The sequence below is a fragment of the Miscanthus floridulus genome, chromosome 5 (assembly GCF_019320115.1).
Source record: "Miscanthus floridulus cultivar M001 chromosome 5, ASM1932011v1, whole genome shotgun sequence".
NCBI classification, from domain to species: Eukaryota; Viridiplantae; Streptophyta; class Magnoliopsida; order Poales; family Poaceae; genus Miscanthus; species Miscanthus floridulus.
In genome coordinates this window covers 138,133,606-138,277,784 of record NC_089584.1, presented here as the reverse complement: position 1 = coordinate 138,277,784, position 144,179 = coordinate 138,133,606, and the positions used below count along the sequence as shown (strand labels likewise).

General features: G+C 47.3%; 6 protein-coding genes and 5 pseudogenes across 9 annotated transcripts; 6 read left to right on the top strand and 5 right to left on the bottom strand.

The window, feature by feature from the left end:
• Positions 1-4,469: 4,469 nt before the first annotated feature.
• On the bottom strand, positions 4,470-7,358 carry LOC136455465 (uncharacterized). The gene has a single exon (XM_066455480.1). It carries the CDS (start codon positions 7,356-7,358, stop codon positions 4,470-4,472), a length of 2,889 nt encoding a protein of 962 aa, XP_066311577.1.
• Positions 7,359-20,830: 13,472 nt separating this feature from the next.
• On the top strand, positions 20,831-29,135 carry LOC136455464 (G-type lectin S-receptor-like serine/threonine-protein kinase At2g19130; annotated as a pseudogene).
• A 32,562-nt stretch (positions 29,136-61,697) lies between these two features.
• Positions 61,698-83,844, top strand: LOC136450934 (TPR repeat-containing protein ZIP4-like; annotated as a pseudogene).
• Positions 83,845-84,285: 441 nt separating this feature from the next.
• Positions 84,286-89,157, bottom strand: LOC136450937 (beta-hexosaminidase 3-like). 4 transcript variants are annotated; one of them, XM_066451633.1, is made up of 15 exons: positions 89,089-89,157; positions 88,558-88,905; positions 88,362-88,436; positions 87,862-87,897; positions 87,652-87,763; positions 87,483-87,553; positions 87,209-87,339; positions 86,989-87,054; positions 86,711-86,811; positions 86,417-86,476; positions 86,290-86,323; positions 86,057-86,155; positions 85,914-85,973; positions 85,311-85,561; positions 84,286-84,664 (listed from the first exon to the last, which is right to left on the bottom strand). In XM_066451633.1, exons 2-15 carry the CDS (start codon positions 88,858-88,860, stop codon positions 84,498-84,500), a joined length of 1,566 nt encoding a protein of 521 aa, XP_066307730.1. In that variant the 5' UTR covers positions 88,861-88,905; positions 89,089-89,157; the 3' UTR covers positions 84,286-84,497. The 4 variants fall into 4 exon arrangements, with proteins under 4 accessions (XP_066307730.1, XP_066307729.1, XP_066307732.1 ...); XM_066451632.1 differs by having other exon boundaries at positions 89,013-89,089; XM_066451634.1 differs by having other exon boundaries at positions 84,548-84,664; positions 85,295-85,561; positions 89,013-89,089.
• Positions 89,158-105,445: 16,288 nt separating this feature from the next.
• LOC136450941 (probably inactive leucine-rich repeat receptor-like protein kinase At5g48380) lies at positions 105,446-106,216 on the top strand (annotated as a pseudogene).
• Positions 106,217-107,308: 1,092 nt separating this feature from the next.
• On the top strand, positions 107,309-108,586 carry LOC136455463 (uncharacterized; annotated as a pseudogene).
• A 230-nt stretch (positions 108,587-108,816) lies between these two features.
• LOC136455462 (uncharacterized) lies at positions 108,817-110,213 on the bottom strand (annotated as a pseudogene).
• A 7,089-nt stretch (positions 110,214-117,302) lies between these two features.
• Positions 117,303-118,130, top strand: LOC136455461 (probably inactive leucine-rich repeat receptor-like protein kinase At5g48380). The gene has a single exon (XM_066455479.1). It carries the CDS (start codon positions 117,303-117,305, stop codon positions 118,128-118,130), a length of 828 nt encoding a protein of 275 aa, XP_066311576.1.
• A 10,120-nt stretch (positions 118,131-128,250) lies between these two features.
• Positions 128,251-128,910, bottom strand: LOC136455460 (uncharacterized). The gene is made up of 2 exons (XM_066455478.1): positions 128,455-128,910; positions 128,251-128,363 (listed from the first exon to the last, which is right to left on the bottom strand). The coding sequence occupies exons 1-2, from the start codon at positions 128,908-128,910 to the stop codon at positions 128,286-128,288; spliced, it is 534 nt and encodes a 177-aa protein (XP_066311575.1). The 3' UTR covers positions 128,251-128,285.
• A 6,742-nt stretch (positions 128,911-135,652) lies between these two features.
• LOC136455459 (uncharacterized) lies at positions 135,653-135,955 on the top strand. Its single transcript, XM_066455477.1, has one exon. It carries the CDS (start codon positions 135,653-135,655, stop codon positions 135,953-135,955), a length of 303 nt encoding a protein of 100 aa, XP_066311574.1.
• A 5,255-nt stretch (positions 135,956-141,210) lies between these two features.
• Positions 141,211-143,537, bottom strand: LOC136455457 (uncharacterized). Its single transcript, XM_066455476.1, has 5 exons — positions 143,356-143,537; positions 143,062-143,273; positions 141,720-141,878; positions 141,535-141,641; positions 141,211-141,414 (listed from the first exon to the last, which is right to left on the bottom strand). Exons 1-5 carry the CDS (start codon positions 143,535-143,537, stop codon positions 141,211-141,213), a joined length of 864 nt encoding a protein of 287 aa, XP_066311573.1.
• Positions 143,538-144,179: the final 642 nt, after the last annotated feature.

Genomic DNA, 144,179 nt, shown 5'->3' with positions numbered 1-144,179 from the left:
AAGTACAAATTTGTGCATATTTTCTTGTAACCTGATTGGACTCAGGTAACCGACCATCGATCCTGTAGTTAATGATCTTTGCTCGTGGTCTTGCAAACTACATACAACATCCACATATTAGAGTTTATCACATTCCAAATTTAATAATAACAATGTGTGTGCATGAGTGATACTTACAGGCACCAGATTGTAATGAGTTGGACGTCAAGTTTCCTATAGTTCAATAGCAGGTGCATGTCCTCGAAGGTAACAAATGCCCTGCTTTTATCCTTGCCAGTAGCAAACATGTCTGCTGGTATGTCAACACTAACTACATGTAGGCCAGCATTCACTGCTCTCATGTACCAGTCATGAAACCTTTTTATCGTCCATGGACCCTTTTCAAGCACCGTCCATTGCAGCATAGGCCTTCCGGGCACATAGTTACTGGGGACATTGACATAATCATCAACCGTTGGCTTTCTTATATCCTTAAGGGTCAATGGTGTATTTGATGGCGGTTCGACATGTACATCGCCACTTGGGGCTTCCTTTGTTGGTGGCACGGCTTCAGTTGCTTGGCCAGTGGCTTCCTTATTCTATGACGGTTCGAGCTCAACGACTCATGCCGTCCGCTGCTTTCCAATCCCTTTCAGAAATAGAGCTGTGCCTGCTGCTTTCCCCTTTTTTGGCTCATAGGGAGAAACCAATTTTGGAATTGGAAATTTCTTTGCCTTCTTGGAGGCCGATGCTTGTGGGGGAGTTTGCTCTGCTTCTTTATGCTTTGGTGGTGGCGGGGGAGTTTGCTCATCTTCATTCTGCTTTGGTGGTGGCGGGGGAGTTTGCTCTACCTCCTTCTCTAGTGTTGTGTCCTTCTTGGCTGGCGGAGTCTGCTACTCAGGCATGTTCTTGGCTAGCCCCTCGAGCTCATCCAACGAGAATGACATATCATGTATTGGGGATGACGACGGTGGCTCATAAATATACGGGGATGCTGGGGCATGCATTGGCGATGCTGGCTGTTGACTTGTTTCGGCCTCTTGGGATGCTTGATGCACTGGTGGAGAGGGTGCCGTTGGTGGATCAATCAACCTTACGTACCGTCTCGGCCATTGTATGAAGTTCTTGATTGCTTGTCCAAGCTTCTCTATACCCTCAGAGGTCGGGATGTCAATGAAGTCGTCTTCATATCCACTCTCGACCGTCAACACTTCCACCCTACAGTATGCATCTTGCATCTCGACACCATGGAACCTACGTCCAGGGATGGCATTGCCTGTGGCCACTTGCTTTGTATGCTGATTCCTACCATATCCAATTAACAATGAGCAAGGCCAAGGTTTATCAATATCGTCAACTGGATAATGGTCCTGATTTGATGTTGACGCTATACTGCTTGGAAAGGGCATAGATTGTGTGGCCATCTCCTGGCTACCCAAGGGTTGAGCTGGGACATGCTGCATATATGAAGGAGCTTGTGATGACATCTGTTGAGCAGACACTGCTCTCGCCAACCGCTTCATCACTTCAGGATCAGGGTTTTTAACGAAGTCTTCCATCAAATCCCTAAATTTTTTGGCAGCCTGCTGCTCAAAAAAATCCTTCATGTGCTCCTTATGTCGTTCTCTTTTCTTATACATGCCTTTCCACTCTTCACCAAACCCTTCTTTCCAGGTGGTTCTAGATGAGACGCCCTGTACACGACCTGGATGCTCGGGGTTACCTACAACATGATATTTAATGTCAGTGTTGATTTCTATTTTACTCGAACAAAATGGAAAATATAATTTTGTTACCTAGAGCATGGGAAAGGCTGTCCCTCTCCCTCTATGACTTGAAGGCACCTGTCTTTTCCAGGTTTGTTGCTTCCAAAACCTTCTCGGCAACTGGCTTGATCTCATCGGGACAGGAGATCTCATCGCTCTCAGTGTTTGCCTTCCGAGCGCGAAGCCAATTCGCACTTCGTTCTGGCACTATATCTGTCAATGCCAACTTGCCCTCTCTCCTCTTTGCTTTGTCTTCTGCCCTCCATTTAGGAATCTTGGTCTTGTAACCGCCAGTGCCGAGGTGGTGGTGGTACTTGTTCTTCTTCGCAAGTCTTGAGGCGGCTTGGCTCTTAGCCTTGGAGTCATCGGAGTTTTTTATGACACTAAAATGTGCCCACTGTTCTGCTATGATAGGGTACCGCTTCGTTGGGTCCCGCCCCTTCTACAGCCACTTTTTATTCATATCGTGCCTATAGCCCCAGAATGATATTGCTAACTGCTTCATGACATGACCCTTGACCAAACCTTCTATTCCCTCCGAGAAAATAAACTTAGTGCACAATCGAGTCCAACAATTCTTCCTCTTTCCTTCAGGCACCATACTCCAATCACTCCAGGTGATATCAAATTCTTCCTTTACTAACCATCCAATGGTGGCCCTAAATTTGGGTAGCGCCTCTAGAGGTGCTAAGGGCTCTCCGCTCGGGCTAATCTCTGTAATCCTATAAACTTCTTCTGGAAATCTATTCCTTCCTCTATCTCCTCGTGCCCGATCACTCTTTTTCTTTGTACTTCTTTGCTCGGAGGATGTCCCAGTCGTTTGAGGCGTCGTGTCCTTATGAACATCGTGTGACTCTACCTCCATTTCGGCAACAACTTGAGAGAACACCTCCTGTCAATTCAATTGTTAGGTACATACATACACATGCATTATTCTCTCGTATAGACAATCTATGAGCATATATACCTCATCATCATTTGGCTCATCTTTAGGCTTGTAATTAGGGTCACGTTCCAACTCAAGATGGGCCTTCTTAGCTCTAGGAGATTCACGTGGTGATACGCTTGGGCTCCTATAAGGTTCAGATCCAGAGGAGTCAGATCCCCGTGTACCTATCTGGGCATCGGCCTGCTCAGCATTTGATGGAGTACTCATCTGCATGAAATATAAGTATAACCACGGAATATAAGTATAAACATGGAATACAAGTATTAACATGGAATACAAGTATTAACATGAATTACATAGCCTAATCAATTAGCGAACCTATTATTAACAAACCTAATTAACTAACACTAATTTGCAAACCCTAAATAATGAATATTAAATAGGAAACCCTATTTAACAAACTAATTATTATTTCACAAACCCTAATTATGCATGAAATATAAGTATTAACATGGAAAAAACATAGCTAAATTATGGAAAAACCCTAACAAAAAACATAGTAAGCCCTAACAAAAAAAATTAGCTAATTACTAACAAAATTACCTAACAAACACTAATAAAACATTACTAATTAATTAAAAAAAAGGCAAGGCGGCCTGCCAGGCCCAGCAGGCAACACCGCCGGCGCTGGAGGGGCGCGCGCGTGGTGGCGCACATGGCAGCCGCCGCCGCACTGACCGGAGCCGCCTTGGAGCGGAGCTCGGCGGTGGCGGGTGTGCACGGCCTACCTCTCGGCGTTCCGGCGAGGTCGCGGCAGCGGCGCGTAGGCCGTGCACGGTGCGGCAGCTGCTGGCGGCGGTGGCTCGCTACGGCGGAGCGGAGCTCCCTCGGCGGTGGCGTGGAGGCGTGCCGGCGGAGTGGAGGTCCCTCGGCGGCGTGGCGGCGGCAGCTCACGACGGTGGCGGTCCGGCGAGCGGTGGAGGAGCGGCGGCGGATTTCGGCAGCCTGACGGCATCCAATTTCTGAACTCGCGCCTCCAGGACTTAGAAATTTTTGCGGGCCACGCGCGGGAACTTATATTAGAGCACATTAGTACAGGCGGGCCATATTGACCACCGCCTGTAAAAATCTTTTCATAGGCGGGCGTCATTGACCGCCGCCTGTACTAATATATTAGTACAGGCGGCGGTCAATGACGCCCGCCTGTGAAAAGATTTTTAATTAAAGGTTTGTTAATTAGGGTTAGTTAATATTTCATGTACCTAGGGTTAGTAAATAATATAGAATCCAAAGGTATACAAGAAGGGGAAAGAGGTTTTAATTAAGATTTGTTTAATTAAGTTAGAAAATAATATCATAGTCCAAAGGTATACAACAAGGGGAAATGTAAACATCTTGCTTAATAAGAAAGAGTAGCATTAGGTACAAATGATAAGTGATACATTAGTTACATGATAAACAATCTAGCGTGCTACAGTCCTTCCTTGTCCATCATGGCGCACCCAGGGCAAAGAGGTTTGCGGGATACTTTTCTCCACATTTTTTATCTTTTCTTCAAACTTTGTAAAAAGAGACATCTCGCTGAACTGGTTAACATCCTCTAAATCCATTACACCATCAACTCCTACAATTTGTTGCTTTCCAGGGATTGCTACGTGCTTTGGCTTTTGGGTACTTTTCTTTTCATTCGTAGATAGAATTTGTTCCACATAGAACACCTGTGCAGCACGGTTAGCAAGGATCCACGGATCATCTTTGTAACCTACTTTACTTAGATCAAGAACTCTTTGGCCATAGTTATCCACAGTGACATGTTTATCTTGAACCCATCGACATTAGAACACTGGAATCTGCAGGCGTGGACCATATTCAACCTCCCATATGTCATCAATGAATCCAAAGTATGTAGTTTCTTCACCAGTTGTTTCATCTATAGCCTCACATCGAACGCCACTATTCTGTGCCATGCGCTTGGTGTCCCTAAAACTGGTGGAAAATGTGAAGCCACTAATGTCATAGCTCTGCCATGATATGACCTGGCTTGATGGTCCAGATGCTAAAATCTTGATGGTTTCTGATTCATCTGTCATGTCCAAATTCTTTAGCCATGCGGTGAACCGACGCTTGTGTTCCTTGTGTACCCAATCATTTGTGCATCCTAGATTCTCCTCATGAAGCTCTTTCATGTGCTGCTTGGTGAATGGGTCCATTATTATGAGTTGTTGTAGTATGCTGTAATGTACCTCTAGGACTATGTTGTAATCTGGCGGGATGAATGATTTCCGTCCCATCCTCCCTCGTCCACCAAGCCTTCCCTCATGTCGCAATGGAGGCAAACCAATTGATACCTGGTCTTTTAGGAGATTATTACATAATGGTCCTCCAGACTCAATGGCCTCTTCTGTAGTGTATGCCTCTATCATGGAACCCTCCAGATGAGCACGATTTGACATATAGCCATTCAATATTGACATGAAACGCTCATACGTCCACATTTCATGGAAATACATGGGGCCCAATGCCTCAATTTGAGGCACCAAATGAACAATAAGGTGTACCATGATATCAAAGAACGATGGGGGAAAGCACATCTCCAACTGGCTCAATGTCTCTGCAGCAAATTTCTGTAGGGACTCTAACTCATCACCGATAATTACCTTCTCAGATATCTTATTGAAGAAGTAGCACAACCGTGTGATTGCCATCTTTAAGAACACTGGATTTATAGCCCTGATGGCAATAGGAAGAAAAGTGGTCAGCATTACATGACAATCATGTGAGTTGTAGTTGGTGAGTGTAAGGTCTTTCATCGAAACAAGACTCCTTATGTTGGAGCAAAAACCAGATGGAACTTTTAAATTCTTCAACCACACACACATTGCATGTTTCTCCTCTCTGTTCAGGTTATAGCTTGCTGCCGGTAGATGGTACTTCCCATTCTCTAGGAGTACAGGGTGAAGTTCTTTTTTGATCTTTAAATGTTGCATGTCCAAACGTGAATTGAGACCTTCCTTTGTCTTGCTCTTTATGTCTAGCAAAGTTCCAACTACGCTGTCAAACACATTCTTCTGAACATGCATACCATCGATCGCATGTCGTACGTCTAAGTCTTTCCAGTACGATAAGTACTTAAAGAAAATAGACTTCTTCTTGAATGTGTCCCCCTCATTTGCCTTCACAACCTTTCTTGGTTTCCCATCTTTGGTCTTTTTTCCAAACACAAACTTGACATTCTCAACTATCTTATACACTCTGTGCCCTTTACTATAACCTGATGGAGCAGTAGATTTTGATTCATCCATATTGTCAAAGTACTTATTCATCTTTTGTAAGCGGTACTTATGGCCTGCCGGTAGCCACCTCCTATGCCTCATGTACACTATCTTGTTAGATGGAGGAAGAGACACATGCCATGTTCCATCTATGCACTCTACACAACCAACCTTTCCCTTGAACTGGCCTGATAATGAGAAGAGAGCAGGATAATCATTAATTGTGACAATAATAATTGCTCTCAGTGTGAATGTCTCTTTGCGGAACGCATCGACCATTTTCACACCCACTTCCCATAGTATTTGCATCTCTTGCATTAAGGGCTCTAGAAATACATCCATATCAACTCCAGGTTGTGTAGGTCCAGAAATAAGAATGGTTAGCAAAAGATATTTTCTTTTTTGACACAACCATGAAGGAAGGTTGTATATTGTCATGATCACTGGCCATGTGCTGTGCGTGCTGCTCCTCTCGGCAAATGGATTCATTCCATCAGTACTCAGAGCAAACCTTACATTTCGTGGATCCTCGGCAAAGTCTGGATATTTCTTATCGAATTCTTGCCATTGCTTTGCATCGGCTGGATGTCGTAACTTTCCATCATCTTTCCTTTCATCAGAAGCATGCCAGGTCATAAGTTCCGCATCATCAGGGTTTGCAAACAAACACCTCAAACGATCAACCACAGGGAGATACCATATCACCAATGCAGGAATTCTTCTCAACGCATAATAGTCCACTTCGATATTGCTAGTGGGCTTTGAACGTTTGTCTTGTTGAGTCTTTGTTTGCATCTTCTTTTGCTTCCTCCCTGAAGAAACAGAGGCTGCATTCTCTTCCTCTCGATAATCTTTATTCGTCTTGTACCTACTAGCACCACAGTTTGGACAACTGTCTAAGTCTTTATACTGATCACCCCGATATAGAATACAATGATTTCTACATGCGTGGATCTTCTCAACACCCATCGTAAGTGGACTGACTAGCTTCTTTGCATAGTACGTGTTAGCAGGCACTTTGTTCTCCTTAGGAAGAAGGTCTCCAAGTACACACAATAAATCATTGAAACTAGCATCGGACCAACCATATCTAGCCTTAATCGTCAAAAACTGAAGAACAGCCCGTAGTGTCGACCACTCTTTGGTACAACCTTTCGACTCATCGTACAAAGGCTCTTCTGCTGCCTTCTTCAAGGCTTCCATTCGCTTCATGAAGAATATTGATGGATCCGCACAACGGTTCATTATTGCCTCTAAGAAATCTGCATCTTCAATGGCATCAGTGTTAACATGCTGAGTTTCATTAACATCGGACATAGAATTATGAGTTTGATTGACATCTGGCATAGCATGATGGGTTTCATTGATATCTGGCATAGCATCACATTCATTGAGATATGGCATTGGACCCTCCACATTGATGTTACTTGCAGTATTGTCAGTTGTCCGCATATAAGGTGTAGAACTACCCTCACCATGTTTTGTCCAAATCAAGTAGTCCTCCACAAATCCTCTGCAAACCAGATGAGAAGTGATTGCTTCCACATTGTCAAATACCACAATATTTTTACAGTCTGCGCATGGACAACATATGTGCTTCGCCTTTGTTCTCTGAGCATGTATCTTCATGGCATCAATAAATTTTTGGACCTCCACTACATAAGATGGGTCTAATCTTGATAAGTTGTACATCCATAATGACCTCTCCATATTTATCTGTAATTAGTTAGGAAAATATTGTATGTCACTCTAAAAACAAAACGAAAATAACCCCTCATAACTAAGATTCTATCCTCCATCAATTAAATAGATATGAAAACCTACCTCTTACAGAATTTACAAAATAAAAAATTTAAATAATTATTTAAACTCATTTTTATAATTATAAGAATTAATTAAACGGAGATGGCATCTTGATTAACAAACCCTAAGTATAAGCAAAAATAACAAACCCTAATTAACAAACCCTAAGTACATGAAATACTAACTAACCCTAATTAATAAACCATTAATTACTAACTAAATTAATTAACTAACCCTAAGTACATGAAATATCTAACCCTAAATAATAAACCATCAATTACTAACAAAAATTATTGAAAAACCTAAGGTACATGAAATAATAACTAACCCTATTTAACAAACCCTAAGTATAGACAATAATAACTAACCCTAATTAACAAAACATTAACTACTAAATTAATTCATAAACCCTAAGTACATAGATTAAAAAACTAAATTAATTCACAGTTTATAATTACAGGAAATAAGTATAACAATTGACAAGACTTTATAAAGTGTTAATCATTATTCTATTACATAGATCTACTCACAAGAATTCTAAAAAGTATTTATTTTCTATAATCCGAGCAAGATACAATTTACTATGAATTTACAAAAAAAAAGCTAAAACTCTCTCCCTTGCCCTAGCTATGAACCCTAACCCTAACCCTAGATTTAGAGCACCTCCAATACAAGAATTGAACCAAAGAATCACTAAAAAAAATGGCGGCAACGACACTAACTAACCTTTTGGAAGTTTCTCACCAAAGAAATGAAGTTCAAAACCTCCCCCCTTGGAATCGCCACTTCTCTGTCCGCCACTGTGCACACAGCACGCGAGTAACTGTTCTTGTCTGGAGGTGGACGAAGGGAATTTATAGCAGCATTAACACAGGCGGTTGGTAAGGAGGACCGCCTGTGTAAATTGTTTTACACAGGCGGTTCTCTTGCTGGGCCCACCCTATTTTTTGTACTGGCGTCATGAAATTGTGAACCGCCTGTGAAAAAAAAACAACGTGCCAGCAAAAATGATTTCTGTAGTAGTGTATGTTGCAAGTTTCAACATGCTTCTTTTTATTTTGCTCATCAAGCAAAGAGGAATGAGCTTTTTCAAGCTTCTTGTGAGCCTTGCCAAGCTTCTCATGGGCTTCCTCTAGCCTCTCATGAGTTGCTTTGAGCTCATCAAGGGCTTGCTTAAGGGCTTTTACCTCCTTATTCAAGCTCTTGCATTCCCTTCTCTTAATATCAAAGTGTTCTTTGGCATCTTCTAGCATGTCAAATAATTCATCTTTAGTAGGTTCATCATCATCACTATCACTATCATTTTCATTATCATGTTCATCATCACTTCCATCATCATCACAAGTTTGTACCTTAGTGGCCTTAGCCATGAAGCATGATGGAATGTCGAAGAGAGAAGGCTTCTCATTGATAGCAATGCTTGCAAGTGTCTTCTTCTTGGTGGTCTTGTCATCATCACTATCATCATCATCACTTGAGGAGGCATCACTATCCCAAATGACCACATATGAACCACCCTTCTTCTTCTTGAAGGACATCTTGTCCTTCTTCTCTTTCTTTTCCTTCTTATCCTTCTTCTTGTTCTTCTTGTTGTCATCATCATTGTCGCTATTGTATGGATATTGAGCAACAAGATGATCTTTGCTTCCACATTTGAAGCACCATCTTGACTCTTCCTTATTCTTGGATGAAGATTTCTTTCTTCTAGCATGGTAACCTTTCTCCATCATGAACTTGCCAAATTTCTTGACGAAGAGAGTCATCTTCTCATCATCATCATCATCATCATCCCATGAGCCATCATCTTCACTTGATGTTTCTTGTATAGCCTTACCCTTTGATGATGTGGCCTTGAATGCCACACTCTTCTTCTTCTCATCTTTCTTCTCCTTCTTTTCTTCCTTCTCATCATCATCTCTATATGTATCATCGGTTATTATATCTCCCAACACTTGGTTTGGTGTCATGGTGTCCAAACCACTCCTCACTAGAATAGTGACCAATGTGCCAAATCTCGAAGGTAAGCATCTCAAGAACTTGTGGGAGAAGTCCTTGTCCTTCACCTCCTCTCTAAGTGCTTTGAGATCATTGAGAAGCACTTGAAGCCTATGAAACATCTCCGGCACACTCTCATCCTCCTTCATCTTGAAGCTTGCAAACTTTTCTTTGAGAATGTATGCCTTTGCACCCTTCACGGCTTGAGTGCCCTCAAATGATTTCTCCAATTTCTTCCATGCCTCATGAGCTCTCTCAATATTCATGATTTGCTCAAACGTTCTTTCATCCAAAGCATCATGGATGGCACTAAGAGCAATATCATTATTTTGGAGTAGCATCTCTTCGGTGGTGGTGGGAGCCTCTTCATCTTCTATCTCAATCTTTGTTTCTACCACCTTCCAAACCTTCCTATTGATTGACTAAATATATGTTGTCATCTTAGCCTTCCAATAGGGATAATTTGAGCCATCAAATTGGGGTGACTTCTTGGTGTTGTTGATTTGAGCCATTTTTACACCGAAGGTTGTTAAGCCTCAAATCATGGTGACCTCGGCTCTGATACCACTTGAAAGGTCCTAATGGCTAGAGGAGGGGTGAATAGCCTAATAAAATTTCTACAACACTTATCAAACCGGTTAGACAATTATGAGGCGAAGCAAGTGTTACGCTAGCCTACTAATAATGCAAGCCACCTACCACAATTCTAGTTGATATAGTTTCTATCCACACAATTGCTATGTCACTACACTAAATTAGTGTGCTCTCAAAGGCTAACTAAAGAGCCACACTAGCCAAACTAACAAGCTCTCACAACTAGCTACACTAAAGAGCTTGACAACTAGTTTGCGGTGATATAAAGAGAGTGAGCAATTTGTTTATACCGCCGTGTCGAGGAAGGAGCCAATCAATCACAAGAATGAAGACCAATCACCTTGAAATCAAATGATGAACACAATAATTTTTATCGAGGTTTACTTGCTTACCGACAAGCTACTCCTCATTGTGGCGATTCACTCACTTGGAGGTTCATGAGCTAATTGGCATCACACACCAAACCCTCAATAGGGTGCCGCACAACCAACATAAGATGAGGATCACACAAGCCATGAGCAATTCACTAGAGTACCTTTTGGCTCTCCGCTGGGAAAAGGTCAAGAACCCCTCACAATCACCACGGTCGGAGTCAGAGACAATCACCACCCTCTGCTCGATGATCCTCGCTGCTCCAAGCCATCTAGGTGACGGCAACCACCATGAGTAACAAGTGAATCCCGTAGCAAAACACGAACACCAAGTGCCTCTAGATGCAATCACTCAAGCAAGGCACTTGGATTCTCTCCCAATCTCACAAAGATGATGAATCAATGATGGAGATGAGTGGGAGGACTTTAGCTAAGCTCACAAGGTTGCTATGTCAATGTAAATGGCCAAGAGTGTGAGCTTCAACTGGCCATGGGGCTTAAATAGAAGCCCCCACAAAATAGACCGTTGTACCCCTTCACTAGGCACAACGCGGGGTGACCAGACGCTCCGGTCCGATCGACCGGACGCTGGCCCTCAGCGTCTGGTCACGTGATACACGCCACGCGTCCCCTCTCTTTGAATGTTGTTCACCCGATCTCAACGGTTATCTATTGACCAGACGCAGCGCATAAACTGACCGGATGCTCAGCCTCCAGCGTCCGGTCATTTCTAGTAAGGTTCTAGAAATGAATTTCTTCGACCGAACGCGTCCAGTCATGCTTGACCGGACCCTGCCAGCGTTCGGTCTCATAGTGACTTTCTTCTGCGCTGCCCGACAATAGGACTGGATGCTAGACCTTAGCATCCGGTCAGTCCAAGACCCAGCGTCCGGTCGATTACCGACGTTGGAGTCTATGCTGCCACACTTGACCGGACGCGTCGGTCCCTTTGAGATCAGCGTCCGGTCACTCAGTGACCAGTGAGACTAACTCCTTTTTACCTCTAACTTCTTCACCCTTGCTCAAATATGCCAACCACTAAGTGTATCACCTTGTGCACATGTGTTAGCATATTTTTATAAACATTTTCAAGGGTGTTAGCATTCCACTAGATCCTAAATGCATATGCAATGAGTTAGAGCATCTTGTGGTACTTTGATAACCGCATTCCGATATGAGTTTTGCCCCTCTTAATAGTATAATTATCAAACCTAAATGTGATCACACTCTCTAAGTGTCTTGATCACCAAAACAAGATAGCTCCTATAATTTATACCTTTGCCTTGAGCTTTTTGTTTTTTTCTTTCTTCTTTCCAAGTCCAAGCACTTGATCATCACCATGGCATCACCATCATCATGTCATGATCTTCATTTGCTTCACCACTTGGAATGTGCTACCTACCTCATGATCACTTGATAAACTAGGTTAGCACTTAGGGTTTCATCAATTTACCAAAACCAAACTAGAGCTTTCACCCTCCTAGTTTTTCCACATCGATTCGGTATGTATTAGTCGGATTTTTGAACGTAATAATCATCATCACTTAGGGTTTCATTGTATCCATCAATATATGTATTATACAACCGTAGGGTGATGCCAAGGTGTGGAAAAGCTAGCAAACCTAGGCGCATGTAGTTATGTTATGGGTTCATTGTTGTGCATCAAATGGGAAACCCTAGGTTTATGGTTTAATGTTAACTGCTTTGGGTTCTTAGAATAAAATTGGTTGTATTGTAGTTATGGTTCTCATTGACATTTATTTGTGATGTTTTGATTTATTTTTGTTAAATTACATCCGTTTTGTTAGATGCAAGAAATGTTTCGGGAGGAGTTTTGGTGAAAACGGGGTCATCCTTGAGAATTATATCCCGATGCGTCTAGCAAAGATGCCCCCATCCCTTCCGACCTCCTTGTACCTAACTATGACTGTGGTTTCCCGGTCCATGTTTTTCAATCAAAACATCCGAACACAGCGGCGCGTTGCTTCTACACATGCGGTCGTTTTAATGTAAGAAATTGTTTCCACTATCCTTTTTCTTTATTTGTGTAAGTATGCTACTAATATTATGTTGGAATCTCATTGTGTAGGACCATAAGAGGTGCTTTTTCTTTTAGTGGATCGACGGTGTAGACAAGTTTGATCCTAGGTACCTCCTTTTCGATGATTGGTTTAGAGGGAGACATCCACGTGAGCACTTCAAGCGGTGGGTTCCACCCCCCTAACCCTTCGCCAATGACAGCTAATGAGAAGCACCTAGCCGTAGTTAGACGACTCGAGGAACCTCCTCTGTGCGATTGTGGAGATCAAGCTATGATAAAACCCTAAGAATACGTTGGAGTTTGTGTGTCCAAACAAGCATGAAGTAAGTGCAAAGTGTATATGTTGAAATGTTGAGCTATATGTGTTCATGTACTAATGTCTACTTATTTAGGTGTTTTCAATGGCAAAGTGTCATTTCAAGGAGTGGTTGTATGGTCCTAAGAACCAATGGCCGGAAGAACCACGAAAGGTTAAGGAAAAGAAGAAAGAAAGGGTAATTTACAAAGCACCTCCTGTCATGTGCGAATGTGGTGTTAAATCCAACTATGGCCTAGTCCCTTTGGAGCTTGGAATAGGCCATTATTGCAGCCATATGGTTGGGTATGATGAGGTTGGTTATTTTTGTGGTAAACATGAAATCGTATTTTGTTTCTTTTGCTAAAACATATATGATAGAATTTTCCGTTTGAACAGAGCACTAGGAAATGCAGGTGGGAATGTTATGATGGTCAAGCTAAGTTCTTGGATGAACTGAAGAAGAGGCAAGTAATTGCATGGAAGAGGGGATATGGACCTGACTACATCAACCTATTCGTTAAACATCACAAAGAAAAGATGCGTGAGTTTGCTAGACAACGTGGTATTTGTAACCCGATCGATGTTGGGCTTAACAAATGGGGATTGGAGAGACGGATGACGTTAGAGGAGGAGAGGGTAAGGAATGAGGCAAGGGAGGAGACAAGAGTACAGATAGAGGTCTTGAATGAGCATGTTGTTGCATTATGTGGCAGTGAGTGCTTGAAAGTATTTTTTTTGTTGCATGATCTTCTTGTTCTTCTGACGATTCAACCCGCACGTATGTCATCGTTACTTGAATTCATGTACATGTCACCATATTAATAGAAATGGACCATCATGAGACATTTGAAATATCAAAACACTTACTTGTGTAAGTCAACGCCGGTCAAGAATAGAGCCGTAGGCCAAAGCTGTCTCACTCTAAATTAGCGTGCAACCCTATCTGGCAGGTGAAACTCGCAGCATAGAAGCATATTAGAGGGCACCTCATCCTATAGAAGTCATTTGTCGAACCCACAAACGTTGCTCAACTAAAAAGGAAGTGCGCCCTCTCCACCATATGGCTCCCACTCCACCTGCAACATGTCCAAAAAGGATGTTAGATGGTATACTAATCATTTTCAAAACAGCATAGAAAATAAAATTTACCTACACTAGACATCGCCAGCGTGTCTAGCTCATTCGTGAGCTCAATGTACGCCTGGTCTAACTTCATGTATGGAACCCTGACTTGGTCCCAAAGGTACGCCCACGTCGGCTGCTGACTTGGAGGCTGACCTTGGAACCATTCACGACGAGCCAGAACCTATGGACGACCAACTGGAAGACGAGCCCACATCCACAGCTGCAACAAATACATGCATCCACCAAGTGACGGGTTGGACAAAGACCGATGACACCCCTCGCATAGCTGCCGGTATAGAAAACACAAGACTGCAGAGCCCCAGCTGTAGTGACCCGCTTGGTCCTAGTCACTGAGGCAGTGGATCCACATCTAGGACGCACTATCACCCATGGTGTCGGGAAAGAGAACGTAGGTAAATAGGTGTAGGATCCACGCCCTGCAGTAGTACCCAACTATCTCTTCATCTGCCTCCTCGGGGCACTGTGCGAACTCTTCCCGTAGCCAGGAGATGGGAACTCTAGAAGTGTGAGCCCCTTGCTCGCCAAGCTCACGCCCAAGGAAGGCCTTCACTCGTGCTCTCTAGCCCTCTGACCTGCACTGCCCGATGACTGGGTTGTTGTGAATCCTTAGGCCTAGCATCTTCTGACAGTCCTAGAGTGTGACTGTCATCTCCCCGAAAGGTAGGTGGAAGCTGTGAGTCTCCGGCCACCACCTATATGAAAGACAAAGCAAGATTACTTGTCAAAAAGTCAATCGCATGAACAAATGACCATGAATGGAGGTAATGATTCAATTTAATACCTGTCAACCAATGCAGTTATGGCCGCTGAGTTAAACTTGGGCAACCCACGACGGACCTGAAAAGAGATGACATCCAAACCAGCTCTTTGCAGGAAAAGAGTGTACTTGTCGTCGTACCGCATGTCCAAGAACCCATTGTGGGTTCTAGGATGAAGGAGCAGAAGGTCCTGCATCGAATAAAATATAGTCTCCTGTTACTTCACGAACACATGTACGCTCACCAAATTTTGAACAAAACTTAAAGATTATTACCTACCCCAGCGCTATGAGACGTCCTCGGTGGGTCACCTCGTACGTCGGGTCGAGCAGGTGGAATTGCTCCATCCTAGAAAAAAGTGAATGAATTAGAATTTCAATATACAATGAAACATGAACTTAGAAATGTATAAGTAATTGACACAAATACAAGCATAAATTGAGACATGCATAATTAATTAAATGAATACAATAAATATAAAATAATAAAATCAACCAATAGTCCCACCTCACTAATCTATCAATGGCAACTTCGTGAATTATGGCCAAGTCTACCGCACTTGCCGCACTCGTACTGCTCGAGGTCAGTAACAAATGGAGTTCCTCTCCCATGCCTCGTTCTTCTGGGTATCTGACCCATAACCATCCTGTGTCTCGTCCTCTGCCTTGATCCACGCTTGTTCCAATGGTAAGCTGGGTCCGCAATGTACTTCGACCCATCATATGGAGGCCACTCTTCAGGGTCTCAGAAAGGCACGAAGCGGGGGCTCCATGTGTGCATAAGCATATCGACACTGAACTCGTGAGGTATCCTCCTCTCAATATTATAGTTGCGATGCCTAGCTGCTGCCACCAAATAAGAACATAGAAAGTGGTACTGCCTTGGTTTACCACAAGTGCACTTGAAATCTTGGAGGACAACCACATGTATCCTTGACTCTCGGACCTCGCCATCAGACATTGTACCACCCCTATGCTCGACCTAATAAGTCCCTATGGCGTGGTCAAAGCATGTAACCTCATGTGTGCTAGCCCTTTCTCTTGCCTTCTCTAGGTGTGCCTTTAGTTTTGGAGCCCATATCTCTCCATCACTCCGCAACTGCAATGCATGAGCGTGTCTATCGTTGAACCAAACAACGAGCTTATAGAAGGTAAATTAAACAATTGCATTCACGAGCATACCACGTATCCCCAATAGCAACTTATTGAATGACTCCACCATGTTGCTGCACTAAAACTCGTACCTCCATCCACCAGCGTTGTGAGCTCTCGTCCATTTCTCCAAATCCCTCATCAAACATGTGATCCATTGTCTACCTTCTGCATTTGATGCGGTTCTGACCTACTCCAATTTTTCCAAAAAGTACTTGTCCTCAAGCTATCGAGCAGCCTCCTAGAACAAATCAAAGTTATCCTTCACACCATCCTTCCGGAGTAGATTCTCGGCAAGGTGCCGAGTATACCAACGATGGTGCAAAGGTGCATACCCCTCTATCTGCTCTCACACGGCATTAAGTATGCCCTGGTGCCTATCCGATATGATGCCAACCTCCCTGCCAGGCCCAACCACGTGTATCCGGACTAGCCTCAAGAACCATCCCCAACTATCATTGTTCTCCTTCTCAATCAAAGCAAATGCCAAAGGAACCAACTTATTGTCCGCGTCACAGGATATGGCTATAAGAAGTGTGCCCTGGTATTTGCCAATCAAGAACGTATCATCAATGGAGAAGACATGACAATAGTGACTAAAGGCCTTGACACACTGAGGGAAGCACCAGAAGGCACGGAAGAATATCTGCCTCTCATCCTTCCATGCATTAGGTTTTGGGATGTACTCATAATGCATGCCTAGATTCACCGCTTTGATTGCATTGAAAAGAACTGGCAGCTGCTCATACCCATCCTCCCAGTCCCCATATATCATCTTCCACGCTCGCTGCTTAGCCCTCCATGCTTTACCATAAGTTATCACATATCCTCCACACAACGCCTCAACGGTCTTGATAATTGTTCTCACCTTCATGTTGGGTTCTCCCTGCAAAATTCCCATCAACTGCTTGGCAATGAGGGTAGATGTCAACTGTTGATGCCTTAGTGTTAGCTCATGGTCAACACAATTGTGTGGCCCGACAACTTTTGTGATCTTCTATTTTTCAGTTACCTGTTGCTTCCTTGCACAAACCCTCCATGGGCAGCGTTCCTTGTCACACACAACTGTGTAATGGCGCTCCACATATGAATGCAATACCCTGTAAGGCCTCTTTCATATCACTGCAAAAGCTCGCAACCACCTCTTCAAAGCAGGGAGGTCATTGAACACCCTCCCATTCTCAATTACCATGTTAGGACCGGCCTCAGGAGCTTCTAGGAGCTCATCATCACGTCCTTCTGCAAACGCCTGATCGGAATGAGCAAGATCGCTGAACTCGTGAACTCTAGGATCACGGTGGCCGGGAAAGATACGCCTCATCATCTCAACATCACTCTCCGTCAGCTCTCCAATAGGGCGATCATCATCAGAATCAAGAGCCCTAGCCATCTCATATGGCTCTGAATCATGCATAATTTCAACACTATTGGAGCCACGGAATCCATCTCCAAAGTGCACTTGCGCAGCAACAGTGGGCACATCCACATTCTCAGGAATGTCTCCTGTAACATCAGTAGAGAAATGAGGAAAGAATGAAAGAAATAGATATAAGGAACAGGGTAAGCTCCCAAAAACCATATGGTTAAGACACTTACTCGGATGATTCTGTGTCAAAGGGATCTCATAAGGAGGATCTGCCATGGAAACATGAGTCTGACAACCATCTCCAACTACCGCATTAGGGGTAGATTGAGCATCGGGAACCGTAGGTGCAATCTGCACATGCAGATAAGGTTCTAGAATGGGAGGGTCAATGTGTGCCTGATGATCCATTGCTGGGGTAAACCCATGAGGGATGGGATCGACTAACACCCGACGCATAACCACGTCCAAACATTGCAGCTGGCTCTTCATAGCCGATCTCACATAGTTCTCCCACTGATCCGCACAACCAATTGAGATTATTCACCTGAATATGTTGGGAGGAGAACTTAGGTGTAGTACACCATCAACTGCAATGCCATTATCTCCAAGGCAATGCAGCTCCTCCCGAGCCCTTGCAACCATCTCACTAAATGAAGGCCTATCATTGAATAGCACAGGCACGCTTTGCATGTCAACAAACTCAACATATCCATAACGATCGCTTTCAACGGTGCCTCCATGATATATGGTAACTAGGTTGTCCATCTAGTTTAAACACGTAACGAAACACATGTCATTTAGTCCAAATTAGACGATAGATGGTACCTAACAAGTACTTTCTAACTACAAACTAAGTAAATAAGATAATAACTACGTATATATATACAGTGTACTCACTAAATAGCTAGATCATATGTAGTTAACTAAATATGTAACTACATATCTAAGTAGCTATCTAACTATATCTATGTACCTATGTATCTATGTTTCTATCTATCGACATATATATCTCACTAGATCACTAACTAAATCAACTACCCGAGTCATCACATTAACTAGTAAATAACAAATGCCAACTAAGTAGGTACATTGCATATTCATAATTTTTACCTTTCCAATGACTGATCCGCGGACGTCGACGGAGTCGCAGCGGACGAAGGGAGTGGGTCAGGCCGACGATCCGGGCCGGCGGTGGCACGGCCGGCCGCTGCAGGTGGCGGGGTCGGCGGTGGCGCGGCCGACGACAGCAGTGGCGCGCGGCGGGCGCGGGATGCCCAGGGTTCTGCGCGGCGAGTCTAGCTCGACGGGCGTGGGAGGCACGGCGGCCACGACCGAGGGCAGTGGTGGAGGGCGGCAAGGCGGGGCGAGGCCGGCGGTGGAGGGCGGCAAGGCGGGGCGCGGGCCGTCCGCTGGGGCGCGGCGCGGGGCGGCCTCGAGGCGGGCGCGGGGCTCGGGGCGCGCGAGCGGGCGCGGCGCGACGCGGGTGCAGGCGCGGCGCGACGCGGGCGAGGGCGGCTGGTGGAGGAAGGGCGCGGGCGGCGGTGGCGGCGGCGGAGCGGAGCTCGGCTATGCTAGGGTGAGAGAGGGAGAGGAAGAGAGGCGCAGACCATAGGTATTAAAGGCTCGGCGCTAGTCATTCTGGCGCCGAGCTCACTACCATGTCATCTACCGTGTCCAGGAGCTCGACGCCAGAGACGCTGGCGCCGAGACATGTTAGCTCGGCGCCAGCACCGATGACGTCGAGCTAAGAGTGTATTTTCTGAATCTTTCCGCCAGGGGTCTATTTGTGAGAAACTTTCAAAAAAAAGAACCAATATATAAAAAATTCGGAAAAAATAACTCGAATTAAAAGAATTAAACATGAGCTAATTATAAAACCAATTACATAAGTTATGGTAAATTCACAAGACGAATCTATTAATGCTAACTAAGTATTGATTAGTAACAGACGAATCGAGACAGCCGGCCGCACGGCACATGGAAATTGGCATACTGAAACCACATTTTTACCTCAAAGTAGCCTGCAAAAATCAACATAAAATTCACCCTGCGCCTGCACACGGCTGCACCACCAAAGTCCACTCAAATATCGGTTTCAGACAATTATTGGGACTTGGGAGGCGCCGTTCGGTTTGAGACCCCAAGGCCCACTGATCTCTCGTCGTACTTCTACGACAAAAGGCCCGAAAAAAAGAGATGCCGGAGGAGCGGCTGCTTTGAAGCAACGACCCTGAACTATTTCACCCGCGCAGAAGAAGCTCATCAGCGTGAAAGATTACGCGCTGGTGGTCCGGAAGACCGGAACTAGGATGAAATGAGACTATGGGAGTTACAGCGAAGAACACGATCGACATGATGCCATGAGTGTTTGCACTTTCGCTTTGCCTTTTGGAGTTGAGCTAAGTAGCAGCTGTTATAGGCGTTTGGTTTGTAATAGGTTCAGTGCGTACGATCCCATTGGAGATCGGACGGAGTCGTCCGCTGTATTTCCGCGGTTCCGCCGGATGACTAGACGACGGACCGGTCGGTGTCTCGGTGACGAGCTGACAATCGAGACGATCCAAACGAGATGACAGGCTCTGTTTTTGGATTGGACGACTCCAATGCGCCGTAGTAGTTCCTAGAATGTGTGGCGCGATGACCAAAAGCCAGATAAGTTTGATGCTCACTACTGAGAAAGTCAACAAAGTTCGCTAACTGGTAGCTGCAGATGCGACTTTCAATCTTGCAGAGAAACAAATGCTGTGTGATAATTGAAACAATAAGGCACTGTATAAAACAAATCCATCAAGTGGCCGTTGCTGGCTGCTGTTTGAACGTAGATTGTTTAGTGCCTTAGTCATCAAATCGTCTTGGCCATCACCAATGGTCAAGAATAAATTCTCACGGCCTTATTTTTCTCAACAAGTTGTCATGGGGGTGGAGAATAGCAACACACTATGTTCTTAATGTTAACCAAAGCCTTGACGGCACCGTAATTCGCCATTTGTTTAGCACGGTTCAAACAGCCTAGTGCTGCTGATTTTAGACATCAATCGCTGCCGATCGCCTCCAGGCCCCAACTTCCCCTTAACCAATTCAAGTATTCAACCATTCTCAAAGTTGGAGAATACAGACACAATACAAGTCAGCTTGCATATATCATAATAAACCTTGACTTGCTAATGGTTGTTCAGAATATGGTATTGTTGACTGAAATGGGCATCCAACCAAGGGCCTCTTCTAAATAACGGCTTCAACATCGGGAGGGCGTCACGGCACAAGATTTCCCTAGAGAAGACAAGGAATGCATACAAAAGTCAGATCAATGCTGCGACTAACATGAGTAGATGTTGCACATATAAACACCCAGAGCCAGTGTGCTTGTGAACTGTGAGTTCACAACAAGTATCTTCCTAACCTTGAGGGCTCTTCTTTTTTCCTTTAGTATGGCTACCTGGTTTTCTTCATGCGCCTTATCCTTACTTTTACTGCAACTTTCTCTCCAACCATCTCCATTGCATGTCACTGATTCCCTCACTGCGAACCAGCAGCTCTCCGGGGACCAGAAGCTTATCTCTCAGAACGGCAATTTTGCATTGGGATTCTTCCAACCTGCAGGTGAGTACTGTTTTTTAAAAGAAAAGCACTCATGTTTCTGTGATATAAAAATGAACAGAATGTGATATTCATTAGGGATTTGTTCTTTTTCAGAAAGTGATCAGTAGAGAAGCACTATAGAATTTTCAATCCAAGTTCCAACCTTATCACTACTGCAAAACAACACAATATTAGAATCAGAATCAGAATGTAATGAGTTAGCCTTTTTTTTAGTATCTTTGTCTTATGATCTGACTTCTCTTATTTTTAGCAGCTGAAACATCAAGCGGAAAGTGGTACATAGGCATCTGGTACAATAAAATCCCAGAACAGACTGTAGTGTGGGTGGCAAACAGAGAGAAACCAGTCTCTGATCCACTCCTATCAAGCCTAACTGTCTCAGATGATGGCAATTTGAGATCATCAAAAGTAAGGATAAGGCGCATGCAGAAAACCAGGTAGCCTAACTGTCTCAGATGATGGCAATTTGCCAACACTCTCACGGTGCAACTGGTCAGCACAACACGCCAAAGAAGCGGTTGGTTGAGCCAGCCCGGGTTCGAGTCACGGCACCAACTTCTTAAGATGAAAATCAGGGGGACGTCCCTCCCCTTGGTCAAATCAGATGATGGCAATTTGGTTCTTCTACTAAACCATTCTAAATCTCCCCTCTGGTCTACCAATATCAAGAACAACACAGCTGCTAGTTCCACAGTGGTTGTGCTCCTCGGCAATGGGAATCTTGTAGTCCGACATGAGGCTAATACCTCTGCTGTGTTATGGCAAAGTTTTGATGATTTCACAGACACATGGCTCCCAGGAAACAAGCTCAGTCGTAACAAGAAAACTGGCATCATCAAACGGGTGATCTCTTGGAAAGACCGTGGTGACCCAGCACAGGGGATGTTCTCCATTCAGTTAGATCCTAATGGCTCACTGCAATATATTCTCCAATGGAATAGATCAGTAGTGTACTGGACTACTGGCAACTGGATTAATAATAGATTCAGTGGTGTGCCGGAGATGTCACCTCTCAATCCCTATCCCAGCTCAAGGTTTATGTTCCAGTTTGTTGACAATGATGAGGAGGCATATTTCACATACAATATTAAGGATGATGCATTAATATTTACAAGAACAATTATTGATGTGTCAGGTCTGTTTCAGACTTTGGTATGGGCACAGGCACAACAAGCATGGACAAATTCTTTCACGAAACCAAAATCCAAGTGCAGTGTTTATGGTGTGTGTGGGGAATACAGCACATGTAGTGAGAATGATGCGTCACCATGCAGTTGCCTCAAGGGCTTCAGTGAGAATCACCCAAACAACTGGAAACTAGATGACCAGACAGCAGGCTGTAGGCGAAACATCCCACTGCAGTGTGGCAACAATGGCTCAGAGAAGGTGGAGCAAGATAGATTCTATGCTATTAATAGTGTTAAGTTTCCAGATAATGCACACAACATAGATGCAACCAAAATGTTCATGACTGTGAGTTAATTTGCCTGAAAAACTTCTCTTGCACAGCTTACTCTCATAGTGTCACTTGCTTGGTTTGGTACAACCATTTGATGAATCTGCAAGACAATATTGCTGGATCAAGTGATAATATCTTTATTAGAGTGCCTGCATCCAACTCAGGAAACAATAAGTTGTTTATTGGGATAATCATTGGTGGAATTTTTGTTCTAAGTTCTGTATTGGCCATTTTATATTTTCTTCGTAGAAGAACGACAACAATAAATGGTTTAAATCAGGGTGATGGATCTTTGATCAGATTCAAATACAGTGATTTGCAACGCCTAACTAGGAACTTCTCAGAGCAGTTGGGTGCAGGGTCTTTCGGCTCTGTGTTCAAAGGGGTTGGATCAGACGCCTGTTGGCCCCTTGCTACCCTGCACAGGTAAGCAGTAAGCTTACTAGTACACTCACTCACTATGGCTAGAGGTAGACAAAGAGATTGAGTTCAAGAACACACACACAACACAAGCCCAGCCCTGGCCGAAGCTCTGCTTCTGAATGTGGCAAACTAGACTGCTCTTTTGCATTGCCTTAGGTGTGATATATATATATAAGTGCTAGTATCTCTACTAGGTACATAATTGTTAGTGAGTACACCAACTATCTGCTCCTAATGTACACTAACTACTCCTAGTACTAGCAGTACAAAGTTTAGATCAGCCCACTACCAAGACATGGCTGATGTAATAGCTACCAACTAATGTACTAGAGGTGGCCTATTGCCATACTGCTATAGCAGTAGAGACTGGATAGCCAAGCTGATCAAATGCCAAGTCTGCTGCAGCAAGAGAGAGAGAGAGATCAGCAACAGATTATGTCTTACAATTCTTCCCCTAATCCTGTTGCTAACCCGATGTCTTATCCGTGCTAATCATCTTCTTCAGCTCCATGAACCGCATTCGCCCGAGTGACTTGGTGAGGATGTCAGCGAGCTGTCTGCTAGTCTCGACGAACTCGATGACGATCTGCCCTCCATCGATGTAGTCCCGGAGGAAGTGGAACTTAATGTCAATGTGCTTGCTCCGGTTGTGGAGGACAGGGTTCTTGGCGTGGGCGATGACGGGCTAGTTGTCCACTATTAGAGCTGGCGGGTGAGCTTCCTCGCCGGTCAGCTTGCCCAGCAGCCGGCGCAGCCAGACAGCCTGGCACACCGCCATGGTTGCTGCGACGTACTCCGCCTCGCACGTCGACAGCGCCACGATCTTTTGCTTCGGTGACTGCCAAGCAATGGGGGACGCTCTAAGAAAGACGAGCACGCCGGAGGTGCTCCGTCGCCCGTTGATGTTGCCCGCCATGTCTGCGTCGCTGAAAACAGTGAGCTCCGGCTCACCTTCCTTTGCCTTGGGGGTGCCTCACTGAAGACCGTGAGCCGCAGCCCACCCTTGCCGCCACTCTTGGGTAAGATGATCGCTTGATCGAGCGTCCCCTTGACGTAGCGCAGCAGCCTCTTCACAGTCGTCCAGTGATCCTTGCGCGGGTCCTCCATGAAGCGACTGACATACCTGACCGCGAACGTGATGTCCGGCCAAGTATGCGTGAGGTAGCGCAGCCCGCCGACGATGCTCCGGTAGCGCATCGCGTCCACCTTCGCCGCCACGCTGTGCTTGGACAGCTTCAGCCGCTCCTCCATTGGAGTTGCGCACGGCTTGCACTCCGCCATGCCGCTGTGCTCCAGCAGCTTCTCCGCATAGGCGCGCTGGTCCAGGGAGATGTGCTCCTTCCCCTGCCTCACCTCAATGCCGAGGTAGTAGGAGACCGCGCCGAGATTGGTCATTTTGAAACGAGCAGCCATCTCGCGCTTGAAGCCGTCGATGTCCTCCGCCCACGCTCCAGTGACGATCAAGTCGTCCACATACACGTCGACTACGAGCTCCTTCTTCCCCCGTCGCCGCATGTACAGCGCGTGCTCTGTGGCGCAGCGAGTGAACCCAAGCTCGCCCAAGGTGGCGTCGAGCTTGGCGTTCCACGACCGAGGGGCCTGCCACAACCCGTAGAGCGCCTTGCGCAGCTTGAGCACCTTGTGCTCAGTGCCCTTGACGGCGAAGCCCGGAGCTTGCTTGACGAAGACCGTCTCTGCGAGCTCGTCGGTGAGGAACACAGACTTGATGTCGAGGTGGTGGACGCGCCAATCCTTCGCTGCTGCCATGGCCAACAGCAAGCGAACGGACTCCATTCGCACCACTGGAGCAAAGACTTCCTCGAAGTCGATGCCCTCACGCTGCACGAAGCCGCGGGCGACGAGCCGAGCCTTGTACTTGACAACGGCGCCGCGCTCGTCCCACTTCACCTTGTAGACCCACTTCAACCCGATCGGCCTACAGCCCACCGGTGGATCCACCAGCTCCCATGTCCCATTGTCCTCGATGGCCTTCATCTCTTCCAACATCGTCCGGCGCCAATTATTGTCGCATTCAGCCATTGCAAACGTCGGTGTCTCCTCTGCACTAACAATGAGCAGCTCTGGGTCGTCGAGAAAACGACTGGGCAACCCAGGAGCTCCCCCTTCGCTGACGTTGTTGTCCACCTGCCTGAACCGGACCTCCTCGCCGCCGTGGAAAGCGTCCACGTACTCGTTGATGTCGGTGGGTGGAGGTGAACTCGATCGGTGGTCCATGGCCTCCCTGTTCTGCCGGAGTGGTCGGCATCGCTGCTGGACCGCTCGGCACCACTGCCGGAGTGGTCGGATCTACTGCTGGAGCGGTCGGCACCACTCCTGGAGTGGTCGGCTCCACTGCTGGAGCGCTCGGCACTGTTGCTGAATTGCTCGACACACCCTCTGGAGTGGTCGGCAATGCTGCTGGACCGCTCGACACCACTCCTGGGGTGGTCGGCACCTCTTCTCCAGCGTCTCCACCACTGTGGATGACTAAGTGTTCGACGACGAAGGTGCTGCTCAAGCTACCAGCTTTCCCCATGCCCGGACCCTCCCAATCCCAGGCTGCCATCTCATCGAACACCACATCCCTAGAGATCATCACCTTGCCTCTCTTGGGATCATAGAGCCGATACGCCTTGGTGCCCTTCTCGTAGCCCAGGAGCACCATTGACGTGCTCCTGTCTTCCAGCTTGCCAAGGTGAGGCTTGGTGTTCTTCACATGGCCAATGCAGCCAAATGTCCTAAGAAAGGACACATTCGGCTTGCGTCCATGCCAAGCCTCGAACAGCGTCTTGCCCTTTAGGACCTTGGTGGGCGCACGGTTGAGGATGAACACCGCCGTGGTCACCGCCTCTCCCTAGAACTTTGCTGGCATGTTTTTGGCCTTCATCATGGATCGAGCCATGCCGACCACCGTCTGGTTCCGCTGCTCCACCACGCCATTCTGCTTTGGGGTGTCGCACCCTATCCTAATCCGCGTAGTACACAGCGAACTCCACCGAAGTGAATTCGCTGCTGCGATCAGTCCGCAGCACGCGCAGCTTCTTGCCACTCTCCGCCTCCGCGCGCGCCTTGAACTTCTTGACCACTTCCGCTGCCTCGGTCTTGCTGGTCAGAAGCTGCAGCCACATGAACCGACTGTAGTCATGCACCAGCAAGATGAAGTACTTGCGCCCGCCGTGCGTCGTTGGCGTGATCGGCCCGCAGAGGTCACCATGGACCAGCTCGAGGGCCTCTGCGCGCGGTACTTCGCCGTCTTCGGGAACGACAGCCTTCTTTGCTTCCCGACCAAGCAGCTGTCACATAGCTCGCCTGTGTGCTCGATATGAGGCAGCTCAGTCACCATCTTCTCCAGCCGACCAAGAGCGTCGAAGCTGAGATGGCCATACCGGGCATGCCACAGCAACGGCTCCTCCGTGTGCCGTGCAGCCAAGCAGATGGGCTGCTCCACCTTCAAGTCAAGCAGGTACAGCTGGTTCCGAGACCGCTGCACCTTGGCAAGAAGCCGCTGCTCCCGGTCCCTGATCTTGAGAACGCCGTCCTTGATCAGTACCTCACTGCCGCGCTCATCCAGCTGGCAAAGGCTGATGATGCTTGAACGCAGCTGCGGGGTGTAATATACATCTGTCAGCGCGCGGTGCTCGCCGTTTTGCACCTGAAGATGATAGTGTCGTGCCCTTTGATCGCCACCCTTGAGCCGTCACCGAACTTCACCGTGCCGGTCACGTTGCCGTCGAGCTCAAAGAAGGCTTCCTTTGGGCCCGTCATGTGGTAGCTGGCGCCAGAATCTAGGTACCACCGTTGCTCCTGCTCGCCATCCACACGTCCGAGGTGGACTTGGGCGCACGGTTCGTCGAGGTTGACAGCCTTCAGAGCCTTGTTGTGCCCTTCCACCGCCATCACCTCTCCCTTCTCCTTGGCCTCAACGTCATGCAGTGTATAGAACGTCGCCATCAAGAGAGTGGCCTCATCATCCTCATCAGCCTGCGCTAAATGAGCCTCAGGCTTCTTCTCCTGCTTACGATTTGGGCACTTCTTTGCCCAAGGCCCGTCTTCCCGCAGCGCCGGTATGTGTTGGGGTCGACCTTCTTCTTCTTCTTCTCCGAAGAAGCCTTGCCGCGGCGTTTGCCATCGCCACCGTGGCTGGAGGAGGCTTCCCCAGACTTCTCCTTCATCCGGGCAGCCCACTCCTCCTCTGTCATCAGCAGCTTGCCGCTGTCCGTCGTTGCTGTGGCCTGCTCCATGCGCTCGTCCACCGCCCGCAGACGGCCTGTCACATCCTTAATGGTGAGGGTGAACAAGTCCAGCATCGTCTCTATGGAGAGAGCGATCTGAATGTACTTCACCGGCACGGAGTGGAGGTACTTGGAGACTGCCTCTTCTTCGTCGATGGTGACGCCGTGGCTCCTCAGCTTGCTGATGAGCGACTACAGACGGAGAGAAAAGTCCTCCACCGACTCACCATCCTTGAACTTGAGGTTGGCGTACTCCTGCTTCAGCAGCTGGGCCGTCGCCTTCTTTGCGCGGTCGGAGCCAACGCACATCACTGCAATGGTCTCCCACGCCTCCTTAGCAGAGTTCTTCGCCCCCAACGGCTCCCTGTACTCCGCTGGCATAGCAGCGATGATAGCCTCCAACACTGACATGTCTTCTTCTTCGTTGTTGGTGCCCTTGTCAATGGCATTCTAGAGCCGTCGGGCTCTGAGCTTGACCTTCATGGTCATCGCCCACTCACCATAGTTGGTGCGAGTCAGCGTCGGCCAACTGGTGTCGCTGACCTCCCGCACCGTGCGCTCGACGACCTCCTGTCGTGGCTGGACAGCCACAACAGCGACTGATGTCGCTCATCTCCGAGCCGTCAATCATCGCCAGCAGTTAGTCCAGCGATGGCGCTTGTACGGCTCCGATACAACTTGTTGGTCCCTTGCTGCCCTGCATAGGTAAGCAATAAACTTACCAACACACTCACTCACTATAGCTAGAGGTAGAAAAAGAGATTGAGCTCAAGAGCACACACACAGCACAAGCCCGGCCCTGGCCGAAAGCTCTGCTTCTGAATGTGGCAAACTGAACTGCTCTTTTGTATTGCCTTAAGTGTGATATATATACAAGTGCTAGTACCTCTAACAGGTACATAGTTGTTGGTGAGTACACCAACTACCTACTCCTAAGGTACACCAATTACTCCTAGTACTAGCAGTACAAAACTTAGATCAGCCCACTACCGAGACATGGCTGATGTAATAGCTACCAACTAATGTACTAGAGGTGGCCTATTGCCATACTGCTACAGCAGTAGAGACTGGATAGCCGAGCTGACCAAATGCCAACTCTGCTGCAGCAAGGGAGAGAGATATCAGCAGCAGATTATGTCTTACAACGCCACTGCAGTGTCAGTAAAAAAGCTCGAGGGCTTTCATCAAGGGGACAAGCAATTCAGGGTAGAGGTGAGCACCATAGGAAATATTCATCACATGAACTTGATTCGGCTGCTTGGGTTTTGTTCTGAAGGAGTGAAGAGATTGCTCGTCTATGAGTATATGCCCAGTGGCTCCCTCGATAAACATTTGTTTGCTAGTAGCTGTACCACTTTAAGTTGGAAAATAAGATATCAAATAGCTGTAGGGATTGCCAAGGGTTTGGCTTATCTGCATGAGGAGTGCCGGGATTGCATCATACACTACGATATCAAACCACAAAACATATTGCTGGATGCTTCATTTGTTCCTAAAGTGGCAGACTTTGGATTGGCGAAGCTATTTGGTCGAGATTTTAGCAGAGTTCTAACATCTATGAGAGGAACCGTTGGATATCTTGCACCAGAATGGATAAGTGGTGAAGCCATCACAACAAAGGCAGATGTTTTCAGCTACGGAATGACGCTTTTCGAGATCATTTCAGGAAGGAGGAATCTGGAGCACAAAGACACAAGCATGACAACATTTTTTCCAGTGCTGGTTGTGAGAAAGCTTCATGAAGGAGAAGTACAGTCACTGTTGGGCAGAGAATTGGTCAATGATGTAAATGAAAGGGAGCTAGAAAGAGCATGCAAGGTTGCTTGCTGGTGCGTTCAAGGTAATGAAAGCTCCAGACCAACAATGGGGGAAGTTGTCAAAATTCTGGAAGGGGTGATAGATGTTGAAATGCCGCCAGTTCCAAGGTACCTTGAAGTTCTTTCTGAAGGTTCAGAGAGTGTGAAATTCTTTTCCTATGAGCCAACTAAGTGAACAGGTCAGGGGAAATACGTTTTATATATGAGTGTGATCCTATAATGTAATTTTGATGACTGTAGTGTGAAGCCCCCTTACATGAACCAATCCTTAAAATGATTTAGGAAACAAAGGTGGGGTCATTTGTTTGTTCTACTTGTGCCACCAGATCACTATTGTCCCTCTACTTTCAAAATGCTCAAATTTATTCCATCTGCTTTAAAGCTTTAATTGAACCACATGTACTCTGATGGCAGTGTGAACTGTGGATACTGGGTTGGAAGACGCTAGCTCAATCAAGCATTCTCCAAATAACCCATGTAAAAATAATCATATGTAATGCCAGTTTTTCAGCTTGGATTTGCAGTGGAAAAGCTAGGATTTCAACATATCTTGGGCTGAAAACTGACTGGCTAAATATAAAAATGCTTCCAACAAAAGTAGAAGACAAATGCGTGAACAAAGTTAAATTTGGACTTATCGATTAATCACATAAGACAACGGACACATGGCAACCAATGTATAATAGAGCGACAACAAAGTTACTGTGCTACAAAAATTGCAAGACCTATTTTTTTCACGAACATGTCGTGGCGCATGTTTCGTTAAGAGAAAGAGAATTACACATGCAACCTTCGTAGTGCAGGTTACAGATCACCGAGTCAGTGATAAACGACTTGAAACAGACTAGAGCATCAAAAAAGACAGAAATGCTATACAACATATATGTGTTTTAGTGGAAAAAAACACATGGATTTTTCTTGTGACCCAGAATGAACCCGGCTCCGGCATCACAGGCACCGGCGGGCTGTCAGTCACGGACAGCTAACCTAGCGTCGCGAGTTGCAGCGGGTACTGCGTCGGCCACGATCTCCGCTGTCTGATCCGGTGCAGACGGGGGAGCAGGAGTTGCCGGCATGGACATGACGGACGACGCTCGTCGACTAGAGGGTGGATGGAGCACGCAGCACGCAGCACGCTGCACGTACGGCCGCACGGGCACAGCTCAGCAGCCAGCCAGCGAGCCGCTCGTAGCCGTCGGCGCGCGTCGGGTGTAGCCACTGTTATTAGCCACATGCCGATGCAGCGGTGCCGCCGCCGGCGGCGGCAGGTCAAGCTACGAACGTGCGATCACAGCAGTGTTTGACTACTGCATTCAACGGGCACACACCCATTTGTCCTCTTGTCCTTGTATAGAAAAAAATTGTTTCTTGTAATCTATGGATCTGTGATCTTGTGATTGTTTGGAGGTAGAAGAAGAATGGAGGCCGTTAGATTTTAATTCTATAGTGCAAAAAAAATTTATGTGTTAAAACTGCATAAAACATATGGTCATTCAATAGACAGACTCAAAAGAAAAGGAGGAAAGGGGGAACCCTCAACCTCACACCCAAACAGACCGAACCTGTGTTCGTACGAGCCCCAGACAGTAAGCGCTAGCAAAAATACTGTTGCAGCAAACACATCACAATCAGACACCATATTAATCTCGAGGTCTCTGTATCGTATTTCAATGGCTACGGCAACTTACCCAGGAGACACGGCACGGCGACGCTGAACTGCGGATGGCCGCACCCGCACAGAATGATGAGCCCATGAAGAACTGTTGCAGCGGCACAGCGAAGGCAAAGAGCAGGCGGGGCCAGGCGTCGGCCTTGGGACGCGGGGCCCGAGGGACGAAGCAGGGCTGTGATTGGTAGGCGGGATTGCGGGAGGAGGTAGGGGTGGTTTCAGTGGTGGAGCGGTCAGCTGCGTTGGAGCCGCCGCCCGCCGGTGTCGAGTCCGCAGGCGACCAGGTTCAGGTTGGAGACGAGATGGCCATCCAAATTTCCGATGGGCTGGGTTGCGTATCTGCTGCTGGGCTGACTGGTCAGTGTGGGCTTCATGGGCTGGCGGTGCCGCTTGCTTGTAATAGTAAACGCAGCCGCAATTTAAAAAGGTCGAGGGACTTATTTTGCGACTATGAGAACGTACGGGAGCCAAACTAATCTTAAAGCACCGAGGGCTTATTTCGCGGCTCTTAGCCCCGCCGCCTCAAAAGGTATTAGACAGGTGCCTCGCACCCTCATCTAAAAAGGTAGGGTAAACACGAAAGTAATATAAAAGAGCTAAGGGGCTCATTTCGCCTCTTCCATTCCCCTCGCCTCAAAAGGTATGGGGCCAAAGTAATCTAAAAAAGTTAAGGGACTCAATTCGTGACTCCATGTCCAAAAGGTACGGGTCGGCGCTGAAGTAATCTAAAAACGCTGAGGGGCTCATTTCTCCACTTCTACCCCCTCACCTCAAAAGGTACGGGGTTGGAGTCGAAGTAATCTAAAAGCGCCAAGGGGCTCATTTCGTGACATCTCGCCCCCTCACCTCAAAAGATATGGGTCGGTGTGAAAGTAATCTAAAGGCGTCGAGGGGCTCATTTCGCCGCTTCTATCCTCCTCACATCAAAAGGTATGGGGTTGGTGCCAAATAATCTAAAAGCGCCGAGGGGATCATTTCGTGACTCATCGCCCCATCACCCAAAAGGTACGATCAGCGCGAAAGTAATCTAAAAACACTGAGGGGCTCATTTCGCCGCCTCTATCCTCTTCACCTCAAAAGGTATGGGATCATCACCAAAGTAATCTAAAAGCATCGAGAGGCTCATTTCATGACTCCTCGCCCCTCTCCTCCAAAAGGGACGGGTCCGACACCAAAGTAATCTGAAAAAGCCAAGGGGTTCTATTCGCTGCCGCTCGACCATTTTGCTCCCATAAAAAGAATAGGATAAGACACCAAAACGACCATACAACACTAAAGCACCGGATTCCATCAGGGCAATCTCTCAATGAATTATATCTTTCGCTCTCGTGTTCGCTCCCCCACTTCGCTGTTGAAAGTTCAGCGACCCGCAATTCGAGGCTTTGGTTGAGTTATGGCGAGAGGCTTTGCCATCGACTTCAGAGTCATCAACTATGCCTTTGCTAACATTTTGGCGAGGGGCTTCACCACTAACTTCGGCAAACTCGACACCAACCAACCCAACATTTTTGACAAAGGGCCCTACCACTGATTTCGACTCACAAACAATGCCCTTGCAAACATATCAGTGAGCAGCCTCACCACCGACTTCAGCTAACACGACACCACCTACGCCAACCTATCGGTGAGGGGTTTTGCCACCTACTTCGTCACCATCAACTACACCTTCGCCAACATATCAGCATGGGGCTTCGCCATCGACTTTGGCAATCAATAACACCACTTTCACCAATATTTTGGTAAGGGGTTTTGCCACCAACTTTGACATCATTGAGTTCACCTTTGCCAACATTTTAGAGCAGGGGATTGCCATTGGCATATTTGACTTTGCCTTTGCCAACATTTTGGAGTGGAGGGATCGCCATCGACATCTTTGTCTTCAACTTCGCCATCAATTTGGAGCGGGGAGATCACCATCAACATCTTCGACTTTGACTTTGCCATCAATTGGAGTGGGGGGGTCTCCATCTACGACATCTATGACATCACCACACCTACGTCGTTTACTTCAAGCACACAAAAAAAATTTCTCACGAGCTCCAGCCAAGAGGGGCTAGCGAGGAGTGCATTGCACAAGCAATCTGCTCAAAGACAAAAAGCTTTGCCTGGCGCCCATGAGTGAAAGCTTGAAGACATGTCATGATCATCTACAATTACCTCGCCTATGTCAACTACTTCACCCACTTCGACTACATCAATGTCTTTGACGTAGGCTCAATTATGAAAGGAAGGCATCAAGGGCTCATGATCATACGAAGGAGCAAGCTACCAAAGACAGGGTCGTGGAGGTTCGAGCAAAGATTCACACCGAAGACTAGCTAAAGATAAAATTTTCCCTAGGCTCTCTATATAGACGAGAGCCATGTGTCGGGTCTAAGTTGTAATTAGGCCACACTTTGTTGTATTCAGCTATTGGGTCTTCTACTTTCAATTAAAGCTGAATAGCTGAGGGTCTACTATTAGAGGTGTATTATATGTTAGAGACCCTATTAGTGTTTTCAAGGTCCAATTATATAGCTAAGGGGCTTGTAACATAATGTTTAGGTTCCATTTTTAGCCCCCTCGAGGCCTTTTGTAAATACAAGCCCCATCAGGGGAATTAATGAAAACCTCCCCTATAAAAGGGAAGAGAGGAGGGGGCATTTGGCTCCTCTCTCAGTTGGCTCTCTTCCTCTCTCTCATGTTCGGTGTTCCACACCAACATGAATTTTGCGACGACAACTTTTATGAGGTCACATTGTGGCTCATCTTCAGGAATATCATCAGCTGCACCAACCATGTTCTTCTCATGAGTCTATAAATATAAATTGCCACCAGAAGTATGAAAAATAATTTAACTATCATCAGAACTTTGTGACTCTGTGTAGAATGAATATTGCAACCTGCACAAATATCCTCTTCATATTAGGACACTTGCACCGCTTCAAGAAAGCATAGATAAATATGGCCCAAGTCCTCACTGTCCAAACCAAACACCAATAATTGTAATTCTGTAGTATTCTTCAAATTCAGTAGCTTATAATTTACAACAACAAGTGAAAATTAGCAATTGCAACATGAAACAACACATTTTAAGAGTAGTTGAGCGAAAAATAATACAACAGATCTCTAATATATAAAATTAGGATGTTAACTATGTACCTGGAGAGTTTTGCTATGAATTGTGAGGACTTTCAGTGCAGTAAGATCATTAAGGAGTGCAAAACACGGTTTGTCGAACAATGCAGTAAGATCATTAAGGAGTGCAAAGCATGGTTTGTCGAATAGACTTGGGCTCCTTAAAACTTTTTCTTGAAGCAAAGATATAGCTAAGAACATCAGATACTTGGAGAACAAAACCATCTGGAAGAAAATCATTGTAGTAACAAAATGACTCAATCCAAGGGGCAATTTTAGCTTGCAATATGGTGGTTTCTTCAGAGTGAGCAATGGTAACTCTCCTAAGGTTCAGACAATGAGACATTCGAGAAGTATGTGTAACCTTAAGTGTGCATCTACGAATGTCTTGGGTATGTAGTTTGGCGATACATTCAACAACCTACTAAAGGTGTTGTGGGTCATAGTGACACTATCCAATCGGATAAACCCAAGCGAGTCGAATGACTTTCTATCATCATGACAGAAGCGATGCCAGACATAGATTCCTTCAAGAAATAGCGACTCAAGAAATGGATTTGCGAGTGGCAGAGTGAAATCAAAGACAATAAGGCAAACAATGACACGAAGGTGCTGGACGAGGCAGAGGTTGGCATACTGCATGAACAACTTCAATTGACCCTCGGCCAAAGTATACTCTATGATGAGAGAGAAGTTCTCAATGTTGTAAAGAGAGGTGTGACTCATCTCATCGAGCACTCTAGTAACAGAAGGGATGTGCCAAATTGGACGCGACAAAGTGATATGTGACTACCATAAGTAGCGGTACCAAAGGGAGAGTACCAATGTGACGATTGCCTCCTTTAGTGGAAGGCAGAGGATGACTTCTAAGAGCAGGGTATCAGGTAGATCCATCAATTCTGAGGGTATTAGCTCTGTCGCCTCCACGATGCTACCATCGGGGTGGAGCATGTCTACTCTAGAGGTTGTCACCACTGATTTGGGTTCGTTGCCGTTGGGGCGAAGGCCATATCCTCTAGTGGCCTCGGTTGCCGATGCCACCATCTCAGTCCTAGTGTGGAGCATGTATGTTCCAACTGTCGTCATTGCCAATGCACGATCACTGTCGTCAAGGTGGAGACCGTCACCTCCAGCACCCGCCATTGCCGCTGCATGAGGTGATCATCGTTGAGGTTGGTGATGACGACCATGGCTTCGGCGCTCCTCCTTCCCTTAGGCTAATCGATGTTGATCAACAACAACAAGATCCATTCTGGAGAGCTAGAGGTGTTGTGGGGGGCTTGTAACTGGTGGCAGCAGCGCAAGAGGGATGAATATGGGCGGGTATGGTAATAGGGTTTGGAGAAGCAGAGCGAGATCAACATCAATCATTCCTATCTAAAGACAAATGATAGGTTTACTTATATTTTGGCACATGTACCATCATTCCCAAGTGTTCAAGTGACAGGCAAGCCTATTGGTTGGCCTAGGGTTGGGTTGGCCTGATTGGGGTGTGCAGGGTTGGATACTTGGGTTGCCATGCGGTGATCACAGCTATGTACAAGCAGCAACTCATCTGAGCTATTCAAGGGCCCGTGAAGGGCTATAGGATTTAGCACAATCCACATATACTACTTCAAGTTGTTTGCCAAGTAAATAAGATGGTATACAAAAGAACAAATTTTGTAGATATTTGCTCTAGATTGAGAGCTTAATATTCTACAAATATTTTGTTGTAAATCGAGAGCTTAACATTATTTTAAGTTTACATTTACAAAAGAGCATATGCTTGACACAAAAGAGTATGTGCTAAATTGAGACCCATTTACATATTGTCAGTGGTGAAAACCAGGGTACCTCACTAGGCCCATAAGATAACCTTTGGGCCATCCCCGAGGCCCAGCAGGCAGCATCAAGTACCAAAAGAGGCTCGAAAGATCTCTGGCGCCCAAGGTACTAAATAGCGTATTACAGGTTGGTAGTGGGTGTAGCAGATCGTGGATAGAGAGCGCTATTGCAGACGCCAAGTGGCATATGATAATTACATATAAATTTAAACATATATATCATGGATAATGGGTATAAATAGACAATTTAACTATACTAAAAAAACTAATGTCTTCTATACTTATATTAAGAAAAAATGGTGTTCTACAAATTACATATAAGTCATCTATATTAGAGTTTATAAAGAAATAGATTATGAGAGCCATAAATAGTTCATGAGATCACCATTGGTTATTATTGTTAAAAAGTAGCAACGTCATCATTCTCATGGTCAATTAAACCACCTACATGTCCTAAGTGTTTATTTTTTTTGTTGCATACCATGCTATGCTAGAATTGTGGACTGCTATAGCGGCTCGATAACTCAAATAGCGACTGCTAAGTTCTAACTTGCTAAATCTAATCCACTATGTCATAGCGGTAGTGGTAGGAGACCGCTACTGCTATTGCGAGTGCTATAGTGGACGCTACAACCGCTATTTAGTACCATGCTGGCGGAGGAAAGGCGCCCCCGATCTATCTCCTATGGGTCTGTCTTGCCCAACAATCCCACCATGGGCGACCGACCTGTAGAGCCTTTGGCCTTGCTTTGACCTAAGGGGCAAGGTCGGAGACCACACTCTTGGCCCCGACCTAACGAGGTCGGGGAAGAGGCAGTTTAGATGTGTGGGCCTGACTCGTCCAATGGTACGGTCATGGGCGGTATGTTTTTAGCCCGAAACAGCCAGCCACCTAACATGGAGAAATGTGTAGAGCGTTACAATAGGAACAATAATGAAAAATTGGTATGTTAATGACCAAACATATTCGTCAAGAAAATTAACAAAAATAGGTGAAAATAACTGAAGGTCGTTCTTCTTTAAGAAAGACCCTTTTATGAATGAACATGACATAAATATGAAACTGAGAGCCAGAATCGTACTACTGTAAGAAACATTTGAACAATCACATTGCCTCCACCTAAACAAGAAATGGTCTTTTCACTTTACTAGTATGCAAAAAGAAAGACTTCATTTGGGGAAAACAAACTCACCAGTGTCCAGTTTTGAAAATTAGCACATCATAGAACTTGGTGACATTTATCCAATCATTAGCAGGAATGTCAACATCCACACTGTATGATCCTTTTATTCCATCCTTCCTAACTTCTTCTGAATTCTCCATAGGATGCCACCTTTGTATCATTAGTCACCACCAAGTAAGCTTCATGATTTTGTTATGCGAAATATAAAAAAATGCAATCCTGTTATTCTAAAAAAACACAGATGCAAGAAATAGAAATGTCCAAGTGCCCCATGTTTGACAAATATGAACTTTATGTGGCAAATATATATATCCTTTGCCTCATTGTGTGTTAAAGTATGTTTAATCCTAAACAAAGTGCACTTAAGCACGCTGCTTTACATGCATACGGATGTACAATGAACAACAAAGCAACGAGCACTGACGTAATTACTCAGGTTGAGCAAACAATATACACAACTTAACCATGTAGCATAGAACAATATTTGCCACATATCATCCTAGTTTCTTCAAGGGAACATCACTATCATAGGAGTTTACTGTTGTGTTGTTCCCTAATGTCAGGCGCGGACCATAGACCTATGCTAAGCTAAGCAGGGGCCTAGGCCCCCTCTCAAAACTTCTACCAGCTCCTTATTAAGGCCCTCTATGTGCCCCTCATAGATACAAACTCGTGTCGGCGATAGGTGCGGCGGCATCGCCGGAGTTGGCTGGCTCAATCGGCTGAAGAGCGGCGTCGAGGTTTCCCCATTTGGCGTCGTACTCCTATCGATGAGCAATCTCTTCTTCATGGTGCGAGTTGCGCTGCCTCTTGATGCGATGGCGAACATCATGGAGGTTGTTGAGATACCCGTGAACATCGCCAGTAGGTTAGTTGACCTCCTAGTTGGCGTAAGGTTGGCGTACTGTGGTGGTTGGTTGGGATTGACAAGGTGGTTGCCTCTCAACCCCCTTTGGAGATAGGGGCCACCGCCTTGAAAATGACTTCCTCCTTGACGATTGGAGCAGTCCCACCATGGATCTGCAGATCGGTTTGACACTATGGAGAAAGATGGAGCTTCATTTCCGTGAAATTTGTTGACTTGGACCACCACTGCTTTAAGCATCGTTGTGGCCTTGGTGATTTCTGGCATCTGCTGGATCCTAGCCAGCTCATTCATGGCCACGGTGAGGTTGGTGCTCAGTGTCGGTTGGACATCATGTTCGTCAACTTGAAGGAACTCTTCAGCGAGATTGCGAGCGACGCATTGACCTCCTTGCTGATCGCCTATGGCATTTGCTTCTTCTGTGCAGCATTTTGCGTGGTTGGCGTTCCTTCCCTCCTGAGCAGCACGTTGGTAGTTGGTCTCACTATTTTGGGCGGCGCTGTCATAGCTGATCATGAAAAGCTCCTTAGGGAAATGTCGGGGGATGATAGAGGTGTCGGTGATGGTCTCGGTGACGGTTTCAGTGATGGTCTTGGTGGAGCCTTCCGATTCTACCTCCGAATCTTCCTCCAATATGGGTAGCAGGGAATATTTGCTAAGCAGATGAATCTACGCCATGTTGATGGCTGGTGAAAACTGATCGGCCTTAGGCGGATCAGGCTCGGTGAGCGGGTAGATGCGACCGATCTGGTCGGCGTAACGATGTCACATGGCCTCTTGATAAATAATGGCTTCATTAACTAGCCCAAAAGGGTTGGCCACCATGGCATTCTCAATTGGAGCTTTTTGATCAACCTTAGGCAGATCGAATCTTGCAAGTGCATCTAGCCCTTTAGTGGGTTTTGGTGAATTGAATGACAACACCATTAAAGGTCTAACAAGTTTGTTACGTATTAAACAGGAAATTGAGTTTATTGCATACACTTGTGGATTGAGGAATGAGAAGTGTATATAGGTTCAACAAGAAGGCAAACTTGATGATATTCCATATAATGTTCAAATCAAGGCCAAAATTGTGTATTGTTGTGTTGGAAGATCATGGAAGCAATATTGTGGGGGGCATGACCATGGATGCCCACGATAGACCACATGGGCTACACCCCCAGGGGTGGCCCGGCCCATAAGATGAAGCCTTGTAGGGCACAACGCTGCTCGGCGTCTCCCACAAGACACCGGGATGATATCCTGAAGATACTACGAGATCTGTTAGGATATGTATGATCCCATAATTTCTGTAATCTGTTATTACTTTGCGGTTATCTCCTAGATCTAACCGACTTGTAACCCTGCCCCCAGACTATATAAGGTGGGCAGGGACTCCCTCCAAACACACGCAATATCATACGATAGCCAATACAATCCAACAGACCACAGGAGAAGGGTATTACGTCATACTGACGGCCTAAACTTGTCTAACTCGTGTGTCTCTGTTGCCTTCTTGTTCTTGATTATACGCCTCTCTACCAATCAATCTACCTTCGTGGGATACCCCTCGGAGGACTACCGACGATATTCTATCGATAGTTGGCTCACCAGGTAGGGGTGTGCATGTTGTTTCCTTATCGAACAAGATGGTATTTTCCGTAGGCTCTTTGTCCCTCCCATAGCTCGGCCAGATCTTCACGGTCGAATCGATCTCGTGGATCATCAACGCTAATAGAGTCAGAGAGCTTATCAAGCCGATGCATATCAATTCTACGCCAATCACCCCAACACCTATGACTACAGATCCAATCTCGAAACCGCCTCTGAGGTCACCTTCATCGACAATTCATCACCCGCTTCCTCGCTACTAGAGGAGGCAGATCAACAACAATGATCTGATTGCATCCATCGATCAGGTTGGTCAGAAGCTCGTTGATTGCCTCTCCATCGCCAAATCGGCTCTAGACACTCTAGTTTAGCGCTGATCACCCTCCGATCCAGACCTGTTGAAGGCTGCTCGAAAAACTCCAGGGGTTGTGGCTCTGCCCTTTGGACTCACCAACGTCGCCGCCACCAACCAAGATGCCCTAAGGGGCAAATTCGCTGACCAGGATGGAAATGTCCATCCTCCCACCAACCAGATTGCCGACCAGCCTCCGCCGTCCATCAACATGCTACACGTTGGCCGATGCCCCAGAGCATCCCTCCAAACCATCCTAGAGGAGAATCTAGACTTTGAGTCCTAGGGCTCTATGGAGACCGTCGCCGAAACCACCATCGAGCTACTTCCTCTCCCTCGTTTCCATGGGGGCACAATCTTCAATGTCAGCATCGATAACCCCCCATGAGAAGGGGAAACTGAGGAGGACCACGTCGCCCGCGTCAATAGGAACATCAATCATGCGCAGCACTAAGCAAATGAGGCTACCCTTGCGATGGCCAAGGCTCAGCTTGACTCATAAGGAAGGCCACTCCAATGCAACCTCAATGATGAGTTTGTTCATGTTGATGGCCACGACATCTACAAGACTCCAAACGCTAATCTAGCAGTGGCCGCCAATGAGCTCGCCCAACTCCCACAAACACCGGAGGTCACCAAGGTCGCCGCCATGCTTAAAGTGGCACACTGTCAGGTCAACGAGATCCACCAGGATCAAAGACCTTCATACTCCACAACCTCGATTCGCCAATCAGCCACGCCAAGATCTGATTGCCACCCAAGTCACTTCACCGACCAGCACCGCGACGGCAGGCAACCCCTTTAGGGGGAGCTATGGACAAGCACATTGGGCACCTTCGCCAACATGACTAGGAGGTCGGCTAGGACATTTGAGTGCACCTCAACAATCTCCAGGATGCGCGATGATGTATCGATGAATGCCGCTTCGGTCACCATGAAGAAGAAGTACACCACCACCAAGAGTACAAGCAAGAGTACGGCAACTCAGACTCAGCTCTCGAGCTACTCAACGTCGGGAACACTGTAGATCACGGCGTCGACAACCCCAAAGGGCCCCCAACATTCATGAGAGCACTCCAAACACTACAGTGGCCCTGTGGTTTCAAAATTACTGGGGTTAAGCCCTACGAGGGAAGGATGAACCCAACATAGTGGCTACAGGCTTACGCCACTGCTGTCCGCGCCACCGGAGGAGACACTAGTGTCATGGTGAACAATCTTCCTGTCATGCTCACACCAACCGCCATGAATTGGTTCACAAGTCTTGCCCCATACTCCATTGGATCCTAGGAAGAGCTAAAAAAGTCTTCATCGGCAACTATATGGCTATGTGTACTCGATCGGGCACCAAGCATGATCTGAACCACATCTACCAGAAGCCATCCAAGCTCCTCCATAGCTATATCAGATGCTTTTCTAAGATGAGGAATTCTATTCCCAACATCACAGAAGCTGAGGTCATCATCGCCTTCATCTAAGGACTCCATCACCATGAGCTTCATTCCAAGTTCAACCACATGCCACCCACAGGTATTGGAGAGATGATCACGATCACCAACAAGTACGCCAACACTAAGGAAGCCGAGGTGCTCTTCAACAAGGATGCGGGCACTAATCGCCCAACTTGCCGCAGCGATGATCACCCCAATGACCGGTACCACAATGACCGTCGCTACGACAACCGCAGTCATCATCAAGATAGCAGCTATGATCGGCTAGAAGGATCCAAGTCTGGTCAATATCGCCACTACCGGCCAGACCACATCATCGCCACCATTAATGAACCTTGCGCCAAGCGCAACTACGACAAGCAATACAAGAAGATCCTCGATGACCCATGCCCTCTCCACAACAATGCCAAGCATAAGATGAAGGACTACCTTGGCTTGGCTAAGGAATTCTAGGCCAAAAAGCCAGACGACGACAACAACGATGGCGCCAGAGGCTACCGACCACCTGGGGACAATAACAATATCTTCTAGGATCACGACAAGGTGGTCGCCACCATCTTCAGGGGCCTTGCCTCCACTGAGAGTAGAAGAGAACGAAAGCTCACTGCCCGCTGGGTGACTGCCGTCAATGCAGAAGATGCCACCGCCAACCCTGGCTATCGCCCCTAGTCTGAGGTCTCCATCACCTTCAGTAGGTCTGACCAGTGGGTGGACATCCCCTACATAGGGCATTTCCCCCTCATCCTCGACGCAACCATCTAGAAAGTGCTTTTCAAAAAAGTACTCATCGATGGTGGGAGCGCTCTGAACCTCCTCTTCGCTAGAGCCCTAAAGGAGTTGGGCCTCGGGATAACAGATCTCACACCCTCAGACTCCTCCTTCTTGGGTGTGGTACCTGGTAGGGCATCCAAACCACTTGGAGAGATCACCCTACTAGTACAGTTCGGCATGGCAAGCAACTACCGCGTCGAGCACATCAACTTCTACGTCGCCGACTTCAACAATGCCTACCATGCCAAACTTGGTCGGCCAGCTCTGGCTAAGTTCATGGTTGTACCGCACTATGCTTATCTAGTGCTGAAGATGCCTTTGCCTATAGGAGTCCTGGCCCTATGGGCCAACCTCTCCATCGCCTACGCCTGCAAGACAGAGAGTCTCACCCTCACTGAAGCCACCGACCTCTCCATCTAGATGGCCAGTGTGGTCACCCACGCAAGACGGTGCCCATCGATGACCTAGAGATCCCATCACTGGAGTCTCCTCCCGCCTCCACCAAGTCCAAAGAAACCAAGGAAGTCGACCTTGGCCTCTATGACCTCTCCAAGACCATGAAGATTGGGGCTCACCTCGACCCCAAATAGGAAAGCACGCTCGTCTCCTTCCTACGTGCCAACGCTGATGTGTTTGCTTGGAAACCTGTAGACATGCCGAGGGTACCATGGTAGAAGATCGAGCACAACTTGAATGTCTCACCGACCGCCAAACCGATCAAGCAGAAACTCTGATGATTCACGCTAGACAAGAAGGAGGCTATTAGGGTAGAAATAAAATGGCTCCTAGATACCGGATTCATAAAAGAAGTGTATCATACTGAGTGGTTAGCAAACCCTATTCTCGTTCAAAAAAAGAATAAAGAATGAAGAATGTGCGTTGATTACACTAATATTAACAAACACTACCCTAAAGACCCCTTCGGTCTGCCTCGGATAGACGAGGTTGTAGACTCCACCGCCGACTATGAACTGCTCTCTTTCCTTAACTATTACTCTGACTATCACCAGATCTCCCTCAAGGAAGAAGACCAGATCAAGACATTGTTCATCATGCCTTTTGGCGCGCACTACTACACCACCATGTCCTTCAGACTCAAGAACAACAAGGATCAATAGATGTGCCTCGATCAATAGATCGGCTACAATGTCAAAGTTTACATCGATGATGTGGTCATCAAATCCAAGACAACCGATAATCTCATCGCTGACCTTAAAGAAATGTTTGCCAACCTAAAAAAGGTACCAATGGAAGCTAAACCCTTCGAAGTGCATCTTTGGAGTTCCATCCGATATACTCCTGGGCTACATCGTCAGCACACGTGGCATCGAACCCAACCCCAACAAGGTCTCCGCCATCACTAACATGAAATGACCAACATGCATCAAGGATATATAGAAGCTTACTGGTTGCATGGCTGCTCTGAGTCACTTTATATCGCGCCTTGGCAAAAAGGGACTACCTTGCTTCAAACTCCTCAAAGCCTCCGAGCACTTTTCCTGGTCGGAGGAGGCAAATACAGCTTTCGAGCAGCTCAAGTTGTTTTTGACAAAGCCTCCAATCATGACGTTGCCTTGACTAGATGAAACTTTACTGATCTACATCGCTGCCACTTCTCGCGTCGTTAGCATAGCTATCGTTGTCGAATGCAAGGAGGCCAAGTAGGCCTATAAGGTGCAATGTCTGGTCTACTTCATCAGTGAGGTCCTTAATGAGCCCAAAACTCGTTATCCTCAAGTTAAGAAACTGCTATATGCTATTCTGATCATGTCACACAAGCTCTGCCATTACTTCAAGTATTACAATATCACCGTGGTCACCGAGTTCCCTTTGGGGGACATTCTCCGCAACAAAGAGGCCAACAACCGCATCATCAAGTGGGATATCGAGCTTGGCACTTACTCTATCGAATTTAGAAGCAGGCCTACCATCAAGTCTCAGGCACTCATTGATTTCATCGTTGAGTGGACCGAGATCCAAGAGCTCATTGCCGCTACTTTCCCCAAGCACTGGGTGATGTACTTCGACAGCACCCTCAACATCAATGGTGCTGGTGCGGGCATTCTGTTCATCACGCCGACCAAGGATAAGCTCCGATATATTCTCTGAATACATTTTTTGGCCTTCAACAATGCCACCGAATACGAAGCGTGTCTCCACGGACTCCGTATAGCCGTTGAGCTCAGCGTCAAATGCCTCATGGTATAAGGGGATTCCACGCTGGTCATCAACTAGCTCAACAAAGACTGGTCCTGCTCTAGTGAAAAGATAGATGCATATTGCGCTGAAATCAGGAAGCTTGAAGGGAAAATCTATGGTATCGAGTACCACCATGTGGTATGAGATCAAAATCAGCTCGCCGACCACCTATCCAAGTTAGGCTCCTCTCGCGCCACGATTCCACCGGGGGTCTTCATTCAAGATCTTTTGGCACCATCCATTAAGGAAGAGAAGGAAGTTCAAGAGATTCCCCCACCGAGCAGCTGGTACTTATGGTGCCTTCGTCGGCCACCGATTGGAGGGAACAGTTCATCAAGTATCTCACCAACACTGAAGTACCTACCGACAAGACTAAAACCAAATGCCTAATCCATCAAAGCAAGTATTACGTGCTGGTGGATGGCAACTTGATGAGGAAAAGTGCCAAGGAAGGGATACTACAAAAATGCATCACCCAAGAAGAGGGAGTGAAGCTACTTCTTAAAATTCACTCTGGTTCCTGTGGCAATCACGCGGCCTCAAGAAACCTGGTCGGCAAAGCTTTCCGAGCTAGTTTTTACTGGCCCATGGCCATCTTCGATGTAGAAGACCTTGTCCGACGTTGTGAAGGATGTCAATTTTTTGCCAAGCAAATACATGTGCCGGCACAAGAACTGTAGGCCATCCTAGCTTCCTGGCATTTCACATGCTAGGGACTAGACATGATTGGGCCTTTCAAGCCAGCGCCAGGTGGTTTTCGATACGTGTACATCGCCATCGATAAGTTCTCCAAGTGGATCGAGTACAAACCGCTTGTCTCGGCTACCGTAAAGAAAGCAGTCGAGCTCTTTGAGGATATTATCCATAGATTTGGTCTCCTAAACAGCATTATCACTGACCTCAGAACCACATTCACTGGTCATCATTTTTCGGACTTCTGCGAAGACCGGTGCATCTCCATCAAATACATCTCTATTGCCCATCCTAGAGCCAATGGCTAGGTCGAAAGGGCTAACGGCATGATCCTTGATGCCCTCAAAAAGAGGCTATATCAGAAAGAAGAAAAGCATCTGGGCAGATGGCTCAAAGAGTTATCAGCTATGGTCTGGGGACTGCGCACTCAAGGTAGTCACAGCACCGGTGTGTCTCCATATTTCTTGGTCTACGGCTCAGAAGCCATACTACCAGCAGACGTTGCCTTCCGAGCACCTAGGGTGGAAAATTATGATGAAGAGGAAGCCACAGCTATTTGGACAGAGGACATCGATAGGGCCAAGGAGGAACGCCTGATCACCAGTGTCCACATAGCCAAATATCTAGAAAGCTTGCAAGGATACTATAACCACAACATCAAAGGTCGTTCATTTGTTGTCGGCGACCTTGTTCTCCGTGGAAAACAAAAAACAAAGGGATGCACAAGCTCTCCTCCCCCTAGGAAGGGCCTTACGTCGTCAAAGAGGTTACCCGACTAGGGTCTTATCGCCTACATGACTTGGATGGAATCGATATCCCCAATTCATGGCACATCGAGCACCTTATACGTTTCTATCCTTAAAATTCTCCAGATATGTATTCTCCACTCCATGATGAATAAAGTTTTGGTCAACATAATTTGTCTCCATTATTTCTCCATTACGATTTAATCTCCACTTACGGTCGCTGAGCTCTAACCTACTCCTTAACGAACTCCAATACGAGATCGCCATAATTGCTCTACCATGTTTCTCCATATCTCCAACATGCGATCGCCATAAACACTCCACCATGTTTCTCCATATCTCTGAAATGTTTCATCGACCACCGAGCAATGCACATTCTGTTTTGTGCTCTATGGAGAAGACCTAGTCTTCGATCTCTCCCTACACGTGCTACGGGCTCCGTGCTCTGCGTTATGGGTGGTCGGCTACGGTTCCTTGGTCATGCTTGTTCCTCCTACACGTGCACGGGCTCTGCGCTCGATGTTATGGACTATGGGCTAGCCAAGGCCGAGAGCTAAGTGAAGAACTAACTGCTTAGACGCCACTTATACTATGTATATCTCCAAGTTAATTCACCAACTGTCGAGCAGCATACGTTCTGCTTCGTTCTCTATGGAGAAGACCCAGTCTCTGATCTCTCCCTACACATGCTACGGGCTCCGTGCTCTGCATTATGGGTGGTTGGCTACGGTTCCATGGTCATGCCTATTCCTCCTACACGTGCACGGGCTCCACACTTGACGTTATGGACTATGGGCTAGCTAAGGCCAAAGAGTTTAGTAACAAACTAACTGCTCGGACGCTACTTATACTACGTATAATTGTGTTAGGGTTAATACTACAACGATTTTTTCACCACAATACTAGCAAACTACATAAACATGCACTTGTTACTTTACAACATTTATACATATACATAAATATCTGTTTACGCCCTTACATGTTCTAACTACTATCTCTAGTTAATACAGCATAACTCTCTGAGCAGATCACCAAGCCTTGCCATCGCCGTCCATCTCGCCGAACATTTCGATGTCGCCGGCCAGCTTCTTCACCGTGTCTTCCACCTGATCTTCCAGCTACTGGTGCTCCGCCTCTCCCATCCCTCCGGTGAATCTAGCCCCTATCGCATGAAGGTCAACGGCTGGGTAGTGGGACCGGACCACCGTAAGGGCATGAGTAATAGCAGTAACAATGGCATCGCAGTTGAAGCTCTTGAAGTTCTCCCACACCGCCATGCACCTCTCGATGATGGTGTCCGAACACGGTGGCCTCCCGTCAAGCTGAGGAGCCGTCTCTGGGTCGATGCAGTCGAGCACTAGTTTGACTTCGGTGACTATAGTGTCAAACTTGTTCCTCTAGAACCTAGCCTCCTGCTCTAGCACATCAAACTATGCCTTGACCCTTCGATGATAGTCTATAGGCATTACAAGGTTCCATCAAGCAAAGACATAACTCCACCAGTAACTCCGACCATGAAGTACTCACCTTTCAGCTCCTCATCTGGTTTGTCCGCTCACCCTGACTCCTTTGCCTTTTCCTCTCGGAGTTGCTCGATGGTTTGGCATAGCTGGCTGAGCTCTGCATCTTGCTCTACAAGCAAAACAATCATCAGCAACAATAATACTTCAGCAATGCAACAGGAAAATCACCGATATGCCATACATTTACTCTGCTCAGAGACGTTCCAGAGCTACTTGGACTTTCGCTCCAGCTGCTCAGACACACTCGTCCGCCACTCAGAGATAGTGGACAACTGCTTGGACTTGCCCTGCAGCTGCTTAGACGCCATTGCTAGCTGCTCAGAAAGGACACCCTTCTGGTACTCCATGTCCCAAGCGTTGGATTCAGCAAGATCATGCTCACGCTGAGACCTCTGGATGTTTCTCTCCATCAGCTTCATTGCCTCTTTGATTTTTTCATTCTCCTCGGTGAGGGTCTCCATCCTCTTTATCAACTGGCACCACTGCTCGATGGTCTGAGTTATCCCCTACAAAAATGCCAAGATTATGAAGAAGAACAATCTCCAATGTCAAAGATGAACATTATAGATGCAGTACTAATCTTGATCTGCTTCATCACTCTAGAAAGGACGGACTCCAGCCTCTTGAGCTCCCTGGTGGTGTCCTCCTCCTCAACAACCACCACCTCATTGCCATGTTTGTAGAGGATTTGGATAGCTTGAGGTTGAGATTCCTCATGTTCGATCTCTTCCACCTCGTCCTCTTCTGCCATAGCTAGAGGCACCACCGGGGGGCTCCATGTCCGGACAACATGTCTGACCATGCCCTTTGATTCCTCAGGGAGTGCCGTTTGCTCCTCAGGCACTATAGGTTTCTCCACTTAGGCCTTCGACACAACATTGATGACTCGAGCCTTTGCTCCTAAAGACCCAGTGGCTTCCGCCGTTGCCCCGGGCACCGTCGCCGACCTGTCCACCGTCGACGCCAACCTCTCGCCGCTAGCAAGTCCATCAGTAGCGGTGGCTGACTCCTCCGCTAATCACCGAGTACCTAGGGACTCTAGGATGGGAGCCGTCGACATTGCTTCTGCCTCAGGACCAGCCCCCGGTTGTTTATTAGTCTAGATGGGTAGGGTCAGATCCTCCACACGCCTCACGCTGCATCATATTAGCTTGTCAGTCGCCAAAAGAGATAAGATTATGACAACAAAATAACTCCAAGGCAAGGATACTTATGTGTCATCCTACCGGTGCACTTTTCTAAACTGGCACTACCTGCCTAAGCCCCCAGCCATAGCCTTGGGGTCAATTCCTGCGCCTTGGGGTAGAGGTCTCACAATCTCTGTCGTGGCCTCTCCTCCGCCCGCCGCTCTAGGAATCCCCTCGCCTACTACTTGGGGACTCCCTTCACCTGCTACGTGGAGACTCCCATCGCCTGCTGCTCGGGGATTCCCTCCCTTTCCTCCAATTGCCCCTCCATGTGCGAGTTGCGCGGAGGCGCCTTAGTGCTCGGTAGAGGAGCCACTGACACTTTGTCATCATCCGGCCACTCAGACACCACGACACTCCGTGTCCGAGTGGTCTGGTCACCGCCGACTGAGATGTTGCTTGGCTTGAGGGGAGCGGCACCTACTGTCTTTCTCTTCTTCTAGGCCAGCTCGTCTGCCGCTGCCCTCTTCTCCTAGACTTTCTCTGATGCTAGGGATGGATTCTCCATTCGACCAGCGTCTGTGCCTCTGGACTCCAACGAGACATTGATGACTCCCTCCTTAGGCTGTGTTGGCGGCTGAGCATCTACTGCCTGTGGCCAATTACCCCTCGGCATGCCTGAGAAGTACACCGCCCTTTCCTATGAATGGATCTTCGCATAAGTGAATCAGTCCACTGCTCGGCAATGACAAAAGATAAAAAAGCATCAGGAACACACAATCGAGATATTTACCTGAGGAGGCAGATTTCTTGTAGTGAAAGGGTCTCATCTACCCTAGCAAGTTGAATGAGGCAAGTGGAGCGAATAGCTCTATGGCCCGCTCCTGCACAACGTCCCTCGACAGCATCTCTGTCCTATCCCGAGTGTAATCGGTCTCCCCCTCGAACTCAAAGGCTACGTGGGCCCTCTCCTTGCAGGGCTAGACGCGGCGCACTATGAAGCTCGCCACCACTAGTCCACCATTGGTTTTCATGCCCTTTATTAAGTTAAGGAGTTCCCTTACTTGCTTCATATCAACACTGCTTGGCTTCTCCGGCCAGCTATTCTGGCTCTCCGAGATGTGGTCGGCATCGCAACGGATGGTGGGGTGGCTCTGCTTCATGTAGAACCACCTAGTATTGTACCCCTTTAACAACGTGTTTAGCGGCATAGTAAGGTACTCGCCTGCCATTCCATCGTGCAGCTAAAGATACACACCGCCTACCACCTTGGAACCACTGTCGCCCTTCTTCTTTAGCCAGAACAGGTGACAGAAGAGGTTGAAGTGGGGAAGGATTCTGAGATACGCCTCATAGAAATGGATGAAGATAGATATGTGCAATATGGTGTTTGGGTGGAGGTTGCACAGACTGACTCTCTAGAACTCCAACAAATCCCTCAAGAATGGATGAACAGGAAAACCTAATCTGCACCAAAAGTAGTCCTCAAACACTATAGCCTCATCGGTATGAGGCATTGGGAAGGGCTCACCAAGGGCCAGCCGCCATCCAGCGGTGATGTGGTTAGGAAGAATGCCCGCCTCCACCAATCTATTGAGCTCTGCCTCCCCCATGCACGACGGCACCCACTCTTCATCACGCCTAGCTTCAGCACTCACCTTCTTTGGGCTTGCCTTCTTTGGGTTCATAGCTCCCCTCTTTTGTGCCATCTCTCAGATCTGGATTGGGGCTGGTGGTGGAAGCGCATGCAGTTATGAATCAAGAAGCACGAGGGCTGAGGAGGAAGACAAAATGGCAAAGTGGCAAAAGTGGGAGCACGGGGTGAGGCAGCATAGTTATAAAGCACTCTCCCCACCCTTTTCACATTCAAGTGTTTTGGGAAACCACTCCCATGATTGGCGCCTCTCCAAATTCTTCGCAACAGCAAGGTGGGCCATTACCTAGGCTTTCGCGCAACCGCGGCCCGTATCACCCATTTATCTCTGCAATTTGTTACGGCTTGCCAAATATTTGCCGACTTCTCCACCAACCGTTATAGCAATTACTACTATATAGCCATTACTTTGAGTTTTTCTATGCGATTTGTTTTCTCCAAGATTTCCTCTTGTGGCTCGGGGACTACGTCAGCGGTACATCTCGGTTCTTCACCGCATTGGGGACTTTCTTCTGATGACTGCTGTTTCTGACCTTGGCACCACATGACTACGTCACCTACTATCAGGCTCAGAGGCTAAGTGGGCACGCTTCACCTTGCGGTGAATGTGCTTTTTTCTCATTTCAGGGCTATGCCCAAGGACTGGCTGCTTACTCGTCTGGTCTTCTACTTTTCTTCTACTTTGGACCCTGGCACCATGTGACTACGTCACCTAGTCTCAGGTTCGGGGACTAAGTGGGCACACTTCACCTCGCGGTGAGTGTGTTTGCTTTAATCTAGAAGACTCCACACCTCTTGAAGATAAAGAAGACTATCTCCCTTTCTCGTAGTTGGACTCTAAGTGGGCACACTTGGTCCACTATGAAGAAATTTTTTATTATGAACTTGGGCTCCTTACACCCTTATGGCAAGCCATACTTGGGTTACACTGCTCGACGACGGTTCACGCTACTCGATGATGGTTCACGCTGCTCGGTAATAGCTCACAACTGCTCGGCAACTCATCATGGTGATCGGACCATGAGTTTAACTGCTCGGCTTTGTTCGCACCAGCTCGGACAAGGTCAAGACGGCATCGCATAACGGATACAAGGCGCTTAGGGACTAGCTATGGGGGCATTACCCTGGATACCCATGGCAAACCACATGGGCTATGCCCCTAGGGGTGGCCTAGCCCATAAGATGAAGCCTTGCGGGGCACGACGCTGCTCGATGTCTCCTGCAAGACACTGGGAATATATCCTAAAGATACTACGAGATCTATTAGGATATGTATGATCCCATGATTCCTATAATCTATTATTACTTTCCTGTTATTTGCCAGATCTAACCAACTTGTAACCCTGCCCCGCGGACTATATAAGGCGGGCAGAGACCTCCTCCAAACACACGTAATATCATACGATAGCCAATACAATCCAACAGACCACAGGAGTAGGGTATTACATCATACTGATGGCTTGAACCTGTCTAACTCATGTGTCTCTGTTGCCTTCTTGTTCTTGATTACACGCCTCTCTACCGATCAATCTACCTTCGTGGGATACCCCTCGGAGGACTACCGACAATATTTTGTCGACAAATATAGTTCAAGAAAAAGATAACAATACAAATGGAGTTGATGAAATGGCTTCTATGTTGTGGGATATCATAGTATCATGAGAAAGTAAGCATATTTGGCAAATGATAAGTGAGACATGAGTTGATGATTTTGGATTTGTCTCAACAATGGCTTGCTTTGCATTAACAAGAAGAGTTTGATAGTGGATTAGCTTTGATCAATGATTGAAGAATGAGTCAAGAATGCATAAGTGAAGAAATATCAAGCAAAGGTTAAATGACAAAGGACACCACTCATATTGGATATAAGTCGGTCTCTATATTGGTTTGCTTGTATGGATAAAGATTTGTAAACTTTGCATTGATTTGATCAAGCTAGAAGTATGAAGATAGATGTTGAAGTGAGTGTTAGGAGTGTCAAGCCAAAATGAAGAGGACATAAGAAATCACGAATTGGCTTGACCATATTGATGTTGATTCATATATCTCAATCCATGTGAATCCAATTGAAGCTTTATTGATCTCAACATTCACATCTAGAAGATATTCAAGAAAGGATTATAATATTAAATAAATGACTTTTCAATGGATGTTTAATATGATGTGACTTAAGTATGGCTCAATAGGGTGAAGATAGTAAGGAAAGGGCTTCAAGGGACTAAGCGAAGGTGAAGGTCAAGCAATGTCTTAAGGACCGAGGTATCATGGCTAAGGTGAAGAAGAGAGTACTAGCATTAAGTCGAGGAACTAATCGAGCTATGAGGAGTCATATTGTATTGATGGTCAAATCATTAGTAGAAATGACTTGAGGCCATGAGGTGAACTCATATATATGGAAATGGTTCAAGTCACATGCTCAAGGTATGTTTGCTCGAAGAGATGAGATAAAGAAGATTGCAACCCCTTATGAAGTGACATTGAGAAGAAATGACATATGAAGACATTGAAGACTCAAGTGGTTGAAATGGTTATATTCTCTTGATCTTGAGTAGGGAGATGCAATACGAATCATAAACAAGTCTCAAGTGCTCAAACTAACTGAACCCAAGTGCTAACATGAGAAAACACTTATCACAACACCTGAACTTATTGATCTTGGGGCTTGTTCTTGGCTGGTCTGGATAGACCTCGAAATAAGCTTTCTAAAAAGTCCAAGATCACTGAAAACAGAGTTCGGAGTAAAAAGTTATGGCGTTTTCCATGAGGTGACCTATGCTGTTTTTAAGAGCTGTGGCAGTGCCGCGAATTTTTGCAGTAGTGTTGCACCGTGGTAGTGCCACAGGTTGACGCAGTAGTGTCACACCTGTACAGATCATAACGGCTAGTTTTTGAACTACAATGGCTAGTTTTTGTGGGGTGAGTATAAATACCCATCCCACGTCTCCTACTAAGGCTGCTGATGTTCTGAACATTCTAAACCATTCTCAAGCCTTGGGAGAGCTCTCTAACCCCTCTCTTTGTGAAAGTGAGTGATTAGTGTGTGATTAAGTGTTAGAGAGCTGACTAGAGCAAGCAAAACCTTGAGCACTTCTCGGGCTTCGTCAATAATTCATTGCGCATTTGTTACTCTTGGAAGTGAAGCCTCCTAAATGGCTAGGCGTCGCCCGACAAGTTTCCATACTTGTGGTAAGCCATGGAAAAGTTTGTATTACCCATTGATCTGGTGGAAATCCCTCATCTCAAGAGTTCACTCTCTTGACTTGAGAACGAGGATAAGAGTTGCAAAGCCCAAGCCTTAGTGGCTTTCTCAACAACGTGGACATAGGCAAGCCTTGGTGACGAGCTAAACCACGGGAAAAATCGTGTGTCTTCTCTCTTGTGCTTTGAATTGCATTATTTATGTTTCACTCAATTTACTTGGTTGTGCGTGTTTGTGAGTGCAGGTACTTAGTGGACTTGCCACTGGACATCTCCAAGCACATCTCCAAAGTTTGAGTTCTCAGCACAGCTTGTGTTGAGCTGTCTGCAAGGGCATGATAGTGCTACAGTATTAAAGCAGCAGTGTCGTGCACTCTACTAATCCGCTGTAAGTTTTATTTGATGTTAATTTTTTGAAGCGCCTATTCACCCCCTCTAGGCGACATCAAGGTCCTTTCAGATCTGGAGAATGGTCGGCGCTAGACTATACGCCCTTCTGGAGTCGCCATGATGCTTAGATCTGTATCTTGCCACCTTGGACACCGTGGCCGAGCGGAGCGCTTAGCGCTAACCGCCTAGAAGTGTTGGAGCGGTGGAAACTCATCGTCGTAGGGAGACCGATCTAAGATCAACTTCGCGAGCGACAAGCACTCGGTTAAGCCCTTATCGACCCAATCTATAGATGTGATCAGGTCATCTTGATCAATCGGTTTCCTCGACCGACATGGCGCCGATCGGTGAGCTTTTAGCGAGGAAGGCGACCCTAGAACAGGTTTCGGGATCGGATCTGCTAACGCAGGTGATGGCATGATCGGCGCAGGATTATCCTACACTGACTCGACGATCTCCTCATCACCGTTGGCGTTGATGACCTAGGAGACAGATCTGACCATGAAGGATTGGCTAGGCTTGGGGGAGAACAAAGAGCTTGGAAGACGCACCATTTGGTTCGCCATGGGAACAACACGCACACCCTTACCCAGCGCGCCAACTATTGATAGAATATCGTTGGCAGTCCACCGAGGGGTATGCCCATAGTGGTAGATTGTACGGAGGGGTGCGTGTGAACAGGAACGAGATGGCAAACAGGGAACAAGTTTAGATAGGCTCAGGCCGTTAGCGTGATGTAAAACCCTAGTCGTGTGTCCTGTTGATTCGTATTGGCTATCGTAATGATTGAATGTGTTTTGAGGGGATCCCCTACCCACCTTATATAGCCTAGGGGTAGGGTTACATGCCGATCGAGTTTAAGTTTAATCGGGTAAGATACAATCTTTACAAGAAATCAAGCATTCGGTATATCCTAACAGATCCTATGCTATCTTTAGGATATTGCTAGGGTGGCTTGCAGCGTGCGCCGAGCAGTGCCGTGAGCTGCAAGCCTTCATCTTGTGGGCTAGACCATCCCTTGCGGTACGGCCCATGTCTTGCACCGTGGATACTCGAGGTTGGACCACCCATAAATGGGCATAAGAAGAGATTAACAATAATGTTTTAGCGTTTAGCAATAGCTTTTCTTCTATCAATTCTAGTTCAAAGTGTATTTTGAAACCAGAATTTCAATTTCAAATCCTCCCTAGATGCATCTACTTGCAATGGACAAGCTTGCTTACACTAGTTCTTTGTTATATAACCGCAATAGCATGCACCTTACCTTCGCCGAGTATGCTCGTATGAAGTATAAAATTTTATGACATTATGTGTGCGTTCTTAGGGGTGAGTGTGTGTGCGTTTGGAGCGTCTGTGTTGTACTATATAATCTCAAAAAAGGAAGATTATGGAGGAAATTCAATAGTAGTGAGACCAAGACAAAGCACATATAACATAATGTATGTACATATAACTAGGTCTAATCTAGCACACGAACAAAATGCCCAATATCTCTGAGCCAACTAAGTGAATACATGTTACAACTTACAAGAAATATGTATTATATATACATATGAGTACGATCCTACAATGTAATTATGATGACCACGGTGTAAAGCTTCTTAAGTGAACCCATCCTCCCATATTATGAATGGCAAAACAAAAATATATCATAGTTTGGTGCATTGTATGGCCCTGTTTGCTTCTCTTATAATCCGTCTTTTTCAGCTTGTTTTTTCAGTCAGAACAGTGTTTTTCTCTCACAATAAATCGGCTGGAACAATATTTCAGCTTCTTTTTTCAGCGAAACGAACGGGGTTATATGCTTTTTGCACGAGGTCACCTTTGTTCCTCTAATTTCAAAATGCCCAATTCGGCTCCACCTCCTTTACTTTAATTTAATGGAGTGTAATTATACATGGCACCGTGGACACTAGGGTGTATTGCTCAATCAAGCCTTCGTCCAGATGACTCATCAATCATCACATAAGAGTGTGCCAAATAATCCAATGTGATGCTTGTGCTACGTGGGTTGCAGCGGTACGGTAGAGCCAAAATTTCAAGTTTCAAAACTTCCCGTTGAAAAAACTCGGCTAAATACCAGAAGATCCCACGCTGAGGGTTAACAAAAGCAAGTAGAGCACACAAGAAGGACTGCAAAGAAATTTGATTTCACTAATTAACGGCACAACAAAATGGTTAAAGGAAACATGTCAAGCCAACCAATGTGTACTAGTAGATAGAGCGACACCAAAGTTAGGAGAAGTAGAAAACATTGGAAGATTTATCACATATGCCTCAATAATCCCAAGTAAACACCACAATCAGAGACTACCAGACAATAATCGAGGGTATTCACCCAAATTTCAAAGGCTACGACAAATTATTCGGGAGGCACCGCATGGTGATGCTGAGTTGCGGATGGCTACACGGGGAACGAGCCCATGAAGAACCGATGCAGTGCAGCACTGCAACAGACAGCGGTGTGCAGGTGCATCGCTAGGGACGGGGCGAGGGCAGAGGGATTACATGTAGCCTCAGCGTGGGAGCTCTTTGGATGAGATACAAACAAGGCTCGCTCACCACTAGACGGCGGGACGCAATGCCGTCCTGAATGTGTGAGTGCAACGACCGGTGAGGGACTAGACGACCAATGGTTTCTCGTGGCGTGTGCTCAGGAGTTTGGCCTAAACTGGATGTAGGACTTAGGCTAGCCTCTAACGAAATTTTGAAATTTGTACTTTTAAAATCACAATGTCAATTATTAATTGGCCATGTTTCTTTTTTGGTTAGATTTGAGTGATACGCTATCACATTTTATTCATCAACTCAGACCAGCTTCTAACAAAGTTTTTGCATGGAGCGATTAGCATGGTTGAGTTATCATGGGACGTGGTTACCATTTAGTTGTTTTTTGTTTCCATTTCTGGGTCATAATTTTGTATTTGCTTCTTTTTTTGCTATACCAATATAAACATAGTGTCGTTCGTCCCTAAATAAAAAAATAAAATAAAAGCAAAGCGTTACGTTGATGTAGCTAGTAAAAACACACTAGTGGATTGAGCAAATTTGGCTCTGGAATTTGGGAGCATTTTTAAGGGCAAGGCCAACGCAGGCCACAACTTCTGTATGCCTCACGCATAAAGGTCTAGGCCACATAGGCATCGATGATTTGGGCTACCAAAGCTCCCAACGCGGGCTGCAAGTGCCGTGATTCCTCGCCTGGCCTAGGGCGTTCGTCACCTCCACTTTATTCCTCTTTGGCTGTTCGCCCGTCTCCACGTACGTACCGGTCTTATTCTATTCTTCGTCAGCTGTTCGCCCTTCTGCCATGTGCGCCACCATAGTGTCGTCCCTTCCTAGGTCTCTACAAATTGAAGCAAAGCACCACCACCAATCGCTCTGGGCTTCGGCTAATCGGATTCGCACCAAGTCTATTTGCGCTACTACCCCATGAAATCGACCCTGTATCTTTGGCGGATTGTCAGGTTAGTTCATAGCCGTTCTTGGTAAAATAGGGTTTGGATTTCTTTGCAATTTTGGGTTAAGTTCCTATGAGAAATTAGATTATTTATTAATCAATCTATGGCTTAGAGTATAAAGGTCACTTCACTTATCAAACATTCGACGCCTCGATGACATGTTGACAATGGCGACGACACTGACAGTCATGATTTTCATTTTTCTTTGAGAACCGCAGTGGCATCATTGTGTGTCATATTGTTGTGGAAATTGTAGTCCTTTTCCTATATAGATATCAATGATTGAAACTAGTAAATTGTTAGATTTAGTGTGCTACAGTTCTACAGATGCATCCCTCAAAAAACTGTAGAGATGCAATTTGATTATTATCATGGTACTAATCAGATTCATGTCGGTCCTTTTTTAGGCATGTCAAACACAAGCTCAGATGAGTCAGATGATGGAATTATCGAGCCAACCAAGGTGTTCACAATGGATGACTATGTTGGACTACAGAACAATCTCAACAACATTGTTAGACAGATAGCCTCCAACATCCAGGCAACAATGGGAGCTCCATAGCATAGGCATCAACCGTGCACTAGGAGGTACATAGAAAGAAACCGTGAAGTATGCAACCAAATTCTCATAGCAGATTACTTCTCTGAGAATCCTCGCTACCCTGAGAACAAGTTTCGTACAAGGTACCGCATGAGAAGACCCCTATTTCTATGAATTGTGGAAGCTCTTGGCGAGTGGTCGCCATTCTTCACTCAGAGAACAGATGCTATCAACCGTGAAGGCTTATCTCCATTGCAGAAATGCACAGCCGCAATTCATATGTTGGCTATGGCATCCCCGCTGATCAAACTAATGAGTATATCAAGATTGGTGCTTCCACAACTTTATTGTGTCTTGAACAATTTGCTAAAGGGGTGATTGCCAAGTTTGGAGAAAGATATATGCGAAGGCCTAATACTGATGATGTGCAGCATCTACTAGACATTGGTGAGGGTCGTGGATTTACTAGAATGTTAGGAAGTTTGGATTGTATGCATTAGAAATGGAAAAATTGTCCAGTTGCATGGAAGGGACAATACACTCATGGCAATGGAGCCCCCCACAATAATCCTTGAGGTCGTTGCTTCCCAAGACTTGTGGATATGGCATGCCTTCTTTGGGGTTGCTGGGGCAAACAATGACATAAATGTCATTAATCAATCACCCCTGTTCACTGAAAGACTTCAAGGGTGTGATCCTCAAGTTGAGTATTATGTCAATGGGAGAAAGTACAACATTGGGTACAATCTAATAGATGGGATATATCCATAATGGGCTACATTTGTGAAGAGTATCAAAGAACCTCAAACAGCAAAAGATAAGTTGTATGCAGAAAGGCAAGAAGGGGTAAGAAAGGATGTGGAGCGAGCATTTGGAGTCCTTAAACAATGTTTTAAAATTATGGTTGAACCATCACGCCTATGGTACCAAGCAGATATTTCAAACATAATGCAAGCATGTGTCATACTACATAACATGATAGTTGAGGACGAGAAGGATATGGTTGAAGATTTCCTAGATTTGAATGATGCCGCTGGATCATCTACTGCTACAGCACCACAGATTCATGTCGGCTCTATACCTCAATTCTCCAAAGTGGTTGAAAAAGATGCTGAAATCCATGATCGAACCATCCATACTTAGATAAAAAAGGATTTGGTTGAACATATTTGGGCATGATATGGGCATCATACCAATATCATGTCCTGACTTTGTGTTCTTGAACTTTTTATTAGAGCTATTGTAAGAGATTCATATGTAACAGTTATTTTTCTAAGACAATTATTGCCTCGTGTATGCACGAGATGGAATAGATTTGTAAGAGATTCATATGTACCGGTTATTTCTAAGACAATTATTGCCTCATGTATGCACTGTGTTTAGTTCTTACTCCACTGTGTGTCTTGAGCCACCCTGTTGGCATCTAACTCATCACACATGCAAAGGACATCAGAATGAGCAGAAAAAACCCATCAATCCCACTCAGGCAACCAGTTCACATTTTAACAGAAAACACATAAATGGCACAATTCAAAACGTTCTAAATTCCACATTTACGTGGTCTGATTACAGCACAGGCTCTGAATTCCACATTTGTGTGGTCTGATTACAACACAGGCAACCAGTTCCACAGAGAACATAAACAAATTATTTATATATATTCATTACATAAATATTTGTCCTCATCCTTCCTTCCAAAAAGTTGCTTCCAGCAATGCTCTGTGCACTACCATCTCGACCAAATAATTCATCTCCCAGAGCAGTGACAGCCCCCACATGAGCCTCCTTAGCCCATGGCTCCATCTTAGAAGTGTCCACCTTCAACATATCATAAAACTTATCCATCATTTTTTTCCCTGTGCTCCATGGTCTTTGAGTTATTCTCTAACACTTTGGATTCCTTGTTTTCCTTAGCTGCCATGTATGTCAACTTTGCAGCTTCCACTTTCTGATTTGAGATGCATTCTTGGAAATCCTTCATGTTACTTATGCCTTCAGTAATCTCTGACTGAGCATTAACTAGTTTCTCCAGTTGTTCTTCAACCACTGTAGTTGCAGACCCATTAGCAGCTCCTTTCATTTTCTTAGCTTTCTTGCAGCCCACTGGACGCACATTTGGAGCCACCCTGTTGGCATCTAACTCATCACACGACCTCTTCGTGCCTTGACATTCAACTGCAATGTGAGCATTCCACTTTGGACTACGGCGAACGATCTTCCACAAATGCACGTAGTTGAAATGGTGCTTGCACCTACTGCAATACAATTCTAGGGCTTCTTCCATTAATTGCTCATCAGACCGCTCACTCACATAAGTCCCTTCTAGTTGATTGTAGCAACCATTGAAACATGATACCTTCTTTGTAGTCTTGTACCAATGTTTTTTTCATATGCTTCACATCACATTTACGGTCACTTGGTGTGGTCAAGTTGTATGCTGCAGTAACCTCCTCCCAATAATGAGCAAGATTTTTGGAATTTCTTTCAATAGGATCTGTAGAGTTGTTTATCCATGCGCTAACCTATATGAAGTAAACAAGATGGACATGCAGTGGTAAATAAGTTTTCAGTAGTAAGGGCAACAATTATGCATGAATCAATTGGTAGATTCAGTAAGGGCAACAATAGTAGGAGCTTACTAATCTGACATCCTTCTTAGGAGTGTAGTGCATCCTTTGCCTTGAATCATCATCTGTTGCTTCCACATCGATTGTTACCTGATGCTAACCGATGTTTGCTAGACTCGGGCTCCTAGAATCGGAGGCCCATGGGGAGCTGTGTGTATTGCCAGGTGGTGGTGGTGGTCCCATGAAATGAGTATATGGCATAATAAAATGATGCGCTTGGTAGGCAGGATGCTGTGGGCGCAAGGATGGTCCAAAGGTTGAGGATGTAGCACCATCCACACCTTGAAGAAAGTACATGAAACCACCTCTTGGACGATACTCAATTGTGATTGAGCAAGAAACAATGGTACTACAAGGTAGGAAATTTGATAAATAATGTTAGAAGTATGTAACAATAATAATAATTCTAGAAGATTAAATGTTTCATAAGCAATGGACAACATGATTCAGTACTACTACTGTGATTGCAGTTCAAGAAAAATAGCATCTTTCTCTACCAGTACTCACTAGAAAACAGCTATACATGGTAAGAAAAGGTATGAGCCAAACAACTATACATGGTAAGAAAAAAAACACCAATCATTAACAGCATGAGCTGCATGAGTATGCCATATTCTACTACCTATGGATGTACTGTAGTTCAATAATGTTCAACAATAGACATTCCAATCGCCAAAAAAGTGTTGTTTTGTTCCATAAGTTTTAGGAACCATGAACAATAAAAAAATCATAGATTACTTTGATCTTTGGACATCATATTACTGTAATCTAATCTCATATTTTCATTAGGAATGAACCTGCCCAAACTAAACAATTAATCAAACTCATCCGTCCAGCCAACATTTGGGGTTTCTTTGAATCTTCCAAAAAAAATTAGAAAACAACCAGATCGACAAGACCCCATTGCAATTTAGTGAAAGATAACAAATATTCACAGATTTTGACGGGGAATCACTCAAGTCAGGCAAGGAAACGAATGCATATATAACTAAAATCACCTAGGGTTAGACACCAATGAACCTACAGAGTTCGACGATGAGTGGTGGTTGGACGAAGAGTCAGATCACAGGGATGCCGGCATTTTGGTGACTCTCCTTCGCAGCAGGAAAGGCATGGAGGACGAATCGATGGGCGGCAATAGTGGCGGCGGCGATGATGGCAAAAAAGCAAGAAGGAAGCAGATGTGACTTCGGGGTAATAGAAATTGGCGCGCAGAGATTGGAGTTCCCGCTTGTTGTGGTAGATGTCACGGGAACTAGAAGTGGTCCCGAGGGTTGCAGCCGCTGTGTGCCGCTCCATCACTGCAACGCTCGCTCCAATTGCTTTCTCTGCTTTTCATCAGATGCGACCATCGCCTCTCCTGCAGGATCCTCTGACACCATGCAAGACTACCATCTCTGTGACATGGAACACTCGCTGCCTAACAGGTGGTTGGGGAAGCACGCCAGCTCACTGCATTGGGGAAGCATGCCTCACTGCATTGCAGAAGCCCCAAGTGGAAGATACAACCAGACAACCAGTGCATTCGTTCAGTTATCTTCTACAAGGCTCCCGATATAAAAACAGAGTCGGCATCGGCAGTCGACGTTCGCCAACCATTTCAAAATTCGAATTCTCCCCCTCCCCCTATTTGTCATCCTGGAATTCCTTCTCCAGCCTCCACTGCCGCCACCCCCACACCTAGCCTCCCTTCTCGCTCAAAATCACCACTCAATTCAATTCGATCGGAAGTTGTCGAATCCTAAACCCCATGAAGATCTCCAAGCTCTCACCCGAGTACTAGATCTCCTAGCTCTCCACTGAGTACCGGCCACTGCCGCCGCACGCCATCCTCCACACCAACCTCAACAGGGTCATCACCGACGTCGAGGCGCTCGACGCCTCTGATTCCTCTTCCCTAGAGAAGCTCGGTGCCGATCTCCGTTGCCTCCTCACCAACCTCGCATCCGCCGCTTCCTCCTCCTCCTTGGGTCTCAATGGGGCATTCAGGCTCAAGGTATGGAACCTTGCCTTCTGCCTCTAGAACACGTGCGTCGACCGCACCAACCACAACTTCCCTACGAGGGCCCCCGAGGCCGCGGTCGCAGAGATGGAGATTCGGCAAGCGGCGCCGGAGCTCCTCCTCATCGCTGGCCTCTCGGAAAGCCTTCCTAACGCCACTGCGAAGGCGACGTCCCTTTTCCACAGCACCACCCTAGTCTGGCTTGACCTCAGCCGCGCCAACCTCGCTTCCGCCTGCTTCGAGAAGGCCACGCCGCTGGTCTATGCCGCTGACATGGAGGAGGATTGGGACATCCTGCTGGACCTCAACCTCACGCGCGCGCGGCATCGAGTCAGGGCAAGCATGCCCTCGCCGTCGCATTGCTAAGCCGGTCCAAGCCTGTGAGACCCCACTAAATGGGCCGAGTTGGGCTAGTCTGGTGGGCTGTAGCATAATGGAACACTGTAGCTACAGGAATTTAGTCCCACATTAGAACCAAAGTGGAACTAGAGGCAGTGCTGAACCGGCTTAAAAGCCTAGACCTAGGAGGTTGTTAACTCTGGATTGGTCCTTTTGCGCGAAGCGAGGACGAAAGCGCAAGAGAGTTAATTAGCAGGCGCCTGCTAATTAACTCTCCTACTAATTAACTCTCTTGCGCTTTCGTCCTCGCTTCACGCCTGCTGTCGGGTACCATAAAATGGGGTACCCCAAGCATACACCAAAAGGGTCACTTAAATCCCATCAACAACAAAGCTAGAGGGTAAGCCATGGACTCATCACCAGCCTCATCTGAGCCCACTGGCTCTCCGCCTCGCCCGAGGCCTCGCATGGGAGGTCTCGGCGCCCTAACGCAATCTCCGCCTCGCGTGAGGCCTTTCGCGGGAGGCCTCGGCAAGGAGCCCAATCTCTGTCTCACCCGAGGCCCCATGCGTCTAGCCTCAGATGAGACTGCTATCCTCCATATCATTCGAGGCTGGCTTGATAACAACCCATTGCTCCTGCCTCGACCGGTCTTCTCGACAGCATGTCACGTCCCATTAATGTGTCAACCACTCCCGCAATCTCAGCCGGGCGATAGCTCGACACCGTGGAGAGGCCGATGAGATAAGAAGTCGCATCAGCGCCATACCGGCTGAGACAGGGCATGGTGGGGATTACCGGCCACTGTGTTCTGGTGCTGTGCCCATGATCAGCGCCCGCACTACACTGTGCCCTATAACTCCCGCCCTGAAGACAACGCAACATGGAAAATCTAGCCCGGATCATCATCACCTCTGATCCAGCGTGTCAGATCGACCGCCCCCTCTAGGCCTTGGCACTCTACGCCAGGGTCTCGGCTATCTCAGGATTCATGTCTACCGAGACCCCCCACTGTGGTTCGACCTCGGCACCAACCAGGCCTCGGCCTCGTGCGTAGTCAATCCACAGTGACTCGCACATTGAACGCCGCGCCCGCTCCGAGGCAGCCCTAGAGCTCCCATGGCGCACAGGATCGGATGTGACCAGCACGTCGCCCCAGCGCCCCAAGGACAGACCACTTCGATGACCACACCACCACAGGAACAGGCTATAGGGCTCGGACACGCCACCTCTGTTCACACGACGCCGTATAGTTAGCACATGTACTACCCTTGTTCCCCCTTCAAACTATAAAAGGCAAGGACTTGGGCCATTTCTAGTGGGACAGGGGCACTAACAAAGAACAACACCCTGTAACACGCACACTGCTCGGCCGCCTGAGAGCAACATCTCAAGCAGCCCACATCATTTCCCGCCCAGACCTGGGACTAGCTCCCTCTCTCACCTAGCTTGTAACCCCCTACTACAAGCACTCCGTTGCAAGGAATACAAGATCGATCTCTCAGACTGGACGTAGGGCACCAATTGCCTAAACCAGTATAAGCCTTGTGTCTCTTTGCATCACCATCTGGGATTGGGAACACGCAGCATAAATTCACTAGTTGGTTGAGGATCCCCTGGTCCAAAACACCGATAGTTGGCGTGCCAGGTAGGGGATTCTGCGTGTCAATTTCATTATCCCAACAAGTTCTAGATGGCAGACCCTATACGACCGCTGCGTCTCGGCATGGTGGTCTGGTTTGGGAGCCCAGAGTTCATGTCTCTAGGGCATGAGTACGACATGGTACTTCTCACACCCCGAGCCCCGCCTACCGACGACGACGTCATGCATCGGTGGCCCAGGCATAGGCGGCGCCTGGGCGGCCGTTCTCACCGCGCTCGCTAGGCACGACGCGAGCAGGGTTACCTCGATGCCACGCAAACCTAGGGCGATTCACCGCTCTCTGATGGTATCCCACGACCAGCTATTGGCGCAAGGCCCCTGATTGGGGACCTATCTAGCCTAAGCCTGGATAAGGGAAAGACGCCGGTGGCACCCGGTGACGCCCCGACATCAAGCTCCGCTCCACCGCTCTCTGAGGAGCCAACTCTGGCGAAGCAGAGCCTGGCGACGACGCCTTCTCAATACCCCTTCAGGTTGAGAAACGCCGCCGCCTCTTATGCTTACGCCTACACTTCCGCTCACGCGGATCTCTCAGAGCACCGCCAGCGCTTCGCTTTCAACTTTGACACCGCCATGTCGACCCACACCCCCGCTGACTCCTTGGAGGAGGACAAGGCATGGGCCAGAGCAGATTTCTCCGACCTCCATGATCATGAAACCATGCATCGCTTCTTGGCCGCAAGCGACTATTGCTTTGGCTACTCCGATTCTGACGATGAAGGTACTTACGATCCCACTCATGAGTGCTTCCACGTCGGACTTGGGATGCTAAGCACGGGCGACGAGGATGAGGGGGCAGACAACCGCACTCTGCTTCATCAGGGAATGGGCGATGCTACGCCTTTGCGCATTGTCCCACCCGCAGCACGGAACGAGAACCTTGCCCCCGGACAATTCTAACGCCCGGACCTGGAACAACTCCGTGAGCTTCAGGCCAAGGTCAAGCAAGATCAACTCCTTCTGCAATAGCTCCAAAGCACTCTCGAGCAGGAGCAGCAAGGCTATGGTGACGACGGAGGAGCCTAGCGATGGGCTCGCAACGTGCACCATCGCATCAACGACAACAAAGGGGACGATCGTCCCCCAATCTTCAATCGCGCTAGCCAGAATGTCACGGCTGCGGCAATGCTAGTGCGCGTGATGCTTGAGCCCTCCACCACAGAAGGACGATGGGTTTGTGGCGAGCTCCAAGATCTCCTCGAGACCACCGCAGTGCAGCAGGCCGAGAGTTCCGCCTCTAGGCAGCGTGGTGCCGTCTCGGACCTCCCCTCAACACCGCATCGGCAGGATAGGGAGGCCTTGGTTTGTCCTGAGCCTGCTCAGGCGCCAACCATCAATAGGGTCCCCCCCGGTCCACGACCACCTCGACAACCGACGCAAGGCCCAGGGCGACCACGAGGTGATCAGCCGACGACAACGCCACGACAGGGAGGGGCCCGCTCGAGGCTACCATCCGCATCGAGGTAGCCGATATGACAGTGAGGAAGATCGCAGTCCTTCTCCTGAACCATCTAGCCCTCGGGGGCCTTTTGTAGAGGCCCGACCATGTCGAGCCCCCACACGGCGAACGGCCACGTGATGGGGATGGTTTGTAGGGCAAGGGCCGGGAGATGTGTCTGCCGAGCATAGTACTGGCATCCTTCGTAGGAGCGTACTAGCTTGGTGGCGTCGGCGACCGCCATTGGCCAGTAGAACCCTTGGTGGAAAGCGTTCCCCACGAGCATCCAAGGCTGAGACTTGAAGGTAGGCGACCTGGTGTTGAGGCTAGCACAAAGCAACAAGGGCCACCACAAGCTGACACCACCATGGGAAGGACCGTACATCATCGCCCAAGTGCTGAAGCCCAGGACCTACAAGGTAGCCAACAAAAAAGGCAAAATCTTCACCAACGCTTGGAACATAGAACAGCTACGTCGCTTTTATCCTTAAAATTCCAAGCATTGTATATATTGTTTCTCGGAATACAACTGAAACCCGTTTTTTAGTTGTTCTAATTTTTCAAGAAATTCCCCGAGCCTATCGTTGGTCTCGGCAATATGATGACGCTATAAGCAAAACTTGGCTCTGCCTTCGCAGAACTGAATCTCCCTTGGGGGCTAGATGGGGGATTCCCCCTAAAGTCCCACGCACCATTTTTAGTTGTTTTTCAAAAAAAATCCTACGCCAAACCCTCTAGCACGCTCTGACAAATCGGTTGCGGAAAACCCAAGGACCAAAAGCCTGTCTTAGGGCCAGAAGGCCGGTTGAGTCGCGAGACGACCTAAGCCTCTGGGCTACGGTGCTCCCTCACCACCTTTCGCCTAGGGGATGGCTTAGGCTCCAAAGAGGTTTTTTGCAAAGAAATCAGATCGGAGACAACAAGAGGGCAAAGGCTCAGAAATACAAGACAAATGATTAAAGAAACACGAGTACTTTAAAAAGAAAGGCCTCAACGGCCACAAGCGTTACGATTCAAATTTAATTCCTACTCTATTTACATGGCCACTTGGGCCCAGGTCAAGGCTCAGCACCTCCAACGGCGAGGGAGGGACCACCTCCTCTTCAAACAACGTTGCCAGCGTGGTGCCAGGGCCTTCCGCCGCCTCCAATAGCTTCGTCACCACCTCGTCGGCCTCGTCATCATCATCGGGCAAGACGTAGCCATCGCTAATGGCTTGAAGGTCGACACCAACGTAGTGCGAGGCGATGACGGCCAGCGTGCACTTAATGCCCGTGTGTAGCGCTCCTCGGAGCTGCTCACACACTTGACCGCTCAGTGCAGTCCAACGGCTCCCAAGGGAGCTGCCTGACTAAACCCCCTCGACCGCCAGGGCATCGCAGGTGACACGGGCGGCACTCTTCAGCGCCTCGTGCTCCCCGATCTCAGTCTCGAGCACCGTCTCCACCGTGCTGGAAGCCTCAGCTGCCCGGGTAACCTCTGCCTCTGACTCTGCACCACGAAAAATGGAATGAGGTTGAACGAGGGAAAAAACAACCTAAATTAGGGGCGGAAGCCTACGGAACTCACCCTTGGCCTTCTGCTCCCAGCGTCGGGTCTCGACCTGACAGGCCTCGGCTTTCTCCTTCTAGCGTAGGGCCTTGGCCTTCTCCTTCAGGCGCTGGGCCTCGACCTAAGAAGCCTCGGCCACCCTAGAAGCTTCACTCCCCAGCTCTGCGTCACACAAGGAAGTTAGGGAATGAACATAAGGAAAAGAAAATAAAATGAGGGGACTAGGACTCACCCTCGGCCGTCCCCCTCCAAACCACAGCCTCGGTTCACGAGGCCTCAGTTGCAGCAAGGGCCTCATCCAAAGCACCTTTTGTCAGCTGGTGCACATTCTGTTCCACCCCTAGCTACCTAGCAAGAGCCGTGGCCGAGGCCGTAGCTTCTATGGCTCGAGCCTTGAAGGCATCCTGATCACTGACCGTGTGGGTGAGCTCCTCCCCCAACTCCTTGACCCACGCCGCCAGAGGGGCGAGCTGCTCCTGGGCCGTGGCCGCCTTGACCTTCGCATTGGCACAACGAAGGTGGAGGTCCTCCACCTCTGCGCTCCGCGCCGATAGGAGCTCGTTGGCACCAGCAAGGAGGCCCTTCTGCCGCTAAAGCTGGTCCTAGACATCCCTCTCCTGGCGGAGGAAGACCGACTTCCTAAGAGATTGGGTCTCGAGCTCCCAGGGGAAACAGAACAGGGGTCAATCCCTACAGAGAAAGCTCAGAAAAAGACCACTGCATGGGAAAAGAAAGCATGAACCTGGGTGACTCTGGGCAAATCGTTGGCCACCACGGACAGCGCCATCCGTAGAGACCGCTCCGCCAGCTGGCGGTACTGCTCGAATGTGTCCCAGCGACCGCCCTCGGTCGTGTCCTCAAGGGCAAACAGAGGCTCTGCCTCGGGATCAACCTGGCTTTGCCACAGGACACACGGGTGGTTCCACCCATGGGGTTTGGGTCGCACCCACGCGAGGGCTGAGCTTCCCTCGCCCAGAGTTGGAACCGACACCGGTCGCCTCGGCGCCGGCCATCTCCTACGCCTAGGAAGTATTGTCGGAGGAGATCGAAAGAATCTCCACCTCCTGGGCGCTCTCTCGCAACGGCGGTGGGCCCTGAACCAAGGGTGTCGCCAAGGCCTTCGCCACCTTCATCTCCATTTCCTGGGCTGGCAGCTCCGCCACAATCATGTCAGCGTTGGTGGTCCTAGGGGCTCCGGCCTCTGCCATCGTGGCCTTGGTGGTCCTAGGGGCTCCGGCCTCTGCCATCGTGGCCTCAGTGGTCTCGGGGGCTCCGGCCTCCGCCATCATGGCCTCGGCGGTCGCGAGGGCCCCGGTGCCCGCCGTAGCAGCCTCAATGGTCCCAGGCACCGCAGTCTCCGTCGCCCTGGCCTATGAAACCCCGGGGACCTCAGTCCCAGTGGTCTCGGCGGCCAAGGGAACCTTGGCCACATCTGACCCACAAGCCTCGCCATCGTGGGGCAGAGGCGCTACCTCCCCTTCCTGTGTCAAGGCTACCTCGGTAGCCCCTCCTAGAGTGGCCGGCTCCCTCGGGTCAGCCCTCGCTGACGCCGCGCCATGATGCAGGGTGGCTTGCGCCTCCACCACCCAGTGGGCGGTGGAGCTAGGGTTAACCTTGAGTGCTTTAAGGGGTGCCAAGGTAGGCACCTCCGTAGGTCGCTTCCGGCTAAGGACAAGACGTTCACAGGGTCAGTACAAGACAAAAGAACAAACAGAAGGCACTACAACCCCACCAAAAATACACCTACCTCGAGTGGGGTGGCAACCGCTTCACCACGGTGACCCTCGTCCGCAAAGGCGGTGGCGGTGGCAGAGGCATCGCCTCCATGTCCATCGGTGCCGGTTGGTCCTCAACGGACCCCGGCGCCCCCTCGGTCCTCTACGGGGGAAGTTGCGTCGCCTCCACCGCCGCCATCGAGCCCACCGGGCTAACGACGCATTTGCCCAACGCCCGCGCCTTGGGCATGTCAGCCTCGGCCCCCGAGCAGGCAATTACCGACCCCAGGTCCGCTCCTCCTCCTCCTAGGAGTGTCGGGCTACTTGCCAACGCCCCGGGCACCACCTCCACTATGTCAGGGAGATGGTCTAGGGGACCTCGCCCCACCTCGCCCTCGTCATCCCCATCCGAGGCCTCCGTCGACAGTGACGGCGACAGGGATTCCTCCAACGGGAGACCATCCTTCCTTTGTTGATGGCGGCGCTTGTCCAGCTCCTCGCGTGCGAGGATCTTCTTCATGCGCTTCACCACCTTGGCGTCTTTTTGTTTTTTCTACGCATCGGCGTGCGCCCGGTTGATCGCCCGCCACCTTGCGTCCTCAGGAATAGGCGGCGGAGAGGAGCGCACGTCCCTCATCCCCTGCAGGAACGATGAACACGCATAAGGGAACAAGAAGTAAGAAGAAACGGGGAGACTCGAGGGCTACAGCGGCGCACAACTTACCAGTGAGAGGAACCCCTGCGATGGTTGCATCGCGATGGGGGTCAAGTTGCCGCCCCTTAGCTTTGCCTCTACCGTCTCCCCCACCCGATGAAGAATTTCCTCATTGGAAAGGGCGGAGGAGGACATCCAGATGCCCTCAATGGGCTCACCCGGCCTCATCTCAAACAGCCGCTGCTGCCGAGCCATCAGTGGTAGCACCCTCCAGCGGTGGAAGGCAGCCATGACCACAGCCATGGTACGGCCATGGCCCTGTAGCCTCTCCAGCCCCTCTAGAAGCGGCTGTAGCTTGGGCTAGTTGTCCCTTAGGACGCCGTACTTCCACCTCTCCGAGCAGCTCCCCACAATCCACCCGGTGTAGGGGGAAGTCCTCCGTCGTCGTTGCGAATGTAGAACCAGCTCGTGTACCATCGACGATTGGATGACGTGAGCTGGGCCAGGATGTAGAGGTGCTGGCGGTCCTAGCGCACTTGGAGAGTGTAGTCGCCAGCCCTCGTCACTTTCCTCATGCCCGACATGCCCGTCGGCTTAGTGGTGTGCCCTGCCCAGAAGAGATGGAGCCACAACTCCCAATGGGGAGCAATCCCCAAGTACCCCTCGCAGACAGCAACGAAGATGGCCGCCTGTGCGATGGAGTTGGGGTTGAAGTTGTGGAGCTCCACGCCATAGTAGTGTGGGAGCGCCTGCATGAACCGATCTACCAGGACATTGAGGCCGCGCTCGTGAAAGGAGATGAAGCTCATGACATAGCCGTCACGAGGCCTCAGCTCTGGCTCACGATACGGAGCGATCCACTCCAGCCTATTGGGGTCCGTCACTAGACGAAGGAGTCCGCCGTCGACGAGCGACTTGAGCGTCTCCACGGTAACGTCGGAAGGATCCCAAGGGTCCGCCTCGATGACAACAATGTCACCGGCCATGAGTGCGGTGGAGGGATCGGATGCGGCGGTGAGTTTTTCTCTCTCTCTCACTCTCTCGCTCTTTCTCGCTTTCTCCCTGGCTCGCTCTTCTCCCTTCTTCTTCTCGGCACCTGCTGCTCTAGCGACGGCTCGATGGAGGTAGAGCTAACGCAGGCAAGGTAAGGTGAGGAGGGGCGAGACTCTTTGAGTATTTATGTAGGGTGAAGGCGAAATAGATGGGCGATGAAATCGGGGAAGTTTCCCCTCGTTCTGGCACGGTTAACCATGATCTGATTTTATCGCCCATGCGCCCACTTCTTTCTCATTAATTATGGGAACAGTTACGTCCCATCCACCATATCACGCTCAACCACTACGGCAGCAGGCGTCATTTCACCTCCCCAAGAAACCACCTCAAAAGGCGCACCACCCGTTGCCAAGCCGATGGGGAAGATATTCCCCCCACCCTATTCCTTTAAGATGAAGGAACCGGGCTCCGAGCCCATTACGGTCTAGGAGTTTGAAGGCTGGGCCCCTAGGGGTTTCGACAGCCGCCCTAGGACAACAGAGTCAGGGACGACTGTGGGCGAGCCTATACGGGGCTGAGGCCCAAGCAAGCGAAACGCTTAGGATGCCCTAAGTCGTGTCCGAGACCGGCAGGGAGGTCTCCAAATGGGATTCCACCGTAGGGAGGCACCGAGCCACCGAGGCCTAGCGAACGGCCTCGGCACCCACTAGAGAAACCCTCTGGTACTTTTAGAGTGTGTCTCTAGACCACTAGCCATCCCCTAGCGAACGGGGCATGGGCCTCCACTCGGACTTACCCAATAACAGCTCACCGGAAGTGCCAACGCTCGTGCCCACCGAGGGTAGCCTGGCACATTCCACCCCTCCTTCTGAGCGAAAAGGAAGCGTGAGGGTCATACAAAAAGCCAAGGGAGCTCCTGATGGCCCTCTCGCTCCGTGCAGAGGCTAGGGGGCTCTTCCTGCAACCTTGCCGAGACCCAGCGGCTCCGGCTCGCACCCAAATGGGCTCAGCAAACAAACCCTCCGTCCGAACAAAAAGGATATGTGAGGGTTGAACAAAAAAGCCAGGGGACCCCTGACCGCCCTCTTGCTCCAGGCGGAGGCTCAGGGGCTCCTCTTGCACCCAAGACAAAGACAAGCGATCTAAGCCCGCGCTAGAAGTTTCGTTATGAATACAATAAAGGGCACCGAGCCCGTTACGGTCTAGGGGTTCGAAGGCTGGGCCCCCTAAGGTTTTGATAGCCGTCCCAGGGCAATAGAGTCAGGGACGACTTTGGGTGAGCCTACGAATGGCTGAGGCCCGAGCAAACAATCGCTTGGGGTGTCCCAAGTTGTGTCCGAGACCGGCAGGGAGGTCTCTGAATGGGATCCCACCGTAGGGAGGCACCGAGCCACCGAGGCCCAGCGAACGGCCTCGGCACCCACTAGAGAAACCCTTTAGTACTCTTGGAGTGCGTCTCTAGACCGCTAGCCGTCCCCTAGCGAACGGGGCACGGGCCTCCACTCGAACTTATCCGATAACAGCTCACCGGAAGTGCCAACTCTCGTGCCCACCGAGGGTAGCCAAGCACATTCCACCCCTCCTTCCGAGCGAAAAGGAAGCGTGAGGGTCATACAAAAAGCCGAGGGAACCCCTGACGAACCTCTTGCTCCGTGCGGAGGCTAGGGGGCTCTTCCTGCAACCTCGCTGAGACCCTCGTGACCCGAACTCGCACTTCTGGGTTCGGCAAATACGATAAAAACTCTTCACTCAAAACACAAAAAAAGCCCCTGGAGGAGTGACTCCACTCCTCCAGGGCCTCGGGGGCTACACCTGGCGGGTGCGCTCGCGCGCACCCACCGAAACCTTAAGAAGCAAAACACAATCCCTACAAGAGCCGACAAGCTAGATCTCGACAAACCCTTAGGGAGAGTGCACGCACTCCCCCTAAAGCTCGGGGGCTACTGTCGGATACCATAAAATAAGGTACCCCAAGCATACACCAAAAGGGTCACTTAAATCCCATCAACAACAAAGCTAGAGGGTAAGCCATGGACTCATCACCAGCCTCATCCGAGCCAACCGGCTCTTTGCCTCGCCCGAGGCCTCGCACGGGAGGTCTCGGCGCCCTGACGCAATCTCTGCCTCACGCGAGGCCTTTCGCGGGAGGCCTCGGCAAGGAGCCCAATCTCCGTCTCGCCCGAGACCCCGTGCGTCCAGCCTCAGATGAGACTGCTATCCTCCGTATCATTCGAGGCTGGCTTGACAACAACCCGTTGCTCCCGCCTCGACCGGTCTTCTCGACAGCATGTCACGTCCCATTAATACGTCAACCACTCCCGCAATCTTAGCCGGGCGATGGCTCGACACCGCGGAGAGGCCGACGAGACAAGAAGTCGCATCAGCGCCATACTGGCTGAGACAGGGCATGGCGGGGATTACCGGCCACTGTGTTCTGGCGCTGAGCCCACGATCAGCGCCCGCACTACACTATGCCCTATAACTCCTGCCCCGAAGACAACGCAGCATGGGAAATCTGGCCCGGATCATCATCACCTCTGAACCAGCGTGTCAGATCGACCGCCTCCTCCGGGCCTCAGCACTCTGTGCCAGGGTCTCGGCTATCTCGGGATTCACGTCTGCCGAGACCCCCCACTGTGGTTTGGCCTCGGCCTCGCGCGCAGTCAATCCACAGTGACTCGCACGCTGACCGTCGCGCCCACTCCGAGGCAGCCCTGGGCTCCCATGGCGCATAGGATCGGATGTGACCAGCACGTCGCCCCAGCGCCCCAAGGACGGACCACTCCGATGACCACACCACCACAGGAACAGGCTACAGGGCTCGGACACGCCACCTCTGTTCACACGACGCCGTATAGTTAGCACATGTACTACCCTTGTCCCCCCTTCAAACTATAAAAGGAAAGGACTTGGGCCATTTCTAGTGGGACAGGGGCACTCACAAAGAACAACACCCTATAACACGCACACTGCCTGGCCGCCTGAGAGCAACGTCTCAAGCAGCCCACATCACTCCCCGCCGAGACCTGGGACTAGCTCCCTTTCTCACCTAGCTTGTAACCCCCTACTACAAGCACTCCAGTGCAAGGAATACAAGATCGATCTCTCAGACTGGACGTAGGGCACCAATTGCCTGAACCAGTATAAGCCTTGTGTCTCTTTGCATCACTATCCGGGATTGGGAACACGCAGCACAAATTCACTAGTTGGTTGAGGATCCCCGGTCCAAAACACCGACACCTGCTAATTAACTCTTTTGCGCTTTCGTCCTCGCTTCACGCAAAAGGATCGATCCAGAGTTAACAACCCACTAGGTCTAGGCTTTTAAGCTGGTTTGGCACTGCCCCTGGTTCCGACGTGGGACTAAATTACATAGCTACAGTGTTCCGCGATGCTACAGTACTCACATCACCTTGTTGCTATGGTGCTCGGCCATTCGGCCCGACCCACCAGACCGGCCCAACTTGGCCCATTTAGTGGGGTCTCACATACACCTACCCTTGAGGACTCGATGTCCTCGTCGAGAGCCGAACCAACCTACCCAAACGAGATAAATGTCTAGGATCGACTCTCTTGGCCCACGTCCATATTTCCAGCTCCTCGGCCCAAGTGCCATGCTCTTGCAGAGCCATGCGCAACCTATCCGAGCTCCCGAGCCATATATCCGTGAAACCGCGAGAGTTGGCTCTGAATACCATTTGTAACGCCCCGACCCGAGATGACGGCTAAAATCCACTCTACACATTGAATGGACCACGCCTGCTAATTAACTATCTTGCGCTTTCGTCCTCGCTTCGCGCAAAAGAACCGATCCGAAGTTAACAACCTCCTAGGTCCAGGCTTTTAAGCTGGTTCGGCACTGCCTCTGGTTCCACTCTGTTTCCGATGTGGCACTAAATTCCCATAGCTACAGTGCTCCATGATGCTATAGTAACTCGCATCACCGTGATGGGGTCTCACATAACTTGTAACGCCCCGACCCGAGATGACGGCTAAGATCCACTCTACACGTTGAATAGACCACGCCTGCTAATTAACTCTCTTGCGATTTCATCCTCACTTCACGCAAAAGAACCGATCCGAAGTTAATAGCCTCCTAGTCTAGGCTTTTATGCTGGTTCAGCACTGCCTCTGGTTCCGACGTGGGACTAAATTCTGCAGCTACAGTTCCATGATGCTACAGTGCTCATCCATTCGGCCCACCCCACCAAACTGGCGGCTCATTTAGTGGGGTCTCACAAAGCCCCTCGCCGCGGCGTCTTCTGAGGGGGTCAAAGCCCTCGCCGAGGCGTACCTCCTCCTCGGCAAGGCTGCTTTCGCCACAAAATCCCTGGATCCCGCCATCGACGCATCGACCCTCCTAACCGAAGTGCTTGATCTCTGCGAGAAGGCCGCGGCCTCCCCCTGCTGTGACACCCCGACGACCCCGAGATCCACTCCTACAACCCCAAAGCTCCAAGTGATTAAGGATCAATGCCTCCGCTTCCTCGCCGCCAAGCGTCTCGAAGCCAACGACTACGAAGGCACCCTGCACTATACCAGGGTCTCGAGAGCCTCACCAGGGCTGGGGAAGGAGCACTCCAGCATTGCGTTCATGGCGCTGCGTGCGTGTCTCAGCAGCGGTAAATTGGTGGACGCCGAGAGGGAGCTCGGTAGGCTCATGGCCAATGAGGAAGCGCCTGAATTCTTGTGCGTGTCAGCAGCCGAGCTGTACCTAGCCAGTGCGGGGCTGGATGCTGCACTTAAGGTGCTTGTTGCACTTGCTGCTGCAGTGAGGGTGTTGAAAACGGTGGTTCAGGGTGCAGGCGGCGGGGCTGGGCGTGCAAGAGCGATTACTGAGCTCGTGTTAGATGAGAGGGTGGTTGCGCTGTTCAATGGGCCTGCTAACACCCATGAGCGTGACACAATGCATGCACTGCTATGGACATGGTTTGTATTCTCTTACACTACTGAACTCATGTACAGTAGTACTTCGTAAGAAAATGTGTGCACCTACTGAAGCTGGCATTTGTAATTTTGAACAGTGGCTCTGAGCATTTCCATGCAAACAACTGCGAGATCGGTGCGGATTTGATTGAGAGGTAGATGCTTTATGTTTCCCGTGACGAGGAAAGCAGATCCCGCCGTGCAAAATGCTTCGGAGTACTTTGCCTTTGCCATATGGCACTTCGTCATCTTGATCAAGCCCAAGAGTTCATAACTGAGGCTGAAAAGGTATTGATCTTTCTCCCTGTTGCCTTGTTAGATGATATTGTGTGATGCTTTCTTATGCTTGAATCAATGCATACCTGTAGGTTGAACCCAATATCAACTACGCCTTTCTGAAGGTAATGTTCTGTACATGCTGTCAGTTTTATAGGGTTCCATTTTTAGTTTTAGCACTTTTTAACTAATACATATGCATTTTCTAGTTTAAGATCCTTCTGCACAAGAAGAAGGATGATGAGGCTATCAAGCTGATGAAGACCATGGTGGGCTATGTTGACTTCAACCTGTTAGATTGACCTCTAATCCTAAATTGGGCCAATGGCCCAATTGGGCCTTTGATCCGCGCCCTGATCAGGGGCACCCAGCCCACTATGGCTGGAAGGCCCCTGTCACATTGCACTAAATATAGAGGTCGGGGCCGGCGGCTCTGAGAACAGGGTTTACCAGGAGCCGAACTCTCCACCAAAACCTAAACCCTAATCCCAATCAGAGAGGGGCGCAGCCAGTGATGGAAAGCCACCAGCCGCGCCACCCCGCTCTACCGACGTCGACGACTTCATTGACCTCTTCCCCGAACATCGTTGCCCGTGCGTAGACTTCACCGATGAACGAGATGGCGGCTTCTGGAACATCTCCCTCTGCGGTGTCAGGTTCGACACGTTCTTCTTCTATTGCTCTTTGTCTCTCTACTCTCGATATCGTATTCACAGTAAAGAGAACCCGCTAGACCTAACCCTAGATGATCTTTTCGATCTCAACAATGGTATCAGAGCCTCACTGGGTATAGATCTAGCCTATCGAAATTCTCTGTCAAGATGTAGATCATGTCAGGGGTAAGAAACAGATTAGATCCATTCAGATCTGAGAAAAAAAGAGGGTCACCGGACCCTAACCCTAACAGGGTGAATGGAAGCAATAAGAAGAGGGACTCGGCTTCAAGAAGAACTGGAATCCAGCTCAAACCCACGAAGCACTCACTGGGGAAAATGAATAGTGACTCCAGTGAGTCAAACCCTAACCCTAACTTGACTCAACTCTAACCCTAATCCCCAATCGGATAAAATCCGAGAAGAACAGAGAAGAAGATCCAAAAGGAGATGAAGAAAAGGAGAAAGGGAAAAGGGGAAGGGGCCTACCTCGCCGTGCACCACGCTGCCGCCTCGCCGTCGCGCGGGAAGACGGCCAAGCCGTGCGAGCTCCAACCAAGGGCGCCGTCGCTAGTCCGCTCAACGGCGGCGCGCTCACCCGCGTGGGGAGCACGCGCCGGCGAAGGGGCCGGCAACGGCGTCATGTCACTCGGTCGCCACTGCTGCTCGTTACGCTGAGAGCTGCTGTGCTGAGAAGAGAGAAAGGGAAGAATGCGAAATGTCTAGGGTGTCAGGGGTAGCCGCGGCCGGCGAGGGGTTTTGATCCAGCGACATCGTCGCTCGGCCGTCGGATCAACATGGGCGCCTCAGATTAATTGGGTCAAAATTGGCCCAAGCAGGCAAGAACTTTCCCGGCCCAGGCCTAGGTTGCGGCCTGGGCACGGGGGAGGCGCCGCGAGCGCATGCGGGTGCAAATTCGGCCTGGGCTGCGTTGTCGCTGTGCAGGCCGCGCGTGATGCTAGGGCGTTTATTGTTGCTACAGGTCGGGCCAGAATGAACAGTCAATAAAGTTTCAAGTTTATTTAATTTTTCAGAAGCATATTTCGATGAATTTTGTCTAGTTTAATATCTCTGTTAAAATTTAAACCAACAGGATAATATTTTAGAGAATAGTATAGAAAAGTTTAATGCTTCTGAAAAAATAGATAATTGATTTTTTACGTTTTCCACTGTTAAAGAAATAGTTTATTCTCCAGTTATTTTGAACCAACGTGATATTTAATTGGAGAAAAGATATTTTGACATGATTATGATGTTGTTATTTTCTGACCAACGTTGTTAATAACAATATCGTAATTTTAATGATTTTATGCATTATTTTTATTTCTGCCCAACGGTGATGTAGATTTAATGTATAAACAGTTGTATGTTTTAATTTTGACCAACGTTGAAATCAAGGCATGCAATTGTTGTTATTATTTATGTTATTACTCTATATGAATTGTGTTTTCAGGCGGATACAACTTGATGGGTTGTATCAAAGAGATCCCCACTCTCAAAGGTGACAACTACACGGAGTAGAAGAAAAAGATTGACCTGGCCTTCATCTTGGCTGAGGTGGACTGGGTAGTCACCTCACCGTGTCCCACTGAGCCTGTAGCACCGGTGAGGGAGACAAACGAGGCTGATGCTGCTTGGGCAACTAGAGAGAGGGATTTTGAATCCCAAAAGATGTCCTATGACTTTAAGCATAGGAAGTGGGTCATTGCCAACAAAAAATGTTTGGCTGTGATAAAGAACATGATTGAGCCTGCAATTGTGGGCTCAATCCCAGAGTATGACACGGTCATCGAGTACCTTGATAGAATAAAGAGTCAGTTCCTAGCTCTTCAAAAACATATGTTACCTAGCTGATAAAGCAGCTGGTGACAAAGAGATACTCTAGAAATAGTGGCATAAGAGAGCACATACTAAGGATGAGCAATTTGACATCCAATCTAAAACCAATAGATATGGCTCTCAAGGACCAATAGATATGGCTCTCAAGGAAGAGTTTCTTATCCATCTGATTTTTGCTTCCTTGCCAAAGGAATTTGACACTTTTGTTGTCAACTATAACATACAGCCCGAGAAGTGAGACTTAGAGAGGCTCATGGCTATGTGTGTGTAAGAGAAGGAGAGAATGAAAGTTGTCAATGGTGGCACTATCAATTATGTGAAAGACAACAAGAAAAAGAATAATAATGCTAACTCCTCCTCAAAGTCAAAGGGAAAAGGTTCCATGCTGCATCAGTCTTAGCAGAATAAGTTCACAGTAGAGAAAGACCAGTGTCTCTATTTTAAAAAGACAGGACATTATAAGAAAGATTGTCCCGATTATTTAAAGATAGTCATGACAAAGAAAGGTGAGAACATTATTACGTTCATAAATGAATCCCTGTATATATAGTATTCGAAATCTACTTAGTAGATTGACTCAGATGCAACTGTTCATGTTGCTAATCCTTACAGGGATTCTGTTCGACGAGAACTACACAAAAAAGAGAAAGACACGTTAAAGTTGCAAATGGAGTCCGAGTAGATGTTGAAGCTATTGGCGATCTTTCTCTAGAGCTTGCTGATGGCTTCACACTTTTACTTAGAGATGTACTTTATATTCCCTCTTTACAGAGAAACTTGATTAGTGTTTCATGCTTAGACAATGATGGATATGATTGCCATTTTGGAAATAGCAAATGTAAGATAACATTTAATAATGCATGTGTAGGTCTTGCTATCTTACAAAATAAACTTTATTTTTTATCACTACATGATGATGTGAATGTTGTATGCGATAATGGGAACATTGTGTGCGACAATGAGAATGTATCCTCGTCTGCGAATGTAAACAGAAAATGAAAGAGAGCTCACGATGCGTCATCGAAATTATGTCACTGTCGTTTAGGCCATATTTCAAGGGGGGGAATAGAAAGACTAGTTAAGAATGATATTCTTCCTCTATTAGAGTTCTCAGTTTTAGAACAATGCAGAGAATGCATAAAAGAAAAGTATGTAAAGAAAATTAAGAAAGATGCCAAACGAAGCGTAAGAATTTTATAGATTATTCACACAGACATCTGTGGTCTATTTCCTATAAAGAGTGTGGATGGTTATGATTCGTTCATAACATTCACAGATGATTACTCCCGTTATGGCTACATTTATCCAATTAAAGAAAGAACAGAAGCATTGGATAAATTTAAGATATTTAAGGCAGAAGTTAAAACTAACACAATTTAAAGATTAAGATAGTCAGGTCCGATCGTAGGTGGAGAGTACTACGGTCGGCATACCCCATATGGCCAAGTTCCTGGTCTTTTTGTAAGGTTCTTATAGGAGAATGGCATAGTAGCCTAGTATTCTACACCGGGCGAACCTCAGCAGAATAGAGTAGTTGAAAGACGCAATCGTACCCTGATGGATATGGTGTACAGTATGATAAGTTACTCTACCTTACCGTTGAGCCTGTGGATGGAGGCATTAAAAACCGCCATTCATATTCTCAATAGAGTACCAAGTAAGTTAGTGCCCAAAACACTGTATGAGTTGTGAACAGGAAGAGTACCCTCACTAAACCACTTACGTGTGTGGAGGAGTCTTGCTGAGGCTAAAGTATTTAACCCAAATATTAAGAAGCTAGATCCCAAAACAGTCAGTTACTATTTCATTGGCTACCCAGAAAAGTCAAAAGGTTTTCGTTTCTACTGTCTAGACAGACATACAAAGTTTATGAAAACGAGACACACTGTCTTCCTAGAGGATGAAATGATGAGGAGGAGCATGGTAGCTCGAGAAATTGACCTTGAAGAGAAGCGGGTGTATGCGCCCACTCCAATAATTCATGAGCTATTTTTCTCACTACCTATTGTCGCAGCACCGACAGTGCAAGATACTATGGTGCCAACACCTGTTGTTATTCTGCATATGGCAACAATGAATGACGATGAGAAACCTATTCTTCAGGATCCTGTAGAATCTATTGCCACACATGAGGGGGAGCAACAACAGCCTCAAATAGAAGATGTGCCAAATGTGGAGGCCCCTAGAAGGTCTCAAAGAGTTAGAAAAGCAGTTATTTCTGTTGACTATGAAGTGATACAACACTAAGGAATTTTAAATGGAGGATGATCCCACCTCATTTGAAGAAGCCATGAGAAATGATCATTCATCAAAGTGGCTTAAGGCCATGTAAGATGAAATGAAATCTATGAATGCCATTAAAGTTTGGGACTTGGAAATAATTTCTAAAGAAGCCAAAACAGTAGGTTGTAAATGGGTCTACAAAACAAAACTTGACTCTCAAGGAAATATAGAGAGATATAAAGTGTGACTTGTGGCAAAAGGTTTTACACAAAGAGAAGGGATTGATTACAATGAGACATTTTCTCTAGTCTCATGTAAGGATTCCTTCATAATCATAATAGCATTAGTGGCATATTGCGATTTAGAGTTACATCAGATGGATGTAAAGACGACATTTCTCAACGGAGACTTGGAGGAAAATATTAACATGACACAACCGAAAGGTTTGTCATGGAAGGAAAAGAATGAATGGGATGTCGCCTAAAGAAATCCATTTATGGATTAAAACAAGCTTCAAGATAGTGGTACTTGAAGTTTGATCAAACAATAAGGAATTTTGGGTTTAAAGAGAATGTAGAGGACAATTGTGTCTATGCAAAGTTTAAGAATGGAAAGTTTATCTTCCTTGTCTTGTATGTGGACGATATCTTACTTGCTAGTAGTGATGTCAGTCTACTACTGGAGACAAAAAAAGTTTTTATACTCAAAATTTGATATAAAAGATCTTGGTGAAGCCTCATTCATTCTAGGGATTGAGATTCACCGAGATAGAAGTAAAGGGGTATTAGGACTGTCACAAAAGGCATACATAGAAAGGATCTTAAAGAAATTTAGTATGCATAAATATAGTCTCTCACCTGCTCCTATAGTCAAGGACGACAGATATGGAGATTTTTAATGCCCCAGGAACCAATATGAGATCGATCAAATGAAACTGGTTTCATATGCTTCAGCTGTCGAAAGCTTGCAATATGCTCAAGTATGTACGCGCCCTGACTTGGCATTTGTTATCGGGTTACTTGATAGATTCCAGAGCAATCCTAGAACAGAACACTAAAAATTAGTAAAGAAAGTCTTGCGTTATTTGCAAGAAACGAAAAGCCTCATGATGACATATAGAAGATATGATTCACTCTATATAGTGAGATATTCAGATTCTGATTATGCGGGAGATGATAGAAAATCCACGTCTAGATATGTATTCACTCTTGCAAGAGAAGCTATTTCATGGAAAAGCTCAAAGCAAACCGTCACTACATCGTCCACAATGCATGACGGTTTATAGCGTGTTATGAGGCAACGGGGCAGGTGAACTAGCTAAAGAAGTTCATACCCGGTTTGAAGGTGGTTGACGACATATATAGACCACTTAAGTTATACTACGATAATAATCCGGCAGTACAGTATGCTCACAACAATAAGTCAAGTGGTGCTACCAAACACATTGACATAAAGTATTATGTTGTGAAAGATAAAGTCTGGGATCATGTCATAAGTCTTGAGCATATAAGTACCGAAAAGATGCTCGTGGATCCGCTTATAAAAGACTTACCACCCAACGTGTTCAGAGAACATGTAGCCGGCATGAGTTTAAGGGAAAGCCTATAATTCCTGAACAAAAGAAGGCCCAAAGTTAAGTATCTATTTCAGAATAGAGTGGTGTGTTGTAGTTGTTAAATCTATCGGCAATTGACCGTGACGATGAAACATGCTATATGCGCTAATCTGTAATGAAATGAACAAAAGTAAATGATATGAAATTGAAAGATGCTAGGAGATTAAGGGAGAGATTGTTAGATTAATCTCTAATCCTAAACTGGGCCCAACGGCCCAGTTGGGCCTTTGATCCGCGTCCTAATCAGGGACGTCCAGCCCACTATGGCTGGAGGGCCCCTGTCACACTACGCTATATATAGAGGTGGGGGTCGACGGCTCTGAGAACGGGGTTTACCAGGAGCCGAACTCTCCACCGAAACCGAAACCTAAACCCTAATCCCAATCAGAGGGGCGCAACCAGTGACGGGAAATCACCAGCCGCGCCACCCCGCTCTACCGACGTCGACGACTTCATTGACCTCTTCCCCGAACGTCGTTGCTCATGCGCAGACTTCACCGACGAACGAGATGGCGGCTTCTGGACCATCTCCCTCTGCGGTGTCAGGTTCGACATGTTCTTCTTCTATTGCTCTTTGTCTCTCTACTCTCGATATTGTATTCACATTAAAGAGAACCCGCTAGACCTAACCCTAGATGATCTTTTCCATCTCAACACAACCCTCACTTCCTGACGCTCTCGATTCATGAAGCTATCGTCTGCAAGTCTTTCCGTGTGGCAGTTGCTTCGTTAACCTTCCTTCTAGGCCTCTACTCTGCTGGAAAGCCATTGCCAATGAGCGAGGTCACTGTCCTCCGGAACCTGATAGCTCTCCTCCTTCGTGAGCCAGGATCTGAGGCTGAGATTCTGAAGTACTCAAGACGTGCCAAGCTACGGATGGATGAGCTTGGTGTGGAAACTTTTTTGGGAAAGGGGACTGTAGGGCTGCGTGAACTGAATTGGTTTGCTGTCAGTTCATGGAATATGGCTTTAAAGGTGGTAAAAGAGAAGAAGTATGATTATTCCTCTGAATTCTTTGAGCTTGCAGCTGAATTTTTCAGCTCTGGTAATGGGGAAGATGATGCTAACCTTCTCTTGATTTGCAAATCATTGATCATGAGTGTCAGTTGCATGCTCCAGGCTGAAGAACTAAACAAGTCTCCATTGTCAGACTCTGACCTTAAAAAGGGCATTGAGATGCTCAGAAGGGTTGGCAAGGTAAACATGGAGCTTGCCAATTACCAAGAGTTGCTGATACCAGTGTGTTTGGATTTGTTTTTCTTGGACATTCTTTTGATTCATTTGTACTGATTTGCAGCTAGTACCCTTGAGTCTGCCTTCGGCTCCGGTGACCTCTGATCAGTTGGAGAACAACCTGCCCTTTCTTCATACATTCAACTTCTACCAGCTTCTCAATAGACTGGACACTAGCGCACACCCTCAGCAGCTCCAATTAGTCAAGAGCTTTGCAGCATCTAAAGCATGTACACCAGGTCATCTTCTCATACTTGGAGACATGGCTTCTGAAAGCACCCAACCAAACCTCCAGGTTGCTGAGTTTCTCCTGAGGGTCAGCATTAGTACTGCCCTTGCCTCTCACTCGCCAAACTATGGGGTAATCAGTGCTGCCCTCAGAAAACTAGTATGCCTTTCTGGTCTCCAGGATTTCAGTGGTAGCATGAGTGATGCAGCCTATGATGTATTTCAACAAGCTTACCAGATTGTGGTTGGACAGAGATGGTGAATATCCATTTGAGGAAGGGAGGTGGCTTGCAATAACCGCATGGAACAAGTCATATTTACCTGGGCGGCTTGGGGCAACATTCTGTTGCTAAAAAATGGATGAAGATGGGTCTAGATCTTGCTCGGCATTTTGACAGAATGAAGCTGTATATACCAGGGATGGAGGAATGCTTTGAGAAATTTCAGAAATTATCTGGTAAAGAACCTGATGAATGTAGCATGAAGATGGGGAACCAAGTACTAGCATGTCTGGTACTGGTAGTATGTCTCAACCTGTCCTAGTTTAGAAATTTGTGAACAGTGGAATTTCATGGCTGCAGATAAATAGAACATTTGTTTGAACCATAAATACCGATATTCTTCATATGATTGATGTGCACTCAAATGCGCTTCCATTTTATGATGAAAATTTCCATGATTTGTAGAGAAGTATGTGGTTATTTTGTTGTCAGTATAAATGTCCTAGAATTTAAGTATGCTCATGTGCAAGGAAAAGTCATTTTTTGTCTTATATTGGGCGACTTCTCTATAAGTATAATGATCTTTGTGTTTGCAGTGAGAGCATCCCTCAATTTTAGTATGATCATGTGCAACACATATGTTGATTGTTTGCGTTAAAATTTATTTTGACTGGAAACAGGTTTTCTGAGGTGAGTTTTTTTTTTTTTTGTGTGTGTGTGACAACTAATTGGTGAACCCCGTATGAAGCTATTACATTTCATTACCACACCATATAGATTTCATAGGCATCCAAATTATTGCGGGAGGAAATTGGATTGGAGAGGAGCAAAAAAGGACATGAAACAGTCTACACAACCCTAAACCAACTATCTGACGTACACTCTGCTGAATGTATAACAGGGGTAAGAGCGAATCCTTTTCTGTCAAGGAATGGCAGGTTTTCCTCTGTGAATACCCCTTTCCATTTAGCTATGGACATTTATTGCCTTACACAGGGGCCAGGTTCTGATGGTGATGCACGACCATAACCTGCTAATGGTGCAGCAGCTACTCCTCTTTGGTTGAGCAAACACCTGAAGCGCGCCAATCTTGATGTAACAAATCTTGTGTCATTTGCAAGCTTCTCAATCGGAGTCCACAGTCTCTCTTCAAGGATATGCAATGTAAGAGGATTGGTGAGTCAAAAATCGTTCATACAGATGGCAGTGCAACCATGCATTCCTTGGCATAGCAGATGAGTATTTGTGAGTGGCATACAAATTTCATATACTACCATAGATTACAAGGTTGCTTGTAAACTCTGCTTCTGTTAGTGTGGATCATGCCCTTAAATAATATTTTGGTGTACATCAACTCAATCGCTATATAGAATCTACTGAAATTATGAAAGCAGTCATCTATCATTGTTCAGCAACATGCTAAATTGTGCGTGCCTTTGAGAATTTATTCTATGCAGTATGCTCTTCTTTATAATAAAACAATGTCATATCTGAGCAGTGAGCATGCATATTTAACCTTTTATGCTAGGAATTTTGATGACATCTTACTATACTATATGAGAACATGAATATTGAAGATGTATATACTGGGTAGAATTTTATCATTCAAAGCATACCATATTTCTGCTCAAAGTTAACTGATTGGAGTACTGTGTCACACTATATTTATGTCCCCTAAATAATATAGGTGATTATAGCTTGCAATTAAGACTCTGGTTTGGATAATGTTTTATCCATTAAATTTGAAATATATCAGGCATTAATCAGGACACTCAACCTTTTCAATCAGTTACCTGCAGCTGCTGCAGCACGTGGCCAAATTGTTTGCTGAATGTCTGAGGCATCAATTTCCTCACCCCACATGCAAACCTCACCACCAATGACCAATTGCTGCTGCTTTGTATCATTGATACCTTTTAGGGGCTCATTCATGTAAAATCCTTCCCATGAGGCATCCAAGTGATCCAGGTACCACTTATCCTGGTTGCTTACTATACACCTATGCCCTGCAGCAACCACTTTGGGTGCTACATCTTCTCCAAGCCTATTAATTTATGGGCAAAATTGCTAACAGTTAACTATTGGTAGCAGAAAGAAGGGCCAGGATGAACTTAGGAGTACAAATTGCATGAAAAATGTTAACTGAATCTAAAACCCTTTAATTAATTTATTTCTTCTTAATATAAAGCTGGTTCCTCCAAGTTTGGTCTTGTTTTCCATTTTATTTAAACCCTTTATTTCACTGAATATGTATAACCCTGAAATGTTATGCCCCTTCATGTTCTGAACAACTGTAAACTCCAGGGCGAGCATCGTGTGAAACTGGGAGTCATTGTGCTATCGATGCAAGTAAAACCTTCCCCATGTCATAAATTAAGAAGAAAGTGAGTAAATACCAGTTATGCACCACGGTTTTTGGGTCCAATTTGTCTCCAAAACTGTTAAATGTCTCTTCCCTGTAAGCATGAAACATTGTCTGTTAAATTTTTAATGGCTAGTAACTTACTGGAACCTGTCAAAATTGTCGAATAGGGGGTACCAGTTTATGATGTCATAGCCATGTGATATCGCTATCTTTTGAGATCTTAATACAAAATCTCTGTACGCGTCTGATACGTTCATATGGTTATTTTTCAACCTATAAAAGGATTGTCTTGAATTAATTGACTGGTACAAGAACATGACCAATTTATTTTCTACTAATGCATATAGTCATAAAAAACATCAGGTTAGCTGTGAAATTGTAATTTCACTTAGCGCATAGAAATATACCATCCTTCAATATGGGGTGTTGTGGTCCAGCAGCCTGAAATTCAGAGAAAAGAATGAATGTGTGATCGATAGATCTATTGTTTGGTCACTGCACTATATCAGTTGTAAATGCAATTGTCGTTCTTACTTGTATTGACTTCATCACCGCCTAAGTGGACAAATTTGAACTTAAAAATCTTGCTAAAATCTGAAAGACAACATAAATTGTGAACTCTGTTAGACTTGCTGTGTAGAATACTAGGATATTTACTTTTTTCCAATAGTGAATTAGTGATTCAATGCATATAATTTATCCATTATAGGCGTTCTCATTTCATAATAGCTTGATCTTTCATGCCATTCCCACAGAATAGTGATCATTTGAAATAACTAGCTTAGGAGCGACTTCAATTTTGTCAACAAAATCGTTAAGATGTACCACCTGAAAGAATGCCATCGATGACTTCAAATGTAAAGTTTTTACTGACATCAAGTGGTTCTCTGCAACTTTCTGATGGCCATAATGATGAGTAGCCGACACCCCTGAAAGGTATAATTTTCACAATTCCAGCCTTGCATTTTTGTCATATTAGTCAAATTGCACTTGTGAAATCTTACAGATTAATTTTAATGACTTCAATAAAAAATGGTTTTGCCCTCCAAATGATTTCCTGTAATTTTGGAACACATTGGACTTCAGAACATAATGAAATTTCTTACCATGAGCGGGCATGGCCAGGAACATCAATCTCAGCCAACACATTTACACCTCGCTTTTCAGCATACCTGCAAAGTGCAATTTGACCAATTTACTCACTCTCAGTGAAGTTTCTTTTAGTATGTTCCATCGTTTTGAAGGCAGTTACCTCCAAATTTTCAATGCTTGTATAATATTGGTATTGTAAAGTTTTGTGATATTGATAATGAAAATAGAACGCACCGTACAATGTCAATAGCATCAGACATTGTATATCTCTCTGAATAAGAGTATGAACCGTTCCACAATTTGGGGTATGAAGGTATTTCAATGGGAAATGACTGCTCGTCCACGATATGCCAGTGGAGAACATTCTGTGTGACAAAAGAAATAAAACAAGTAACAAATAAGAAACTATTTAGCGAGCATAGACAGTTAAAATAAAAATTCAAACCTTTTTTGTAACTTATGGGTCAAGCAATTAAAATTTAATGCAAATTCAAAATATCAAACTTACCAATTTGCTGTAAGCCATTGCATCAATCACTCCTTTGATTATCTTAACAGGGAGGTAGTGTCTCGCGGTATCTGCAAGTAAGCTTAAATTAATGGTGTTGTGATCACTCACTGGACGTCCACATTGTTGACATTTGATATGTGTAAAAGGTGGAAATGCTGGTTCTTACCAATAAGCAATCCCCGGTAAGGAAATCTGGGTCTGTCGGTAATTATCCAAGGAGCAGAGTTGAGTTCAATGAGCCGTGATGTAAAATCAAAGTAACATAACTGACCAAACGTCTGCATTGATTAGAAAAAATAGTGTTGGACTGCATGATTGTGAGGCATCTTTCTTACACTTATTGCTTGTAATTCTATGAACCACATGAAGTAATTACCTGCAAGGCTTGAAGTGCTCCAAAAACTGTTTGAGCCTACAAAATATTGTAAGGTGTCATCAATTCATACCTATTGAAGGGCCTTGCATTGTGTACATAAATGCTAAGTGCGATTTCTGCATTTGTTTCACTTTCTCTTGACTCTTGCAACCTACAGCTTATCCCAATCCCCATGTCATAACACGTAGAACATAGATATGTTGTGGACTTTACATTTCATAGCGGAGTTTACATTACATGATACTTATTTACAGACATAACTTGTGTTTTTCTTGTAAGCGTCCATCTGGTGTATTATGTTAATTTGTATTTCAGAGATTTAATAGGGAAAGGTCTATTTAGGAGGGTTTAGGACGACATTATGCATGCTAGATGCTACAAAATACTCTGAAGGCTTGCATGGTGCAAATAAGTTCTGAATTCATCTTCAAGGAGGGAATAGGAGTAAGCTTCTAATGTATTTTATGACAATGCAACTATACATTGAACTTTTTACTAACCTCGATCTGTGCATACAGTGGATCTCCTGTTGTTGGAACAGTTAAGTTATATGACTCATCTGCCCCAAAGCTAAGCTGCAGAAGATGACGAGTGCAAAGTATCAACATTTTTTTTTTTGAAGTTAAAGTATCAACATAAACAGATGTTGCAATCTGTATGAACTAATAAAAATAGCAGATCAAGCGAGCAGATTACCTCATCTTCAGGTGTATGGACAACTATATTAACACAAGTGAGAACCGAAGAACTTGGGTTTATTCCATCAACGACATGGTTCAGTGTGATCAAATCAACCATCCTCTGGAAGGCGTCCTTCAAGATTGATTTCTCATCAGAATACGTGCTTCCCACCATTGACATTGTGATATCTTTCTTGATGTAGAGCTTCTGTGTTCCATGGGACACCGACTGTGGCATCGGCCACAAGTCGATGTTGTCAGCAGCGATGCAGGATCCGATCACCAGAAATGCAAGAAGCAGCCTCAGAGCCAGTGCCATCTTTGCAGAGTGGTTCGTGTCCTTCTCTACAGAAACTGCAAACACCTAGTAGAGTAAGAAAAGAATCAATGAGTTGTGAGTTTTGACAGGCATCCCGCAGCTACTACAGGTGACACAATCTTTTCCTGGCGAGCTCGAAGGCCCAGCCTCACCTCAGAGAAAAAGAAATGATGGGGAAAGAGAAGTTGCGAGGAAGAACGCAGCAATCTGCAAGCGCGAGACAAGTACCTTTTTCTCTCTCTCTTCCTACACCTGTTTGGAAGAGAACCAATGGAAAGATTATTTGATTCCTATCTTAGGACAAAGACGAGCGACGAGGAGGTATATGAGGAGGAGCGGCAGCATGACATCGCAAACCGGGGTCAAGGAGTGGTTAGATGGAGGGAAGAAAAGGCATGCACAGGCCCTGGTCTGGTGCACTTGGGTGACCCATATCAGGTACGGATGGGTAGGCAGTCAGCTCAGCTCACAGATGCTAATTTTTTGGTAGCAACTCTGCTCCATATACAGGACCAGTGTTTTCGCTATGTAGTAGTAGTGTATATATAATAATACTACGGAGTTTTGCACAAATGCTGTGCATACATTTCTTGATAAATACTGTACGTGCATAAACGGGCACGTTCTGCCTTTTCCGTGCTAATATATTCCTTGCTATTTGCAGACAGCGTCTGCTGTTTTGCTGGCGAGATGGCGGGAGCGGGGAGGTGCCGCGACCCGCGGGTTGTGGCTAGTAAAAACGCGTGACAAGGATCTGGTTGGTAGGTTGATCACAAGCTATTGCCCGTTGTCACTGTCCAGTGTCCACCGAAGCGTAACGTTGCTGCACTCACTCAGTTTGTTGGCCTTCCCCTGCTATTGGTTAATTTTCTTTTTCGAAAGCTGCTGGTTAATACTCCTATAATTTCTGTCTAATAGTTTGAAAACAAATAGCTTTGAAGAACAAAGGTATCGACCCTGATAACAAACTGAGGTATCTGGTTATTTCCCTCAGGTAGTGCTGGCTTGGTGCATGACTTTGCAATAAGCAGGGTCGAGACGTCACATCCGAGCAGAACCTCAGGATTGAAGCTAGCTCCTCCATAGTGGGATGGAACCTGAGGTAAGCCATTCTTGAGGAGTTGATACACGCAATTTACGTGCTGCTAGTATATGAAACATGAAAAGGGTGCGTAAGAAATGGTTGGGAATGACCTGCTGCCTGCTGGCCGCGTGTGGTCTTGGACAGTGAGACCGAGTGCACACACTGACACTGTCACGGCTCACGGGTGCACGCACGAACTTGGACTGAGTTAATTGGCTATCTCATTTTGGGCCGAGATACTATTATCGCGTAAAAGTTGGGCTGACTTGGCACATGAGGCTAAAACTGGATTGTGCTGCTACCTGGCCCATTCCTGGTTAAACCTTTGACGCTACATTATAGTTAGCGGAATTAGCTAATACTTTACGTTTTCCAGTATCTGAGTCGGAAGAGGGTGTCCATAAAGGTCTGTCAAATCATCACACGGTAGGTGATGGTGATCGGTATTGGTGAACAGTGAAGCCAATTAGCCAAACCAAAGGTCTTGTTTGCTTGACCGAAGTAGTTGTTGAATTTGAAGGAACTCGAACGTGTGCCTAGGCTGGGTTGAGATCTGCCCAACCCACCACTGCTGAGAGTAGTCAAATTTGCTATCCTGCAACAGTCACATGACCAACCCAACACTCGTACTAGGTTATTGGACTGCTAGTTCGACGATAAAGTAAGCATGCTCCTAGTTTCTACCTGCAGAGGGTCGTTTCAGATAGCGAGGTCGTCAAAAGATGAATTGTCTTGTAGCCAGGTTTTGCCGATGGTAGTAGAAAGCAATGCAAGGTCGATGAAACCTAATTGCCTGAGCCTCCAATCTTGATTCCAAATGCAGATAGACAGGTTGGTAATGGTCCACCAACTGTGCCTCCAAATGGCTATAGATTTAGAAATGGGGTAGCTTTGGTTACGCTATTAATTCTTGAAACACTTTATGGAAGTAAGGCTAAAGTTTCGGTGTTCATTCACGAATTATCTGGGAATGGCTTTGTTTCTTGATTTCTGTAGAGTTCAGCCAGTTTCAAACTCCACATGTCGATCGATGTCAGCCATTATATTTGTAAGGAAAATGGACCATACGTTCATTTACTCTGAATTTTGGTGTTTGATGACCAACACAACCAAATTAGATTAATGAATTTACAAGTGATTGTTTTGTAGTTCAATAGAGTGCAAGACGTGACTTGGACGAAGGCGACGTGATGATCCGATGATCAACACCTTAAGCAAGACCCTAGAAACACAAGAGAAGACCCAAGATATCAAGCAAAGTCTAAGCACGAAGATAGGAACCAAGCCGGACGCAAGATCGCGAAGAAACGAACTCACAGTGGTGACCGGACGCTGGAAGGTGATAGACCGGATGCTCCGATCAAGACACTCAGCAACAGCAGGCGTCAGCAGCAGCGACCGGACGCTCATCCCGACAACACACTCAGTACTGAAAGGACACTAGCGGCAAATCGACCTGGCGCAGAACTGCAGCGTCCAATCGAGTACAGAGAGGTTCCAGAGCGGCGAAATTGCGACCAGACGCGCCCGGTGGCATGTGACTGGATACCGGCAGCGTCCGATCAGTTGATCGTGGTTCTAACGGTCGGGACGACCGGACGCGTCCGGTCAGGACGACAGTGTGGCAGAACCGCCTAATCTAATGCCTCACAGGAGTGCTTGTCTTTCATTAGACACTAAGCACTCGAGGGAGAACACTAAATTACTCGGTTCTGTCGGGCACACCCCAGGGGAGAACCCGAAAATCCACATTTTTGCCATCAGGATCACAAATGAGAGAACAAAGCTTACATCATTCTTAACCATTTCATACATCCCTTTTAGTACAACATCAGAGTATAATAGTTATTGTATAACAGCGGAATGTAATCATATTATCAGAGTTATAAATAATTTAATGTACAGCGGAATTTAAACATGTGATCAGAATTATAGCGGAAATAAATATCTATTAATGATATGATAAAGTATTGATATATAAACTACTACAACAGATTATGAAACTTTCATTTATAAAAACATTTGGTGAGAGTTATAAATAAAAACTACGATCGCGGCGTAAAGGAATCCTCGCTGAGCCCACCAGAAGGAATCCACACACAAGGATCAGCTCTAGCATCAACCTATCACCTGCAACAGGGAGAATAAAACCCTGAGTACTTAATTGTACTCAGCAAGACTTACCCGACAGGAGGAAAGAAAAGACTCCAAGGATATGCAAGGCTATTTGACTTGTGGGTTGCATTTGCAGGAAGCATTACTAAGCGTGCGTTCTTATCTTCAATTTTTATTAATAGCCGCATTGGTTCATTAACTAACCATTCTATGTAAGCACCTGTGCTCTTTCAAGCAGGTGGTAAGTAATCAAATTTCCTTTTCCATCTTTCATCTTTCATCTTTAGTTCTTACTACGATGCTAAACCGCAGACAAGTCGTACCGGATAGCCCGACGATTCGCGAATCAATGCCCCCAGCTGGGTACCTCGAAAACACACGCCCCGCTTGTACCCCAGGCATAAGTAAGACCAACCCATCACTCTCCTGTCCCGGGTGTCCAGGTCCCCGTTCAAACTGGGACTCCAAGCCCCCGCCCCTGAATCCCGGACTCAGTGCGGCGCAAGGACCTCCTCCACCAAAAACAAACCCTAGCAGTCGGTCCGAAAAGAGCCGGATCCACGACAAGAGAGCAACAAGTCTTCTAAGCGCCCATACACAAGTATATGCTCGGGATAATAAGTCTGTGACCTGCCTAGAGTCATATGCAACGATCGGTCCTTAACTGACCAGACAGAGAAAGCAGTGTAACCAAGCCATGCCCCGTGTCCACGGCGACACAACCTCTTACACCCACCAATACCCAAACCATATCCCTGCCCGGTCACCATTTTTTCTTTCCACCATTTTTATATTTTCCAAGTGATAATAATCAAATAATATATTTCCTATCTCTCGAGAGTGACAGGCAATCACTCGACTTCTATCGGAGTCCTGTAGCATAGCATTTTACACGATCCTATCATACTAGTAAGACTCATAGGATAAAGATATATATGCAAGTGGGTTTCATTCAACTCCTTAAAACTTAATGCACAAATATAATTTAAACTGCAGAAAGTAGGGGTTATGCACCGGGACTTGCCTTGGTAAAATATAACCAAAAGTTAGCATTCCATCTTCGTGATATGATCACCATAGCATCATCTTTCAGCTACTCCAGTTGATACCATCGATCCACCGTCGTTCCTATTATGATATGTATTGATGTAAATGCATAGTTGTAAATAATCAACGGCAGCCGAAATTCTTAGAAATCCAACCATGCTTCCAAAAGTACAATTTCTCCAGCAACTCCCGATGACTCCATGATCCATCAACGTCCCTCCGTCGACATCGAACTCGCGGTACTCGGCAAACAGACACAAATAAATATTCACATAAATTCAACCACGTTCCAAAAATTATGAAACTCTATGGATAGGTGGGGTTTGATCTTAGATGGATTTAGGAAGAAGTGATGGAATCGGAGTTAGCATAGTGGAGATATTAATTGTGCAAGGTGGCCGCTAATTAATTACAAGGAGAGAAAATGAAACGTGATTAGTGGCCACGAGCTGCCGTTGGTTATTAGAAAGGGAAAAGGAATAAAGAAATTGGTGGCGTGGATTAATGGCTCATGACTCTTGACTTTACGTGTATAGGAGCTGAGTTGGTTCTCGGCTTTGCTACTAGCATATGGCATAGGACAAGCTGCTGCTGTGGACTTAAACAAAGAGCAGAGTGGGTATATGGCTAGGATTCTTCGAGAGAGACACAGAGAGCACCGAGCGTTTGTGCTCCTCAGCTCATCCACCATGGACAGCTGCTGGACTTTCGCCTGATGGCGATTCTGGCCATGACTTCCAAATCTAAGGGCATGGGGAGGTAGAAGGGAGGTAGAGGATGTATGGGGACTATCTACCTTGGTCTATTGCAGCTTGAGCAAGGAGATCAACAGAGCGTAGTCTTCCTAGGCATGAACAGAGAAACTCGATTTAGAGAGTAAGATGGTGAGCGGTGGAGTGGGATGGCTCGGCAGGCTTGGCGTGTCCTTTATAGGCAGGAGATGCGGGGCTGGAGGTGGAGCTGGCATTTGGCTAGCTAGTCATGTGAATTGGATTTCACGTGATGAACTTAGAGTGGGTCTTTGATCATGAGTGCATTAATTCAAATGATAGACTTTAAGTGGTCTTTAGACTTGACGAGCACATCAAGACTAGAGTGTGCTTTGGGCTAAACGTGCTTGGTGGTGGGGTGCTGATTCATTCATGCAGGTCAAGGAATTAATGGGGGGAGGAGACCACAGGTTAAGGAAATATTAGAGAATGAGAAGATCAATTGCAGATTAGCTACCTCAGCTGATTATTGCAGCTCAGGAGAAATCGATAGACACAACTTTCACGGGCAAGAACAGAGAAACTTGATTTGAGAGAAGCAAGTGAGCAGCAGAGCGGAACAACTCGGCGTAACCTTTTAAAGGCAGGCGACGTGAAGGCGCGGCAACGACGCATCGTAAGGTTAGCGGCTAACTAGCTTGCTTAAAGGCAATAAAACGTTGCTGCACACGTCGCGATGCTTCGGATGGACAGTGTTCCATGCTGCTACAGTGTTTTCCCACGACTCTACATTAGTTTCCTTGTCGCTACAGTGTTTTCTTCGCGTCGTGTGCGCTCCGTGCAAGACTCAGTGGCAGTGTTGACTCATGCTACAGTTATTTCCACGGTGGTATAGCTCATGCTCAGTAATGTTTCCGCTGCCATTATTAAAAGATCTCCTCGTGCACGATTTAACTTTATTAAAGCAATGATCATGATCAGTAATATTTTCACTTCCTCACATGATCATCAACGATAAGCGCTAGCTTCTTGACAGGATTATCCAACACGATCATGGTTACAGCAAAGGGTTAGCAAGTAATCAAGTCAAAGAGAAACAAAGCAAAAGCCAGAGAACATGGATGCGGATGGATGAGGAGACTTTGAAATGCAGCAAATTACTGGGCCACGATAAGAACGAGACAGTAATCAAAAGTAATGCCAGGCAAGTACGGTGCACGCTAAAAAAATAAACGAAGCTGCTGCGCTCTCTTTCTCGTCAATTCGTGCTTAACAAAATAAACCCGTGAGTTTATATATATGTATCGTTCTATTTATTAATGGATTTTATTTTATTTATAAAAGTTGATTTTCATGCTTAATCTCCACGAAACTAAGTCACACAGGATTCGCCTATCGCCTCAAGTACGTTTAAATTAAAAACCCGAGAAACTCGTTTTAGAAATTTTTCTTAGGCCTAAATCGCGGTGCTAAATAAACTCGTAACACCAGGGGTGTTACAGACAGCAGCGTCCGGTTAGTAGCAGAAAAGCGGGATTTCGTCCCCAACGACTACTTTCTCAATGGAGCTTATAAATAGACCCCTCAACCGGCCATTTGAGTTGAGTGGAGCTGAGGAGACATATCTAGGGTGTTGATACACCATTTTAGTGATCTTCACTTGTATAGTGCTTGGTGATTTATTAGGTGATTAGCGTAGGTATTTTGCGAAGTGCTTAGATTGATTAGAACACCGCTTATGCGCTTGCTCTAGGTTTAGGCCTAGTGTTTAATGAGGCTTGCATATCTCTTACCACTCGGTGCTTTCGTGCAACATTATTGTACATCAGAGGAGCTTGTAGTCTTGCGAAATCACACCAACCACGTTTGTGGTGTGGCCGCCACCGTGTACCGAAGGGAACAAGGTCCGCGGTGGTTCGGCTGGAAGCTTGATAGTGAAGACGGCGGAGAGCGATCCGGGATAGGCTTACCGGAAGGCACACCAGAGACCCACTTGCACATAGGGAAGGCCTAGGGCTATCCACGGAGTTACCCGACCGGGAGCTTGGCCCTTGCGAGGGATTCCTTACGAGGGGCTCCAACGAGGACTAGGGGGAAGCTTGCGCGCTTCTCGATACCTCGATAAAAATACCGGAGTCGTCGATGGGAGTTTGCATATCTCTATCTTGCTCTTTAGCTTTCGCACTTATATTGTTTGTATTACTCCTATTTGCGGTAGAGATAGCATAGCAAAACCATAGTTGCACATTTAGATAGTTTATCTTTTGCATAGGCTTTGCTAAGGGTAAAAAAAGAGGCCATAGTTTAGAGTTAGAATTTTAAGTTGCCTAATTCACTCCCCCCTCTTAGGCATCACGGTCCCCTTCAAGTAGTATTAGAGCCGGTTGACTCAATTTGGACCTTTGGCTTAACCGTTGTTGAGCTGACGCTATTTAGAGTGGTTGGGATTGATACCTCTAGGTCTCCGTACTTTGACGGCACTAACTTCCCCTACTATAAAGCTAGAATGGCTTATCACCTTGAGGTGGTAGACTTAGGTGTTTGGAGAGTCGCTCATGATGGGATGAAACCCATTAAGAATCCCGATAAACCCACAAAGAGTGAAGAAAAAAAATGCATTTCAATGCTAGAGCTAAAAATTGCTTGTTTAAATCTTTTAGCATTGATGTGTTTAACCAAGTGTTCACTTTAAATACTGCACATGAAATTTGGTTAAAAATCCAAGAGCTCCATGACGGCACAACTAATGTTTGTGAGCAAAAACATTGTCTAGATAAACAAAATTATAATTCTTTTAAAATGAATGATGATGAGTTTGTTCGTGATTTGTATTGTCGTTTGAATCTAATTATCAATGAGCTTCATTCAATAGGATTAACAAAGCTAGATGATGCGGACATCATGAGGAAGATCATCTCCATGCTACCACAAAAGAAATATGCAAGCATCATCATCATCCTTCACAATATGGAGGACTTGAGCACCATGATCCTGGCCATAGTCATTGGCAAGACAGTGGTATTTGAAATGTCACGCAAGATGGGTCAAGAAGAAGCATCTTCATCAAACAAAGGCAAAGCTCTCGCATGTAGCAAGAAAAAAGAAGATGAAGGGCAAGCAAGTTGAGATAAGCTCAAGGTCAAGCTCCTCAAGTGAAGATGAAGAAGAAGATGAGGATGACGATGATGACGATGATAAAGATTCAAGTGATGATGATCAATCTTCCTCCTCCACCTCCAACCTTGATGAAGAATCAATCAAACTTATCAACAAAGTGGAGAAGATGATCTAAAGGTTCAATGTCAAGGGTGTGTCCATCCAAATTCAAGATATCATCTTCACCAATCAAAGAAATGAGCAAAGAAAGAGAGGATGCTATGGATACGGCGAGTTGGAGCACTTTGTGGAAGTTTGTCCAAACAAGCCCACACCCAAGACAAAGAAGAAGGCGTGCAAAGACAAAACCCTCACATCAATAAGGTCATGGGATGATTCTTTAAGTGAAGAAGAAAACCATCACAAGAGGCGAGGACGCAAGCACTTATCATCAAGATCTTCTCGTGTGTGCCTTATGGCACGAGGTAATGAAAGCTCATCCTCTAGTGAGAGTGATAGTGATGATGAAATACCTTCTTATGATGAAATTATGCAACAAAATCTTAACTATGCTAAAGTTTACAATAGTCAACAAAAGAAGCTCGAAAAATTAAAAGAAAAGTTAGATAGTTCACAAGAAGCATATAAAATTTTGCTTGAACAATATGAGACATTTGCTAATTTCAATATTGAACTATCTACTAAAATTGAACAACTTTAGGCTAGTGCAACAACAAATGCATGCACAATCAATGATGAGCAGCTTGTAAAGAAAAATGACAAATTAAAAGAAAAGTTAGCTAGCTCACAAGATGCTTATAAAAGTTTGCTTGCTAAAATGGAAACCATGTGCAAAAATTGTGATGAGCTAACTAATAAAGTTGCTAATCTTGAAGCCGTCGGTATAACCCTCACTAAGGCACCTCAAAAGAAAAGTTCTATCTTTAACATGTCTAAAAAGGATGCCTCTACTTCTTGTAATGATTTATGTTTAGACTCACCCTTGTGCAACCAAGTTTGTGTTGAGAAAGTTGTTGTAGATATATACACACAAGAGGTTGCAAAGGAGAATGAGCAACTCAAGCAAGAAGTGGCTCGCCTCACCAAGGACTTGACTCAAGTGAAAGGCAAGGCGAAGCAAGCCCAACTTCATCAAGATAACACCGTCAAGGGAGTGAAGAAGCTTGATGAAAGACAAACCATGGTTTACTACGTGTGCCATAAGGAAGGTCACGAGTCCTATGAGTGCAAGGTGAAGAATGCGGGAGGAGCAAAGAAGAAAGAGAAAAAGCAAACAAGCAAGCTCTCCAACACCTACACCAACAAGGTGGATAAGAAGGCCTCCACACCTTATCTCTTGAAGAAGAAGAAAAATTATAAGGTGGTGGCCATCAAGGTGAACAAGTAAGCCAACAATGGGGTCAAATGCTTTTAGGTGCCAAAGAAGATCATTTTCAACATGAAGAGCACCAAGAAGGTTTGGATCCCGAAAGGGAAGTGAGAAGTCCGATGGACTTTAGGGAATTTGAAGACTTGGCAAATTATGGGTGCATTTCATGGGGTGCATCATTATGGACAAAGTTATTGCCAAGTGGATTAGTGAATACTATGGACCTAAATTTCTCTCCCCATGTTAGGTAACTAGATTTAATTTCCTATAATTTGTATCCTTTAGCATCTAGTTCCTTTTCATGCCTAGGTTTACATTTGCATGTTTAATCTTTTGTCATGCATACACTAGATATATATTATGGTAGGCTTGCTCAGTTTCACTCCTAACCCTTGGAGCAAACCTACATGGTTTAAATTGTTTAGGAGCACAACACATAGCTTGTTTTACAATTATTCATCTAATATGTGCTAAAGTCTAAATTATAGATAATTTCTCCAAAATATCACCTTCGAAAATGATTCTCACATTCATGTGATGTCATCTTTCAAGTGGTATTATTGATTCTAAAATCAATGTGCATGTCTCCTACAAGTATTACATACTTGTGTGCACAAAGTTAGGGGGAGGTTACTCTACAAGTTGGATACTTTGAGACTAACACCTTTTTAAGCTTATCATGTGTGTAGTAGTCTCATTGTAAGGAAAATGGAGTCCTCTGAGTTAAGCATCATAAGCATCATACTTCAAATATCCACCATCTATTGCAAGTGGTATAAATCAAATTGATTTCCACATGTGGTATTTCTAAACCGATAGCATCATGTTGATTTCACTTTGGCATTTATATGCTTTCTCCATGCATTATATAGATTAAACTCCTTTGAGCATTAATTTGCCAATTATGCATAAACTACATACTCCATCATATGTATGCATATATTTAGGGGAAGCTTTGTCTATATAATGTGAGAGTCAAATTTTATGACCTATTCCACTCCACATACAAAGGATCACAAAGTTTGATCCTCTCTTGTGCTACTAATGTCTTCTTTTTCGGTGTTTGATTCCAAAGGATGAGAATTTAGAGGACCAAAAGCAAGCATTAATTTATAGGACCAAAAGCAAGATCATGATAATTTACAAGTGGTAATGGTCCGAGAATGGGAGGATAGTGAATTATGGATTAGTCTATGTAATGAAAAGAATTTGTAGGATCAAAAGCAAGGCTCAAATCCATAATACCACATGGAGACATTTGCAAGGGCAAGATAAGTTTCCAAAGATGTTTACATATAGTACCTTTTAGCTTTACAATTGGTATCTTCAATTGGTATCTTTTAGTCTTACAAGTGGTATCTTTTTAGTATCATATAACCTTGCCCTTTACATTACATCCTAGCAAGTAGATAGTTTTTAAATTCCAATTTTTTATTATTTGCTTGCTTTGGTCGTGTTGTCATCAATCATCAAAAAGGGAGAGATTATAAGGAAAATGGACCCTAGGCCCCCATTTACTTTGGATTTTGGTGTTTGATGACCAACACAACCAAATTGGACTAATGAATTTGCAAGTGATTGTTTTGTAGTTCAATAGGGTGCAAGACGTGACTTAGACGAATGCGACGTGATGATTCGATAATCAACACCTTAAGCAAGACCATAGAAGCACAAGAGAAGACCTAAGATATCAAGCAAAGTCCAAGCATGAAGATAGGAACCAAGCCAGATGTAAGATCGCAAAGAAACGAGCTCATAGTGGTGACCGGACGCTGGAAGGTGATCGACCGGATGCTCGGAGGTGATCGATCAGACGCTCTGATCAAGAGGCTCAGCAACAGCAGGCGTCGGCAGCAGTGATCGGACGCTGAGTACTAAAAGTGACTGGACGCACCGATGACACTGTTCATCATCCCGGCAATACACTCAGTACTGATCGGACGCTGGCGGCAAATCGATTAGACGTAGAACTAAAGCGTCCGGTCGAGTACAGAGAGGTTCTAGAGTGGCGAAATTTCGATCGAACGCGTCAGGTGGCATGTTGGAAGAAAGATCATAAATGGCTATGAGTGTGTCAATGTTGAGAGGAAGAAAAGAGTTGGTACAGATCAGCCTGCATAGACAGCGGCAATGCCGCAGTCCAGAGCGGCAGTGCCACAGTAAAGGCTGGCTGTGTCGCTCTCCGCAAAAATGGGAAGGCTACCAATTCTGCTTCTGATCAAACTAAGCCTAAGAAGAAGGTGTCCTAGCAGAAATAGGTTCTGCAGAAGCCAAAGAAATCAGTGTGGGGCACTATGAACAAATATGCATACCAACCAAAGTTTCAACCACCTCGACAAAGCTTGACTTCATGTTTTGTTTTAAGGAACAACAACTATGGAAAAGTGGTTGCCAAATATGTTGGAAAGGAAGCCAACACATATAGGAATACTTCTATTTGGGTTTCTAAATTTCTTGTGACTAACATGCAAGGCCCTAAGTCAAATTGGGGACCTAAATCAAGCAACTAAATCTGTTTTGCAAGCATATTCCTCCGGTGGGTCAAGTTGGGTGCTTGATAGTGGATGTACAAATCATATGACCGAAGAAAGGAGTATGTTCTCATCATATACCCCGAAGATGGACTCAAATGAAAATATTCTCTTTGGAGACAGCTCTAAGGGGGATGTGATTGGTCTCGTTAAAGTTGCTATAACCCTTGAGCATTCAATTATAAATGTTTTACATGTTAATTCGTTAGGTTATAATTTGTTGTCTATCTCTCAATTATGTAAGATGGGCTTCAATTGTCTCTTTATGGATAAGGGTATGAAAGTCTTTAGAAGGGAGGATTCCTCTATTGTCTTTACGAGTCATTTAAAGAACAAGCTTTACCTAGTTAATTTCAACAAAAGTAAAACTAATCTTGAGACTTGTTTAGTGGCAAAATCTAGCATGGGGTGGCTTTGGCATCGCTGACTAGCCCATGTTGGGATGAGGAACTTGGCCAAACTTCAAAAGGACAAACACATCCTTGGGCTAATAAATATTCACTTTAAGAAAGATAGGATATGTAGCCCTTGTCAAGCCAGAAAGTAAGTTGGCGTACCTCACCCACCAAAGAGCATCATGACCACGACGTAACTATTGGAGCTCATACATATGGATCTCTTTGGACCGGTCGCCTACCTAAGTATCGGAGGTAACAAATATGGTCTTGTTATTGTTGATGATTATTCCTATTTCACTTGGATATTTTTCTAGTTTGATAAGTGTCAAGTTAGAGACAAAGTGAAGACTTTTGTTAGAAGAGCTCAAAAGGAGTTCGGTCTCCCCATCAAGAAAATGAGAAACGACAATGGGACCGAATTCAAGAACACCCAAGTTGAAGAGTTTCTTGATGAAGAAGGCATCAAGCATGAGTTCTCAACTCCATACATCCCTCAACAAAATGGTGTAGTAGAGAGGAAGAATCATACACTAATTGACATGGCAAAAACAATGCTAGATGAGTACAAGACGTTGGACCTCTTTTGGTGCGAAGCCATAAACACCGCTTGCCATGCCATCAACCACCTCTACCTACACAAGAAGTTAAAGAAAACTTCATATGAGCTTCTAACTGGTAACAAACCAAAGGTGTCCTATTTTAGAGTGTTTGGGTGTAAGTGTTTCATACTTAATAAGAACCCCAAAACCTCTAAGTTTGCACCTAAAGTTGTTGAAGGTTTTCTTCTTGGTTATGGATCAAATGAGTATGCCTATCGTGTTTTCAACAAAACCTCCAGGAGAGTTGAAATAGCAGCATACGTGACATTTGATGAATCTAATGGCTCTTAAGTGGAGCAAGTTGATTCAAGTGTTGTAGGAAAGGAGGATCCATCATGTGAAGCAATCAAGCAATTAGCTATTGGTGATATAAGACCACAAGAAGACAAAGTCATTGAAGTGGAGGTTCCTCAAGCTGCTGATGAACAAAGTTCTACTAACGTACCTGATGCTGAGGGGGAGCCGACCCCTACTGCAAATCAGCAGAGCGACAGTGCTGCACATAAGAGCGGTAGTGCCACACTCTCTCTAACAGCAGCAGCAAGTCCAACTCTGATTCAAGGACAGAACCTACAAGGCTACAACCCATATTCAAGCAAGAAGATAATGAAGATCCAAAAGATGAACAAGAGGCCATTGATCATCCAAGGCTAAGGCTAAGGCAAACAATACAACGGGATCATCCCGTTGACAACATCCTTGGGAGTCTTCGAAATGGGGTAACAACTCATTCACATTTAACAAAGTTTTGCCAATATTACTCATTTGTTTCCTCTTTGGAGCCTCTTAAGGTAGAACAAGCACTTGGAGACCTGGATTGGGTGATGGCCATGCAAGAAGAGCTCAATAACTTAAAAAGAAACTAAGTGTGGACTTTGGTGGAATGATCCAATACCAATGTTATTGGTACCAAGTGGGTCTTCCGCAACAAGCAAGATGAGAATGGAGTGGTGACAAGGAATAAGGCAAGGTTGGTTGCTCAAGTAGAGGGCTTGGACTTTGAAGAAACATATGCATCGGTGGCAAGACTTTAAGAAATTCAAATGCTTCTAGCCTATGCCGTTCATCACAACTTCAAGCTATATCAAATGGATGTGAAGAGTGCATTTCTCAATGACCCTATTCAAGAACTTGTCTATGTTGAGCAACCACCGGGCTTTGAAGATCATAATTCCCCAACCATGTCTACAAACTCTAAAAGACGCTCTATGGGCTTAAGCAAGCACCAAGAGCATGATATGAATGCCTTAAAGAATTCTTGCTTAAATAAGACTTTGAAATAGGCAAAGCCGACCCTACCATTTTTACTCACAAAGTTGGTAAAGATATATTTGTGTGCCAAATATATGTTGATGACATAATATTTGGTAGTACTAATCATTCTTTTTGTGAGGAATTTAGTAGGATCATGACCAACAGATTTGAGATGTCCATGATGGGTGAATTGAAGTTCCTCCTTTGATTTCAAATCAAGCAAGTGAAGGATGAAACTTTTATTAGTCAAACGAAGTACACCCATGATATGCTCAATAAGTTTGACATGGTGAATGCCAAGCCTATCAAAACTCCTATGACAACCAATGGACATCTTGATCTCAACATTGAAGGGAAAGCCGTGGATAACAAGGTATATCGTTCCATGATCGGCTCTCTACTTTATTTGTGCGCATCTAGGCCCGATATTATGCTTAGTGTATGTATGTGTGCTAGATTTCAAGGTAACCCGAAAGAGTGTCACTTGGTGGCCGTTAAGAGAATCTTGAGATATTTAGTATACACTCCTAACCTTGGTTTGTGGTATCATAAGGTCTCTAAGTTTGATCTGCTTGGGTATTCGGATTCCGATTACGCTGGTTGCAAAGTAGATCAAAAAAATACTTCGGGGACATATCAATTCCTTGGATGATCCCTAGTGTTTTGAAGTTCTAAAAAGCAAAATTATGTAGCCCTTTCCATTGCTGAGGCTAAGTATGTTGCAGCCGGTGCATGTTGTGTCCAACTACTTTATATGAGGCAAACCATTCAAGATTTCGGATGTCACCACAAAAATCTCATTATTATGTGACAATGAGAGTGCCATTAAGCTTACAAACAATCCTGTAAGCCACTCTAGCACATAGACATCCATCATCATTTCTTGAGAGACCACAAAACCAAAGGAGATATCAAAATTCGCCATGTGAGCACTAAAATGCAACTAGTCGATATCTTCACAAAGCCCCTCGACGAGTCAAGGTTTTGTGCTTTGCGTAGTGAGCTAAATATACTTGATTCTCGTAACATGGTTTGAATTTTAGCATGCCTCTATTTGATAAACTAGTATCTAGGCAAAAGAGTTGAAAATTTTCATATTGTGCATGAAAACGATTTATAAAAAGCAACTTATGTATTATGATCATGGTCTGTATTGATTATTTGTTTCTGGTCATGGTATATAAGTGATATGTGTCCATATCTTATGCAGAGAGAGTCATATAGATTATAGCTAACTCCCACTGTTTTGGGGTGTGTGGCAGTGCCGCGCCTGTCGTGCGGTAGTGATGCTCTGATGCAGTGCCGGGCTAGGCATGCGGCAGTGCCGTACTTTGAATCTCAATTGAGATTCGGTCAAAATGGTTTTACTGCTGGACCCATTTATTCTTCCTCTTATCCTCTGGTCTGCAGTAACTTTTTTTCCTCTCTCTTCCCCCTCCCCCCCCCCGACCCCAACGCCGACGCCCGTTCTCTCTCTCCTCTCGTGCCCGCGCCGTCGCCATCGCTTGGCCGTGCATTGCCGATCTCTGGCAGTGCCGCGGTAGCTACCAGCACTCCCTCAACGTCGTTGATGGCTGGTACTACCCCTGACCCAAGTAGTTTCTTCCCTCTTCTCTCCCATCCTCGTTTGAGAATATGGAGCACAAAGATAATGACCGAAGGGGGAAAAGAAAGATGAATGAGCAAAGAGACAAGGATCCACCTCGCTGTGGTCCAGGGAGGTCAACAACAGCAGGCAGTAGTGCAGCTTCAAGGAGATTTGGTGATAGGGGGAGGCTCGAGCAATACATTAAAAATGAGGAGAGGTTGGAGATGACAGATTGTACCACTGATGCCATTCCTGACACCCTATAGCATCTCTCTGAGTTTGATAGCGGATACATGAGAGATTTTGAGGGTGAGATCATCATGAGACCTCTAGATGATTCCCGCCAGCATGCAATTGTCAACTATTCCAAGAGTTGGAAGCTGGTGGAAGAGGCGAGGGGGATCAATTCCTATGCAGTGCGCAAGGATTTGGGCAGTAATTATAGATTCTGGAATGAGTTTTATTCTAACTTTTATGCCACTGCTATTCTTGCATACAAGAAAACCAAGATCATCAAGATGCAGTATATTGATTAGGATGAGATGTAGGAGAAGAAGGAGCCTGATTTTGACAAGGTAATCAGGGTTTGTGATAGGTTCTAGCTTTCAGACATCATGGGTTTCCAGTATAACTGGAATGAGGAGGTCCTTGCATAGTTTCATGCCACATACTTCTATGACCAGACCTCTGATGAGATTCACTGGATGACAGGTTCGAGCAGCTTAGGTGGGAATTGAGAAGGTGCAATTTTTGGCCAAGAATCCATGTCTCAGATGGTTGATAATACCAAGTTCATCCTTTGGTTGCTGCTATTGAGTGGCTCGTCCTCATGTTTTGGTTCTGATCTTGATGTCCAATGCCTAAAGACTGTGCAGCAGTCAGCGATTGATCCCAACGGCATACTGAATTCTTCATGTTTTTTTAATGACAGCTACGATGGCTTTATATGCCAATTTATGGGTGTGGAGTGTTGGCGCCCTGATGAGAATAGGGTACTCCCTTTGCGTCTCAGTAACTAGGCCTTCAAGGCCAATTTCCCTAAGGTCTTCATAATTGCACAAGCATGACTAGGCTGGACCTATCAAGCAACAATTTTTTTGGAGAAATCCCTTCAGACATTGCACGGCAGGTGCCGTTTCTAACAAGTCTGGACCTCTCATACAATAGCTTTTCAGGGGAAATCCCAGTTGTTGTCTCAAAAATGTCATACCTAAACACACACAATCTTCAGCACAACCGAATCAGCGGTGAAATTCTATGGGAATTTAGTTTTCTTGATCGGTTAGAAGAGTTCAATGTTGCGGACAACCAATTGCCTAGCCCTATTCCATTCTCTAACGAAATTTCTGGCATCGAACTTTGCTGGTAATCAAGGGCTTCGTGGTGCACCGTTGTTGACCAAATGTGACGATAGAAGCAGGATCAGCAATGAGTTTAGGATTGGCGCGGCTGCTGGTTTCGTGGTAGGATTCGTGGTGGCCTTCTACTTCCCTCGCTTGTTCGTCTTCTCCCAGAGGCTCCATCCCTACGTCGTCTGCATATGATTCGCTTGTTTGCTTTGAAACTTTGTCTGACATCAACCCTACGTCGGCACTGGAAAACTGTAATATTAGAACCTCTGTTGCAGTCAATATTGAAGAGCATTATAATATCAGAAATTCAGAACCTGTGTTGCAGTGAACAAAAGAGATGCCTTTCATTGAGCGGAAAAATTGTTGGATGTTTCTTGATCTTGTTCAGACTTTACCTTTTATTTGCTCCAATTGTTGGGAGTATGTTGTCTCATTGAATATATTAAGTGAAACATGAAAGTATCGACTATGAATTCATACTTTTGTTCTGAATGAATTTGAATGCTTACTAGCTAGGAGATACTCCCCAAGAGGGGTAGGAGCTGGTGTTTCATGTGTTTTATGTGTGTGCCTGGTGGGGTAAGCCGGACTTCCGGGCTTTCATGTACATGTAACTTCTTTCCTTTCTTAATTGTGAGCAGAGTTCCTGCCAGGTTTTTGAAAAAGAAAAAAAAAGCTAGGAGATACTTTGTCTTTACTCTTCACAAAGTTTTAGCTGCCCGGCACATAAAGGTTAATTATTGTCCTGATACAATGGTGATTGATTGATTGTGACGGCATCAGTGTTTCCAGGGTAGTCTCAATATTAGGAGACTGCTCATTCCGGAGACCATTGACCCAGGGCAACTGTTCATTAAGCTCAAGTCAGCAGGAGTGCAGGAGGATTGTAGGTAGAAACTAAGGGCCTGTTTGGAACAAAGGAATGCAAAACAGAGGAATGGTAGGAAACACAGGAATGGAGGAAAGCAAAAAGCGGAAAACTACAGGATTACAAACCATAGGAACTAAAAATATGGACCGTTTGGATTGCAGGAAATAGATTTGAATCTTCACATTTTCCAATGACAAAGTAGTCGTTGCTTTCTTTCCTGGTCTGATGCTCATGCAAGCCGGTAGCCGTTACTTGCTTGTCTGGTCTAAAAAATTCTACCCGTTGCTTGCTTCTCATCACTATATAACTTGGACCTGCAGACTAGCAAGACAAGTAGTACACACAAACACACTGTACGTGTCATCCTGATGCTAGCAGCCATCTTTGTAGAGATAGGAAGTGCTTTTGTTTCTATGGATCCAAACTATCGCCGACGATCACAAAATGAAGATGATTTCATTTTCTTCATCCACCCAACACTAGAAGAAGGCACCTCATCCCAATCATCCAAAAAGAAACCAATACATAATTCTATCCGAAATGGAGCCACCTTTATTCATGAAACTCTAACAGGGCATGAGGCCCTATGCAAAAGGCGGTTCCACATGGAAAGAGAGATTTTTCAAGATCTTGTACACAGATTGCGTGAAAATAACCTTCTTGGTGATTCAAGGTATGTATCTGTGGAAGAGCAGCTAGGCATATTCCTTTATGCCATATCCAAAAATGCAAGCAATACTACATTGCAAGATATATTTTAGCATAGCGGAGAAACAATTAGCCGCCACTTTAGATCAGTGCTCAATGCACTTACACAACTCACATGCAACTACATCCGGCTACCTTCTCTGCACCAGCATCGGATCTTAAGACAACCTAAATTTGCTCCATACTTCCAAGTAATGTATTTCTCTGGTATATTAAAGCAAAATTAATTTTATTTGTGGTTTTAGTATTAATAAGCATACAAATACATGCAGAACTGTATTGGTGCCATTGATGGCACTCACATTCCTATGACTATTCCTCTCGGACAACAAGAGCCATATAGAAATAGAAAACAAGGTCTATCACAAAACATGATGGTGGCATGTGACTTTGATCTAAAGTTTGTGCGCGTGCATGCTGGTTGGGAGGGGTTTGCTTCTGATGCAAGAGTTCTCCAGGATGCACTTAACCATGGCTTTAGTGTCCCTCCTAGTAAATTCTATCTAGTAGATGCAGGCTATGCTAACACGCCAGAATTTCTTGCTCCATATGGAGGAACTAGGTACCATCTACAAGAACAGGGCAGAGGTGGACAAAAACCACAAAATCACAAGGAATTATTCAATCTACGACATGCTCAACTTCAAAATCATATAGAGAGAATTATTGGCATATTGAAAATGAGGTACCCCATACTGAAGGCTGCATCATTATATGATATTGACACACAAGTTGACATCTCTGTAGCCTGTTGTGTAACTCATAATTTTATACGGCTATACAATGGAGATATTTCATTGGCGCACGGTGCCTCCGAAGATATCAATCAAAGTAACATGCAAGATGTACCAGAAGGAGACGACCAATACAATAATGATGTGCCAGCATTTAACAATTTATGCCAAGCTAGGAATGATATGAGAGATGAAATAGCAAATAGGATGTGGCACGATTGCATTTCAAGAAGAACAAGTCATCGGTAGAGAAGTCATGCTAGTAGCAATTCTACACTACCACCATTCCAGAAGGCATGCTAGGATTATAGTTCAGTACACTGCAGAGACAAGCTAGTATAAGTCCTGCAGTATCATTAGTCTATACAAAAGACCATTCCAGAAGCAAGCTAGTATCAATTCTACACTACCACCACTGTGGAAGGCTAGCCCTTTCTACTTACAAAAGAACCTTGTAGCATACCTGCACACATGTGAAGCTACATTTGCTTGCGCAACCAACCCAGCCTTGTTTCATCATGAGAAAATGAAAGAAAAGTTTCTCTGTTTGTTGGGTTCTCTTTGAATATGTCTGCTGCTTTTATCAGCTCTTCCATTTGTAGATCAGGCAACCCCTTAAGAGCTGTGACACACTTCTTGATGCTATATGGATCCTCCATTTTGTTCTCTTCTATGGTTGCAAATCGCTCAATTTCTTCCTTTTTGAGCATTAAGTACCTTTCCTGGAAATCATTAGTCAATGCAGCACGACTGGTTTTCTGCTTTTTTCCTCTCTTAGCATCAACCATCTCTGGAGTTGAACTAGATGGTCGGAAAGTGCGACATTGAGTTTCTAAAATCTGTTCAGGGGCAAATGTCTCTTGATTTACAGAATCTTGTGGCTGGGTTCCATCTAGGGAGGCATTAAAAGTAGAGGCATTAACTAGATTTGAGAAAGGACTAAATTCATCAGTGCCAAACCAATTAGTATCATCTCTCGTCCCCTCGACATCAAAATGCAAGGTCGATGTAGTATCAGGACCATGTCGTGGAGGTGAATGTGAAGCAGGAACTTCTGAACATTGCTTTCTCTTATTAGCATAATGATCCATTCCATGACAACTCCTTCCTTCAGCATAACGACCTGTACAAAATATGTACAGGATATTTTTAAGTATAGGTGCAACAATATTTAATGAAAATATATGCCGTTAGATCCATGAACTGAAACTCACCATCATATAAAGCATATAGATCATCAAAGTATGGAAATGATTTATCACGCCATCGAAGAAGACTGTCTTTGTTTCGACGTTCCGCCAATCCCATCTAGACACTTTCTGGTGCGGTCACCATCATTCTATTAGAATCCTAGCCAAAACCACTTTCTTCTTGCAAATCCTTTACAGCTCGAAAATCCTTCTTCAAATCTTGTTCCTTTTGTTTTACTTGACCCACGGTGAATGCTAAAGAAAACCTTGAATTGAACTGATCAACCATAGTAGTCCATGCTTCCTTGCTCCATGCATTGTTTGTCCGAAATTTTGGTAAATCATGTTGTTTTAAAAGTCCAATAAGATAAAGGATCCTTTGGTGGTTCCAGTTTGCTCTACCAACAGCTCTTCTGGTGCCTAACAAAATATTGGGAAAGATGAATGCCACGGACTAAAAAAATGCAAAGAAGGAAAGGCAATGTCTTCGATGGCAACTAAAATTCAGAATGCTACACCAAACTAGCAGATGCAATCTTGAATTGGGGGGGAAATCAGAAAATCAGTATTTCAGAAAAACAAACGTTGTCCACCGCGAGGTCGTGCTCTCCCACTCCGCCGTCCTTGCGCTCCGTCCCGCCATGGCCGTTCGGGAGCCATGTGAGCTCCTCGCGGGTGGGAGTCATGGCCACGCCAGCCACGCGAGCTTCGGCCGCGCCCGCACCCCGCTGAGGCTACGCCCGCCTGTGGCCCGCGCTCGCGACCTCACCGGGCGGGGCCTTGGCTGGCTGGCTGCCTTGGCCGGCCGCCGTCGGGATACATGAATACGGCAATACAGTCACAAAGTAAAATTATCAAATTGATTACCTTGTTCTTGTGGGATCTCGCCATCCCCTCCAGATTGGGGAACGCCAAGACCATGTTCTGGTGCTGCAGACGGAAGGGGTGGAGTCCGTTTTTGTCCCCCAGATGCACTTTGAAGTCGCGGATTCGTCATCTGTGCGAGCTGGAGGGCGGCGAGTGCGTCGGCGTGCTCCCGTGTGCCTAGGGTTTAGGCCATGGTGGGAGGGTGAGGCAGTGGCGGGAGGGAGGCAGTGGGCGCGGGAGAGTCGAGAGAGCGAGCGGCCGAGCGTTCCCTCCGTTCCCTTGGGTCGGAGTGGATTTTCTGGTTCCCGTGTTTTGTGCGTGAATGGAATCCTTTCCTCCGGAACAGAAGGTTACATTCCTTCGTTCCAAACGGCAAATCTTGTTTCCTTTCCTACCATTTTTGTACCCATGAAATTCCTACGTTATTCCTGTGTTCCAAACGAGGCCTAAAAGTAGGAAAGGGAAATATCCCTATGCCGCAGGGTAGAAAGATCAAAGTAGATGGATTTCCATTGGATGCACTTGGCTTTGCACCTAACTTTTTTTCCCGTTGATTACCGAGGTGGAGGCACATGTCCTTTTCATTGCAGCACGTCCCCGTGCTATCGGCCTTAGTGGCAGTAGCACAATTTCGATAGGCTCAGCTAATCCCGGTCCATGCCAGTTTATACTTTATGCACGTTGTTACTTCCACCCAACGGCGGATCCAGAAAATATTTCAGGGGGGCTTAACAACACTGCTGTTCGATCTTAAGTCTCAGCCCCCCCTACACTATAGAACTTTGCCTAAAAATTCATGGGAGCTCCACAGGGATTCCACTGCTGCGATGTGGGTAAGGGGGACTTGAGCCCCCCGCCCCACCGCTGTGTCCGCCCCTGCTTCCACCGTTCTAAATTATGATTTGTACTAGCTTTTCTAAATATACATTGTTTCTGTGATGCATATAAATATAGGTTATGTCTACGTACATAATAAAAGCTAAATATTTAGAGAAGTTAGAACAATTTCTAATTTTAAATGGAGGATGTAAATTTAAAGAAATCACCTACCATGACTTTCACGAGGTCATCTTTTAGTAGCCTAGGAACGGGAACATGGGCATGTTGAACATGTTCAGAATCGTGGAACGGGAATATGATGGAACATCGTTCTAAACACTGATGGAACTTGAGGCCTAAAATTCAATTGATGGAAGAAAAAAGAAGAAGAGAGACCGCACGAGGAGTTCAATTATCTATTTTGTTTTTATTATTTTAGAACTTTCTAAGTCTTACGTTTAGTGAAAACTTATGATAATTAATTCGCTCGTAATATCAATTACCAATTTAATTAGGATCATGTTCATTGTTTCGGAAACACACATTTGGTACGTGTTCCATTAATCGAAGGAACGAGATCAAGCTGTATACCCACTTCGTCCCATAAACTTAAGAAACAATGTACCACCTACTGTGTTCCTGTACCACGACCCCAACATTCCGAGAACTTAGCTGCTATGGGTCTTCTGCCCATCATTAACTGCTTAGCCACTGTCCTCATAAATCTGTGATGCGATGCATCAGCATACAACTTATTACTGGCGTCCTAAGAAAACAATTTTAGATATTTTTTTTTGCTAAATTATCTAAATAAAGTTTGATCTAGATATATAGGTAAAAATACTACTCCTTCTGTGAAAGTGCAATCAAGCCTTAATTGTGGGTTTTGGTGATAATAACCACGCAATTAGAGAACTAATGAAATTTATCGAGATAACAAGCAGGGAATTTATATTCGAGGATGCTACATGGAACGGAGGAACCCCCAATTATAAATGTAGATGGCATCAAACTCAAAGGAGATTTAAATTCTTTTATATATTGAATTTGAGTATAGGAAAAATTGTACTACAATGGGGGCACAATGCTTAAGCTAATATGTGCTACCAAGTGCTTAAACAACCACATGCATCCTTAGATTCACAGCCAAGACAGTCTGCACTTCACTATTACCCTTGCTGCCTTGCGTGGTGCGAGCTCCGTCTCGCCCGACCCCTTGGGTGCGGGATCCGACTCTCCCGACCCCTTGGTCGCGGGATCCGGCTCTCCCGGCCCCTTGGTCGTGGGCTCCGGTTCGACCAACCCCTTGGTCGCAGGATCTGGGTCGACCGACCCCTTGGTCGCGGGATCTAGCTCGACCGACCCCTTGGTCGCGGCTCCGGCTCGCCTGACCCTTGGGTGCGGGCTCCATCTCGTCTGACCCCTTGGTCGCGGACTTCGTCTCTCCCGACCTCGAGGCCGCGGGCTTTGCCTCGCCCGACCTTGAGGCCGCGGGCTTTGCCTCGCCCGACCCCTTGGTCACGGGCTTCGTCTCGCCCGACCCCTTGGGTACGGTGTCCGTTGTGGGTTGAGAGTATATATACCTTTGAAAGCTCTAGTTTGGTTTTGGTGAATTGATGAAAACCCTAAGTGCTAACCTAGTTCATCAAGTGATTATGAGATAGGTAGCACATTCCAAGTAGCGAAGCAAATGATGATCATAACATGATGACGGTGATGCCATGGTGATGATCAAGTGCTTGGACTTGAAAAGAAGAAAGAGAAAAACAAAAGGCTCAAGGCAAAGGTATAAGTGGTAGGAGCCATTTTATTTCGGTGATCAAGACACATAGCGAGTGTGATCATATTTAGGTTCGATAGCCGTACTATTAAGAGGGGTGAAACTCGTATCGAAATACGGTTATCAAAGTGCCACTAGATGCTCTAACTCATTGCATATGCATTTAGGATCTAGTAGAGTGCTAACACTCTTGAAAATATTTGTGAAAATATAATAACATATGTGCACAAGGTGATACATTTGGTGGTTGGCACATTTAAGCAAGGGTTAGGAACTTCACCGCGGAGTGTCCGCTCGTAGAGTACGGACAGTCGGACAGTGCCACCGGCGCTCTATACAGAAAAGACGGATGCCACTGTAAGTGATCGGACGCTGGTCTCGGTAGGACCAGCACGTCCGGTCAGTGGTAGCAGTGAGCGTGCGGTTTTGGTCTCATGACCGGACGCTGGCGCGAGAAATGTCAGACGCTCAGGGCCTGAGTCCGATCAGTATGACGTATGATGACATATGCAGCGCGCAGGGGAGACGTTGAGTGACCGAACGCTGGGTGAGTCCAGTCGAGCATGACCGGACGCGTTTGATCATGAATTTTCGCTTCTGGTACCTTACTGAAAACGACCGGACGCTGGTGTTGGTGCGTCCGGTCACTATGAGCAGCGCGTCTGGTCACTACTTAAATGTACTGATGACCGTTGAGATCGAGCGATCAGCGTTTGAATTAGGGAACACGTGGCGTGCATTGCGCGACCGGACGCCGAGGTCCAGCGTTCGGTCAATCTGACCAGCGCGTCCGGTTGTCCCGTGTTTAGTGCAGTGAGGAGCCCAACGGCTCTATTCGTGGGGGCTCTCTATTTAAGCCCCATGGCCGGCTCAAGCTCACTCTCTTGGCCATTTGCATTGACATAGCAGCCTTGTGAGCTTAGCCAAAGCCCTCCCACTCATCTCCATCATAGATTCAATATCTTTGTGAGATTGAGAGAGAATCTAAGTGCATTGCTTGAGTGTTTGCATCTAGAGGCACTTGGTGTTCGTGTTTCGCTGCGGGATTCTCTTGTTACTCTTGGTGGTTGCCGCCACCTAGATGGCTTGGAGCAGCGAGGATTGTCGAGCGGAGGTTGGTGATTGTCTCCGGCTCCGATCGTGGTGATTGTGAGAGGTTCTTGACCTTTCCTCGGTGGAGGGCCAAAAGGTACTCTAGTGAATTACTCGTGGCTTGTGTGATCCTCATCTTGTGTTGGTTGTGCGGCACCCTATTTAGGGTTTGACGTGTGATGCCAATTAATGCGTGAACCTCTAGGTGAGTGAATCACCACAACGAGGAGTAGCTTGCCGGCAAGCAAGTGAACCTCGGTAAAAAATCATTGTGTTCATCATTTAATTCCGAGGTGATTGGTCTTTATTGGTATTCATTCTTGTGATTGATTGGTTCACTCCTCGATACGGCGGTATAAACAACTTGCTCACTCTCTTTACATTACCGCAAACTAGTTGTCAAGCTCTTTAGTGTAGCTAGTTGTGAGAGCTTGTTAGTTTAGTTAGTGTGGCTCTTTAGTTAGCCGTTGAGAGCACACTAACTTAGTGTAGTGACATAGCTATTGTGTGAATAGAAACTATATTAATTGGAATTGTGGTAGGTGGTTTGTATTTTTAGTAGGCTAACCGGTTTGTTAAGTGTTGTTGTAGAAATTTTTAATAGGCTATTCACCCGCCTCTAGCCATTAGGACCTTTCAACCTTTCCCCTTCCTTCCAAAAAAAGAAAACCAGCTCTTTTCTTCCTCACTTTAGCACGTCCAAAAACAGAGCAGGAGCGCTCTCTCTCTCTCTCACTCCATTGTTGATATCAAGCCCTCAAGCAAATCCATTGATTTTTCCATCAATCCTTGAGGAAAAAGGGTCTCAAACTCAATTATAGAGAAGCTCCATTGATCTCTAAAGAGCACTTGGTTCATGTTTTGGCTGGCGGTTGTGTTTGTTATTCTTGAAGCTTGGCCCGAGAGGTTTGTAACTATCTCTTAAAGCTAGTAAAGTTACCCCTCATCTCAAGAGTTAAGTCTCTTGACTTGAGAACGCGGAAGGGCTGGAAAGCTCTAAGCCTTAGTGGCTAACCTCAACAACGTGGAGGTAGGTAAGCCTTGGTGGCGAGGCGAACCACGAGATAAATCATTGTGTCACTTGTGCTTGATTTACATTACCTGCATGACATATTGTTGATTGAGGTGATTTCTAGAGTTTGAGGCTGATCTACTTGTGTGTGGTGTTCCCACCACTTTCAGCTGTCGATCTGTGATCTACTACCCTGAAGAAAGTTAAGAAATTTACCCAATCTAAATTTCGTTGGGTAGATTTTAAACTGTAAACTAATCTCTCCGGCAGTGCCACGCCCACAGAGCGGCAGTGCCGTAGGTGAATTTGACTTTGATTTGAGTTGGATTTTTACAGGCCTATTCATCCCTCTCTAGGTGTTCCAGAGATCCTACACTCCGTCCCAAAAAGAACACAGCTATAGGATTCGTGTCGATCAAATTTGCTAAAGTTTGACCAAGTTTACACTGATTAGTATTAATAATTATGTCTCAAACAAGATTTATTACGAAAATATATTTCATCATTAATCTATTGATACTTATTGTGTATTATAAATGTTAGTACTTTCTTGTATAATTTTGGTTAGAGTCGAAATCAATTGACTTTGGAAGCAAGAATTGTATTCTTTTTGGAACGGAGGGAGAGAGTAATGTTTATGACATCAACAGATATACTATAAAAATACATTATATAATAAATTTAATAATATTTATTTAATATCATAAATATTAACATTTTTTTAGATATAGTTGAACAAATTTAAAATATTTCAATTGTACCTTTTTCAGGACGAGAGTATCTTACGCGCAAAAACAAGTTGAACCGCCTACTTTTTCTCGTGGTGTCAGTTTCAGACCGCCTATTAGTCTATTACTCAGGGTCTGTCTTCCTGCTACGAAGTCTCGAATCAACTTTAATAGCTCTTCCGGCTTCGGCACCCCGCCCTCACCCTTGTGTCCCCTGGTCGTTTAAGAGTTGTGTGTGCATCTGCCCACCTCATCTTGTCCATACACTCAGGTGTAACACGACTTGCATATGCAATGTACCTTTTTCTCCTACTTTTTATTTTTTCCACTGGATTTTTGGGGAAATTTTTTGACGAGACATGCACATAGCTTGATTTGCCCAATCGAGAGTGTTGTGAAATTATTTAATTGGCAAATGACATAGGGTAAATGAATTAATGTGGAAGCCCGCATGGACAGGGAAACAAACAAATAGAAGAAGGATTACGAGAAAAGATTCACCAGCTCCCTCCTCGTTATGAAAGGAGACCGAGGGAGAGTCCCAGGACAACAGCTGCTTCCTTCTCTATACTGAAGAGTTCCTTGTACTCTGTATAAAGGAAAGAAATAAAGAGCTTCCTATCTCTACCATCTCTGTGTTTAATCTTGTGCTTGTGTGCTCAATTGATATAGAACGATTTCTCAACAATGTGCAATGCTTTTCTCCTCAGCCATTTCCTCATCCCAAGTCATGTCATCTAGTACTTGGAGCCATTTACCTCATCCAAGTCATGCCATCTAGTAGGAGTACTCCCTTCGTCCTAAAATAAGTGTCATTCTCACTTCCGAGAAATTAAACATTTTTAACTTTAACTAAATATAAATAAAAAATATTAATATTTATAGTGTACAATTAGCATCATTAGATGAATGGTCGAATATATTTTCATAATAAACTTATTTGAAGATATAATTAATGTTGCTAATATTTTCTATAAACCTAGTGGATGTTAAGAAAATTTGACCAGCACGTATTTATAGGACACTCGAAAGGATGCATGTTATTTAGGTCAACGAGAATACCAGAACTATTTTTCAATCATGGAAAAGTATTTTTCTCTCACAACATTTCAACGTAAACCAAATTTCAACAGGGTATGCACCCTTGACGCGAACTGGTTTACCCAGCGTTGTATGAACTGCTTTCTTAAAAGTAGAGGCTTTGCCTCACTTAAAAAAATCATGTTCCCATGACAAGTCTACCAAGAGCGACTTATCGCGGAGTCGCTCTCTCGGGCACGTGCCGTGTTGAGAGGCTGATGCGCTCCTCGAGGGGGCGTGTCCGTTCAAAAACCTTTCCGTTCTTTATTTCTTTTGACAAGTTCGTTGCTAGAGAGGAGAGAGGAGTAGTAGTAGTAGAATTTGCGTCCCGTTTTCAGTATAAAAGCGCAGTACTAGTGTATAGGCTTCGCATTCTTTCATGAGTGTCCATGATCGGATGCTGCTGGCCACACAGCTCGTGCCAATAAGCCATCCTATGAAGAATTCTGTCATCCTGCTGCTGCTCCTATGCATATCTTCCTGTGCTGGTGGCAGTGACGTCCAGTGCCTGAAGGGCCTGAAAGAATCGTTCGGTGATCCTAATGGTGCACTCTCATGGATGTTCTCCAACAACATCCTGGAAGATTGCATATACGGATTCTCTTTCAGCCCAGCGAACAGGCCAATTGAGTGCTGGAACGATGGTCGCATCATGTCCTTGAATCTCAGTGGCATGGAGCTTCAAGGTTCTTTCCCTCGAGGCCTTCAGTTCTGCAGAAGCATGACAGGCCTGGACCTGTCCGGCAACGACTTCACGGGGCCCCTCCCGGCAGATATCGACCAGCAGCTGCCGTTCGTCACCTCCCTTGACCTCTCGAGCAACGGTTTCTCCGGGGAAATCCCGCGCGGCATCGGGAACATGACGTACCTGAACACCGTCAACCTTCAGCACAACCGGTTCACTGGCCAGATCCCGGATCCGATGGGCGATCTTGCACGGTTAGTTTCGCTGAACGTTGCAGATAACTCCTTGTCAGGTCCCATCCCGGGCTCTCTCCAGAGGTTCTCAGCCGAAGACTTCGCCGGCAACGACGGGCTCTGCGGGGCGCCGCTGGGCAAGTGCAAGAGGGCGCGGATACATCTCAGGCTGCGCAGGGTCAACGACGCGTCCAGCATCGGCGGCGCGGTGGGATTCGTGGCGGGGTTCGTGGTGGCTTTCTACTTCCCGCAATGGTTTGTGTTCTGTGGGAGTCTCCGGCCCTACATCTTTCCTGTGTGCTCCTGATATGATAGTGCTCAACTGATCTCTGTTGTTATGGTACTCCTGAGACGGTATCTAACAACCACGACTTAAAATACAAGATCATTTATTCTTTGGGTAGCGCTACAAGCAAAAGATTCAATACCTATTTTTTATCTTCTTCAACAACAAGACCCAAAAGACAACCCTTTCTGCAAATGGGTTTCTAGGACAGAGGATACTCATATTTGGGTTATGCCTCTCCTGACATTTAAAATGGGTCTTTCATATAAGTACTCTGTTGGAGGCTATATGTATTGGACTGAAGATCTATTTAGGGTTTGAGTTCCGCAATGGGTCTCCTGTTGGAGACAGCCTAAGTCACAACACGATGGGACGTGGCCAAATAACCAAACGCGATACATTATCCATATTAGAACCGGACGTGGCCAAATAACCAAACGCGATACATTATCCATATTATAACCTTATTAACGTTTTTCCAATCGGCGTGGCTATTGTCCGTACGCTCGCGCTCGCGTTGCTGCACGTACAGGCAGGGACCACCCGCATCCATGCCAGCTGCACGCACAAGCGAGGACCGCCCACGCTGCTCCGTTTCCCGCGCGCATGCAAGTGGGGACCGCCATCCCCCTCCGCTCCCACGCCCATCGTCGCGCCACGCTCCATCCCTCCGCTTCCCACGCGCATGTACAGCACCCCAGCAGCTGCAGGCGGCGGCTGTGACAGGTAGGTTCTATTGCAACATGTGCAATAACAGATCTACTTTTTCAATATTCAGATGAAACACTTGCAATGTACATACGAAATAGCTGAAACACTTGCAACAAACTTATGAAACACTTGTAAAACACCTGAAAACACTTGAAAGCCATTGCAAACATATACAACATCCAAATAAAACACTTGCAACATATGTCTGAAACATATGCAAAATCCAGATAAAACAATTGCAACATACGTCTAAAAAACAGATGAAACATTTGGAACAGACTCTTGCAACAAACATGTATACCATTGCAACAAATGCAACATCCAGATTTATGTTTGCAACATCTGTATATAACACTTACAACATACCTCTAAAACACATAAAGCAATTGAAATATACGCGTGCAACATGTGCTTCTAGCACAACATCTACTTGTTGCTTGGTCGAATGGAGGTTCATCGACACAGAGCTCGATGCCATGGAGTGGCACGCAGCTCCGGTGGAGAAGGCGGCCGGCGCGGTGGAGAGGATGGATGGCGGGCGACAGCGCTGGAGCGCGATGGAGAGAGAGGATGGCGGCTGGTCAGGCGTGGTGGAGAGTGCTGCCGCGGTGTGGTCACGTTGAGCACACCGCGGCAGTGCGAACGTGACAGTGTGGTGAATGGAGAGGAACGAATAACGGGTTCAAGAGCAAATATGGTTGGGCCGAGTGGATGAGCGGATATGCAAGTGGAGTGTGTTGGGCCGTTGGGCTGGTGTCGTGGTCCTCCAATGGGAGCGTTCGGACAGACGGTTGTCTTAGCATAGCATCACCATTATGCAACACACAGATTGGGCTAGTGTATCCATAAGGTATACATAATAGTTTTTTTTATAAAATGAAAATATTCCGACTTTGCATCCATACCCAACTAATTCCTACAAGATTTACCGCTCAAACGCTCACCCTCAAATATAGAGAAATCAGACCCTATTTGGATTGCAGTTTTTTTAAGGAATTTTAAAGGAATCCTTAGTTTTTACACTCTATTCCTATCTTTTTCCTCTATTTTTCTATTATTCATGTGTTTTCAATTCCTCTATTCCAAACAGGCTCTCAAAAACAAAGTCTATTATCGTTTTGCCTCCCATTCTGAGAGAAGACGACCAAGGCGACAACTCCACCACTTTACTTGCCAAACATATTTTTCCTTGTGTTCTCATGCTGTAACAGAGTCCAAAACCATAGACAGTATGACCCCCTGAGTATACCCTGCATAAAAGAATTTTTTTTTGTTTTTTCTCGATAAATAATGTATGACTCCCTGATTATAACCTGCATAAAAGTACTCCCTCAAATTATAATTTTCTCGATAAATAATGTATGACTCCTTGATTATAACCTGCATAAAAGAAGTACTCCCCCAAATTATAAGATGTTTTGATTTTTTCTAGAAACCAGTCACAGATCTAGAATTTTAGCTAAGGGTGTGCCGACCAAAAAAAATTCTATACAATTCGGTAAAACCATATGTGACTATTAAGTTGAAAACATTCATAAATTACAATATAAATAGTTCAAACACTATACTAATAGTCATGAATATCACAATTATATCATCTTCAACTCTTCGTCTACTTAAAAGAAAATATCCTGCTTAATGAATGTGACTAGATTGTATTCAATTGTTGATCGATCTTGATCATCTCTGATGCGCTCCGATCTTGCCGCATGAGCGATGATCCGATGATGTTAGCAATGAAAGTAGGCCTCTTTTTTCTATCTGAAAAAGAAGAGAAAAGATCAAAGATTGAATCTCACCTTGTTGGTTCAGATCATTAGGCTTTGTGCGTTAGTCGTGCACGCGCAGCCAGCTGGCAGCAACGGTGGATCCTCGATATCTCGATCACAATTAGTCGCGTACTTGCAGCTTGGGCGCCTAGAGGATTGAAGAATCGAGACAGCGGGCCGGTGAGACTCCGGCAGTCCATAGCTCCGAAATTGCGGTAGACGAACAGACGAGGGAGCCAAGGTGTTACCGCGTCACCCGCTAATAACTTTTTTTATTCCTCGACTCTTTAAGTACAAGCTATATCTGAACTCACGCATCAACTCACATCACCACACGCATACAGACTTATACACACCCTAGACCTATGCCTATACAAAGAAGTTGCACGTGGTTCTATTGTGGCGTATGCACATGTGAGGCTGCAGATACTGCCAGCTGGGATGTCGGTAGTCGTTTGGACCAAATTTTTTACAATTTGGCTCTTTTTTGAAAGTTCCTCATGAATAGACCCCTGACGGAAAGAATTTAGAAAATTGACCCTTAGCTCGACGCCATTGATGCTGGCGCCGAGCTAGGCGCCAGTGTCTCTAGCGCCGAGCTCCTGGGCATGGTCGAAGACCTGCCAGGGGGCTCGGCGCCAGAGTCTCTGGCGCTGAGCTCGGCGCCGTAGATCTTAGCGCCGAGCTCGGTGCCAGTCACTCTGGCGCCGAGCTCGAAAATATCTAACGGTCCCGCGCCTTTCCTCTCTTCTTTTCTCATCCGCCGCCGCCGCCTAGCCGAGCACTGCCGCCGCCCCTTGCCCAATCCCACCGCCGTGCCCGCTCCCATGCCGCGCCCGCGGCCACGCCCGTGCCACGCCGCGTCACGTCGCCGCCCTGCGCCGAGCCTGCTCCCGCGCCCGCGCCCGCCACCATGCCCGCGCGCGTGCCCCGAGGCCGCCCCCCCCCCCCCCCGCCCCGCGCCGCACCGTGCCTCGGCGTGCTGTAGCGCTGCGCCGCCCCCCGCGCCGTGCTGTTGCCTATTGTTGGCCGCCTCCGCCGCCCTCCACCGTTGTCCTCGCCTTGCCCTCCACCATCGGCCTCGGCCGTGGGCCGCCTTGCCGCCCTCCACCGTTGGCCTCACCCCGCCTTGCCGCCGTCCACCGCCGGCGTGCCTCCCGCGCCCGTCGAGCCAGACTCGCCGCGCGTAGCCCCAGGCATCCTGCGCCCGTGAAAGGTCCTAATGGCTAGAGGGGGGTGAATAGCCTAATAAAAATTTCTACAACAACACTTAACAAAATGGTGAGACAATTATGAGGCGAAGCAAGTGTTGTGCTAGCCTACTCAAAATGCAAGCCACCTACCACAATTCTAGTTTAGATAGTTTCTATTCACACAATAGCTATGACACTACCCTATGTTAGTATGCTCTCAAAAGCTAACTAAAGAGTCACACCAACCAACCAACCAAGCTCTCACAACTAGCTACACTAAAGAGCTTGACAACTAGTTTGCGGTAATGTAAAGAGAGTGATCAAGAAGGTTATACCGCCGTGTAGAGAAGGAACCAATCAATCACAAGGATGAATAACTATGAAGACCAATCACCTCAGAATCAATGATGAACACAATGATTTTTTATCGAGGTTCACTTGCTTGCCGGCAAGCTAGTCCTCGTTGTGGCGATTCACTCACTTGGAGGTTCACGCGCTAATTGGCTTCACACGCCAAACCCTTAATAGGGTGCCGCACAACCAATACAAGATGAGGATCACACAAGCCACGAGCAATCCACTAGAGTACATTTTGGCTCTCCGCCGGGGAAAGGTCAAGAACCCCTCATAATCACCACGATCGGAGCCAGAGACAATCACCAACCTCTGCTCAATGATCCTCGCTGCTCCAAGCCGTCTAGGTGGCGGCAACCACCAAGAGTAACAAGTGAATCCCGCAGCGAAACACGAACACCAAGTGCCTCTAGATACAATCACTCAAGCAATGCACTTGGATTCTCTTCCAGTCTCACAAAGATGATAAATCAATGATGGAGATGAGTGGGAGGGCTTTGGCTAAGCTCACAAAGTTGCTATGTCAATGTAAATGGCCAAGAGAGTCAGCTTGAGCTGGCTATGGGGCTTAAATAGAAGCCCCACAAAATAGAGTCGTTGTACCCCTTCACTGGGCACAACGCGGGATGACCGGACGCTCCGGTCATATTGACCGGACGCTGGACCTCAGCGTCCGGTCGCCCGACGACAACCACGTGTCCCGATCTCAACGGTCACTTGAGTTGACCAGACGCTGCGCTATAACTGACAAGACGCTAAGCCACCAGTGTCCGGTGGTTTCCAGTAAGGTTTCAGAAACGCATTTTGCCCACCGGACGTGTCCGGTCATGCTCGACCGGACCCTGCGAGCGTCCGGTCAGAGACCCTAGCCTCTGTGCGCTGCCCGGCAACAGGACCGGACCCTGCCTCCAGCGTCCGATCGCTGAATGACCCAGCGTCCGGTCAATTGACCGATGCCAGCGTCTCCGCTGTTACAACTGACCGAACGCGCTGGTTCCTCTAGGACCAGCGTCCGGTCACCTTGTGACTAGCGAAACTAACTCCTTTTCACCTCTAACTTATTCACCCTTGCTCAAATGTGCCAACCACCAAGTGTATCATCTTGTGCACATGTGTTAGCATATTTTCACAAACATTTTCAAGGGTGTTAGCATTCCACTAGATCCTAAATGCATATGCAATGAGTTAGAGCATCTAGTGGCACTTTGATAACCGCATTCCCATACGAGATTCACCCCTCTTAATAGTACGACTATCAAACCTAAACGTGATCACACTCTCTAAGTGTCTTGATCACCAAAAACGAAATAGCTCCTATGGTTTATACCTTTGCCTTGAGTTTTTTGTTTTTCTCTTTCTTCTTTCCAAGTCCAAGCACTAGATCATCGTCATGGCATCATCATCATCATCATGCTATGATCTTCATTTGCTTTACCACTTGGAATGTGCTACCTATCTCATGATCACTTGATAAACTAGGTTAGCACTTAAGGTTTCATCAATTCACCAAAACCAAACTAGAGCTTTCAGCCCGCCGCGCGCCACCGTTGTCGTCTGCCGCACCACCGCCGGCCCGGATCTTTGGCCTGACCCACGCCCATCGTCCGCCGGCCCGGAAACTTTAGTTAAGACTGTCCTCTCAGCACAGCCCATCTATCACATGATAGCTTTTCCTAAACACAAGGAGTTTTCTATGGAGGGGCGAAACTCCAGACACGGTGGGCACTCTTTGGTGAACTGCCAATGACATGCTAGCCAAAAACAAAAGGTGGGCTTGGGATTTTAGACCTCGAACGTTTTGCGAGGGCGCTAAGATTAAGATGGCTATGGTTCCAATGGAAGCATAAAGATCCTGCATGGAATGGACTAGAGTTACCGTGTGATAGCAGAGACCATCCACGGTGGTGACGGTAGGAGATGGAAGGACAACACGGTTTTGGACATCATCATGGATAGACGGGATGACAGCAAAGTCTCTTGCACCGTCTTTGTTCCAAAAAGCAAAGAGGAAAAAATAACAGTCCAAAAGGCACTTCAAGATAATCGGTGGATCTCACACATGCTTCCCATTCAAACGGCACAAGAAATCCGGGAGTATGTAACATTATGGGAAAAATTACATGGAGTTACACTACAGGAAAATAATGATGATTCCATACGATGGCATTGGACAGAGGATGGGGAGTACACGACTAAGAGTGCATACCAAATCCAATTTGAAGGCTCATTTAGCAAACTCAGACTAACGCCAATTTGGAAAGCAGGGCGGAGCCTAGATGCCGGTTCTTTGTTAGGATACTCCTTCACAAGAAGATACTCACCGCCAATAACTTATTGAAGCACAATTGGGCACATGACCCAATCTGCAAACTATGTGGGATAGATCTAGAAACACCAAATCACCTATGTAAAGATTGCCTCTTCGCGAAGCAAGTTTGGTCATATTTAAAACAATGGTTAAATCTTTCGGTGCTCGACTCCGTGGGAACGAATGGACTACTACACAATTTCTGGCGCAAATGTCGTGCCAAATTTCAAAGAAGACAGAGGAAAAACATAGATGGAATTATGATCTACTTTTGGTGGAACGTTTGGAAGGAACGAAATAAAAGAACTTTCCAACAAAAATGTCTACAACCGTTACAAGTCGCTCTTCTTTGCAAGGAGGACATTCAGTAGTACCAGTTGGCAACGAGACCCATTGTCAATGCGAAGTAGCAGTTTTTTCGGTTTGGTGTTGTTAACTAGGGAGTTGTTTTCCTATTTTTTGTTCGCGGTGGTAGACGATCCGTGCGCCATAGTAGTTCGTCCTCGTGCCTTAGTGGTTGAGTTGTTTTTGTTTCGCGTAATTTTGCTGTAAATAATGTTGTCTTTTCCTTTTTATTCATCTAATAAAAATTTAGCAAAGCTTTTGCCGTCTTTCTAAAAAAAGGTTGCAGATATTGGAAAAAAACATAGATGAAAATCGCGCATCTCACCTGTCACTCTAACCATTATGACATATCCACGTGTAAAGCTGCAGATAGAAAAATCCTAGTGGGAGTCTTGCACCCGTCACTGTAACCAATGTGACCTATCCACGTATGCACACGCATGACCGGCAACTTCCCAAACGGGCCAAGGCGTCAGGATAGCAGGACCTGGAGTCCTCGATCTCCCATCGGTTTGACCGCGTGGGCCTGGAAAAGCAGCAAAGCTCGTCTCGGCAAAGCTGGGCAGCTGGGCTGCGGGCTTGTTACGTCCATTTTCACTTCTCTAGGCTTCACAAAAAAGGTAAGTGTTTTTTTGTTTTTTTTTCAAATACACGTATATATACTCTAATACGTGTTGGATCTGCAAGGGACGTCAGTTCATATCCGGCATACCCTATAGCTCCACCCTACTAGAAATATAGCTTTTACTGTGCACTTAGATATACACTTTTTTTATATACGCAGTAAAATAAATGTATCAAGAAATGCTAAAATATCTTATAGTTTGGAACTAAGAGAGTATTGGTGTTTTCTCAAAAATAATGCAATTATGAGTGCACCAAATTATCCATATATATAATAGCATTAACCCCCACAAAATCAAATTTCTTTGCACCCTCCCGATGCTCGCTAGCCAACTTCCAAGCATGAGGGCGGTGGATCTAGAAGGGGTTAACCCAGTAGCTATATGGACAATGTTCCAAATGTTTTCCCATGGCAGCAATCAAAAAGAGATGTTTGATTGTTTCATTATTGCAACCATAGAAACAACATTTTTGGCTACCGGTCCAATTCCTCTTAGCTAAATTATCCTTTGTCAATATCACCCCTCGCTAGAGGTATCTTAAGGGGAAACTTCAACTTTTAGATAAATTTATTGGTGAAAGTGGTATCTTGCTTTATCTAATATACCATCGAAGAAGGGGGAGGTAGCGTTGGAGCCTCAGAGGAAGAGGAGGATGTGGCGGATGTGGTGGCAGAGTTCTGGAGACCAAGTGGAGGGGGTGGTTGCTATCGGAGGAGAGAGGGGCGACGGGAGAGCGGAGACAAACGCCCAGACTTGAGTTGTAAATCTGCTTGATTCAGTGATTTTTTCGAGTCCATGAACTCTTCATTTGTGATTCGTGTTTTAGTGGCCACGTCTCTGATAACTTATCTTTATCACAAACGCATCTCATTCATATATCAGAGACATGCCTTATTGAGATGTGACGTGACTTGTTTCTTGGGAGCTATTATATCATAGACGTGTTTTTACTAGACGTGTCTGTGATCACACATCACAGACACATTTTGTTTTCGCGTCACTAATTAGGTGTCTTTCTTTTTGTTGTTTGGCATAGTGGCAGCTGGCAGATAATATGATGATCTGCCAATTCTTCTCTTTGCCTAGACCTCACAAAGAGGATCAGATACAACCTTCTTCCGGTAGAGGTTGTCACAGCACTAGATCCTCCCCCAAACTAGCAACCACATAAGAATTGGCCCCTCAGGGGTGCGGTGTTGTTCGAGACAAACTTGGCTGGCTAGCTCGTCGCACTACTTGTTGCTGCTTTCACTTTGTATATTCCCCAAGCTTTTTGAATCGTCAAAAAACCAATCTATCATACATTTTGTCTTGTACCTCAATCTTTTTGAATCCCCTTATTGTCCATCACTTGTCTCGATGAGATTTGCAAGTATTCTACATTACTGCATAATTGATTTTCAGCAACATGAGCTTTTTTGTGTAGAGCACAGTAGAGACCGCTTAATTTCCATGATACCCCAATCGTTGATCCTAGGGTACCCTCATTGTGTGTCTCCCAGACGGATCTTCCCGAGGGATGTTCATGGGTCTTTTGGATGAAAAACCGGTGTCGAATCGGTCTCGTCGACCTACTAGTCGGCCTAGCCATTTAGATCTATCTCCACTGCGTATCTTAGCAATGTGTTGCTCGGGCAATCAAGCCTTTGCTAGTGTGTGATCGGATTAGCGTCAATAAATACTCTTCAATGACTTGGTGAGTTGTACTCCATCCATCCATAAAAGGATGTAATTCTCACTTTTTGAGGTATCAAACGATTTGAAACTTAACCAAAGTTATATAAAAAGTACTAATATTTATGATACAAAATAAGTATCATTAAATTATTTATGAAATATTTGTTCATATGGTAAATCTAATTAAAGATATAAATATGGGAGTGTCTAGTTATTTGTCGATAGATTTTTTGTGGTCAAATCTATCATATTTTTTCTACATGCGACACAGTAGATAGTTGTAGGCTTGTAGCACAGATTCTAAAGCACAATCAAATATAAAGAAATATGTCAGTAGATAAATAGCAAAAGTCTATAAATATTAATACTATTCACTATAAGTCTAGTCAAAGTTAAGTTAATTTAACTTGAACAGATCTTTATAGTTACGTTCTTTTGTGAACCGAATGAGTAACTTGTAAGTGACCTAATATTGACTCTATGCGTGGCATGCGTCCCCACCAGCCTCAGGCATATCTGCTCGTTAGAGCCCTCTGCTGCAGTGAGCCAATTATTAGAGTTCGCAATAAGCACTGGAGCCATCCAACGTTATCTCCATCGCCCGTCGTTGCTGCTCAACTAGACTGTGGACTGCAAGGGACAGCCTCCAACGACGAACCTCACCTCTCCATCGACTCCAGCGCCTGTTAGTCTGTTACCGAGATTGACGGCGACGGTGATACACATCTGAATCTGATGCCCAACCTGATCACGTCCATCGATCTGTCGCTGCTGCCAGGGCAGGCCAGCGACGGCATGGACACTGCCGATGACTCCAAGTACGGTGCGGAGGACGCAAACGAGGAAGGCAGGGTCGATCTACTAATTTTTCATGTAGTAGCCGCATCCGGCTCTGAACCTAAAGCACGGAGGCACGCAAGGAGAGAGCGGCAAAAGCGCGTTCGAGTTGTTTCGTGATCGGAAGGATACGGCACCATGCGGCCCTGTTGGTATTTCAACGACTTTTCAGCAAAGTGAAAAGAGCCTGATTTTCTTTTGATCCACAATGTACAGTGCCCTAGTGGAAATAAAAAGAATCCAAAATATTGCACAATCTGAAAGGAGCAGAATTAGACTAGTAGATACATACATGGAATAAAAACTATAAATTTTAGCAAAAAAAAATAAAAAACACAAATACAGAAAATAATTATTCAGCCGGCCGGAACGCATGTGAACCCGAAGCAACCCATCCAGAGGCTCCTCGACGCCTTCTTACGCTGCTGCTTCCGCTGCATGCATGCGAGATGTGACATCAATTGACAGATCATAAATTACATTACGGGTTAAGACAAGTGCTACAATATCTGCGGACATGCATACCCTTGGCCTGAGGTCGTCGTCGTGGACGAACTCCGGCGGTGGCACCTGGTACAGGTCGGCGTCGACGCGCTGCACCACGCGCGCCACCTTAGCCGTGCTGGTGCTCTTTGCCGGTGTGCGCGGCACAGACGACGGGACCACGCCGTCGTACGCCCTCGCAGGCGTCGCGGCACGGGGGCGCTTGCCGCCGCCGCCGCCTCTGTAAGACCTCTCCGCTGGCCTCCGGACCTTCCTGCTGACCGGCGGTGGCTTCCGCGGGGGCGGCGAGTACTTGAACCACACGTCGCTGCGGGCCTCCAGCTCCGCCGCCGCCGCCGCGGCGTACCTCTCGAAGGGGACCGCCGCCGCGGGCGTGGCCAGCTCGGCGCTGCCGTAGTAGTTGTAGTTCCACTCTCCGAATGCCGGCACGCGCCGCCTCCTCGCCTTCTGCACACGAACGACGGCGATCCAGTGCATAGTAAGGAACACTATATTGCGAAAGAACGAAGCGTGCGGATTGGTGCATGCATGATAGCTAGCCTCGTCAATCAAATCATTAGATAGGGGTAAATAGAGCAGCAATACAATCAATCAACTTGTCATGGTCGAACAACGATTGCTTTCATCACAAAGGTTATATACGTTTGTTGGTTTCAGCCAGTGCTTATCAGTCAGTCGGGCTCTCACAACAAACCAGCACCCGTTAGACTTATTAGCCTAGAAACCAAACATGCTGATTGACTTGTTCTTCACTTACCTCCATTTGCTTGCTTGGGTCCGCACGGGGAGGGGGTGACAGGGGCAGACGACAGAATGAGAGAAGGATCGGAGAGGAGAGAGGCTGGTGGGATCACAATCGAGCGAGAGAGCTATCTATGGTCAGAGAGTGGGAAAGCCTAGTAGCCAGGCAGCTGCCGTGCGGTAGTGAACCAAGATGGACGGACATTTTATGGACGTGTGAGCCTGTACTGTATTTATAGCCGTAATTAAATTAATAAAAGGCGGGCGAGCGAGCTAGAGAACGATCGAATTGAACAGGGCCGCGGTGTGTGTGATGGATGTGAGGCCTTGACTTGAAGAGGCATGAGCGAGCATGGTAGGTACCCAAGGCAAGGCATGCAGCAACAGCCAATGGATGTAGAGCCAGCTAGAGCTACAGTAGGTCGTCCTCGGCCTACGTACGCAGGCAGTGCAGCACAGCAGTAGAAGCTACTCCTACTAGTACTGCGCACTGGAGCGCGCAGCGAGGTCGGTGACCAGCAGGGGACACCGGCCAGAACTGCGCCGGGGCGTGGGCGACTGGCCGGCCGGCGTAAATTCGAGTTTGACGTTGCGTCCATGGCTCATGGCCTCATGGGGCATGGCTGGCAGGCGCCTGGCGCTCATCGTGGCTTGGCTTCCCACTGCGAGTCTGCAACTGCATGCGATCGATCGGGTGCTAGCCGCTATTGACGACCTGCGCTGCACGACGCGTGGCTGCTGTTGTGTGTGTGTCGACCTGGACTGTACTGACGGCTGACGCTGCGCAGCATGGGTGAGGGCCCCGGGTGTCGCTGTGACGCTGTGCGTGGCTGCAGTGCAGGCCGGGTTCAGTCTTCAATGACCTTGTACGTACGCTTGCATGCGTTTATTTATTTACTTTAGTATTTATAGGAGGGGTACGTTCGGACGTTCTGCACTAGCTCTAGCAGCGGGTGCTGTGATTTGTCCATCATTCTGCCTTTAATTTGGGTTGCGCAGGGCAATGCAAACTACGTAGCCAGTAGCCACTCTCCTACGTATGCGTACGGGGTACTCCTAGTAACAAGTGAGAATGCGAAAGAGAGAGTATTCTAACCTTTCTCTCGACAGTAGAGAGTAGACTTCCCTGTTCGGGGAGGCTACAGGCAGGCCAGCTGCTTCGGCTTTATTCGGAACCTTGGAAGTGCATGTGAACCGTTGATAATAAATACTACCCTCGGGCAATGCAAAGAGTTGGCCAGGGCCAAGCTTCAAAGTCCAGTGTTTGTCAGCGGCTGCATGCACTCAGCTGAAAAGGAAACCGGCCGGTCGTCCTACGCTACACATACTGCCGGACATACTGCTGCTAGGCATGGTTCCATGATTTTGGCCCCGTTTAGTTCCACCCAAAAGCCAAAAATTTTTGCATAGTAATCGTCACATCGAATCTTACGGCACATGCATGGAGTACTAAATGTAGATAAAAAAAAACTAATTACACAGTTAGTCAAGAAATCGTGAGACGAATCTTTTAAGCCTAAATAGTCCATAATTGGACAATTTTTATCAAATACAAACGAAAGTGCTACAGTAGCCAAAAGCCAAAAATTTTCGGAACTAAACACGCCCTTTCTTGTGAGAGAAAAACACTGCTTCTTCGCTAAAAAGTATTGCTGAAGTAGTACCGAAGAACTTAGCGAAAAACTGAAAAATTTTGGTGCCTACCAAAACAGACGAAATTTGGAAAATTCGGGATCAGCTGTTGTTGACTAATAAAAAATCATATATTGATAAGCAGCATGTTCGCTGGCTCGTAAACGATCGTAAATTTTCAGCCAGAAACAGTGTTTTTCTCTCACACCAAACCAGCCAGCAGTAAATAATCTACGATACGATACGGCTCCCGAACAGGCTGAAGATTCGGCCAAAATTTAACTGTAATTCATAGTTTCCTCCTGTTATATATACACGTGAGAAGGACGACTTTTAACCTCTGGAGGCACCAGTGACTTCTCCATGTCCTGTGTCTCACCGTCTCTGCAGGAGCAATTTTTCTTCTTTGCGAGTGACCTTTTCTTATGTTCTTACACAACTTTTCAACAGGTGAGAACCAAGCTGCGTCTTTCAGCGTGTTCGCTGGTCGGTGCTGATGCTGGTGATGGTTTGGGCTGGCTGGTGATGGTTTTTTATGAGAATAAAACACTTGTCAGGTACCACGAGAAGGGATTCCCTAAGCAACAATCGAAAAAATCGCTTAGACCCCGTCAAAATCAAAGCCAAGGGACAACTACTGGCTAAACCCTGGCCATGTCCGAGCCCACCTACCCTAAGCCCTCGGACGGCCTACCGAATCTCCGCCTCGCTCGAGGCCTCGCACGAAGGGCCTCGGACGGCCTACCGAATCTCTGCCTCGCTCGAGGCCTCGCACGAAGGGCCTCAGACGGCCTACCGAATTTCCGCCTCGCTCGAGGTCTCGCGCGAAAGGCCTCGGCTGGGGAACCGATTCTCCATCTCGCTCGAGGCCCCGCGCGTACAGCCTCGGACGAGACGCCGATTCTCCGCCTTGACCTAAGGCCGGCTCGACAAAACAACCCCGTCGCCCCCGCCTCGACCAACTTCTCGGACAAAATGTCATGACCGACCGGTGCGCTCAACCGCTCCCGCGATATCAGCCGAACGACGGCTCGACACAGCGGAGTGGCCGACGAGACACCAGTCACCTCGAAGCCATGCCGTCCAGGACAGGATAGGGCACGGGTTACCGGCCGCTGTGCTTAGCACTGTGCCCACGACTGACACCCATACCACACTATGCTGCCCAACCCCTTCTTCCAAGAACACAACTGCGTGGGGAGTCAAGTCCGGGTTACTATAGCCTCGGAATCAGTATACAGGACCAACTGCTCCCTCCACGCCTCGGCAGTCTACTTCAGGGTCTCGGCAACCTCGGGATTCGCGCCCGCCGAGCCCCCCCCCCCCCCCCCCGACGGCTCAGCCTCAGCACCAACTGAGCCTCTTCTCTTCACGCAGTCAACACACAGCAACCAGCACGGCGCTTGCCAGGCCCTGCGTCAAGCTATCACTGGAGCTCCCACGTCGCATAAGATCGGATGTGACCGGCGCATTGCTCCAGCACTTCAAGGACATGACCACTCCATTAACCATGCCACCACAGTAACAGGCTACAGGGCTCGGACATGCCGCCTCTGTTCGCACGACGCCACGTAGCTAACACATGTATCACCCCTGTCCCCCCTTCAACTATAAAAGGGAGAGACCGGGGCCGTTTCTAAAGGGACACGAGTTCAGGGACCCGAGTTCACGAGGTAGATAAACACACACTCGACACTCTGTAACGTGCATGCTTCCCCGGCTGCCTGAGATCAACATCTCAAGCAATTCACGCCGTCCCGCGCAGAGACCTGGGACCAGCTCCCTCTCTCGCCCTGCTTGTAACCCCCTACTATGAGCATTTTGGTGCAAGGAATACAAGATCAATCTCTCAGACTGGACGTAGGGCGCTCATTGCCTGAACTAGTATAAACCTTATGTCTCTTTGCATCATCATCCAGGATTAGGGGCATGCAGTACATTTTTACTAGTTGGTTGAGGGCCCACCGGTCCGAAACACCGACAGTTGGCGCGCCAGGTAGGGGTACCTGTGTGTCAGCTTCATCATCCTAATGAGTCTCGGATGGCAGACCCCATACGACCACTGCACCTTGGCACGGTGATCTAGTTCGGGAGCCTAGAGTTCATGTCTCTAGGATGTGAGTACGATATGATACTCCTCACGCCCCGAGCCCCCACCGACCGACGACGACATCACGCATCAGCAGCCCGGGCATAGACGGCGCCCGGGCGGCCGCTCTCGTCGCACTCACCAAACTGTTGGCATAAGGTCCTTGGTTGGGGACCTGTCTTGCCTGAGCCTGGACAAGGGAAAGACGCCGGTGGCGCATGACGACGCCCCATTATCAAGCTCTGCCCCACCACCTCCTGAGGAGTCGACTTCGGTGGAGCAAAGCCTGGCAATGGCGCCATCCCCGTACCCCTTCGGGTTGAGAAATGCCACCGCCACCTATGCTTCCGCCTATGCTTCTGCTCATGCAGAGCCCTTAGGACGCCACCAACGTTTTGCCCTCGACTTTGGCACCACGACTTCGACTCACACCCACGCTGACTCCTCAGAGGAGGACGAGGCATGGGCTAGAGCGGACTTCTTCGGACTTCGCGACCCTGAAGCCATGCGCCGCTTCCTGGCCGCGAGCGACTACTGCTTCGGCTACTTTGACTCTGACGATGAAGGCACTTATGATCCCACTCGTGAGTGCTTCCATGTCGGACTTGGGATGCCAAGCACGGGCGATGAGGACAAGGGGGCAGGCAACCGTTCCTCGCTTCGCCAGGGGGCAGGCGATGCCACACCTTCACGCGTTGTCCCACCAGCGGTGCGGAACGAGAACCTTGCCCCCGGACAACTTCGACGCTCGGACCTGGAACAGCTCCGAGAGCTTTAGGCCAAGGTTGAACAAGACCGGCTCCTCCAACAGTAGCTTCGAGACACTCTCGAGTAGGAGCCACGAGTTCGTGGTGATGGCGGAGGAGCCCGGCGGAAGGCCCGCGACGTCCACCACTGCATCAACGATGACGAAGGGGGTGAGCAACCCCCAATCTTTAATCGTGCTAGCTAGAACATCACGGCAGCGGCGATGCTAGTCCGGGCGATGCCCGAACCCTCTACCACGGAGGGGCGATGGGTCCGCGGCGAGCTCTGGGATCTCCTCAAGACTACCGTGGTACAGCAGGCCGAGAGCTCTGCCTCTAGGCGACGCGGGGGCGCTTCAGAACTTCCCACAGCACCGCCTCGATAGGATAGGGGGGGCCTTAGTTTGTCCTGAGCCCGCTCAGGTATCGACAGCTAATAGGGTCCCCTTGGTCCGCGACCGCCTCGACAACCGACGTGAGGCACAAGGCGACCACGATGTGGTCGGCCGACGACGGTGCCACGACAATAAGGGGCCTACCCCGGGCTACCATCCACACCGGGGTGGCCACTACGACAGTGAGGAGGACCGCATTCCTTCTCTCGAGCCGTCTAGCCCTTGAGTTTTTAGCAGAGCTATCCGCGTTGCTCATTTCCTAGCCCGGTTTTGGCAACTGGCCAACCTCACGAAGTACAGTAGTGAAACCAACTCTGAACTTTGGCTAGCCGATTACCGCCTGGCTTGTCAGCTAGACGGCATGGACGATGACCTGCTCATCATCCGCAATCTCCTGTTGTTCCTGTCAGACTCGGCGCGAGCCTAGCTTGAACATCTCCCTCCCTCATAGATCCACGACTAGCACGACTTGATAAGGATCTTCGTCGGGAATTTTCAGGGCCCATACATGCGCCCTGGGAACTCCTAGGACCTCAAGAGTTGTCACCAGGTGCCGGATGAGTCTCTCCGAGACTTCATTCGGTGCTTCTCTAAGAAATGCACCGAGTTGCCAAGCGTCGGTGACTCAGAAATCATCCAAGCCTTCCTCTCTAGTACCACCTGCCAAGACCCTGGTCCGAGAGTTGGGCCGGAACATGCCAACCTCGGTGGCCGCACTCCTCGACATCGCCACCAACTTCGCCTCGGGCGAAGAGGCCATTGGGGCCATCTTCCCCAACAACGACGCCAAGGCGAAGCAGAGGGACGAGGCCTCTGGGGCCTCAGCTCCCCACCTCCCCAAGAAAAAGAAGAAGGGTCGCCAGTGGAAGCGGGAAGTCCTCGAGGTTGGCCTAGTCGCGACCGTAGAGCGCAGAAATCCCCGAGGCCCCAGAGGCCCCGGGCTCTTCAACGATATGCTTAAGAAACCCTGCCCTTACCATCAGGGCTCGGTAAAGCATGCCCTCGAAGAATGCACCATGCTTCGGTGCTACTATGCCAAGCTAGGGCTCCCCAACAATGATGCCAAGAGGAGGGGCGCCGGCGACAAGGATGACGACAAGGACGACGGATTCCCCGAGGTGCACAATGCCTTCATGATCTTCGGCGGGCCTTTAGCGTGCCTCACGGCACGCCAGCGGAAGAGGGAGCGCCGGGAGGTCTTCTCGGTGAAGGTGGTCGTACCCCGGTACCTCAACTAGTCTCGGGAGGTGATCACCTTTGACCAGGATGACCACCCTGATTATGTCCCGAACCCTGGACAGTACCCACTTGTTGTTGACCCCATTATCGGTAACACCCGGCTCACTAAGGTATTGATGGACGAAGGCAGCGACCTCAACATCCTCTACACCAACACCCTAGAGCTCCTAGAGCTCGACCAGTCGCAGCTCCGGGGTGGTGCCACGCCTTTCCATGGCATTGTGCCAGGGAAACGTACGCGGCCTCTCGGGCGCATCGACTTGCCCGTCTGCTTCGGTACTCCCTCCAACTACCGTAAGGAGGTCCTCACCTTCGAGGTGGTTGGATTCAAGGGAACCTACCATGCCGTCTTGGGGCGGCCATGCTACGCCAAGTTCATGGCGGTCCCCAACTACACGTACCTCAAGCTCAAGATGTCGGGCCCCAACGGTGTTATCACTATCGAGTCCATGTACGAGCATGCATATGACTGCGACGTCGAGTGCATCGAGTACGCCGAGGCTATCGTAGAGGCCGAGACCCTCATCGTTAACCTTGACCAACTCGGTAGCGAGGTGCCCGACTCCAAGCGCCATGCCGGGACTTTTGAGCCTACGGAGGATGTCAAACTCGTCCTGGTCGACCCCACCTGCCCCGATGACCGAGCGCTGAGGATCAGTGCCACCCTTGACATCAAATAGGAAGTCGTGTGTCGGGTACCATGAGAAGGGGTCCCCTAAGCAACAATCGAAAAAATCGCTTAGATCCCGTCAAAATCAAAACCAAGGGGCAACTATTGGCTAAACCCTGGCCATGTCCGAGGCCACCTACTCTCTGCCTCGCTAGAGGCCTTGCACGGAAGGTCTCGGACGGCCTACCGAATTTCTGCCTCGCTCAGGGCCTCGCTCGAGAGGCCTCGGACGATCTACCGATTTTCCACCTCGCTCGAGGTCTCGCGCGAAAGGCCTCGGCTGGAGAATCAATTCTCTGTCTCGCTCGAGGCCCTGTGCGTATGGCCTCAGACAAGACACCGATTCTCCGCCTCGACTCAAGGTCGGCTCGGCAAAACAACCTCGTCACCCCCGCCTCAACCATCTTCTCGGACAAAATGTCATGACCGATCGGTACGCTCAACCGCTCCCGCGATATCAGCCGAACGACAGCTCAACATAGCGGAGTGGCCGATGAGACACTAGTCACCTTGAAGCCATGCCATCCAGGATAGGACGGGGCAGGGGTTACCGATCACTGTGCTTAGTGTTGTGCCCACGACCGGCGCTCGTACTACGCAGTGCTACCTAACCCCTGTTCTAGGAACATTGTGGCGTGCGGAGTCAGGTCTAGGTTACTATAGCCTCGGAATTAGTGTACAGGACCAACTGCTCCCTCCACGCCTCGACAGGCTACTTTAGGGTCTTGGCAACCTCGGGATTCGCACCTGTTGAGCCCCCCACGATGGCTCGGCCTCGGCACCAACTAAGCCTTGACTCTTCATGTAATCAACACACAGCAACCAGCACGTCGCTTGCCAGGCCCTGCGTCATGCTATCACTAGAGCTCCCACGTCGCACAGGATCATATGTGACCGGCACGTTGCTCCAGCAGTTCAAGGGCAGGACCACTCCATCATCCATGCCGCCATAGTAATAGGCTATAGGGCTTAGACATGCCGCCTCTGTTCGCACGACGCCATATAGCTGATACATGTATCACCTCTGTCCCTCCCCTCTTTAACTATAAAAGGGAGAGACCGGGGCCGTTTCTAGAGGGAGACGAGTTTAGGGAGGTTCACGAGGTAGACAAATACACACTCAACACTCTGTAACGCGCACGCTTCCCTGGCTGCCTGAGATCAACATCTCAAGCAATTCATGTCGACCCACGTAGAGACCTGGGACTAGCTCCCTCTCTTGCCCTACTTGTAACCCCCTACTACGAGCATTTCGGTGCAAGGAATACAAGATCAATCTCTCAGACTGGACGTAGGGCGCTCATTGCCCGAACCAGTATAAACCTTACGTCTCTTTGCATCACCATCCGGGATTAAGGGCACGCAGTACATTTTTACTAGTTGGTTGAGGGCCCGCCGGTCCGAAACACCGACACCGTGCTCGTTGACTTTCTTCGCGCGAATGTCGATATGTCAGGCATGTCGAGCATACTGAGAGAGGTCGCCAAGCACGCCTTGGACATCCAGGCTGGCTCTAGGCCGGTAAAGCAGCGCCTGTGCTGATTCAATGAGGAAAAGCATAGGGCCATCAGCGAGGAGATGTAGAAGCTTTTGGTGGCTGGATTCATCAAAGAAGTATCCCATCTAGAGTGGTTAGCTAATCCTGTATTAGTTAAGAAAATAAGAAGAAAAATGGGAAGTGGAGAATGTGCGTAGACTACACTGGTCTAAACAAAGCATGTCCAAAAGTCCATTTCCCATTACCTCAAATCGACCAAATTGTTGACTCCACTGCGGGATGTGAAACTCTATCCTTCCTTGATGTGTATTCTGGTTATCATCAGATCAAGATGAAAGAGTCCAACCAGCTCGCGACTTCTTTCATCACACCATTTGGCATGTACTGCTATGTGACTATGCCGTTCGGGCTCAGAAACATAGGGGCCACATACCAGTGGTGCATGGTCCATGTCTTTGGTGAGCACATCGGGAAGACCATCGAGGCCTACGTGGACGACATCGTGGTCAAGTCTAGGAAGGCCAGTGATCTCGTCAGCGACTTAGCTTCGGATGCCTTAGGGAAAAGGGCATCAAACTTAACCATGAAAAGTGTGTCTTCGGGGTCCCCCAAGGTATGCTCTTAGGATTCATAGTCTCAGAACGTGGCATCGAAGCCAACCGGAGAAGGTCTCGGCCATGACTAACATGGGGCTGATCCGAGACCTCAAGGGAGTACAGAGGGTCATGGGATGCCTTGCTGCCCTAAGCCGCTTCATCTCGTGCCTCGGCGAAAAAGGCTTGCCCCTGTACCGCCTCTTGAGGAAATCGGAACGTTTTTCTTGGACCCTCGAGGCCGAAGAAGCCCTCGCCAAACTCAAGGCATTGCTCACCAATCCTCCCATCCTGGTACCACTGGCTAAGGGTGAGGCCCTCTTACTCTACATCACCACAACGACTCAAGTGGTCAGCGCGGCCGTAGTGGTCGAGAGGCAGGAAGAGGGGCATGCTCTACCCATCTAACAACCTATTTACTTCATCAGTGAAGTGCTCTCCGAGACCAAAACACGCTACCCCCATATCCAGAAACTGATCTACGCCATGATCTTGGCTCGACGCAAGCTGTGTCACTACTTCAAGTCCCACCAGGTGACCGTGGTGTCATCTTTCCCCCTAGGAGAGATAATCCATAACCGGGAGGCCTCGGGTAGGGTAGCCAAGTGGACCATCAAACTCATGGGGGAGGCTCTATCCTTTGCACCTTGGAAAGCAATTAAGTCTTAGGTCTTGGCCAATTTCGTGGTAGAATGGGCCAACACCCAACTGCCACCAGCCCAAGTCTAGGTGGAATGCTGGACCATGTACTTCGATGGGTCCCTAATGAAGACCGAGGCAGGTGCGGGTCTGCTCTTCATCTCACACCTCGGAGTACACATGCGCTACATGATTTGGCTCCACTTCGCCACCTCCAACAATGTAGCCGAGTACGAAGCCCTCATCAATGGCTTGCAGATCGCCACCGAACTTGGAGTACGGTGTCTCGATGTATGGGGCGATTCATAGCTCGTTGTCGATCAGCTGATGAAGGAGTCGAACTGCCATGACCCCAAGATGGAGGCGTACTGCAAGCTGGTACGTCGCCTTGAAGACAAGTTCGACGGTCTCGAACTCAACCACATCGCGCGCAAATTCAATGAGGCCACGGACAAACTAGCAAAGATGGCGTCGACACGGGCTCCGGCTCCCCCAAATGTCTTCGCTAAAGACCTCTACAAACCTTCCATCGACTGTGCCTCGGTGGTGGAAGAGGGCCCAGCGGTCGAGCCCCCCGTAGGGCATAGGGCCCCTCTGTCGCCGAGACTCCTTCGACCGAGCCGGAGGTCATGGAAGTCAACACGGAGCCTCCCAAAGCCAACCAGGGCACGGACTGGCGAATCCCGTTCCTTGATTACCTCATCTGAGGAGAGCTTCCCGCTGACAGGACCAAAGCCCGATGGCTTGCTCGGCGAGCCAAGACTTATGTTCTTAGTGATGGCGAATTATACAGGCGGAGCCCATCTGGCGTCCTCCAACGATGCATCACTACCGAGGCAGGTTGAGCCCTACTTTGGGACTTGCACGCGGGAGCCTGCAGGCACCATGTAGCACCTCGGACGCTCATCGGAAATGCCTTCTGCCAAGGGTTCTACTGGCCAACAATGGTTGCTGATGCCACCAAGCTCGTACGCTCCTGCGAGGGGTGCCAGTACTACGCACGGTAGATGCACCTCCCGGCCCAAGCCCTCCAAACCATCCCTATCACATGGCCGTTCGTCGTGTGGGGGCTCGACATGGTTGGGCCTCTGCAAAAGGCCCTCGGAGGCTACACCCATCTGTTGGTAGCAATCAATAAGTTATCCAAGTGGATCGAGGCTCATCTGATCAATCGAATCAAGTCTGAGCAAGAGGTGCTGTTCTTCACTGATATCATCCATAGGTTCGGGGTTCCGAACACCATCATCACCGATAATGGGACACAATTCACCGGCCAAAAATTCCTAACGTTCTGCGATGACCACCACATCCGTGTGGCTTCGTCGGCCATAGGACACCCTAGGACAAATGGCCAAGTAGAATGTGCCAACGGCATGATCCTACAAGGCCTCAAGCCAAGAATATACAACCGGTTGAAGAAGTTTGGCAAGAAATGGCTTGCCAAACTCCCATCAGTCATCTGGAGCATGGGGAACACTCCAAGCCAAGCCACGGGGTTCACACCATTCTTCCTGGTCTATGGAGCTGAGGCCGTCCTCCCCACTGACTTAGAATATGGTTCCCCGAGGCTATAGGCCTACAATGAGCAAAGCAACTACACCATCCGCGAAGACGCCCTCGACCAACTAGAGGAAGCCTAAGATGTTGCGCTTCTACATTCGACCAAGTACTAGCAAGCCCTACGACGCTATCAAGCCCGGCGCATTCGAGGCTGAGACCTAAAAGTGGGTGACCTAGTGCTGAGGCTAAGGCAGAGGAACAAGGGCCGCCACAAGCTGACCACGCCATGGGAAGGACCATACATCGTCGCCCAAGTGCTGAAGCCCGGAACCTACAAGCTAGCCAACAAGAAGGGCGAAATCCTCACCAACGCTTGGAACATAGAACAACTACGTCGCTTTTACCCTTAAATTTCCAAGCATTGTATACATTATTTCTTGAAATACAATTAAGAAGCATTCTTTAGTTGTTCTAATCTTTCGAGAAACCCTTGGGCCCATCAAGGGCCTCAGCGATATGATAACTCCATTAGGGAGACTCGGTTCTGCCTCTGTAGAGGTGCTCACTGTGGGGCTCGAACGAGACGGGACTCTGCCTTTGCAGAATTGAGCCTCCCTCGGGGACTAGAAGGGGGGACTCCCCCCTAAGTCCCACGCACCGTTTTTAGTCATTTTTTGAAAAAAATTCTATGCCAAACTCTCTATCACGCTCTGACAAGTCAATTGTAAAAGACCTAAGGACCGAAAGTCTGTCTCAGGGCCAAAAGGTCGGCCGAGTCGTGAGACGGCTTACGCCTCCGGGCTATGGCACTCCCTCACCACCTTTTCACCCTAGGGACAGCTTAGGCTCCGAGGAAGTCATTTGCAAGTGATATACTCAGAAACAAGACAGAGGGTAGAGGCTCGGAAATACAATAAAGAAAAACGATTAAGAAGCGTAGACGCATAAGTATTTCATAAAGGCCTCGATAGGCCACCAGCATTATGATACGGTAATATAATCCCTAATTTATTTACATGGCCTCTCGGGCCCAGGTCAGGGCTCAGGGTCTCTAGCATCGGCGGACGGCGGGGGAGGGACCACCTCCTCTTCAAATAGCCTGGCCAGCACCGTGCCAGGGCCTTCAGCTGCCTCCATCAGCTTCACAACCTCCTCGTCATCCTCAGGCAAGACATAGCCATCGCTGACGGTCCCGAGGTCGACGCTGGCATAGTGCGAGGAGATGATGGCCAGGGCACGCTTGACGCCCACATGCAGCGCCCCCCAAAGTCGCTCGCGCACTTGGCCGCTCGATGCGACCAAGCGGTTCTTAAGGGAGCTGCCCAACTAGGCCCCCTCAACCTCCAGGGCCTCGCATACGGTATGAGCGGCACTCTTCAGTGCATCAAGCTCCCTGATCTTGGCCTTAAGCACCGCCTGCACCGTGATAGAGGCCTTGGCTGCCCAAGTGACCTCCTTCTCCAACTCTGCGCCAAAAGGAAATGGAATGGGGTTGAGCGCAAAGGGAAACAAGCCAAATAGGGGCGGAAGCCTATGGGACTCACCCTCGGCCTTCTCCTCCCAACGCTGGGCCTTAGCCCGAGAGGCCTCGGCTTTCTCCTTCCAGCACTGGGCCTCAACCCGAGAGGCCTCGGCCTTCTCCTTCCAGTCATGGACCTCAACCCGAGAAGCCTCGGCCGCCCTGGAAGCCTCTTTCTCCAGCTCTGCATCACACCACGGAGTTAGGCGTCGAACATAAGACAAACAAATAAAACAAGGGGAACAGGACTCACCCTCGACCTTTCCCTTCCAGACCATAGCCTCAGTCCGTGAGGTCTCGGTTGCCTTGAGGGCCTCCGCCAGGGCGTCTTTCGCCAGCAGGTGCACACCCTGCTCTGCCCCTAGCTATCTAGTGAGGGCCTTGGCAGAGGCCGTCGCTTCTTCAGCCCGAGACCAAAAGGCGTCCCAATCATTAGCCACCCGGGTTAGCTCCTCCTCTAGCTCCTTGACCCGCGCCACCAAAGCGGTGACCTGCTCCTGAGCTGTGGCCGCCTCAGCCTTCATATCGGCACAGCGGAGGTGGACGTCCTCCACCTCCGCGCTCCACGCCGACAGAACCTCGTTGGCGTCAGCAAGCAAGCCCTTCTACCATTGGAGCTGGTCCTAGACGTCCCTCTCCCATCGAAGGAACAATGACTTCCCGAGGGACCGGGTCTCGAGCTCCTAGATAGGCTAAATAGGGGTCATTCACTATGAGAAAACTCGGAAAAAGACAACATCACATAAGAAAAGAAGGCGCGAACCTGGGCGACCCCGAGCAGATCATTGGCCATGACGGACAGCACTATCCACAGTGATCGCTCCGCCAGCTGGTGGTATTGCTCGAAGGTGTCCTAGCGCCCCCCCTCGGCCGCGTCCTCAAGGGTGAACAGAGGCTCTCCCTCAGGGTCGTCCCAGCTCTGCCACAAGACACGCGGGTGATCCCACCTGTAGGGTTTGGGTCGTACCCGCATGAGGGCTGAGCCTCCCTCGCCCGAGGTCAGAGCCGGCTGCTCCATAGTGCCGGCCGCCTCAGCATCGACCACCTCCTTCGCCCGGGAAGTGTCGCTAGAGGAGATCACATGGACCTCCACTTCCTGGGTGCTCTCCTGCAATAGCGGCGGGCCTTGGACCGGCGGCGGTATTGAGGCTTGCCCCACCTCCCCCTCCACTTCATGGGCCGCCAGCTTCGCTGCGCTCACATCGGCTCCTGCCACCCTGGCCTCGGTGGTCTCGGGGGCTCCGGTCCCCGCCACCCTGGCCTCAGTGGTCTCAGGGGCTCCGGTCCCCACCATGTCGGCCTTGGCGCTCTTGGGCGCCTCGGCCCCCGTTGCCTTGGCCTTGGAAGTCCAGGGGCCCCTGTCTCGCCCTCGGTGGTCTCGACAACTGAGGGTGCCTCGGCCCCATCTGACTTGTAGGCCTCGGCCTCGTGGGGCGTAGGTGTCTCCTCCCCCGCTCGCTCCATGGCCACCCCGGTAACCTCCCGCTGGGCGACCACCACCTGATGAGCAGTGGAGCCCATGCCCACCTTGAGTGACTTGAGCGGCGCTAGGGCAGGCACCTCCGCCTTACGCTTCTGGCTGAAGGCAAAACACCCACTTGGTTAGCATATGACATAAAGCAAGCGGGAAACAATACAACCTCCGTGGAAAAAACACTCACCTCGAGCGGGGGTGCAACCACTGCGGCACTGCGACCCGCCTCAGCAATGGCGGTGCCAGTGGTGGTGGCACGGCCTTCGTATCTGCTAGTGCCAGCCAACCCATGCCGGACTCTGGCACCCCCTCGGTCCTTTGCGAGGGCAGTTGCGTCGTCCCCATCGCCACCTGCTCCACCTCTGCCATCGAGCCCATCGAGCTGATGGTGTGTTTTCCTAATGCTCACACCTCGGGTGTGTTGGCCACGGCCCTGGGGCGGGCAATCGCTGGCTCCGAGGCATCTTCTCCTCCTCCTCCTGGGAGCGCTGGGCTACTCGTCGACGCCCCAGGCACCGTCTCCCTGATGTCAGGGAGATGGTCCAGGGGACCCCGCCCCCTCTCGTTCTCGTCATCTCCATCCAAAGCGTCCGTCGACAATGACGGTGATGGGGATGCATCCACCAGGAGACCATCCTGCCTTTACTGCCGGTGGCGCTTCTCTAGTCCCTTGCGCATGAGGATCTTCCTCATACGCTTTGCCTCCTTGGTGTCCTTCCACCTCTTCTACGCCTCGACGTGCGCCTGGCTCACCGCCCGCCGCACTGCGTCCTCAGGAACGGGCGGCGGGGACGCTCGCACGTCCCTCATCCCTTGTAGGAACGGCGAATGCAAATAAAGGACTAGAAAACAGTAAGGAACAAGGAGGCCTCGGGGGCTGCAGCAGCGTGTGACTTACCAAACAGAAGTACCCCCACGACAGGCGCATCGCGATAGGGGCTAGACGACCGCTCCTTAGCTTCCCATCCACCATCTCCCTCACCCGATGTAGAATCTCCTCGTCGGAGAGGG

What these genes read in the sequence shown, in the direction of transcription:
- LOC136455465 (XM_066455480.1), bottom strand. Translation starts at nt 7,358, where the DNA reads ATGCGGACAACTGACAATACTGCAAGTAACATCAATGTGGAGGGTCCA.
- LOC136450937 (XM_066451633.1), bottom strand. Translation starts at nt 88,860, where the DNA reads ATGGCACTGGCTCTGAGGCTGCTTCTTGCATTTCTGGTGATCGGATCC. An exon ending in TTACCGGGGATTGCTTATTG is followed by an intron (nt 87,554 to 87,651) that starts GTAAGAACCAGC and finishes GCTTACTTGCAG; the next exon opens with ATACCGCGAGACACTACCTC. An exon ending in AAAACCGTGGTGCATAACTG is followed by an intron (nt 85,562 to 85,913) that starts GTATTTACTCAC and finishes ATAAATTAATAG; the next exon opens with GCTTGGAGAAGATGTAGCAC.
- LOC136455461 (XM_066455479.1), top strand. Translation starts at nt 117,303, where the DNA reads ATGCTGCTGGCCACACAGCTCGTGCCAATAAGCCATCCTATGAAGAAT.
- LOC136455460 (XM_066455478.1), bottom strand. Translation starts at nt 128,910, where the DNA reads ATGCACTGGATCGCCGTCGTTCGTGTGCAGAAGGCGAGGAGGCGGCGC. An exon ending in ACGACGACCTCAGGCCAAGG is followed by an intron (nt 128,364 to 128,454) that starts GTATGCATGTCC and finishes GCATGCATGCAG; the next exon opens with CGGAAGCAGCAGCGTAAGAA.
- LOC136455459 (XM_066455477.1), top strand. Translation starts at nt 135,653, where the DNA reads ATGGCGGTCCCCAACTACACGTACCTCAAGCTCAAGATGTCGGGCCCC.
- LOC136455457 (XM_066455476.1), bottom strand. Translation starts at nt 143,537, where the DNA reads ATGGCAGAGGTGGAGCAGGTGGCGATGGGGACGACGCAACTGCCCTCG. An exon ending in AGTTGTCGAGACCACCGAGG is followed by an intron (nt 141,879 to 143,061) that starts GCGAGACAGGGG and finishes GGTGTGATGCAG; the next exon opens with AGCTGGAGAAAGAGGCTTCC. An exon ending in TGAAGAGTGCCGCTCATACC is followed by an intron (nt 141,415 to 141,534) that starts GTATGCGAGGCC and finishes GTGGGCGTCAAG; the next exon opens with CGTGCCCTGGCCATCATCTC.